This window comes from Gymnoscopelus braueri, assembly GCF_963280865.1.
Source record: "Gymnoscopelus braueri genome assembly, chromosome: 2".
Classification (NCBI taxonomy): Eukaryota; Metazoa; Chordata; class Actinopteri; order Myctophiformes; family Myctophidae; genus Gymnoscopelus; species Gymnoscopelus braueri.
In genome coordinates, this window is record NC_137604.1 from 20220304 (window position 1) to 20364482 (window position 144179).

The following is a 144179-nucleotide window of genomic DNA, read 5'->3' on the forward strand; positions in this document are numbered from 1 at the left end:
TTAGTTACTATAGTTACTTTGTAGATTTGGATTATTATTACAAAACACATTAACCAACCACTTCAGCCCTATACATTTCGTCCATTTGAAAATAGCAGCTCTACAAGATCTGCTATTTTTTTATTTAAACACATTTTATACATTTGAAAACTTTCTGCATAATGAGTACTTTCTACTTTTGGTACTTTAAGTACATTTTGATACCAATACCTTTGTACTTTTACTCAAGTACATTTCGAATTCTGGACTTTTACTTTTACTTTACGTAACAGAGTACTTCTACATTGTGGTATCGATACTTTTACTTAGGTTAAAAATGTGAGTACTTTTTCCATCACTGGTATCATGATTTAATTGTTATTCAGTCAGTGTGTTATTCAAGTCAGTAAAATGTCCCCCCTATAGTGCTGTTAACAAGCTCTCTTCTCTTCAATGTGCTGTAACTAAGCAACTAAGCACTCCTGTGATTGTAACCGCTTAACCTCATTTATACCACCAGGGACCTTGTGTGTGTGTGTGTTTGTGTGTGTGTGTGTGTGTGTGTGTGTGTGTGTGTGTGTGTGTGTGTGTGTGTGTGTGTGTGTGTGTGTGTGTGTGTGTGTGTGTGTTTGTGTGTGTGCGTGTTTGTTTGTTGCTCTCAAGTCTATAAAAAGTCCCTTAGTGTTAATGAACTCTCTGGGTTCTCATCCCAGTTATTCAAAGTCTGCTGGTGTTGTCCTTGCGTAAACCCCATAACATATCAGGAATTACATCATGTGACACGGTTGTGAGTGTCACTGTGTAATTTTAGTTCATCATATAAAAATGCAACTGCTCACCCCTTGTGAACAAAAGAATTTACGGGCCGTTGTTGTCAGTGATTGGTGCCCCTCATGCCTTTTTTAAGCTTGTTTTTACGAGGTCATGCGTTCTCTGAATCCCTGCCCAAACGTTAACGTCTCTGGGCAAAAGCTCTCTCAAGTGCAGGGCTAGAAGTGTACCAGTGTCTCACTGCCAGTGATGGTGGACAAAGCACTCAACCCCAGTACTTGAGTTAAAGTATAGATAGGCTACTCCTGGTCAAATATAACTTAACTACAGGTGAAAAGTTGCTCTGTCAAATTTGTACTTGAATTTTCATTCTAATATCAGTGTTGCTTTAATGAAATTTAGACATTTCCCCCCAAATTCTAAAATGTTCCAGAAATTTCCCAAAAATATCAATAATAGTGAAAATATTATTTTCACGTTGCTACGTGTTGTGAGCTGCTATTTTGAAATAATCTAATTAAAAATTTACCTTTTCACTTCCTATAAAGGTAGTGGAGTCAAAAGTACCATATGTAAACGTACAGATACCCCAAAAATAAGTAAATTAACTTTGTTACTGCTTTGTCAGTAGCAATAAGAAATACTTTGGTCTGTTAAAGTGTTTCTGTGCATGTGTGTTATTGTGTGTGTGTGTGTGTTTGCGCGCGCGCGCGCGTGTGTGTGTGTGTGTGTGTGTGTGTGTGTGTGTGTGTGTGTGTGTGTGTGTGTGTGTGTGTGTGTGTGACGTTGCGTGTGTGTGTGCGTGTGTGTGTGTGGGGTGGGGGGCGTATGGGTGCCCACAACAAAAGAGACCCATTGTAATGGATACCTCTTTCTCATGCTATGGTTATAACCACGTCTGACCTTCAGAGTGTGTGTGTGCCACATGTCTTCATGCATGTATTTGTGCTGTGTGTGTCTCACAGTGTCACATAGCATGCTCAATTCGCAACACAAAGGCCTAACCTAATGAGGCTAAAGGTAGAAAATTAGAATGGTTTTAATTATCACACTAAGCCCATTAAATGACTTCACACATGTCAGCTTAAATCCTCAGCAAAATAAACATTCCCTTGTTCATGGGAATGCCCTCCTCCAGAATGACATTCCCAGCTGCACAGGGCGGTTTGTGGAAAACCGATCGCATGGAAAGGGAGTTGTTCCTCACTTAACACAGTCTTACCCACGGTATTCAGTAAATGCCAAGTCGAACAGAATGTTATGGTTGTCTACGTTTCACTGAAATATTTCTTTATTGTTCAATTTTTCATCCTCTGACAAATGCAAGAAATAAACACCTCTGACACATTGTTCATAAACAAAATAAATAATGTAGCTTTATTTTCCCATGTGGAATACATAACACACACATTATTACACTTTTACATTCGTGTACTGGGGGGAAATGCTGGTGTTTCATCTTTCTAACAGCCACAAGAATAAAGAAAAAATGTCACCCCGTTGTTGGAACAGCAAAAGACCTCCTGAAATGTCCGTATCCAAAGCATGGTGATAGAAGAACGTCTAGTTTCTGTTGGGGATTTGTTGAACAAAACCAATTTCTTCGTAAGCCACATATTGTACGCCTGTACATAACTCAGATATGAACATAATTTATGAACACACTCTATGTTATGCATAGGCGTAAAAGAGGTGGATTACGATGACCATGTGTTACACGGCCATCTAGCCACGCTCCGTAGAAACCACTTCATACTACAGTGGTATCTACTTTCTCACAAGGCCAAAAATAAATGAGGGGATTGTTATGCAGGGTATCTGTGTGTGTGTCTCTATCTCACTTTTTCACACACAGACACACACACACACACACACACACAAACACCCCCCCACACACACACACACACACACACACACACACGCACACACACACACACACACACACACACACACACACGCGACATATGAGAGAGTTTCTTACACTTGTCAGCAAGGATTTTGACACGTTTTGAACCTTGCTATTCATCATTTCAACAGATCATGTGCCGATAGAGAGAATGTTGACCATGTCTACCATTATTCATTCTCACTGCTGTTACTGCTATGACACCTTAATTAATTATCTTATCATATCTTGTTTTATCTGTCTATCTGGTAGCGACGAGGCCGTATGTCACAGCCAGGTTCCACAGCAGTGCTGCTGAGTGGAAGCCAATATATGCCTTTGTCAAGAGTCAGCTGAGATATGAGTAGAGCCAGAATGCAACTCTACCCCGGAAGACAGTGAGTATAATAAAACACTTTATTGCCCCTTGACAATAGGAGTGATTGAGTCCGAGACATGAATCTGCAGTCATACATAAGTTTAATTATAGTGTTCATAGGCCGTTTCCTGATGTTTCAATCATACATAATTTTTGTTGGATGCTATCATCCAAATTACAAAGGACGAAGTAAGCACGTGTGTAAGTCAGTTTTCTGTCTTGAACACAGTTTTCTGCAATGGTCTTATGTGATATGTGCTGGTGACAATGGTCATTTCTCCCCTGGGGATTAATAAAGTATAACATTATAATCATCATCACATCATCATTATTATCATCCTCTTTAAGTATTTTGAAGAAATTGTATCTTGTTTCGTGAAGAAAGGGGGAAAGAATATTCTTGTTACTCCTCCTTGTGAAAGCAGTCATTGTACTTTGTGTCATTTGGCAACCTGCACAGGAAACTCAGACTTAAATCCTCATACTAATCCTGTGGAAACAGCCTGCGTTGCCAGTCACAATATTATCCTCCCAAATAACCATTCCCTGATTCCGCAAACAAACAAAGCGACCAATCAAGCGGCTCACCGCCGGAGCTTAGCTCTCCCCTTTGGGTAACATGCTCTCACTGGGACACATGCTAATGCACTCTCACTCAGTGCTATTCTTCCCCTGATGGTAATTTATTACTGAGAGCGAGGTGTCCCAAGTAACGCTTTGGCTTCCAGATGTGAAACTGCAGACAGTTGAGGCCACCACAAAATGCGAATAATCTTGACACAGTGTCCAGGCGACTGGAGACGCCCCCTCGGTTCCTCTAGCAGCTAAATTGATCCCGACACCTACTGTAGAGTGACTGATGGCATTCTTAGCACACCACCATGCTCCCACGTCTAGCCAGCTTGTGTGTGTGTGTGTGTGTGCGCGCACGCCAGTGGTGGAAGAAGTACTCGGATATTTTACTTAAGTAAAAGTAGCAATACCATAATATAAAAATACTCTGTTACAAGTAAAAGGCCTGTGTTCAAAATGTTACTTGAGTAAAAGTACAAAAGTATTGCGCATGTGCCCATGTATGTGTGTGTGCAACCGTGCGCTGTAGAGGTGATAATCAGGGGACTCTCTTGTCCCTGTTGTTGTGCTGTGTGATACCGTCCCATTAAGCAGGGGCTCCCAATTGGTCCAGCAGTGCCTTTCAACTCAACCCCTCCTGCCCCCCTCCCCAAAGTCTAACTCTTCTGTCATTTCCTCTAAATCTTCACTCAACCTCCTGGCCATTTCCCTTTGAAGGAGTTCTGAACTGGTTGTGTGTGTGTGTGTGTGTTTGTGGGGTTCCTCCTGTTTGACAGCTAGGAGAAGATAAGCAGCGTGGAGCGTATGTTAGAGTGAAAGAGAGTGGGAAAGAAGAGGCTAAAAGGGGGGCTTTACTGCCAATGCCATTGCTGCTGTCGATCAGGGGCGGTAGAAAGAGTGAGCCCCCTGCTAGAGTGGTCCGCAGCCGGCTTCTCTACTCTGGTCTGTCTGCCTCTCTGTCACCTCTGTCATCACAGGAGAAGGAGAGAGAGACAGAGAGAGAGAGAGAGAGTGGGGAAAAGAAAGTTGCCTCATCAGGATTCGCTGTCTTTGGACTTGTGCTAGTTCATTTTTGAGAGGGGGGGGGTTTATTAGAGGGTGGGGGGTTGGGGACAAGGGGAGTGAGTCAGTGAGAAAGTAGTGTCGTGCTGCAGGTGGTGCTAGAAGGTTTGTTTTTGTCATGCAACAGGCCTGGGACCAGAGCAATATCCAGGCACTCTACTACGAAAGTCTCAAGAACAGGCAAGCGAAAATGCTTGGGAAAGGACATGAAGGATACCCCCCGAAGGCATCCAATGAACTTATGCAGAGGTAAGGGGAAATCTTCCACCAATATACAGTATATAGTAGGAGTGCTGTATATAGGAGCTGTATCCATTCCGCAATGTGGCTGCATGAAAAATTCATTTGTTCAAGGAGGATTTAGGAGATGGTATTTATGAGTATATATCTTGCCATAAGTAGCTCTGTTGGCGTGAAAGTGACTGCAGAAGATGAGTTATGTCAGAATATCCTCCGCTTTGGAGAAGAAGAAAAAACCTCATGTTGGAATGCTTCATTGTTGGCTGTAAAAGATGGATGGGCCAGATGGAATCACCCACTGTGATTCTGCCCAAAAAAAGTGAATTTATTGAATTTTGCCCCCATAGTGTGTTTCCCATGAAGCAGTGAGATTCTGCAGAATCTATGAAGCCTGGCACTGAAAAGTTCAACAGTAGCACTCCAACAGTAGCATAAACCATCAGTTCACAGAAGTTATTATGTATATATTTTAAATAATGTGAGGACTAATTTAAAATGCAGACTCAGAAGAAATCATTTCATAGGTTAAATGCAAGCTTAAATTGGTGTTAATTTTACACTTCCCTGAAGTAGCTGTAGACCCATGTGTCCTCTCTATATAAAATGTTTAAAGTTAACTACTTCTTTTAAAATAATTTGTTAAGACACTCTATTACAAAAGACACCATTTTGTTTGCATTAGAAGTAAGAAAATAAATAGGTGAAGGTGTAAACCTTGAAGATGAAATAAATCAATATATTTGATAAAACTTCTGTATGTGGCTGTAGTTAATATATGTTGGCTGGCATTTTCTGACAATCACTACATAATCACATAGATCTTGTAAACCATTATTTTTAATTGTTAAAGACTAGATAAAGACTAGATAAAGACTAGATATCATGACGTACTGTAACTAAAATTGTCTCATTTGATTAAATTAATGTGATGAAACTAAATCCCCCTTTAGCCAAGCAACATGTTTTTTTTTGTATTGAGGAAATATATATTGTTTAAAGATATTATTTCAGCATTTTCTCCTTTATTTTGATAGTGACAGTGACAGAGTAGAGAGACAGCAAAGCCGGGAGAGCTAGAGGGAATGACATGCAGCGAAGGGCCTCGGGTCGGATTCAAACCATACTTTATAGAATTGAGGAAGACTTAAATTGATTAATTATTCATTTATAATTATTTTTGAAAAGATCTGTTGAGATTTGACTACAAATTGATTACTGTGTGTATGACTGTTTTTAAGTCTTACATCTTCCTTTGATTGGGTTATGAATTCCTTACTTTTAAAACGATCACATTCATGTAAGAATAATAAATGGCACTAGCTTAGCTTAACATATAATAATTTGTTCTGTAAACAGTAGGGGGAATTTAAAGTGCTACAATATATATATATATATATATATATATATATATATATATATATATATATATATATATATATATATATATATATATATATATATATATATATATTCTATTATGAAGATTTAAAATGAATTAAATTAATGGAATATATTTAAGAGGTATTTACAAATACACCTTTATGCTGGCTATAGATAAACTTAGTTTTAGAGTATTTTTCATGAGGTATCATTGGATACCTCAACTGCATTTATGGAAATGTGGGTGAAATAGCGAGGTGAGGTATCTTGCAACAAGAATTAAAATAAGACTAATGCTAAATTGTGATCCTTATTTATAGTTTGTTATTCTGTCCACGTCACTGTACATAAACATTAACCTAATCAAGGAAACATAGGCCTATCACATATATATATATATATGACAGCTTTACCATAATTGAGCTAAGCTGCTGTAAATGTTATGTAGCAATGTGTTACGTTATATCAGGTAAAAAGTACCACAGCAAAACCCTGCTGTATGCTGCTCTTTAACAGGCCTACATCAGTATGATCATCACAATTTTCTTTAACATAATAATTGATTACATTAAAATTATTTTGCTTTAAACTAGACATGTAATCCGACAGTGGGGGCAGATGTTTTTCCTGACTGTCGGATTTAACAGAAAAACAGACTAATGTATTGCCTTTACTGGATTCTTATAGTACTCACCATTCTTATAGTACTCACCACAGAGGTTTGCTCTGGATTTATTAAACAAATGATCATAGAATTTTGAGGTTGCATTTGCACAAATGTGTGCTGGTGGGCGCCATGTGGGTAGTCTGCTGAGCTAGAAAGTGAAAGGTTAGAGCGGCCCATTTATGGTTTTGCAGTCCGCCATTTCTATTTTAACACATTAACAGTTTATGTACATACATGTATCCCCACATGACGTCCAGCCATTTTTATTATGTTTTGGTATCTGTCAGTATCAAGTCTACAAGATTTATTACTGTAGCTCTGTGCCACTTTATTTGACACCAGGCCAAGTGTGTAAAGATCTATATCTAAAAAGTTGACTTAGGGCATATGGTGCAAGTTGCCGATTTAAATCATTTTAAATACTCCTATGAAATTACTTTGTAATTACTGTGTTACTATTATGCCACTTACATTATGAAATATTTAACAGTTACATTGAAATTGCTAAGTTGTATTAGTTATGCAAATAACACCCCCAAACTTGGAAAAATTAAATAGAATTTTGCTGAAAAATGAATAGCTGTTAGATGAGATAGGATGGTACTCAATACGCACATGAACCGAAATCACTTTGTAATTGTTTAAAAAAAGGCAATCTCCTCTTTTTATTGATGTGTTGATCTTATGTCACAACACTTAACGCTGACTATTTAAGGGTAGTGCTTGAAATATTATTTTCTACGCATTCAAAACAAAAGGCTTGTGAGTTATTTTTTATTACATCAGATAATTTACACCTTTATCAACAATGTGCATATTGATCTATTTTGAAACAAACAAAAACACACGTAGTAATAATGGCCTTACCTGTGCATTTGAAAAGGCTTTGAGAGTTGAGACAGTTAGCTAAAATAAATATCTGTTATCTGGCTAACTGGATTAATGCATTTTTTTCTCTCGATCAATTACTCACCCTGTGAAAGCTTCAATTCATGGAGATCTTTTGTTTGTGTCTCAAAGCAACAAAGAAAATACTCATAAAATGAATTGAAGGTAATAGATGAACAACAACAACAAACAAACTATATAAAAAATGTGTTCATACACTCTCAAACAACTCACTCAACCAATCACAATATAGTCCACGTGCCTTGTATCCAGTCGTATCGTCAGTTCTACCAAAACACCTTCTAAAACACAGTGAAGGAATGCAACACAAACAGAAGTTCTCCATGAATTCAAGGCTTCACAGGGTGAGTTACGGATACGGGAGGGGGGGGGGGGCGGGGGGTGGAGTCCTTTTGGGGTGAAGTATTACATTAAAATATCAGTTGAAAACATTTCTTCAATCTTAATGTAATGGTAGAATTGCTCTCCTGCATCCTTTTACATTGGACTTTGTGATATCCATATATCTTGAACGTCTACATATCCACCAAAGGTGTGCTAGCGTGAGCTTTGTGTTCTAACGTTGATTAGCAGTGTAAGTTGAGCTGCGATTGGTGTAGCAGCGTCAGCTGAAATACATGTGGTGTACTTTTGAGGGGACTGAGAAGTCGAGATACAGACAAACCCAATCTAGAAGCTGGCCAGCTAAAACCTTTCATGCAATTAATTTGTATGAAACCTCCCTCAAAGTGTTAACCCAAATATTTATTACGAAACGTTCGCTGTTTGTACAATTTGATCCTGTGTGATGGCGCTGTGTTCTCTTTGAGTTAGAGGTCTGGTGTAATTCTGCCTGGCGACTCAGCACCTGTCGGGGTCTTTTCAACCAGTCAGGTTCTTAACTTCTTCACTTTTACTTGATCAAATATTTAAAACAGCTACAAGAGTGTGTCCCTCCAAACAAGGCTTCTTGTCAACAAAAACAAGACTTCAGTTCAGTTAACCAGTAAGCACTTAAGCACTATTTTAGTCTTATGTGTTGTCAAGCTAAAATTGCAGATCTTTCATCACAAAGCGTTTTGAGCTTGTAGATCTTCTATTTTACTAACGCCAACCCCAAATATTTCCAAAAATGTTCAATTTATTTTTGAAAAAGTTTAATTATTATTATTTTGCACATTTTGAGGAAAACGTGTAAAATGTTTAAACTATCACCTATAATATGCTCAAAATAGATAAGTGGATAATACCCTATTTTTCTCTTGTGTGCATTTTATATGCAGATTAAAAACACTCAACCCCGCTCTGAATACAACAAGACAATGACATGCAGACAGAGCACCAGTCTTCTAGCAGCAGTGTTTCCACCTATCCTACTATTAGTATGGCATTTTAGGTTCAGTGACTGTGATAGATTGCACTCCAACAGGTTTGTGGGTAAAAGTATTAGTGAAGCATTATTAAGATGTTTGGATCATTAGGGTTTTCACCTTTGCCATCCTCTGTTTGTTTTTAGTTTTTTTTCTCCATTTTGTTCTCTTTATCATCCCTCTCTCTCCCCCAGCTGCTGCCTTTATATCACTCTGGCAGCTCTCCATTGGAGGGGAAGTTGCATCTGACCTCTGACAGGGCTCTGTGATGGCCAGTCAGTGCACAGCAAAAGTGTTAGCTCTTGAGTGTGTAAAAACATCTATCTATCTATCTATCTTATTATCTTATCCAACCTACTTGCTTCAAGGTCAGGGGCGAGTCAACTTGTCAAACTCTCCTTGCAGCTCTTCGATAGCACCGATCTGTGAAAAATGCCACAGGAAAGGTAAATCCCTTTTGGTCGGAGTGTTTACATTCAAGTCACCTCTCTTTCTCACCTGCTTTGTGGAAGGTGTGTGGTTAGTGTGTCTGTCATGTGGATAGTAGTGCTGAAAAGGACACATTTAGAACACATAATCTGAAGAAGGCAAATGTTTCTTTCTTCTAGCGCTGATGGTAAATGGTGGCTTTTGAAGTCAAGCGGTTTAGCATAGAGTTTAGCATTTCCTGTTGTCTTTCTTTGAAATGCTTATTGTAGGGCAGGCTACACTGACACATCCGAAGTGTTAAGAAGAAACTAACCCTAAGCCTCTGAAGTTCCCTACCTGCAAGTTTAATGCAGATTCAGGATATGAAAACAACAACAGGTGGTTAAAATGTGGTCAGAAATTTAATCATGACACAAACTGTAACTACTAACTAACTCATTATTTGTGTTCTTTAGTTCATGCTAGAAATGTTCTGTTTTTGTAATTTAATAACATAGGCACTAATAGCCATAATGACTAAATTGGGAGAAAAAGCGGAAATAAATAATTGCCTATTAGTAATAGGCAATTATTCATTTCCGCTTATTTTTGTCATTAGTCGCAATTTAGTCATTATGTCAATTCCAGAATTCCCCAACGGGAGGACATAGTACCTCCACCCTACTACATCAAACCGTTCAACGCCCCCCCACTAACAGGCGCTGCCCCAGCCCATAGAAAGGCAGACGGAAATGCACTGATTTTAAGATGTTAAACTTTAACATGTCATTTTCATGATTGCTTGAACTCATCTGTGATTCCCATCAGCGACTGGTGTTGGAAATTAGCTTTGGCTATATACAAGTGTACAGTACATCGGACACTGCTGCAATTTGAATGATTGCTTGAACTCATCTGTGATGCCCATCAGGGGACTGGTGTTGGAAATTAGCTTCGGCTAGTGCATTGGACACTGATTCTGCAACTGTCAATCTTTCTCTGCACTTGGCCCCTGTCAAAAAAAATGAAAAGAAAAAAAGCCCCATGCTCTCAACTAGTGGGGCTGAATTTTATTCATAAATGCATGATAACATTTAAAATGATTGTTGGTGGCAGAATGTATTTTATTATATTGTATATTTCATATCCAGATTATCCACTGAGGTGTTAGTTAGAGGAAAGGCCATGGGGTCACCTAAACCAGCAGGGGTCTTTGGTGGACATGAAAGTGGCAATGAAGGTGGCAATTCAGCCGGTAGTTTTTACTGTATGCATAATGCATATTATGTCAACTGACATTGCCATTCCTACAGCACAGCTGCCAGCAGGGCTACAACCCCAACACAAAATGAACACTGTACTGTGTAGTCTCGCGTAGCCAGACGATCACAGATACGTCTGTGGAAATCTAAATTCAGTGTATGGGCTTGAGTAGCGGACACATCCAACTCTGACAAACCTAGGCCGACTGCTTTGAAAAGCAATCCTAATACCATCGCAATATGAAGGACTACCCTAAAGCCTTTGCGTTCTGTGATGCTGTTGAATTGTTTTCATTTTCTGAATTGTTTCCACTCAGTTTGAGCTCATTCATTCATTGAATTTAGATTTCACCAGAAGCATCAGTAGATGTCTATCTCTGATCGTCTGGTTGCATACAGTGTAACAGTGTTGGTACTTGGTAGGCCAACTCAGTGTCATAGAATGTGTTATGTCACATCCTAAATGACTTTGAGAGTAATGGTCTCAGATGAGAATTCTGAAAAACAAGAATTTACAACTTAGGGAAATGTCAACTTTTATTAGGCAGTTAAATATGAGCCTTTGCCAAAGTTGTAAATTCTTGTTTTTCTGAATTCCCATTTGAGACCATTAGTCATTTAGGATGTGACATAACACATTTCTATGACACTGAGTTGGCCTACGAACAAGTTGTTTGTTGAAATGAAGATGAAACATGGAGGTAGCCATCTATCAATATTTCCCATGCCTCACATGCTAATAGCTCTCGCCTGGGCAGTGGTTGTGTGTAGACGATTGACGATTGATTAGCGAGTCGACTTAACAGCTCTGCCACAGGGGGGGGGGGGGGGCTGTTCGAAAAGCACAGTGTTTGTTTGAACTAGGCCAAGAAAAACATATTCCCCAACATTTTCTATTTGTTATTTCAGAGATAGAGACACAGGTGGTGTGTAATCCCACTGCTACAGGGAGGCCAAAAAGTTTAGCCATGCAGGCATGGCGGTGGTATGAAAGGGTGGGGGGCGGGTGGTGAATAAACAATGCTCAACGTGCCTGTCACCTCTTATGAAATGTATTTGGAAATACCATTAGAAGGGCGCTTGTGACATTAGCATAATGCGCTAACTGCCCCTGGGGCTAGATGGTATCCATCTCTTCAGTGACAGCTTGCTGCGCCACACAGCAAGGCAGCAGTGGTCTTACTGTACACACGCAGGACTATTTGTAGTAGAGATGATTTTTTTATAACCCCTTCCCTTACAGAAATTGTATATTTATTTACTGTGACACCTCCCCGAGGTGTCTCCCTCCCCCTCGCTGTGGTTTTGGAGCCCGCGCATGTGTTCATTGCAGTGTTGACACGAGGCAGCAACTGGGGCTAATCTTGATGTTAAATGGCTGACAGTTCCATGGCACCAGCCAGAGACCTCTGTAGGGTCACTTTAATGGCAACGCAACATTTTATGTCCACTCCCTGCCCCCTGCTGTGTGCTCAGAGATGATAAATCCTGCTCAAAATACGGAACAGCAGAGAAATAATGAGAAATAAGAGCACAGGTCTTCTAAAGCGGAAATTTCTGCTTTCATTATTCTTGCGCTATAGAAATTTTAATTATAGCTGCAATAAGGAACTTATTTGAATGAATAACACATTATTTTAACCAATCTGTATGATAGAGTATATTAAGACAATAACTAGCACATCTGCAGTGTCCCTACTCTTGCACTGAGGAATTTAGACCCTGGTGTCTGGTAGGACACCTTCTAGTTGACAAGTAGTACTGCCTGAAGTTTATAGGGCAATATCTCCCCCGACCAAGTGGGGGTAGAAATGTGATTTCTCATGCGGGATAGCCGGGTTCCAATCACATAGAATTAGAAAGTAATGGATTGCAGCTTTAAATGAACTGAAGCCTCTGGATTTGTGAGAGTGAACCTGCTTTCATGATTTTTGTGACAAGTCACTTGAACGCACATGATGGCTGTGCACGCAGTGTAGTCCTTCTCATCTACCTGGTGTGGAAATAACAGAAAGTTGGAGCAAAGTTTGATGAAAAATGTAGTGATAACCAATTAATCTTTCCTGCATCTGTGTGATATGAGCGCAGTTCATTTTTTATAATTATTTATTTTTGTTTCCAGCTACTTATAACTGCTTGATTGGAACAAAAACCTTTAGCCGGCGCAGCAATCCATAAGCAATATATCAGATTTTTGAGGAATTATAGCCATACTGAACTTCTATTAAGAAAGATCAGATCTCCAAACTTCTTTGAAGAACTACTTTACTAGTTTTCATCTTTCTTTCTTCCTTTATCTTTATTTCTTTGTCACTGTTTATTGCTGCACAGATGTGTGAGGAACCAAAACAAACAGCTTTATACTCTCATATACTTAGTTGTATGTAAGACATAGCAATTAAAAATTATCTTAAAACTTATCTTATGATACTGTGACCCCTGATACAAACAGGTCTGGATTGTAAGAACACACCAACTGCTTTTTATCTCTTTAGTTGGAACCTTGAAACATTTCGCATGAAGCAGGGTGCTTTTCCATGGCTGAATAAAGAACTGTCACTGAGGGGTTTATAAGTGTTGAGTTTGTAGTCTTAGTGGGGGTAACTATCTGGAACTTTGGGAATGGACAGAGTTTAACAGGCTTATAGTCTATATCAGAGTTAACTCCAAACAATGACACAAGAGCTATACTTAGTATTTCCCGCAGTGTATTTTTACCAATGCACAACGCAGGCACTATTGATAGGGATACATTTGTTAATACTGAAATCATCGCTCTATGTATTGTTCTATCAGGCTGTTTTATCTTTTCAAATAATGGGCATTTAACAAATTAACTTATCCAGAGGGAATTGCAGTGAGGGGTTCAACAACTTGCTCAATGATACTTTGATGTTGTTGTTTGTGCCTGGGACATTAATACACATCATGAGGCTATAGAGTCAATATAGGCCAATATGGGCCATCCTGTCAATGTATTGCCATACGTCTACCTAGTCCAGTTATCCATACATTCTTAGTTAATGGCTGTCTAATACTATATATACATTTCTTAAAATGGTTCAGTAAGATTTGTTAAATTAAAAAAATATTACATTACCTACCTTGTGATTGGCAGATGTAGTTTCATTTCAAATGTCATTTTCAACACTTTGTTTCCCCGCTCAATATCAAGATGGTCGTTTATCCAATTAAAGTTCTACACTTTAATTGCACTGACATGCAAAACCGTCAAACTCTAACGACCAAAAGTAACTGGCTGGAGGCTTCTTCTAAACTGAAACCTTTAGCCAGCCACCTGACAGTAAACTATAAAATCCATAGTGTTTGTTTAACTCAAAGATTGTACAAATGGAACCAAATGGGGTCCATGTGGTTACATTTGTACACTCTCAAGTCACAAATGGATAAATGAACACTGAGGGTTTTACTGTGTAACTGCAGTCCTGCAACAGTGTTTCAAATTTCACATAGTCAATAAAGTGTCGAATTCTGATTCACTGTAGAAAAACGATATACTGTATGAATGAAACCATTTTATGATGTCCTGTGCACTCTTCCTGGCTAGTGTGATGGATTAGTGTGATAGCTGTTCACCTAAAGTATGCACAGATATCCAGCTGTGCTAAGCTAGCAGAATCAGTGCGCTATACTTTCAGGCCGTTATTTTATTTAAATCATTAAAATATTGCCAGTGTCAGCCCTGTTGCGCGAATCAGCTGTCAAACTCTATCTCATATTATGCTGACAGGTCAATGGGAAGTGTTTTTTCCAAAAATAAATTACAAAATATTAGTCAGTCATTAGAGTGGTTCTATAAAGAATAAAGAATGTGAAAATATAGCTGATTATAATCTCTAAAATGTCACAACTAGTGACAGCTAGAACCAAGATAGTATTAAATGCAGTAACGTTAGATAAGTAATGAGTTTCACGCCTGCAATCATTTGGCCTATTTATTGGGTGTCCATTTTTTTACGGGACCACTACCAGAATAGCCATACATATACTTACAAATAATAAAGTGTAATTGAAAACGTTAAGAGAAAAGAGTCCGTTCTATAACTTCAACTCCTTGGAGCATTAAGCTCAAACATCAGCACACAATCACTCGAATCTTTCAGGATCAACTCTTCATCACTACCTCTATGTCCTTATTGCTTAAATATATGAGCTGGCAGAGCTTAAAGGTCTTGGTGTAAACACAATCTAAAATTAACAGGGCTGTTCACATCAAGCTAATGAAGTGCACTGTCTCGGAGAAAATCTAGGACACAGGCTGTGAACTTCATATTAAAACAGATTTAGCCTTTATTTGATTGTAAAAACAAGAGATAGCTTTCAAGGGCAAAATTTCAAACGTCATGTGGACATTTATTGGGAGAGATATTTACTTTTAGCAATGTGGCGTGCATGTGCCGGTGACCGAGTTTTATTGGGTTCCACTTGCTCCCCAAGTAAGGGCAATTCTCATTGGTTAGCGGCGGGCATCGCCTCATGGGTGTCATTGGCGTCCATGTTAGAAGGGTGCAGTTAGCATGAGATATGCCCGAGGTAAGACTTCTTCCTCAGCATGTGACATTTTCTATGATAGTCTTTATTATTACTGTAATATGATGATTACTAGTTGGTATGGACATGCTAAATATAACTTTTTTAGTTTTAGTTTTTTTAGTTATTTTGTCATAGAATGGTATATGGTTAGCTACAGCAAACTAGTTTTGCTAATGTTGCTCATTCTTTTGTAGAAGTGCTGAGGCTTGGAGCCTGCAAAGAGACAGAGGCTGAAATTCTGTTTCATCAGGTACACATTGTTTTTAGTGCGTTGTATTTTTGTCGTACATTACTCTATGATTCATTATCTAGAATGGGCCAGTTAACATGAGATATGTCAGAGAGTGCTGACTGAGGCTTAGGGCATGTGTTAGCCCAGCACAGAGATTCTGTTTCACCAGGAAAATAAAAAAATAATGTCTACGCTGAAGGAGGTGTCCGGACTTTCATTGATCAATACAATGCAGATTTACTAATGGATACACACATGCACGCTTGTGTGTGCATGTATGTGTATATTTGCACCTCAATTGACTTTCCCTTCACTAAGTTAATTATTTTACTAATTAGAAATGACTAATTTACTACCAATTACTAATTGACCAATTGAATGCCATGGTGTATTAAATGGCAAAGAATTGCCCTGAAGCATTCACATGCATTTGACTTTAGTTGTCCTGCTAAAGGCCCACTGGCATACTTCCCCTCCCTACATTTCTAACACCCTCTAAATCAGCCAACACTGGACATCTCAATAACACACCAAAACATCAGTCATGTACACAACTCTCTGTGTGGACAAGGCATTAATCCCTGGTTTTATACCAGACCTTACACTTACGTAGGCAAATCCAAAAAAGGAAACCCGGTGAGGGTGCATCATGTTAATATGACCACTTAAGTCAGTGGTTCTCAACCTGTGGGTCAGGGACCCCCACAGGATTTTTTTTTTTTGGAAGGGGGTCCCCAGATGACAGTAAGGTGACAATGTAATGACTTTTAAGACCTTTTGTAATGCCTAAAAATAGAAAGAAAGAAAAGATAAAGGACATTACTGCATCAAAAGTAATCAACTATACTATAAAAACTGGTCAAACATTGGCCAAATTGTCAAATAATATAATAAGAAAGAACATTTAGCTGACACAAGGCGTTGTGAGCTTGTAGATCTTCTATTTTCACAATATTTATTTGTGGAACTGAGTAAAACAAAACTGAGCTCCTAAAAAATTAATAGTTCACTCTTACATTGAAAAATAAAAATGAACTCTTACATTCCAAGTGCTTATCAAGGTGGGGGTCCCCAGTTCATATATGATTATTTTGGGGGTCATGGCCTGAAAAGGTTGAGAACCACTGACGTAAGTGACTATTATTAGACAAAGCAATCTAGGGTCTATCGATGAGTCTTTGTTCTTTTCAAAATAGTCACGGACACAGTGACTACGTTTTTTAAAAGATTGTGATGCAATTTTAAGGTTACATTTCAATCGACCCAACAGCCAGACTGAAACGTACCAGAATCCCCAAATATAAGATTGGATTATGTCATTGGATTCTCTGTAGAATTCGGACCATCTGATGCGTATCTGGTCAAATATGAACCCAATATACATTATGAGTAAAATATATTATTCAATTCAATATTTCGATATTTGATTTGATCAGACAGGCACCCCCTAATATAAGCCCATTAAACTTCAAAGACTCGTTGAAATCACAATCAATTATGGTGACTGGCATTGTCCTTTTAATGCATGAGGAGATCAAACTAATATGACATTCTAAATATTGAATCAAGCACCTTAAAAACTGGGGTGCACACAAAAGTCTGAGTAGATGTGAAAATGAACCCAGAATTGTTTTAAAGTGAAATACCCCTTGAAGTATATCAAATCTAGTTTTTGTCCGAATTGAATATCTCTAGATTCTAATTCTATACAAGCATTTAGCAGCCAGCTGTATTCACTTCCCTTGCTAATGTTTAGTCATCTTCGGAATAAAGTTATACGCTACAAGATAAAAGATAAGCTTTAGGATAACCTATCGCAGCAACACATTCATGTCAGTTATCAGCAGAAGGCTTGCAAAGTTTACTCGTACATACAGTTAAATTCACTGCTCAGCTACAAATGTTAAGAATGTACTGAATGCATGTTGACCCCAGGTTTTAACAGTAGGAGAGCATAGGCTTCTTAGTAGCAGATAAACCTCTCCGTTTCATGTACCACGCAGCCATGCCCGGGTCTGCTCTGCTAGGCCGTCCACCAACAGCTGAGGCTGAGGGAGTTTGCAGCACGTTTGCTCACCCCAAAGGCATCCTGCTTTCATCTATATGGTCATCTTTCATCTACACGCACGCTACATTCTGTAACTTTCATGTTACATGAAATCATCTTTTTTTCTTTTTTGACCTGACCTTCTTAGTCAGGGGACGAATTTTGACCTTCAGGCAGTACCTCTTGTCAACCAGTAGTGGTCAGACCCTACCACAGGATCAGAATTTTGCGTGTGTAGCGTGATTATGATCTAGGGCTAGGCTGTAAAATTGTTGCCACTTTGTCAACCAAGGACACCAGTTATCTATTACCCGTTACAAAATGGTAAAATTTATTTGAGATCTTCTTTCCAGTTTTCATGTCATTCGTAGGGAAAATGACATTTGTAGGATGTACTCCTATATATTTCTGATTAAGTTCTCCCCAGACTAAAATGCTTTCAGCACAATAAAGTAACCCTTTCTACGACATCTCCTCTCTAAACTGATTTAGTTTAGAACAACTTCCGGGCCCAAGTGTGTGTTTTGCCAATATGCGCAGTGCTGTGTCCCCCGTTTTAACAGATCTGAGACTAAAATAATGACTAAAGAGTCATTCTACCGCTTTCCTGGCAACGACAAAGAGAAGTGGAAATTGTTATTTTATTAATTAATTTATTAATTAATATATATATATATATATATATATATATATATATATATATATATATATATTAGCCTAATATATTAGCCTACTAGTTACATCGGTGATGGTGGCAAGGAAAAAAACCTTTAATGGGAAGAAACCTTGAGTACAACCTGGCTCTGGATGGGCAGCCATCTGCCTCAACCGGTTGGGTTGAGAGAGAGAGAGGGAGAGACAGAGAAAAAGAAAGAGACAGGGGGAGGGAGACACAAACAATAATAACAATAACAGCTAGGATATTATAACAGTTTGCAGCCATAATCCATCCATGGAAACTCGATCCGCAGGCGGGGGTTCCATAAATCCATGGAAGAAGTCAAGTTTGTAACCAGCATTGATGTAACATGAATACGTACAGATGGAGAGGAGATGAGAGCGGGTGAGAGGAGGAGAGAGTAGCTCAGTGAGTCATGGGATGTCACCCAGGAATCTAAGCCTATAACTAAGGGTTAGTCCCAGGCAGGCCTAAGTTTTATCTAAAAGGAAATAATTAAGCCTACCTTTAAATACAGTGAGGATGTCTGCCTCCTGGAACAAAACTGGGAGATTCAAGATTCCACAGGAGAGGAGCCTGATAGTTTAAGGCTCTGTCTTCCATTCTCCTCGTGGAGATTCTAGGAATCACAAGTGAACCTGTATACTGAGAGCACAGTGGTGTCCTAGGGTTATTGGGAACTATGAGCTCTTTAAGATATGATGATGCCTGACAAGTAAGGTTTTGTAAGTGAGGAGGAGGATTTTAAATTCTATTCTGGATTTTATAGGGAGCCAGTGCAGAGAAGCCATGCTGTGAGGGAGAGATATGATCTCTTCATCTAAGTTCCCATCAGTAAATGCGCAGCAGTAGTCTGGACTGGCTGGAGACTTCTTGTGGAAGCCAGCCTGATAATAACGAATTGCAGTAATCCAGGTTGTAACTAATGTGTGGAATAGTTTTTCTGCATCTTTAGCTTCTGTTTGAATTTTGCAATGTTATGTAGGTGAAAAAAGGCAGTCTTTTAAATGTATTTTATGTGGTAGTGAAAGGACATATCCTGATCAAAGATAGTCTTGCATAGCCAGACGATCACCTACTTAGAGATCTCCACCTACCGGGTTAGGGATATAGGGTTTTGACATCTAAATTAATTTTTTTTTAAACTGGGTAGAAACAATTCAGGGGGAAAAAAAACTGCATTGCAGAACCATTGCAAAGAACTTTAAGGCAGTCTTTCATGTTGGGAAGGAGATATGATGTGTTTTCAAAGCAGTAGGCATAACTTTGTTTAGCATTTTCGCCACCAGATATATCGCTAGGCAGAGATCTCAGATCATCTGGCTATGCAAGACGAGTTCAAAGATTCCATACAGAAGTGCTTGAGGCCAGGTTATTGCAATCAAGAGTAGGAATATCATTGGATAATGTGTTTCTAAGGTGTTTAGGTAGCAGATAATTTCAGGTCACTCAGGTCTTTATTAAGACATATTTTAGTTAACTAGTTGGTTTCTTCTGACTTCATTGATAAATATAAATGAGTATCATCTGGGTATCAATGGAAATGTATGGAGTGTTTCCTTATAATATTACATAAAAGAAGCATATATAAGCTGAATAGTACTCTAGACATTGTACAGAATACATTGCAGGTAACATTATTTTATTCGAAAGATGGATAAATAGCATTTTGGAAATCTTCAAATGCTGATGACTGTTGTTTGTGATAGGTGTGCCACAGCATACATTAACACTTAGAGGAAATAGAATAGCATCCTTTTATAGATGACTCCCGTAAGTAGGCTATTAAGGTGGTTCAACTGTATATTTATACTGTATGAGTGTGCCAACCAACACTGATATGTAGCCTACTATTATAACATTCACATCAATTTGTTCTTTTTTACCTGGTAGAAACATTTAATTAGCATTTCATATCAATTAGAGGCTCATACTTAAGAGATAGCTGATTTTCTTTTTTTAAAGAGGGGGGGGGGGGGGGGTTTGAATGTCTGTGCACTGCACATATGTGTTTATGAATTTTCAAATATGGCTTAATCTAGCCTAATATCCTCTGGTCATTTAGCACAAGCGATTACTTATAATGAATGTACAGTATGTTACTGCAGGGTGATAATCTTCCTGTTGATGCAGCCTCCTCTATTTTGGACAAGGCAGGGCCCTGGCAATAACTCCTATGGGGAGAGAAGCAGATGTTGGATCATATGGATGGTCAGACATACTGTATGTGTGAGGCACAACTCATTATACGATAAGATAATCTTTATTGTCGTTAGGATTCATTTTTTGGTCTTGTCGGATTATTTTCCTAGCCAGTACTATTTGTTCTAATGGAATTGCTGACACACTCCCACAGCTACAGCGTTTATTGTTAGTGGGTTATATGAACCAATGGAGTAAGGCTTGAGATGATTGTAGAATTAAGGACGGAATTCTATTGCGGTCAGAGTGAGGATCCTTTTAGAATGGGTGTCCATATCTATCTATAGCACCCTGCTGCTGGCAGGGAGACCAGAGTCATTACTTCTTCGCCTTATGAGAGACTGGATTCCATGGAGGCAGGCAAGCCATCAAGGTGGCTTGAAGATGAGAGGTGATAATGACATGTTTATTTATAATCGTCAGATAAATGAGCTGTTTGTAAAATATGACTCATTAGTGTTGTCGACGTCAGGTAGGCAGTGGGTAGAGATCTCAGATCATTTGGCTACGCAAGACTAGATCAGTTCCATACAGCAGTGCTTGAGGCCAGGGTAATGCAATCCAGAGTAGGAATATCATTGGATAATGTGTTTCTAAGGTGTTTAGGGCCAAGCACAATAACTTGAGTTTTGTCTGAGTTTAGTAGCAGATCATTTCAGGTCACTCAGGTCTTTATATCTTTAAGACATACTTGAAGTTTAGTTAACTGGTTGGTTTCATTTGACTTCATTGATAAATATAAATGAGTATCATCTGGGTAACAATGGAAATGTTTGGAGTGTTACCTTATAATATTACCTAAAAGGACCATAAGTTGAATAGTAAAATATGACTCATTATTAGTGTTGTCGACGTCAGGTAGGCAGTGGGGTAATCTAAACATCTTTTCAGTAATTGGCTTATAACAAGGAGGACATTTATGTGTTTGTCTGAACACCATTCTTTCGTCCCACAATATGAGAAAGTCACACTGTGCAGGCTTTGCTATATTAAATGGCAAGCTGGCTCATACCGGTCTGAAGTTAAGATCCTGGATACCTTTTAGAAATAGTGTGATGTGCTAATATTCTTGGACACAATTAAACAACTGGTTGTGTCTCCATCTTTTGCTGAGCAACATACCATTTGGTGGATAACAATACCATGAGTGCATGAAAGTTTAGTATGTTACTCATACAATATATACAAAAATATCTGGGACTAATGTTATTTTAACAATACTGCTTGTATATTCAAAGAATGTTTCCATTTCAGTTGATGTAGTCTGTGGATTCAGTCACCTGCTCTCAATTGTGGCATTCAAGTGAAGTATTGTGGCATTCAAATTGTTTATTCGTATTCGTGTTATGTGTGGCTGCACTCATGACCCAAAGAGCAGTTTAAATTAATGCAAATTAATCGCACAAAATAAAGCTCCGGGAGTGTAAGGAAGGACCTTTCAACTTTTTTTTTTTTTTCAATTTTTCTAAACAAAACAGGGACAGCAGTGTTTTCAAAAGTCTGTGTGTTAGGGGTTTGAAAATGCCGGACTGGACCCTAGGCCTAAATGTTGAAAGTTTTAAAACAAAATATTATTTCGTATGTAGCCACAGGGTGGAATCCAGGGAGCATGAAAACACCCTCTTTTCAGTTCGTCCCCTGCATTCTGATACATATATTCACAGTTGCACTTGTGTTATTTCTGTCACTTTACGTGACACATTGTAAATCATCTCTTTATGCCAGGCAGTTATGTTGAGGCAAATATGTGCCTTGTAAAACACTGGTATTTGACCCAACATAAAAAGAAGGAAAAAGTATCCCCAGACCACAGGGTTAATGACTTTATCTGCAGCACTTTGTCTGCTCTTCTCACTGCAGTGCACTCTTTCAGGACACATTTATAGTCATCTGATTACTTCTCAGGCCTGCAGTGTGAGTTCTGTGTGCATGTCAGCAATGTAAAGAGCAGTCATAAAAAAAAGGACCCAGGGACTGCTTCTGACTTCTGACATTTACTGTACAGAGGCAGACAAATGGAAGTCAAACCACCAACCGGGGACATGATGAACAGTATTCTTCTGAGCAGCGTTTGCTTGGTGTTTGGTAATAGGCCATTGACCATAATCACATGGTGACTATTTTGCTCTTATGTCATACCCCCAATTATGACATAATAGAAGAAAAATGGTCGCTGTACACTATATGATCAATTCAGTCAGGAACACTCACATCAAAAATAGATTAACCATTTATTGCAACAAATGATCTTTAAGATGTTCCATACATTTTGCTAAGCAGCATGCTAAGCAAAATCAGGGAACGCTATGCACTAACATTAAAGCCATAGAACATTGAATTCAGTTTAGAGCCATGCAAACAATGAATTCCAGTTTACTTTAGAGGCATGCACACATTTCAGTTCAACATTTTGTTTAAACATTTGAGTAATGCAAGACTCTGAACTATAAGGTGGAGGCTGGGGTGGTGGAGGCAAGCTTTGCCAGCAGCAGCAGCAGCAGCAGCAGCAGCAGCAGCAGCAGCAGCAGTGTGGCAGCAATTGAAAAGCAGAGATCCAGTGTAGGAGGAAGCCGTATTTAAACGGACCGCCTTGTTGAGGGAATGAGGTGGGATTGGTGTGTAGGAAAGTGTGGCTGATTGAAAGCAATCAGCAGACTCACAGCTGATTATGGCTGAGGGGCGTACAGTATATGACTGTAAGATTGCTCGAGCGGCCAAGGCAGCAAATCAATGGAGACCAGTCCAGTAGCGACCTTCAATCATGAAGTCTTTATTTTTTTATCTTTTTTTTACAATTTCACTGACAAGTATTGGGCACAACCTGTCAGCTCATCTCACATACCATAGACTGACTGCCTTTTATAGGTGGGTCCCTATTACCTGGCTAGCTCCTACCATTCCCCAGGTACCTCCAAAATATTCCCACATCTATAACACACAATACAATTATACTTAAAACACTAGACCACTGTATATGCACCCTCAATACATATTTACAATTCCCACTGAGCCTTCTAAATATACCCACCCCATATACATGGTTCAATTAATTACAGTGGATGCCGATCTCCCCTCTCTCCACTTCCCACTTGGTATCACCCTCCCGGAACTAATAAATAGGGTGTGTGTTGCCGGAGGGAACTCTTTGGCCCGAACACCACACTGGGAAGGGGGGAGAACAGACAGAGGTAAGTTTAGACATCAGAGATTCACATTCCCATTATACATGTCAATTTCAAAGTATGCTACTACTGTGGAGTCCTACTAATGTGGCCTTTCTGTTCTTTCATAGGTGTATGATGAAATCCGCACCTTCAGAGTGAAACACACTGCCCCCACCCCCCATAACTTCAATAAATGCATTTGTTACAATCTGTGTCTTTCTTTACCTATACAATACCTATGCAGAGCTGTGTTTGAATATGAGTTAGTTCTAGTAACGGCGACCCGTCGTTACATTTCCTCCCCCCTCTCCCAAGAGTACAGTACATCAGTTCTCATGTACCCGGGAGAGAAAGTCGGCCACCAGGTTGGCTTTCCCTGGTCGATACCGAACAGTGAAGTCATAGGGTTGCAAGGCAAGGTACCACCCAGCAAGACGTGTGTTCGAGTCCCTCATCTTGTTCAGCCACTGCAGAGCCCGATGATCGGTCTCAAGGAGGAAGTGCCGTCCCAGCAAATAGTACCTAAGTGACTCAATGGCCCACTTCATGGCCAGGCACTCTTTCTCCACTGTCGAGTACCTCGTCTCCCGGTCCTCTAGTTTGCGGCTCAGGAACAGCAGTGGACGCATCTCCCCCTCTACTTCCTGCAGAAGCACTGCCCCAAGGCCGACACCTGAGGCATCCGTCTGGAGCGTGAATGGTAGTCTAAAGTCAGGAGTGTGGAGAACAGAGTCACTTGTAATGGCACTTTTGAGATCCCTGAATGCTCGGTCACACTCGTCATTCCATCTCACTTTGTTTGGGGCTGAGTCTTTGGTGAGGTCAGTGAGAATAGCTGCCCTCTCAGAACAATGGGGTATGAATTTTCTATACCATCCTACCAGGCCCAGAAATCCCCGAACCTTCCTCTTGGTGGTGGGGATGGGGAATGAATGGATGGCATCCACCTTCCCCACTCGAGGTTTAACCATCCCCTGCCCTACGACATGGCCCAGGTACTCCACCTGTTTCTGGGCAAATGCACACTTGCATGGATTGATGGTAAGCCCCGCCTTTTCAATCAGGTGGAGGACCCTTCGAAGGTGAGCCACATGCTCCTCCCACGTCTGGCTAAAGATGACAACATCGTCCAAGTACGCTGCTGCAAACTGTGGCACGTCCCTCAGTACTTGGTCCATGAGACGTTGAAATGTTGCTGGTGCACCCTGGAGACCAAACGGCATCACCTTGAACTGAAACATACCCTCTGGTGTTGTAAACGCCGTCAGCTCCTTGGTCTCAGGTGCCAAGGCCAGTTGCCAGTACCCCTTGCTTAAGTCCAACGTGGAGATAAACGTGGAGTGCCCCACTCTCTCCAGCAACTCATCGATACGGGGCATGGGGTAGGATTCCATCTTTGACACTGAATTGAGGTACCTGAAATCAATACAGAACCTCAGTGAGCCATCTTTCTTAGGCACCAACACAATAGGGCTGCACCACTCACTGTTCGATGTTTCAATTATTCCCATTTGTAGCATCAGCTGAATCTCTTCCTTGAGCTTTGGCACCACACGTTCAGGGATCCTGTAGTACTTCCGGCGGGGAGTAGCATCCGTCTTCAGGTAGACCTTGTGCCGTGCCAGTGTTGTAAAGCCAGGCTCTTCTCGGAACAGCCCGGGATTCAGCATTGCTTTTATCTCCTCCCGCTGGCCAGGCTGGAGATGAGACAGATCCACTGCACTGGGCTTGGTGACCTTGGTGGGGAACGACTGCTCTCTCTCCTCCTCCCCATCAAGAGTACAGATCAATAACTGATGCTGGACAGGCTGCTGGCTTGGTAGTGATGTCTCCTGAAACGTCTTCAAGAGATTAACATGAAAACACTGATGTTTTTTCAATTTATCAGGCATGTACAGTTCATATGTTACCTTGCCCAGGCGCTTAGTGATTTGGTACGGCCCCTGCCATTTGGCCAACAGCTTACAGTCACTAGTTGGAAGGAGCAGCAACACCCGTTGGCCTGGCAGCAATGTCCTGTCTCTGGCCTTCTTGTCATACCAGGTTTTCTGGGTGGCTTGTGCCGTCTTCATGTGCTCTTGTGCTAGAGCAGTCATTTGTTCAAGTCTCTCTCTCATTGTGATCACATAGGCAACCACATTCTCCTGGTCTGTAGTCGGTTTCTCCCAATGCTCCCTCAGGAGGTCCAGGGGCCCCCTCACCTGGCGACCGTAGAGAAGCTCAAATGGTGAGAATCCTGTTGATGCCTGTGGCACCTCCCGGTATGCAAACAGCAAGTAGGGCAGCCACTGGTCCCAATCAGAGCCTGTATTGTCAACAAACTTCCGCAGCATGCTTTTAAGAGTCTGATTGAATCTCTCCACTAATCCGTCCGTCTCGGGGTGGTATGGGGTGGTTTTGATACCTTTCACTCCTAGCAACTGATAAACCTGCTGCAATAGTTTTGATAGGAAGTTTGTACCACAATCTGTAAGGACCTCTCTAGGCACTCCTACCCTTGAAAACAGTTGCAACAAACAATTGGCAACCTGTCTGGCCTTGATAGATCTCAGGGGAAAAGCTTCTGGATAACGGGTGGCGTAATCACAAATCACTAAGATATATCGCTTTCCTGATGAACTTCTTTCAAGGGGCCCCACTATATCCATGCCTATTCTGTGAAAAGGTGTGTCAATAATAGGTAATGGCTGAAGCTGGGCACGGGCTACTCCCCTAGCTGATGCTAGCTGACATGTTTCACATGAAGCACAAAAGTCCTTCACCTGGGTGTACATGCCTGGCCAAACAAACCTACTGACAATTCTACTGATGGATTTCTGAAATGCCAAGTGGCCTGCCCAGGGAATAGAATGCCCCAGCTCCATCACTTTCTGTGTAAGGCTCTGTGGCAAACCTAAGGCCTCAACCTGACCCTGCCGCTGGTAGAGAATGCCCTTCTTAATCACATAGCTAACCTCAGCTAAACAGTCTGCCTTACCCTGTTTCTCCCCCTCAACCTCTGATACTTTATCAAACCAGGATCTTAGTGTAGGGTCAGCTTGCTGCATTGCTGCTATGTCAGATGGAATGTGAAAATTCAGTGGCTGACTGGGCTTTGTCATTTCCTCACACTGTCCCCTGGCCGTAGCCAAAACCTTTTCCCTCCTTCTCTGAGCTCTGGATTTTGGTTGCTTGATCGGGCCTGCCTTCCACTCAGCATTGTAAAAAGGTAACTCCTCTAGAGTATTTCTTTTCTTCTGAGCTCTAGTGATCACCATGTTACATGCTGTAGCTGAAGGGTGGGGTTCTAGCTGCTGCTGTTCAACCTCCTGACTCTGTGCCTCCCCTGTGCCCTCTATGATAACCTGGTTATCCCCTTTTGTCTGATGTATCAAGTCTAGCAGTGTGGGGACATCATTGCCAAGTATGACTGGATATGGTAATCTGGGCACTAATGTGACTGGCATGAGATAAGTCTGTCCACCTACAGTAAGATACACCTCAGCAGTGGGGTACACTTTCTCATCCCCATGAACACAGCAAATGTTGGACGTGGTGTCACTCCACAGCTCTCTAGGGACTATGCTGGACAGAACAACAGACTGACAACTGCCGGTGTCTAGAAGGGCCTCCTCTCTCTGACCATTGACTAACACTGGTACAGTGTGCACTTTTTGCTGAGCAGAGACTGGGTGGGTGGGTCTGGGGACTGAACATAACAAAGAAGGTTTACTCTGTCTGTTGGCAGGGCATGTGTGCTGTGTGTGACCCATCTCATTACATTGATAACAGCGTATGTCTGGCCTAGAACTGGGGAAAGACTTAGTGGCGTTAGGTTTACTGTAAGAGCTTTGCCTGGCACTGAATTGCTGTCTAGCCTGCGTTTGACCACCCCATTCACCCCCCTTGGACTTACTGCCTCCAGTGTAGTAGTTGTCACGGTCATATGCGGTTGCTCTGTTCCCAGATCTGGCGGACAGAAAAACCTCAGCAAGCCGGGCGGCCTCTCCTGCTGACTTTGGGTCACGTTCCCGGATCCAGACCTCCACTTCCGGATCCACCATCCTCAAGAACTGCTCCAGAATCAGTAACTCTGAAATGTCCTTCACCGTGGAGGTCTCTGGTTTGACCCATTTAGTAAACATGTCCTTCAACCGCACATAAAGTTCACGTGGGGTTTCTCCCCGATGAATGTCCAGTGACCGAAACCTTCTTCTGTAGGTGTCCGCTGTGATCTCATATTTCGCTAGAATAACTTCCTTGATTTTGTCGTAATCTTCAGAATCTTCAAAGTCCATGAACACATAAGCACTGCGTGCCTTACCTGTGAGTAAAGGGACTAATTGAATAGCCCACTCCTCTCTTGGCCAATGACAAACAGTGGCCATTCTTTCAAAGGTTGTCAGGTAGTGTTCAATATCATCATCCTGGGCGAGTGGTATTAACCTGGGCTCTCTATGGATGTGTCGTGTCCTCTGTGGTGGTGCAGGCTCACTTCGCCGTCTGGTTGACGCTCTTAGATCTCCCCGATCCTCCTGATGGTGGGGGGTTCTAAGGTTCTCATTCTCCTCATCATCACCGTCATCGTTGTCCTCACCGTCATCCTCTCTGTTCACGCCGCCGTATCTCAAGTCATTCACCTGTGCTTGCATGTGTAACACGTCAGTGTGGATCTTTTTCCATCTGTCCTCTTGGCGTGTAGCCTCTCTTTCCATCCGCTTATCTCTAGTAGTCTGGGCGAGAGCCAGCGACTTCACCAGGCCTGTTAACTCATCCAGTTTGTCAGGCTCACTGGCTGCTGCTGCTTCTGCTTCCTCCTGCTGGTCAATTACTGGCTCCCCGTTATCTGGCTCCTCTTGCTGTCCTTGCTTCATCTCCTTTTCCCTTCCTCTGGTCATGGTGGCCATAGTTATGTGCTGTTAAGCACCCACCATTCCAGTGAGGCTGGGACCACTTCTTGACACCACTTGTAAGATTGCTCGAGCGGCCAAGGCAGCAAATCAATGGAGACCAGTCCAGTAGCGACCTTCAATCATGAAGTCTTTATTTTTTTATCTTTTTTTTACAATTTCACTGACAAGTATTGGGCACAACCTGTCAGCTCATCTCACATACCATAGACTGACTGCCTTTTATAGGTGGGTCCCTATTACCTGGCTAGCTCCTACCATTCCCCAGGTACCTCCAAAATATTCCCACATCTATAACACACAATACAATTATACTTAAAACACTAGACCACTGTATATGCACCCTCAATACATATTTACAATTCCCACTGAGCCTTCTAAATATACCCACCCCATATACATGGTTCAATTAATTACAGTGGATGCCGATCTCCCCTCTCTCCACTTCCCACTTGGTATCACCCTCCCGGAACTAATAAATAGGGTGTGTGTTGCCGGAGGGAACTCTTTGGCCCGAACACCACACTGGGAAGGGGGGAGAACAGACAGAGGTAAGTTTAGACATCAGAGATTCACATTCCCATTATACATGTCAATTTCAAAGTATGCTACTACTGTGGAGTCCTACTAATGTGGCCTTTCTGTTCTTTCATAGGTGTATGATGAAATCCGCACCTTCAGAGTGAAACACACTGCCCCCACCCCCCATAACTTCAATAAATGCATTTGTTACAATCTGTGTCTTTCTTTACCTATACAATACCTATGCAGAGCTGTGTTTGAATATGAGTTAGTTCTAGTAACGGCGACCCGTCGTTACATTGACCCCCGTGCCCTGCATCAACTAACACAATGCTTCATTTTCTTTTTCTCTCTCCACAATTTAGTCACGTTTGGTGTGGGCTGGGTGTAGATAACAACATGTCTCCTCTTATACACATGTAGTCGCCAACCTCTTCTTTTCATGTCGTGACAATGAGGATTTTCACAGGCAGTAACACGTGCAGAGGAATACGCTATCCCTCCCAGTTCCGCTTCCCAATGAACAAGTATCCTGAACAACTACCATCTCCGGCATCCAACAGTGCCTCTATGGGAACCTCTCCTGGTTGCTCCTGTGTTGTTGTGGCCCTTCTGGTCTTTTGCATGTGTGTCCCTCATACAGTCCTAATGGCATCACACTCACAGCATGTCAAATATGGTGATTGACTGCTCCGAAAATAGTATTCTAAATTCCACGAACGGTTATGATGCTGGATGCTGAATGGAGAGGAGGGATGAATTGATAGCTTCAGAAGAGGTTTAGGCCTGGTCATTGAAAACTGGTGAAACCAAAGATCCTGGTAGAGAATGTCCCTGTCAGCAAACCATTTGGCACTTGAGTGCACACATCAAGTGGGCTGATTTAAGCCCCCCACTGTAAACTGGGCTTCCGTATTTTGGGCGTTTCATTACAGGCAACATTTCTTTGTTTAAAACAAAAATGAATAAGAAATTCCAGATATACAAGCTCAAGCTTGTAAATTGGCTATTTTCGTGTGGCAAAAATAACCATTCCAAGTCTACATTTTGCAGCTGAAAATGATACTTTTCCGCCTAAGCATAAATTAGGATATGAATTTGAGGCGCTAAAGGTTATTATATAGCCTAACCCTAAGTTATTATATAAATACCAATGAATTCTGCCTACCTCAATGGAGTCTCTCTCAAGGACAAAAAAAAACAGCCACAAAAATGTACCTATTCAAGAACAAATGAGACAATGAGAAATATTTAATATTTGTCATTGTCTGGAACAAAACAAAAACATTGAACCCATAAGGTTGAACCATTTGTATATCAGGATCCCACAATCGCATTTAATTTCATCATTCATTCTAGTAGAGTTGTTTGCTACGCTAAAGGCATGTACACGTTCTAAAATCAGCTTCTACATGTATTGGTTTCCTTTTCCTTTCTTGTTCAGATTTATGTCTTTGAAGTCAGCAGCTGTGTGCTAGGACAGCAAGTCCATTACCACTGTCCTACCCCCCGTTTCTAATTAGCTACTTCCGTCATCATGCCAAATTAACAAATTAACCACTCAAGCCCTATTTTATACTTAGGCCATTCGGCCTATCTACAAGCTCTGTGAGTATGTTGATGGGCTACTTTTGAGAAGTAAAAAAAAAAAAGTTCACCTATAATGACATTCCCAAAATAATACTAGGGACACCAGGGTTAATGTGATTCGTGAGATTCTCATTAATTGTAAATCTCTTCTGTATAGATATTTCTGTTCCCACTAACGCGTATTTGTAGGGCCTAACTGGCAATGACTGACAGCCTGTCGACTGCAAAATGATTTGTTGGGTATTAAGATACAGGAGGACACACTACAAGGTTGTCTCATCTTGTTTTTTAACACACTTGCATTAGTTTTTTAACCTCCAAGGGAGAAATAGGCGGTTGTTGCGTTGCATGGCCTTGTCTGAACTCAGCTTGGCATATTGTGAACGCTCCAGGCACCAGGTGTGTAGTGTATAAATTATCAGACATGCCAACACCCCCATCAATCCAGAAACCCTGCCCACATAGATTTGAGAACAGGTTTGTGGGGGATGAGTGGGTTAGAGGAGAGGTTAATATGTAATTTTACAACTCACCAATTGTAATTTTAGATACGACCCACGCCAATGTTAATAGATCGCAATGTCTGATATTCACTGAGCTGCTCCCTTGGAGTATTGGGTCTCTCGATCATGTGACCGCTCGCTGCCAACGGGGCGAGCGGGCATTCGGGCCCTGCGTGACATTTTGCGGAGTTGTTGACAGTTGAAAACAGGTCACCTTTAGTCCTGTGCCAAGAGTTATTGTGGGCAATGTCTACGATATATCATAGTAGATAAATGAGAACGTTTGGAATTGTAAATGTAATTTTCTGTTTTCCAAATTATGTCAGCGCTCACCTCCTCTCTTGTTGGGCTTAGCATTTAATTAACAACAGTTGTCTACAACAGTGTCACAATTCAGGGGCTGCATCCTTCGAAGGGCACGGCCTACAGACGCTCTGTAGTAGTCTATGGTAGAAGTGGTTCTCAAACTGTCTTGGAGGTGGTGTAGGCCAACAGAGTGCCCTCTCAATCGGCCTGACTCATGGATTGGCCCTGGGCCCTTTACTATTGAATTAACCACATAAACCTAGCATCCCTACTCTCTAAGTATACGTCGTTGATTGATTGGTGTCCCCCAAGCGTTACTTGGTCCTTGTAGAAAATAACCAATCTACAAGTTCACAACGCATCGCGATGTGACACGTTGTGAGCTTGCAGATTGTCTATTTTCACAGAATGTTCGCTTATTATGACATGCCCAGAATAGGGATGCTGGGGTTCTTGTGGTTAATAAGGCTAAAGCTAACACAGAAACCAAAATGTGTCTTCTACACCTGATGTGTTTTCTCACGATTATTTAAGATGATCTTTTCTTTCTTTTGGTTGCACAAACACTGTACAGTAATCAGATCAACTAAGCCTACAGTATCTTCTCATTAGCCACATCTCACTTTGAAAGTATGTTTTACGTCAGTGAGATCCAATACATCTTTGGAAGGAATCTGCAATGAAGCACTGGATGTAATAAGATTAGGTGTAACTAACGGTTAGTTACACCTAATCCTATTACATCCAGTCCTTCATTGCAGATTCTTTCCAAAGGGTTAGTTACTAACCCAAAGCCCAGACTCTCAGGAGACAGCCTCCCCACACCAGTGAGAACCAGTCAATCTGTCAACAAGCCCACTCTGAATTAGCTTCTTCCAAAAAAACCTTGGCACTTCGCCAAACTCCTGGCACCAAAGTAGGAAATTAATGAATGGCCACAAGGAAACAATATATTTTCACAGAAAGTCAAAACCATGCCATTTCACAATACCATCATTGTGGCTTTGTACACACATCAGAAGTGCTTGAGTTTTGCAGTATTTTTGTAAAAGTTGTGTGAAAGTTCAGTGATTTGCAAGATAAGCCCTAGAATCACACACAGACGCACACACGCACGCACGCACGCACACACGCACGCACGCACACACACACACACACACACACACACACACACACACACACACACACACACACACACACACACACACACACACACACACACACACACACACACACACACACACACACACACACATTATCATTCTTGTCAACCCTAACCCTAACACCAAATTTTTTCGGACTTTCTCTGACCCATTGTCCATGATATTGGGAAAAAGATACTGAACCAGTTGTAATATGGAGACGCCAACTCCAGTCTGACACTGGGGACTGATATACTGTACATCATGAGGTCGGACGCGCCTCCATTTTTCTTGTGCTTCTTGAGCATCTTTATTGGCTGTGGTTTGGGTGGAGTGATGAGTCATATGACAGGCTGTGCAGGTGGTGGGTGTGGGGTGAGTCAGCACAGCATCGCCTGTCACATTCTCAACACGTTTTAGTGTGTCGAGAAAGAGTCTTTATTTACCCTTTATGCATAATAAGTTCGGAGGCGGATTGAATGCGCTCCTCCCGAAGTCAAAAGAGTCATTTTCCGACACCACTGAGAGAAAAAACTTTGTGTGCTTGCTCCTCTCCACAGTCATGCATGTGTTAGGTGTGTAAGTGTCGTATACTTGGACGCACGCACGCACCACACACTCACACACACTCCCACACTGTACGCGCACACACACACACACACACACACACACACACACACACACACACACACACACACACACACACACACACACACACACACACACACACACACACACACACACACACACTGTCCTTTCCACCATAATAATTATGGTACACTGGCTCCAGGAAGTGACACAACAGAACAGAGCAGAAGAGACTGATGGGGAAGGCAAGATAAGGAGAGAGAAACCAATACAGTGAGAGACAGAGAAAGAGTGGTAGAGAGTGCAAGCAAGTGAAAGGAGAGTTTAGAGAGAGAGAGAGAGAGAGAGAGAGAGAGAGAGAGAGAGAGAGAGAGAGAGAGAGAGAGAGAGAGAGAGAGAGAGAGAGAGAGAGAGAGAGAGAGAGATGCAGAGGAGTGCTTGCCTGACAGTTTGAGAAATGTTTACAATAAGGCATGTTAATTGACCACCTAAAAGGCCCAGTGGGGCTCATGGTCAGCAACTAGCCTCTGTCTCTGTTTGTCAGCATGAGTTCACTGCCACCACAGTGCCGCACATTATACTGTTCATTAACCACTTAAACTCTACTTAACTGACTGGAGTCCCCCAGGGCTCTAGACTAGGTCCATTAGTATCTCCCTCGACATCAAATATCTGTGCCGAAAATTGCCAATCTACAAGCTTCACAACATGTTGTGAGCTTGTAGATCTGCTGTTGTCTGCTAATGTTCGCCCCCAGAATAGGGACGCTAGAGTTCATATGATTAACCTTCTGGGTCATCAATTGGCCACAGGGGAGGAAGCAGAGGACAGACAGTGGCTGGCCGCTGATTGAACCTTGATGAAAGCTGGTATTAAGTAATTGGGCTGTAATGATAAACATAATGTGAATCTGATGGGCTTGATGCCATGTGGTTTCCTGGGGACAGTCAACTGTTTGGCAGTGTTTGTCCAGTGTGTGTTCACTGTCTACACACTGAGAGTGGGTTGGCTGGTGTTGATGTCTACGTTTTATAAGTGTGTTTCTGACTTCTAATTTGCATGTGCCCTTGTCTGTATGAGTGTGTGTGTGTGTGGGTGTATGTGTGTGTGTGTGCGTGTGTGTGTGTGTGTGTGTGTGTGTGTGTGTGTGTGTGTGTGTGCGTGTGCGTGCGTGCGTGTATTCCTGTGGCTAGGACAAATTTTGGACATCAAACCAGTTGATTGGGAACAGCATGTCAAATTGAGGACACATTAAGTGTCCTCAATTTCAATTTAGGACAGTTTCACAGGGTTAGGTTGGAGGATAAGATAAGATAATTTAAGGATAAACCTTTATTGATCCCCAGAGGGAAATTCACCCCTAGCAGCGAGTTGAGGTTAGGCTATACTTGTTAGGGTTAGTCTTAGGGTTAATGTTAATGTTATGGTTAAGTTATAGGGTAAGGGGATATGGAATGAATGTATGTCAATGTAATGTCCCCAAACATGTGTAAAACGTCAATGTTATGCTTCACCATAAGGCCTTTAGTTGGGAATATGGTTCCCAGTTGAGAACAGTTGATCATTGTAAATGTGATGCTGGTGAACATTTGGTGGTCAAGTAGTAGTAGATAAAACACATAACACAAGTGTCTTTGATGTGAAAATGTATCATCTTACAGAGAGCATAACAACCTCTCGGTCGTGAAGTGACTCCAGTCGAGGGATTCACAAGACAAATAACCTTGATCCTACCGTGTCAATTTCATTTAGACGTGACACATCTTATCCTCTGACTGATCTGAAGTCTCCTCAGTTTACCCTGAAAAGTATTTGAAATGTTTGGTTTATTGGCGTATAGACTTTCATTTTGTTATTGTGAGATATTAAAAAAAAAAAAAAAAATCCAAGGGTGGTGTGAGATTTTAGAGATCCTCAAAACAGTCAGTGTCTGTCCATCAACAGCCATGTTACAAAACAGTTGTTCCCAACCTTTTTTTCTTGGAGCCCCCCTTCTTACATCTGGCAAAAGCTGAGACCCCCCCCCCCCCCCACATGTGCACACACACATGCACACACACTATATACTTCTCATACAACAAATAGCCGATCTGTAATCTCAACAGGCTGTGTTGTAGCATGTTGTGGCATGTTGTGAGCTTGTAGATTGGCTATTTTCGCAATTTTCTTTTAACTTTTTGAAATCATTTTATTGATCATTTTGTATTGATATTTTTGACATTTCTTTACAATATCATCAATGGATCCAGGAGAAAGAGACTCGTCCGTACCCACCAACTCATTACATTAAGTTTCTCTAAGAATGCCCAAAATAGGGAGGCTGATTGAAAGTGGATTAAAGTAGTACGTACTATTTTGTGCAACAAAACACATTTTGGGCAACTTCCAAACAAACAAGGCCTCACGTGATATATGGTGCACCCCCAGGGGTCCGGGCCCATGGGGGTCCGGGCCCATAGGGGGCCGGACCCCAGGTTGGCAACCACGGCATGAACGATCCATGAGAAAGAGAACTGAAATACAAAATCTCAAATTATAGACAGCATATTTTATATAGTGAAAAAAAATGTCAGAAACATACCTGAATTAAATAGAAATAATTGTTCTTTGGGTATGATTGTGAGAGCCATCCCTTGGCGATTATAACTGCTGGGCATAGCCAACCCATTCTCTTCACTGGCTTTGAAGAGGATTTCTCACTTGAGTTTGCTCTTAGACTTCTCTCACTTTCCTTTTTTTTCCTCCTTTCTCCACAGAGCAGCTGTTGGGAAACGCTGAGTTAGCTTGTCTCCTTTGTTTGGGCTAATTTGCACTAATGGCTATTTGAGCGGCATAGTGATGCCAGTGGCTTTTCGTCGGGTGAGACATGTGGGGCCATATGGCGGTGGCACCCTTTACGTCACTGTCAGACTTGCATCTTCTTGCCCACTGTAGATGTGTGCCTGCGCGTGCACATGTGTGTGTGTGTGTGTGTGTGTGTACGTCTCTTTTTGTGCGTCACTGGCATATCACTGGCAATTTTCCCCTAACTATTTAGTTCCGCCCATCTGCTATCTGCACAGTGTCTGTCTTCAACCATCTCCACCGCCCTTGCCTTATAAAACCATAATTTAAAATCAGCATAACATAACCATTTAATTTCACTTCCAGTGGAGTGAGTATTCTGTAACATGTATGCATGACACGCTGGAGGTTGAATTAATCTTTACACACAATGGTTGGGGCCAACATCTTTCCCAGGAAGAGATACTGTACCAAGACGTACTGTAGGCAGACACAGAATTCCTCTATGCATTAGGTGACCCATGCAACTGTGTGGTGTTGCTCTTTTTACCTCTCATCCCCATCAATATTTTATTCATCCGACTTATTCATAGACTACACTTTCATTAACCAATTAAAGCTGCCATAACCTTTTTAGTGAATACAAATTTATTTTGACTGAACAGGCTCTCCATTATAGCAGCCGAAAAATACATTAATCTTTTCGGTTCTAGCTTTTAAACTATATTTTATAATTAATTGTAGGATTTGTGTAGCGAAAATGTTTGCCTATTATGACCCAAAATATGGACACCAGGGTTAACCACTTGTTGACTAGTGTCCCCCAGGGGTCTATCCAATGCCCTGTCCTTTTTTCCCTCTACACTAAATCTCTTCACCGAAAATAGATGATCTATAAGCGCACAACACGTTGCAATGAGACGCATTGTCAGCTGGTAGATCGACTATTTTCTGAAAATGTTCACCTCGTTTCGCAGAATGTTGGCACATTGTGAAATTCTCAGAATATGGATTCTAGGTTTATGGTTTAAGTGGTTAGTTTGAGTTTGTAGATCCTCTACTTTCACATTTTCTTTTCATAATCGTTCATTAATCATAATCGAGGCAAAAGTTTTAAATAATCGTAATATTGATTTGAAGTCATATCGCACGTCAAATCACCCCATTCTCTCTCTCTCTCTCTCTCTCTCTCTCTCTCTCTCTCTCTCTCTCTCTCTCTCCCTCTCTCTCCCTCTCTCTCTCTCTCTCCCCCTCTCTGTCTCTCACCTGATAGTGTGCTGGGCGTCACACAGGGAATACTGCGCATCCTTGTCGTAGTTACCTATCACTTTCAATCACATGCACTTCTTCAGTAGTGGTGAAAAGAGAGAGGAGCTGGCCTCATGGGCGTGGTGGTGAGTGGGGCATGAGAGGATTGCAGGCCTCCCTAGAGGCCACACCTCAAAGCTCACATGTCCCAGACACAGGGGACACATCTTTATGTGTGAGGAAGTGAAGGTTTATGCTTGAGTCGGAAGGATCCCGGTTCGATCCCTGGCTCCTCCTGGGTTAGTGTCAAAGTGTCCTTGAGCAATACACTCAACCCCTAACTCCTGGCAATGAGCAGGTTGGTGCCTTGCATGGTTTCCTCTGCTGCCGGTGAGTGAATGTAATGCACATTGAAGCTCTTTACGCTATAACACTTAAACCCTTATATGCTTCGTTGACAGGATAATACACATTACCAGGGGTCTGTACTAGGCCCTCTCCTTTTCTCCCTCCCACGTTGTGACACATTTTCAACTAATGTTTCCCTATTATGACATGCCCACTATTGGGACACTAGGGTTCATGTGGTTAAACCGTTGAGCCTTCGCCGTCTAGACAGTGAATGAAATCGTCAGGAAACCTACTTGTGTACTTTCACTCTCTGGTGCTTAGCCAGGACTGCACTTTTATTTTCTGTGTTTGTAATACATTTTATACAGCAATTGTGCGGCGCATGGATCTGTTCCAGACAATCTAGCGAAACCCTCCTTGAGAAAGTGGGGGGAACGCTGGTCCCTAGTCAGTCCGTGGTGCTCAAGGGCAACGCAACAGTGACGTGGGTGAAGTGGGTGGGATAGGAGCAGATGGACGGGAGCTGGGCTGCCATTGGTCAGAGAGCCCTATGATCGTAGGGTGTGACTGGGTGTGATTGGTATTCACAGGCCTGACAGCGCTGACAGATGGTAAAATGCAATGCTTGCTTTGGGTAGAGGCTAGAAGGTAAGAGAGAGAGAGAGAGAGAGCGAGAGATATGAAAAGAGGGAGGGAAGGAGAGATGGGCTGAAGGCGGGGTGCGGGAAGCATCTCTACGTCATCTCGTACACTAATATAGCTCTGATGTTGCTGTCCATGGTCGAGGAAGACTCCGCACTCCAGCTGGTTCCCCGCTGCCTTTATTGGCGCTCTTCATATTTCACTGTATGAAGCAACTAATCTGTGAAAGATACAATGCTCCTGTTTTATGTATTTGGATTCGCGTTGTGCGGAATGCAATAAAGGGTCGTTATATGTCACAGGGCAGGACAGCAGGACAGCCAATGAGAAATTTGTGCATTCTACACTCAGGGGCTTGCCTATAAATATCTCCTACAGGGCAGCAGGGGGAAAAAAATGGCTGGTCTGGCTCAGCTGTCCAAGCCAACACAATCCCCCTCCCTCGTCCCCCTCCTCTCTCTCGTATTATTTCACCTCTGACAGTGAGTCTTATGACACTTCCTCTGCATGCATGCCCACGTCCACTCACAGCCCCTGGCTTTTGCCAATGACGGCGAAAGTAATTGGAACGTGCTCTTGTCTGAAATGGGCTTCTGTCCCTTGTTCCCTTACTATGTAATTAACAATGCATTAACAGCGGATGATGGGGGGGATCTCAGCTGTGGGCTTTAAAAAAAAAAGAAATCCAGAAAAACAACAACAACATATGGCTACCATGATGTAAGCTATAGCTGTTGTAAATTTAGACTTTCCCTGCAGCCTGTGCGGTCGACATCTCGCACTCGCTGGCTGCTCCTCCTATGACAAGCCTGTTGGATCTCTGATGTCGCTCTGTCCCCTGGTCCCGGTCCAAGCAAGCTGTCCGAAGAGACAGTCACCTGGCCCCCCGGCTCTCAGCACCCAGTTTGACACTCAATGTCAGCAGACACCAGGTAACTGGCGGGCTTTTCTTACCCCCTTGTCGGCACGTTCGCTTCGACATCGACCGCAGAACACCCGATAGGCCAGATAACAGGGACAGGTGTTGATAAAATGTCACGAAAACTTTGGCTTGGGAATTCATGGTTTACATTTGAAAGCTCTGCTTGTTTTACTTGAGGAACTATGCGTGGGGAGCATTGTTGCTTCATGTAAAAACAGCTTGCTCAGTTTGATGTGACACGACATTATTGCTAATACCGTGGGTTCAATTTATTTTCATGTATTTTATTTCATGCTTTTTGGTATATAATATATTAAGTCAATATACCAGAACTTGATACTTCCTGGAGAGGTTATGGTTCCGAAGTGATTGTTGAATACTTCCCCCTAAATGCATGTAACAGGTGTGCTGTGCCAGCCAAGGCCTCTAGAGGCCACTTAGTCACCAAAGTTATAAAGTGTTATTGTTGTTTCCCGCTGAGGACATATTTGTTGGAATGCTCTTTAAGTTGCACAGTTGGAATGCAGCTGTCCGGTCAGGAGGTTCCATTTGACCTCTGTGTTTCTCTGTGACCCCGATATACCATGTCACACCTTCCTTAATGGCTGAAACTAGATCACCTACTGCTACCGTGTGTTAAACTATGTGTAAGTGACTGAAGCAGAGTGAGTATGTGTTCATAGGTTTATTTGACGGGACTGTACGCAGTCAAATCCTCCGTGTCAATTTATTTGCCATTCGTAACTCTGAGAATGTACAAAAGTAACCGAATGGACTTGTAAGGGGTCTATTTGGTGACCTTTGCACACTCTCAGAGATAAATTAAGCTTCAATACGGGCCTCCCGCTCGAGGGAGGGCTGAAAGCTTTAAGACGGAGAGCAAAACAAATTACACTCTGAGCTTCAGGCAATTGCTCTTGTCAACCAGTATTGTTTCTACCCAAACACAGGATCTAATTTCTCAATAGAATAGTAGGGAGACTACCTCCAACCACTACAGATGTGCCAGTAACTAACCATAACTATATTTTGATATTAAAACGGCCTTCATCTAACCTTCCCATTTTTACGAGCATCTTCATGGGTTATGATCTTTTCACTCCTACTGCTGCCAAGAGACTGTGAATCAAAGTGAAGTTCCTTTATGGAAGCCCTGAAGTCTGATGGGGGGTCGTTGAGGAGACAGCAGGCCCACGTGTCTGAAGCCAGGATATCACTGCCGTTCTCGGGGAGCCATAAACCAGGCATCCCCCCTCCCAGCTGTGCCAAATGTGGAGCCATGCAGGCAAACTGACCCTGGGCCCCCTATGCATGCAAGTCAGCCTCACCCACCCCGGCCCCCTTCCTTCTCTTCACGGTACGAGGGCCACATGTTGACTAAGCCGACCAGAGCATTTGTTGAGACGATAAATTAAGGCTCAGGAAGTTGATTAATTGGTTTTGCTGAATTGGGAACCGCGGCAAAGGTCGCATGATCGTCTCTTGGCCAGTTAGATATGTTTGTTGACTCACGAGAACTGTTTAGTGTGTGTGTGTGTGTGTGTGTGTGTGTGTGTGTGTGTGTGTGTGTGTGTGTGTGTGTGTGTGTGTGTGTGTGTGTGTGTGTGTGTGTGTGTGTGTGTGTGTGTGTGTGCGTGCGTGTGCGTGTGCGTGTTTTCAGCGTGACTGTACACTTTTAATTGTTTTCAACAATTTGACAGGACCTTACAAAAGAACACAAAAGAAAGAGCACAGTGCCCTCCCATGGCTGATCCATATAATTCCCTGTCAGACCAACTGGGCTCAGTTATGGCAGCATAACAGTGCCATCTAGGGGGTGCTTTACAGAAGTACCCCGCTTTGGAAAGCTCCATAGTATATCAACTCAGTAAGTATTCATCTTTTGAGTTCATGAATTAGTCTGTCATAGTTAGCTATACACTGACCATGTTTATTACCAAAACAAATGTGATTATCAGCAATTATGAAGAAGAACATACAGTTAGAGTACTCTCTCTCTCTCTCTCTCTCTCTCTCTCTCTCTCGCTCTCTCTCTCTCTCCTGAGTTGTATGCCAAAAGATTGGTTGGCTGTAAATCTGTCACCGTCACACCTCTCTGGGAATCACATGCCTTTGTGGTTAGAGAAAGAGTTCCTGAGAGTGATTGCTCATACAGTTGAAATTAAAACTAGCTCAGCTATGTAGTAGATGCCACAATGTAACTGATTTCACTTTAAAATACTTAAATGCTGTGTTCTGCTTACATGTTCTTAATATTCAAATAGCCTTTGTATTTTAATGGATTGTTCAAATCTGGCTTTGATTTATTGACAAGGTTACTAAGGTTTGTGCAAAGTCGAGGTGCTTCTTTCATATACATATTGCAGAAAATGGCAATAGTCCAATTATAAGGGAGAGTATTGTATTGCTCTTTTATTGGTTGTATAATTAGGCTTTAAATACAAGTAATCCTGTGATCTGGTTTCTAATGAACATAATTATTAGTATAATGAATATATAATATAACCTAGATAATTTAAGATTATATCAATATTGTGAGATGGTCTCTATTCACACACACACACACACACACACACACACACACACACACACACACACACACACACACACACACACACACACACACACACACACACACACACACACACACACACACACACACACACACACACACACACACACATCTATCTATTTGATCTATTTGCTATTATTGCTACTTACAGTGTTAAGTACAGTCTAAGATTAATTCCATGCTTTATAAATGTAATAAAAGTAGCAAAGTGTAATTATTGAATATTCAATAATTACACAAGTGACGCTTGTTTTGCTACTGATAATTACACTTTCCAATTAATCAAACTGTCAGTAAGTGCTGATTTCTATAAAGCTGTAATGTTTCTTTTTAAACGGAACCATTTGCTAGATGTTTTACTTTATTCATTATAAAGAATTGTTGTACAGAACATGGCTTCTTTCCAGAAATGCATTGGAGAAGGAGGATATTTGTTTTATAATATTAATTTATCCCAACAGAAGAAAAAAAATATCTACCTTACTTCATTTAATTAGTTATATAACTTCCAACTTGTCCATCTTGAGGCCATATAGACCAATTATTTGTTTACTAACATTGAGACTGGGCGCACAGGTGATTGTTTCACGCAATCAATTCACAACCTGTTGTTTTGGGGTGCGCTGGTTTCAGCACACCCCAACCCCCTCTTGTGTGTTGGCTAGTGAGGCGCGTCCTAGCGAGACCTGACAGAATGGGTTTCATTGCGCGCATACTGGTTGCACGCATACTGGTTCTTATCAGTGTGACGTTGTCTGTTAAGGGGTCTATAGCTCCCAGCTGTCATGGTGACACATGAAAGCCTGTTGTGCCTGTGTGACTGTGCTTTTCTTGCTGTGTTGTGCCACATGGACCACCAGACCCATCTACGCTGCACGCATGTTAACCACTTGTGACATCTCATCACTCATACGCCTCTTGGTCTTGTGATGAAAACAATAGGGACAATGTACAGGGTCACAGTCAAATAAACTAGCAGTGAAGGTATGCTGTTTGCTACCAGAAGCGTCATGCTAGTGGGCAGAGGGAGGAGGTAGGCTCGTCCCTGTCTCAGCCATTGGGCAGAGGTCATACTATAGAGTAACAGTGTGCAGAGTATAGTGTCAGAGGTGCACACGCAGCCACAGCTACACTGTCCACCGCCGTTTCAAGGTCTGTTTGTTTCTTCTAATCTCAGGGAGGCTTGTGTACGCGGGGAATAATACTTGTGTAGTGCTGTGTTGTGTTTAAAATCCACTTAAATGCACGATTTATAGCTCTCTGTGGACTTACTCTGGGTTACTCTAGGTATGAGATGTCCTGTGAGACATCTTTGTTGGATGTCATGTTGTCTTTAGTAGAAAAGTATTCCCTAGGTGAACAGACTCAGCGCCTTCCTCTAATTTGTTACTTCCCCTCATAGAGCTCAGTGGATGGATTGGACCTGTGTGCTGTACTGTTGTGTGTCTTGGGACTTGCTTTGATCTTTATGGAGATGTGCATGCTACAGTAAATAAACTTGCACCACAAACTCTGTTTCTCAAATATTCGTCCTCTGAGGTTACAGTATTGTTGGGTTGAGTTTGATTTGTTGACAAAAAAATGATAATGATAATATTGATATTATATTAAATAATAATAATAAAAAAATAACATTATACCATACATTGTGCAGATATGGCTTTGCTCGTGTACAGTTGCTGTACAAGTTTATATTTGTTTTTAATTTGTGGGAAATACTTAAATGGTTAATTATGATATTTAAGAACATATGCCCAGGGACTTCTTATACTAAATGTTGGCCTTGCAGCATATGACAGTAACCCAATACAATACATATGTATGTATGCATCTCCATAAATGTCAAATGTCACACAACGTTAATAATGACCATTGTAAATTATGTTTATAACAGTGATCAAAGCCATGAATGTAGAGAGCTATATTTATTTTATTACAGCATTATTACGCAGCACAAAAAAAGTCAGTTTGTTTTATTTGATAAGATACATTAATCATATTTCTAGTGGCAAATAATTTCCAATACTTTATTATAATAATAATAAAGTATAAAGTGTTTCAGTCCTTAGATCAGGACTCACCCCAAGACATTATGTACGGATCGCTCTCCTTTTGCATCCGGACTATTCTATTCTCCTATGCACCTGTCACCAAGACACTTGAGGTTTGTGTCGCACTTCAGTCAAGTGGCCAATAATTTGCCATCAAGACCTATTTTTATTTTAGTATATCAACTGGTGGACGTTTTTAATGGTTCTTAATTTACTCGAGAGAACACACTGCTCTTGACTTCACTGGATGTATAAATCATACAGTAAACATACTGTAAAGCACATTACTGTACTAATAATAATAATACATTTTATTTGTAACACACCTTATATTTGACACAAATCTCAACGTGCTACATTGTATAAAAGTCAAGAAAGAAATATAAAAAATAAGATTAAAAAACAATGAATAAAAACAATGAAATGAACAAAATTCAGATCCTTCCCCAATACACAACTAAGAAAAAGTTCAAGTTTAAAAACACACAAGGCATTAATACTGTGTACAGTGACCCTATTTTACATTTTATACATGTTTGGGCTCAAAAATGAAGAAATGTGCTGGAGCTTGAAAAATACTACAACGTAAAATACTCAGTGTTAAGGTAACTCTGAGTGTACAAATGGAACCGGGTCCTTTTGGTTCCATTTGTACATCTTCAGTTAAAAGAGCACCCGCACAATCACATCTGTTGGATTTTATCTGTGTAGTAGATCTTATCTACTGTTTAGGCTAAAAGCAACTTTAAAGAATGACTTAGTAAACATTTAAAAACAGCTCCAGGTGGTTTGCAGTATCTGGTGGCTACATAGTGTAACTTACCAGACCACAACAATACAGAGTTACAGAACAGCATGAATAATTTGTTGAAGAGCCAACGTTTTGGTTTTTAAACAGTCAGACTTCATATGGTGTATTTGTCAGGATCAGGTTGTGAGTGTTGGTGACACAGCCCCAATCAAGACAGACAGTTGTTATACCCACAAAGGAGGCACACGGTTCTGGTTTAAAATGATCACTACAGTTATGGTGCCATGAAAGGATAATGCAGTGAAATTATGCTTTTATGTCTGTAATAATTTTAGACATGTTTGATTTTACATAGTGATAATGAATTAACTTAATTGTTGTTGTTTTACCTTACATGTACATAATAATATACAAACAAAAGCGTTATTGTTTATTGATAGACCTTTGTGTTAAAATATCTTTTCAACTATTTCACTTCAAAATGAAATACAATGATATTATTAAAATAATTATACATAAAATAATTTTAACCTTAAAAAGGATTTAATATCACTTGTATTTACGTTACATTGTGTTAATATCTTTATTTTCGTTGTTTGAAACACAACAAACAATATGTTTGAAGGTAATATTTATGTAAAGAAAGGGTTGCACTCAGTAAGGTCAATTTACTCAATTTAATTTATTTTCCACGCCACAAAAGGTTTTCGGCCGTCCGGCCTTAAAGTGATAGTTCACCCACAAACTGACTTTTTTTCTATCGATTACACACCCCATGGAGACTTGAATTCATGGAGATCTTTTGGTTTTTGTCGCATTCCTAAGCCAATCATTTGATGACCGGCGGCGGCTCCGGTAAGAGACTCAAAGTTGACACTTTGAGGAGACATTAGCATCTTTCCGCCGGTCATCAAATTATTGGCTTAAGTTAGGAATGCAACAAAAACTAAAACATCTCCAAACATCTCTCGTGGGGTGTGTAATTGATAGAAAATAAGTATTTTTTGGGGTGAACTATCCCTTTAAGCAATGATGGTCAGATGGCCCAAAAAACGTTTTGTGGCGTGGAAAAGTAACGATTAAATTATGTAAACGGATCTTTCTGAGTGCAACCATTTCTTTCATGAATGTTTATATACGACTAGGATAACGCACCAGGCGGTCTGAGCGCAGTTAAATACCTACAAATGGAAGATGATATTTCCCTCATATTAATGTGTACTTGTGCATGTGTACATACAGTGAGTGTACTGTACAGTATGTGTGTACCAAAAGAGCAGCAGTTGAAATGTATAATATTAGGTTGCAGAACAAATGGATATATATTTTACACATTAAGTCATTGCCTGGTATGCAGTTAACGTGATTCCCAACAATTCTTTGAAAAGTGAGATCTCGTGTTTCCCTGAGCTATTAGTGGAAGTTTATACATTGAGTAGATTTCTTTTTACTCCATTTAGCTTCTCACAAAGATCTAGCAGATTTATTTTGTTTGAAATCTGCCACACAGAGTTTAGAAAATCAATTTAAGCACCTCGGAACAACCAAAGTCCATAAAATCCAAACAATGTTTTCTTTTTGAGGTGTTATGAATTACACTGTGCATTTATAGTACAGTACAATAATTCACTCATGAAAGTTGAGCAGTAATGACAGACTGCTAAGTTTCAGACCATTAGACCATTTCAATTACTCAGTTTAGCGAGTTACTCACACTGACTTTGAAGGGCATGTTTTTTTTGTGTCAATTATGAATCTTGAGTTTGTTACTGTAACCAAACAGCCCATCATAAGCTTCTTCTTCTTTATTTTTTTGGTGTGTGTGTGTGGGGATCTTTTCTGAGCCTTCATTGATAGATACAGAGTGGATAGAGACAGGAAACATGGAGAGAGAGAGCAGGGGAGAGACATGCAGCAAATGGTTTGGCTGACCTGGAATTGAACCAGGGACTATACAGACACTATAGCCCATGCGGTATGCTTCCCAACCTCTTGGCTATCAGATTGCCCTGATCATGCGCATTTTTGTAAGGTGTACCAGTATTAAGTGTACCAGTATTGTGTCTGGAAACACTCGCCTAGAGGTCGGTTCATTGTTCCTGGTTCATTCTTCTGCACAATGCATTTAGCAATTCATTAGTAACCTGAGACGTGACACATACTGTAGACCTAAAAGGTTCAATTTGTAAAAAAACTAAAACTAAAAAGTGAGGGGGTACATCTTCATAATAGCTCACAAGGCGTCACAATATCACAACATTCTAGATCGGCTATTTTTGTTATTTCTAAATGTGATTTTTGTTGTGATTTTTTTTATTTAAATGTGTCCAAAACAGGGACACCAGGCTTTTAAAGGTTTAATGACATTCACTTTTACACCACATTCAAAGTCTTTGTCCTGGTCCTTCAAAAGTGTACAAAAAGTTTTAAGTGAAAATTCCATTCCAGTGATCAATGGCAGGTGTTTTTCTCTCACATTTCTAAAGCCTTTTCAACTGCAATGAAAAAAGAAATCTTTGCCTGCGGGTGTCGCTGGTGAGGGATTTTGCCTGTCAATCATCGTCTCTGCTCCGCCCCCCCCAAAGGAAAGGATAGGGGAGGGGAGGGGCGAGGAGGAGAGTGGGCGGGTTTATTCGACAGTGACCTCACTGTCGAAGGGCCAAGCTCAGATTACTTTTCAGCCTAATTATTCAGAAAACCCCAGACCACAGAAAATCCACTGAATGTTCTAAGTTCTGTTTTTTTGGGTGTAATTGAGGTCATAAAACCCCAAATAAAACATTGAAAATAAAAAAAGTGAAAATGAATGTCATGATACCTTTAATGTTGTCAGTCACTCAGCACATATTTTTATTAAAATATTAAATTGATAATTATTGACAATTATCAAAGATATATCAAGCAAGTACATGTATGTATTTAATTCAGTCTGACCAGAACACATATCCCCACTGGCCATGAAAATTAACCTCGCCCCCAGCAAATCGAACACTGACCCCGTACTCAAAATCCACATCATGATTTTGGTCTGAGGAGTCTGAAGAGTCTAGCACCCTCAGCAAGCTGGCCAGGAGGAGGCCATATTAGTCTAGTAAGAGCACTGTGTGTACACAGGATAGTAGTGTGACTATATTATTTATAGCTGTGAGTCCCGGACAGGGGACCTGTAAGTTTATCTCTCCCATCAGCATGCTTATTAACTTAGTGTGTGTTAAGTATGTACAACAAGTTAGCAAACTCACTCACACACCTTCCCCACTTCAACTTGTGTGAATCTAGCGATACGTACTGTACTGTTCATGACCGTTACTGTACGTCATCTTATAACAATGTCTGTGTTCACTAGTTTGAGCTTCTTGATGCGTATTTACTATTTTATATGCATATTATTAAAGGAGAATAAGGAAATGGAAATGTTACATTTAAAGTTAGGAAAAATTCAAAGAAGAAGTTCTTGGCCATGACGTAGCGGGTGGTGAAGTCGACACCCCTGCTGTACTGAGTTGGGGAAGTGATTATGAGAAGTGATTATGTTAGATCCAGGAGGGGAATGGGATGGTGGAGGGCCATGGAATTGAGCAAGAGTGTTGAAAAGTTAAGCAGTTGATTATTTGCAGTTCTAGACTACACTTGGAACAAATGGAACCAAATGGACTCTTACAGGTTCATTTGGTTCCATTTCTACCGAGTTAAATAAACTCTTGGGTACTGTCAGAGAAAGGGCGCGATGCATTCCCCAACCATTGACCATATACAGGCCGCCATGTGAATATGGCAAAGGGGATCGGGGATAGGCTTGGTAAATGTACGCGTGACAGTGTAATAAAATATGAGAATCTCTCCTGCCGAACTTTAGTCTTACAGTCTTCTGTGGAAGGACGACTTTTCAGCCCGTAACTGGATTGTGCATTGTTCATTTTGGTAGCCGTTTTAGTTAGTCTTTTGGCTAAGATGGTTAATATTTTGTAAAAATGTTATTTTATTTTTTGGCAACTTCAGTTTCAGTCTGCAAAATATTTGGGTAGTTTTGTTTTCTCTTTGGCATATCTACCTAATTCTGTAACGTTTTATTATTTTATTGTTCTATTTTCTGCAATTATTTTTGGCATTAGAGCCCTTATTTATTATATTGTTATATGAAAGAAAAACTAAAACGTCATGATACAGTAGGCACAGGCATAGACTATGTCTGCGTTGGGGAGGAACAAAGGAAAGAAAATATATGGTAAGATGGAGAATAATTATGTTTTTTAAGTCATTATTATTTAGTCCCCACAACCTTTGGGGTATTTCTTTGTCACTGTACATTTGCACATAATTATGTGGAATTCGTCCTATGCTCACTATAATGGCAAAAAGAGGGTTATTATTTGAAACAACAAATTTATTGTCTTGTTTTATGGTTAAAATATCATAATAAAACGGATAGTTCCGGTCCTTGATTATGATCGGCTGAAAAGCCAGTAATCCGCTCAAAGCCGTTAAACTTCTCTATAAACACATTGGACTGCTTTATCAGTATACTGCGCCAAACTAATTGTTTCAAAATGTCAGATTTTGATCCAGATTTGATGTCAGATCTTCTGATATATAATTTTAGGTGAGTAGTAGGCCTTGTAGTTGCTCAATATCGTACAACATTTAGTCTAAACGTTTATTATGGGAGTTTCCATGCAGTTATAAGGGATCTGAACGTAAACGTTGCATAACAACCGTCTTTTTGTGCAGGCAGTCGGGGACTACTTTCTTTTTTTGAATTATTGTTGTGAAATAGTTTTAAAAAAAAGTTTTAATTGGGATATGTATATGATTTTCATGTTGCCATATTTGGTAACATGAAATAAGTGACGTGAGACCGTGGTTTACAGTGATTCTTTTTAGAGGACGCAAGCGCTGCTCAAGTTTCAACGAGTAGCTAATCTCTTTAACGGGTGCACGGTTCAGGAGAGTTAAGTCAAAACAGAAGAATCAGCAGCACCCAAGAAATGTTAAGCCAAATTGTCACACCCACATCCCCTTAATAAGTGACACACCTGTCTTGATTTTTTCACTACGCTTAGGAAGGCTCTGCGGAAACGTCTGTGTATGCTGCCCGTGCCCTAATGAAATCAAATGTACCTATACGACAGTTCTGTGAGTGGCGGTGATTCTTCTGCACTCTGATTAATTGATTGAATACGTTATTAGCGGTTTGCAAAAAAGTGCTGTGGTACGATTATACAATGATGCTAAAAGGATAACACAAAAAGCCCTGCGGGCTTGTTTCCATTGTTACTTACTTAATCCTCTTCGTCCCACGTGGGACATAAGGCTTTGACGATCTGCCTCCATCGGGACCTGTCTTGTGCTGCATGTTGTGCCCCTCGCCCCATGTAAGGTTCATCTCCTTTAGCTTCAGCTGCCACAGCTCGTCGCCAGGTTGTTTTGGGCCGACCTTTCTTCCTTTTCCCTGCAGGAGTCCATCCTAAAGCGACCTTTGTGGTCCTAATCAGGGCCGGATCTAGGCATGGGCAAGGGGGGGCAATTACCCCCCAAATGCCCTGACTGCCCCCCCCCCTTTTTTTTTTTTGAAAGTTACATTTATGTCATGATATGAAATGTGAGCTTACCATAATCAAAATAATCCTTAATCATATTCCATCATGTATCATTGCACAATTCAAATAATCCTCTGCCCTGATTTTCCATGGGCAGTGTTGCCAGATATTGCGAGAGAAAGAAGCCTAGGAAAACAAGCCCAAAAGAACAATAGGAAGCAGTAATACACAAACAGCCGAAAAAACTGGAAAAAAAATGTTTTATAGGTCTAACTGTGCCAAAATGCATATTTTCCTATGCATATTTTCCTACGCATTTGGGGGGTTTGGGGCCCCGAAAACCCCCCAAATGGTTTTGGGCCCCCCCCCCCAAAAAATGTCAACGCCGCGCTTCGCGCGGCGCCGAGGAAGCCACCCCCCCAGCATTTATTAATGCCCCCCCAGTTAATAATTTCTGTATCCGGCCCTGGTCCTAATGTATTAAATTCATCAAGAATTGAATACATTACTGCTCCACGTCATGCCTAACAACACCCCATAGCTGTTATAGCCGTTCTAAAATCACTATGGCTTATTGCATTAGTCTCACCACATTTTGGGAATACTTTTAGTACTTTTAGCATAGTCATTGTTCTATTAGATAGTTACAACATTTTGTCAAGTCTTAGTTGTTGAAGTCAGCTGTTATTGTTTTCCTCATGATTTTCTTCAGCAGAATCTACATTAGAAGTTACTAATGCAGTGTCCGATCGGGGCGAAGCCACCATTCGGAAGGTGTGCCCGGTCAGAGCGGGACGGTTTTCAAGAACCGCTCATCCGATCGACTTGACTCCGTACTACTGCCTTTGTTCCTCAATAATACACCCGCCAAGTGTGAAGTCGATTAGATGAATGGTTCGTGGGACATGTGAAGGACAGCCTGACAGACAGACAGACAGAAATACTGTGCAGAGATTCCTAGAATATATTAGATAGATGCTGAGCTTAATTGATTAGTTGCTAGATTGTCATGCGTGTCAGTGGGACATGGTGTCAGGTAATAGACATTAATCTTGTATTCGATTTTCCGTGCTCTGACCTCTATTGAAATGCATTTATGTGTAGGGAATTATGTGTGTGTGTATCTTAGAGAAATTGATGAAAACTGACAATAAAGTAATGTGTTTAACCCATTAAGACCTGAGGCGATTCTTTAAAAAAATCTAAATCCTAACAGTTTTTTGGAAAAAAAATCTAAAAAATAAAAATTCAAGATTTTTCAAAAATAGCAGATCTACAAGCTCGTAGCGCGGCACTCGGTGCCGCGCTATGAGCTTGTATATCTGCTATTTTTGAATAGCCAAAGACATCTAAAGTGACACAGATGCGTTCCAGGTATCAATGGGTTTAATCAGAAGAATTTAAATGAATGCTTTTTCTTTCATTTATTACCCTGCAGCTGTGACTTATTGGCTGTACTGAATGTTCATAACCTACGAGTTATAACTTGAATAGGGGAGATATGAGATGGTTGTGTGATGATATGAGGACTTTATAATGTGCCAATGACACCGTAAGACCATATCACAACTCCAGAAGCCGGTAGCACTGCAGATCTAAAGGTGCTAATCCTCTGAAAGATTCAGTTGCACAAATTCATCTTCCAAAATATCCCATCACCTTTTCATGTTCAAGATTTTTTACCCCGTTTGCAAATTGCTAATATGAATTGAATTTCATCGTAATTAAAGCTTAAAAAATATGCCCATAATTCCTCCATTTTTTGTCACGTGTACTGAACAAAATGGCTGTGTCTACAGCAACTTTCCCCTGCACTTTGTCACATCTAATCCGATTGGTATCTCACCCTTCAACCGGGTGGGGACGAGTAGTGGCTGGGTATGGCAGCGTCAGGTGTTTAACATGGATGGAGTGATTAATAGTAGACTAGACTAAGTTTAGACCACATGTGAGCGCATTCATCAGAAGCTGAAAGGACAGGCAGGCTAGTCAAACCGGGTCATAGGACGACCTGGAGTCTGGAGCTTTCAGCTTGTCATTCCATGATGACTGTCATTCAAGAATCAAGAGAATCAATAGGGATTTATTGCATGGATATGAGCAGTATTGTAATTCAGTGCTGTATTTGTTTGTGTGTTTGCAGCACTGGAGCGGCGGACAGCGCCAATAAGAAGGGATTCCCTGTCGGTGGCCATCTGCCTGATGGTGCCGTGCAGGCTGGGCAGCAGACAAACCAGCAGTTTCTCCTGACTCCGGCCAGCCTCCAGCTCGCTCAGCTCCAGGCTCAGCTCACCCTCCACCGCCTGAAACTGGCACAGGCAGGCGCTGTGGGGGGCAACGCAGCCACTGCCGCCACTTTCCTCAATCAGGTTCTATCCAATGTGGCCATGTCCCAGCCCCTGTTTAACCAGCTCCGGACTTCGGGAATGGTCGGGAATCCTCAAGGTGGCTTTCCGTCAGGTGCCCTGGGGTTCTCCTCTCCCAATTCGGCCCTGGGGGCCCTGGTGAGTGGGAACTTTGCTCAGAACCCTGGCAACGTGAAGATGAATTACGGTGGGGGAACAGGAGCAAGCCAGCAAGGAGGGGAGTATGGCAAGAAAGCAGGGTCAACATATCCCTGTGACACAGACAGGAGGCACCAGTACAGTGGCTTCCTCAGTGGGACGTCTGCAGCATCAGCCAAAGCTGCAGAGGGGCAGTATGCGTCAATAAACACTGAGGCCAAGATCACAAACCATGTTGGCTTTCAGAGAGATTTTTACGGGCAGGATCTTCAGGGACAGCAGTCTGGGTTTGGTGTTAATGAACAGAAAATGAACGCTTACACATCCACCGCCCATAAGGAGCCATGGAAAGGCCCGGTGAACCAGAGTCACGCAGGGAAATCGGATATGGTTTCCAAGGCTACTACGACGTGGACAGCTGGTGGACAGCCAATTCGTGCCAGGCCAGAATTGTATAACCCAGAGGAGCCGACCTCTGATCCCAAGTTCAATCCCGGTGGCGGGGTCTCCTCTTTTGGTTCAGGGGGCATGCAGGGCTTTGTGGGCTACAAGCCTCAGCAGGCTGGGGAGCATAGCTTGTCGTCTGCAGGCACCATGACCCTCCAACCCCACCAAGTCAATGACTACCATGCAGTCACACCATCCCACCTTCCGCATCAATGCACCATCTGTGACAAGAAAGTCTACAACCTAAAGGTGGGTGAGCGGACGTGAGTGGCTGCGCAGCCGGAACATGTCTGTCTCTTCCTGCAAGGGGAGGTTTCCGGCTTCTAAACAGTCATAGTTGATACAGGGCCAGTTTAACGACATTAACCTTTGTGTCACTATTGTGGGCAAAATTCCCCCCAAGATGTAAAATAGCTTAAAGTAATACTAGGTAACGTTTTCAACAAAACTAAAGTTAAATTGTATATCTTTTGCGAGTGGCAAAAGTTTCACAACACCCACTCCGTGAATTTCACCCCCGGAAGCCTTTTATTTATATATTTTCTATTGAACGTGTACGGGGGGGACTTTCCCGGGAAAATGACGTTCCTGGCCAACGTCATGACGTCGTGGCCGACGTCCTCAGGAACTACCGCAACGGTTTCCTGTTTGGCCAGGAACTACCGCGCTATTAACAAAAAGGAACCTCACGCTCATTTTAAGATAATGTAGGATTGGAAGATCGAAAAAGAACAGAAAAAGAAAGCACAGCTCATGGTAACTAATGCTCCACTGGCTAAGAGAAACGATCCGTAGATAGTATAAAACAATTAAAAGATCGCTTTTTGAAACGCTTCCGGCTTCCGGTGAAAACGAATGGAATTCTGGGTAATCGAGGACTAGGGAAATTGTATGCAGTGACGGTAGTGACCAGCAGAGGTTGCTAAAAATCGTTATTTGTGATTCTGCATTGTACAACTTTAACTACAGCTGATCTACAAGCTCTGCAAGATCTATAAACTCACAACATCGTGATGCGTTGCATTATTTATAGCTTGTATTTTCATCAGCTTGCATTATTTGTAAGCGGTTATTTTTGTTATTTATCGTACAACAAAGTATAGGGTTTAAGTGGTTAATAGCTAAATAAGATCCCATGATGAATGCAGTTGTGTTTTACAGATTACAGATTACAAATGAGCAATTCCTAACCAAAAACAAAGGAATAGATCCCACAGTGTTCAAATATTTAAAATATTTAAAATCTCTTATTTTATTGCTGAGGTATAGACATTTGAGTTGTACTGAAAAATCTATGCAGACTCAACATATAGTAGATTCAGGGGCAGCTGTACCCTAAACCAAGCTGTTGTCTCTTTAATTGCTTCTTGCACCCATGAGCTTATCCAGCAGGTATGCAAGGCTGATCAAGTGGGTTGTGTGGTGACCTCTGAATGCATCTGAACTGACTGGATCTATGTTTGGGTGGTGTGACTGTGTGTGTGTTTTCAGGACTGGGACCAGCATGTGAAGGGAAAGCTACACCTGCAGAACCGATCGTTGTACGCAAATGAAGGGTGAGTTGTGAGGGCTTCTAAAATTCACTTGACGGCAGTATTACATTCTTTGTCATTACAAACTGTACTCTGCCATGTGCTCTCTATTTGTCTACTTAATGACACTTAATGACAGCTAGCATGTGACCGTGTTCAGGTTAGTCTGTTTTTACCTTGCTTTAACTACATGAACCCTAGCGTCCCCATTCTGGGACAAACATTTGGCAAAAATAGCAGATCTATAAGCTCACAATGTGTAGACGTATAGAGTCAACTAAATGTATAGGTTTTAAGTGGTTGACAGATGATATAGATCTGAGCTTTTTCAAATTATGAATATTATTTACTTTTTGGATGATTATACATGTCAAGTCTGGGGTGCCTCAAGATTAATTTGATCCTGAGTGCTAGAGCTTTACAAATCTGGTTTACACCCAAAGCATCCCTGTAGAGAGTCACAGAGGCACTCGAGTTTAATCTCCATGCTCCATCTACAGCTGTCTTAATGTTTCTATGAATATGAGCTCTGTCACCAGACACTGTATCAGTAGGCACTGCAGGGGAGCGGCAGTCATATACTCATAACTAGTCTCCTATGTTTGTTTCAGCCCTGGCGTGGTAGCGGCTGGTGGAGTTCACTACGTCGTCGCTGGGGCTTCTGACGGAAGTCTAGCCACTGGAGGGAATAACTCTATGGTCTTCTCTGCTGCAAATCAAGGTGGGTCAATGGTCACCCCACCTCAGTCCCCTCGAATGTCACTGTTTGCTGACGACGTTACAATGTTGTTTTTTGATAGCAGGAATATGAGTGACAGAATGATATATGGGAGTCAGGGAGTATTTATAGAGTCGCTAGAGGCTAGGGGGAATGTGTCCTTCTAACTTTACACAGCGTATTTTGATATGTTGATATATACAGTACGCTGTTAGAATAAAGTGTCTCGAAACCCAAAATGTGGTAACCACCCTAACGGAGCTAATGCTAACGTTAAACCACTTAAGTGGTATTTCCAGACAACGCTCCATGCTCCAAGTGTCCTGTGATCGTTTTCATGCTCTAAGGATTTGAGCCTGCCCGCCAGAGCAGACAGTGAAGGAGATGAAACCCAAAGCATTCATGACTGCTGTTGACACCCTTGATTTATTTGCTTTATTATCTTGTTACTTTCTTAACCTTTAATCTGCTCAGTGGTGGAAGAATTACTCAAAACTTAAGTAAAGGTACAAACACCATGACAAACTTATTCTGGTGAAAGTTAAAGTAAATACAGTATATAGTAAAAGTATACTCTTAAGTACTTGCAAGTTGCTCTTAAATGTATTAAAGTATTAAAAGTACTTCCTGAATTCAGTGCCCTGATGTAGCAAGCTATAATATGGCAAGAAGTGTGCCTGCCTCCATTTCTGCAGATGAGTGTTCATGCATATCTGATCATAATTTATATAAATTAGCAGTTTACAGTTTGCAGACTAACCAGTGAACAATCCTATACCAGCAATCCTTTGAAATATTTCTTATCAATCGTTTCACCCTATGTAATCCAGATGTAACCACACAAATCCAATGTCCACTCGTGAACACTAAAGATGCTACAGTATAAATCAGGGCATCTGGGTGGTTTGGCTCGAGGTTCGAATCCTCCACAGTGCCTGGCTGGGCGTTCCAACGAACCTAATTGGCCGTGTTCAGGGTCTGACTCTGAAGCCGATAGGGGAGGGCGATCTCCTGTTGCAATTAGTGCTGCACGATTCTTGCTCAAATGTGAATCACGATTTTCCTCCATAAGAATTGAGATCACGATTCTCACACGATTCTCACACGATTCTCACACAATTCTCTTGTAAATATAAAAATATTAAGCAAAATAAGGGAAAAAAAAACAATAAACTTTTTTCTTTTTTTTTTTTATTGAAAAAAAAATCGTCATAATTTAAAATCGAGATCGCATAGGTGTCTGAATCGAGATCACGATCTTTTTTCGATTAATCGTGCAGCACTAGTTGCAATAGCAACTCCTACAGGTTGGTTGAGGCACCTGTTTTGCAAAGGAGCAGAAATGGGAAGGATACCGTGTTCCTCCGCACTCGTTAACCCCTCCCAGTGAAACTCCTCACTCTCAGGTGAAAAGAAGCGGTGGGCGACTTCATGCGTATCAGAGGAGATACGGTTGTCTACACCCTCGCCAAGACCAACACGTAGGGGTGACAGAGACACATGGGGGGTAATGGCATAACGACTAAAATTGGGAGAAAATTTAAAAAAAGATTACGAAAATAATACTTTAAATTAGAAGGAGTTGTTGACGTACAGCACACACAATGTAATGCAGCTGTTCAAAATGTAGACAGAGTAATAATAACAAGTATAGTTATTTGCTTTGAAATGTAATGAAGTATACTGTCAAATAATTATGTCTGAAACTAAATAGACTAATGTGAAGTACAAATACTTTTACTGAAGTACAGTAACTCTTCTAAGTAAGGTACTTTCCGCCCCCTGCAAGTACATCAGCCTATATTTTTGAAGCTTCCGCACTGTCATGCCACCGCTGGGAAAGAAGTTTCAGAATAATTCCCCCGAATGTTTCCCATGTTTTACTTACGCCTGATTTATACTTTAGTCTTGTCACACACCGAAAACAGACGATCTACAAGCTCACAGCGCATCGCAAAGAGGCGCATTGTGAGCTTGTCGACTACTGGCTAATTGTGATATAAATCAGGTCTTGTTATGTGGCCAGTTTTATATTATCTTTAATCCCCACTCCTTTTTTCCTCAGATGCGTCCTCAGCAACCAGTGCATCATACTTGCCAGCTGCAGCCATGAACACTTTTCCCATGTCTGGCACGGGATTTACCTCTCACCAACCAGGGTCAAAGGTCAGAAACATGCTTCGCTTTTCACTCACAAATACTTCAGTTTTGCACTATGGCATAAATGTGTGTCTGTGATGGATGTCTTTTTTTTTCGTATATGTTGGGTTTGATTGGCATTTAATTCACATGCCCCAGTTCTGCCTTTTTCTGCCATGACTACTATTAGTCACACGTAGAATAGTAAAGGGCTGGAGTGGGCAAACAAGAGCAGATGGAAAGGCAGTGGATTGCACTGTGGTGATTCTTTATTCAGGACAGTGGGGTATATTTTCACTAGTAGGTTTTTGGTCACACGCTCTAATCTACGGATAGATCCACAGGACCACTCTGTAAAAAAATCTAAATGTTTAATAAAACAAACGGTAAAGAAATGATTCTTCGTATGTACAGATTGAGTGTCCATTCCAATTAAATTCACAATTGAGAATTGCTAAAAAATGATAGACGGGTCTAAAGAGGGTTGGGGTCCACTCTCTACTGGGGTCTGACTGACAGGAGAATTACTGCCCTGAATACTTTCTTTCATCGACTTCCTGCAAGGCTTTTATTATTTTTATTAAAAATGTATTATTGTAGTTAATCGACAAGTCTGTAAAATCTGAGTTTACCATGTGTAATAATGTAAAAACATCTCCATATATCTCATACTTACAGTACTATAAATGTGCTTATAATTCTTCTGGAAAAAAATAATTGACAAATCGACTAACAATGTCTTGGTCAACCAACACCAAACCAACTTGGCCAGTGGGCTATGAGGGGGCAGCGCTATTACATTTAACCTCCTGCAATATGCTCCTCATTGACTTACATTGTACGGTAAAATAGCTCTCAAAGTCACTCTTTTAGCATGTAACCGAACACTCTAGAACATCACCAAAGCCACTGCTGTTTATTTTCTCAACTTTTTTAATATCTGAAGATTCAGATTCGGATCCGCGGATCCAGTCCATGGGTTTTCTTCTTAATAAAATAGCTAAATCAGGTACTGGGTTTGGTGATGTTCTATATTGTCTGAATCAACGTTGTTTGCATTCATTTATGTGCTAAAATAATGACTTTGAGAGCTGTTTCACTGTACAATGTAAGTCAATGAGGAGCATAGGTTGAATTTGAATTATCAATTTCTAATCGATATAGCAATTGTTTTTTATTTCTTGTCCACCTTTGGAGTTACATCATGGCAAGGTAACTACACAACCCAAACACTTCTGGACAATTCTTTCACATTGAACTAGATAACCCAGCGGACTATGCTACATTAATAATGATGGAAATGTCCTTCAGGCACTTTTATGAAGTTGGCAAAGACAGCATACAGAGCAATGTACGCGATTAGGCTCTAAGTATGTTAACACTGATGAAGGCTTAGTGCCAAAACGCGTATGTTGCGCTGTATGTTGCCTGTGCCAACTTAATAAAAGTGCCTGAATGTCCTTTCCATGAGTGCTGGTATTCTCTATAAATGTAAAAGAACCCAGCAGACTAGTCTATGCCATAAAACGCTGGCTTAAAGGATATGTGGTGAATACGTTTAGTGTTACAACTTTATGTATAATGAAGGGTCCATTTGTTTCCATTTGAACACTCTCAAACAAATGGATACAATGATACTGAAGCTTTTACTGTGCACATTTGTTTGAATTGTAGGGCTGTGGTACACGGTCATGAGTCTGGTATCAAGATCCCATTTTTGTGGCATCAGTCTCAGTCTCACCTGAAATTTTACCTGCTCTTGACTCGGTATCTGACCAAAAGGACTCTGGGAAATTCCCAGTCCACTTGGTCCAAGACCGAGAGTTCCTCTAAAGTTGTCAGTGTTTTGGTTCATTCTCAGATTTATTATTGAATAATTACTTAATTACTTGAGCAATCTATTCATGCAATATTGAGCTTATAGGCTTTACATTTCAAATAGTTCTAGTACTACAGTGTTGTAATTGATATACATTTTAACACTACTACATTATACATGTGGTAGGCTTAATTTAATAATCATCAGTAGCTGTATTAAGTCTTATTACGGGCAGATGTGATGGATATAAACAGCAGGGTTTAGAGGTATGACAACGTTATCCATCATTATGACTGATGGAAGAGAACAGGTTGAGAGCTTTTGTTGTTATTGCAGCTGCTAGTATTCCTGTCTGCTATGGGCCATGCACTCTGCAAAGAGACTGTGTTTTTCTATTACATATAATGTAATATTACATATAATGTAATATAGAAATGTTGCCACCACTTTCAACGTGGCTTCCTTTTTGTGCATGTCTTTGTTGGGGAAAATTGACAAAGGAATTAAGTGAAAATAGCAGAACAAGCTTGTAATGTGTTGCATCGCCACACGTTGTGAGCTTGTAGATTGGTTATGTTTGCTATTCGTCATACAATGAAGTATATAGGGCTTAAGTGGTTAAGTAAAGCTCATCGTTAACCATACAATCCCAGCTATAATTGAATTTAGCGATCCCTTAAAGCATACTGTATTTTGCTACCGTCCTCTCTTTTCCTTGTCCATAAGTGTTTAATACTCAGCAGTCTTTGTCCCCGGACATGGGTTAAAAGATGGCAGCTGGTGATGTGTATCCGTAACATGGGCTGCTCCCGTGAAGAGCACAAAACAGATGATGAGGTGGGGAGAGCGAGAGGAATGACAGGAAAGCAAGCACACACAGCGGTGTGCAGCCTAGGACCTGTCAGCTGCCGGCTAACACTAACACACCAAACATGCATGTGGACTGTACTCACACGCACTCGCACACGCACACGCACTCGCACACGCACACGCACACGCACACGCACACGCACACGCACACACGCACACGCACACACACACACACACACACACACACACACACACACACACACACACACACACACACACACACACACACACACACACACGTAAATACATGCATATAATATATAATCTGCAGCAACTGGACCTGTCAGGCCAGATGGCTCTCTCTCACACCATCTCCAACGGATGCTTCACCACATCACCACCCTGCAGGAGGTGATGATATGGGAAGAGGAGCAGTGTGTGTGTGTGTGTGTGTGTGTGTGTGTGTGTGTGTGTGGAAGCTATATGTATGTGTATATGTTCACAAATCGGTTACTTCCAGTTCTTGTTTATGATTGGCTTAGCCACGGTTGAAGCCGTTGTAAAATGTAGCACACACATGCAACTGATTTACATCAGCAATATGGCTCCAAACAGGTTGTCTCAAAATGTCTGATTGACACATTGAAACATTGAATGTTGATTTACAAAACACAGCACAGATCTGCACCAGCCGTTAAAACAAGCTTGTAAATTAACTGAACTTGAACTGAACTAAAACTACTGGCATGTGCAGCTGTAATTCAACTTCACTTTATTTGCCTTTTGTTGAGATTATGTTAGTTCTCTCTCTCTCTCTCTCTCTCTCTCTCTCTCTCTCTCTCTCTCTCTCTCTGCCTATCTTTTTTAACCATTAAGGCGGTTACACACCGGCGAATATGCGAATATACGCAAAATTCGGACTCGTTCCGAATAATTAAAAGACGCTTTTTTCGCTCCGCGAAACTGGTGTGGAAGCTTGCATTGACTTTATAAGGTTTTTTAAAAAAACGTATTATTCGCATGAAAAAAATCGCCCCGGTGTGTAAGGACCTTTATCATTGAAATGCGGAACATTGTTCTGTTCATGCAGGCCCGGGACAAACGTTCCATTTGCGGGACTGTCCTGCAAAATGTGGGATGAGTCTATAGCTTTAACTGAAGGCGTGTACCCCGTGCGGTCTATTTATGTTGCAGGGGGCATGCACATGTGCAGCAGCATGAGTTCTGACGTGTGTGTGTGTGTGTGTGTGTGTGTGTGTGTGTGTGTGTGTGTGTGTGTGTGTGTGTGTGTGTGTGTGTGTGTGTGTGTGTGTGTGTGTGTGTGTGTGTTTTTTGAAAAACATTTTAAAATTGTGAAATTCTACAGTGACAAGTTGCGAGCTTGTAGATATAGCTATTGTCACTATTTTTTTTAATGTTTTTCAAAATTATAAAAAATGCCTAATAAGATTAGTCATAAGGCATGAGACAGCGCTCAAAATACGTCCCTCTGGGTTGTACTCTGTACGTGCTCTAGATTAGGACTATTCTACTTTGGATCAAGTTATTTTTAACACTGTTTATAGAGTATAGAGCAGCATCACAAGTCTGTGCCAATGCCATAGAACATGACTCACTGTTTGCATGTGGGGACAAAACACTCCACACTGACCTCTGGAACGTCCTGTCTGGAGAGTTTCAATCTTAATTGTTTATCTTTTGCTCTATAAATGTAAAAGAACCCAGCAGACTAGTCTATGCCATAAAACGCTGGCTTAAAGGATATGTGGTGAATACGTTTAGTGTTACAACTTTATGTATAATGAAGGGTCCATTTGTTTCCATTTGAACACTCTCAAACAAATGGATACAATGATACTGAAGCTTTTACTGTGCACATTTGTTTGAATTGTAGGGCTGTGGTACACGGTCATGAGTCTGGTATCAAGATCCCATTTTTGTGGCATCAGTCTCAGTCTCACCTGAAATTTTACCTGCTCTTGACTCGGTATCTGACCAAAAGGACTCTGGGAAATTCCCAGTCCACTTGGTCCAAGACCGAGAGTTCCTCTAAAGTTGTCAGTGTTTTGGTTCATTCTCAGATTTATTATTGAATAATTACTTAATTACTTGAGCAATCTATTCATGCAATATTGAGCTTATAGGCTTTACATTTCAAATAGTTCTAGTACTACAGTGTTGTAATTGATATACATTTTAACACTACTACATTATACATGTGGTAGGCTTAATTTAATAATCATCAGTAGCTGTATTAAGTCTTATTACGGGCAGATGTGATGGATATAAACAGCAGGGTTTAGAGGTATGACAACGTTATCCATCATTATGACTGATGGAAGAGAACAGGTTGAGAGCTTTTGTTGTTATTGCAGCTGCTAGTATTCCTGTCTGCTATGGGCCATGCACTCTGCAAAGAGACTGTGTTTTTCTATTACATATAATGTAATATTACATATAATGTAATATAGAAATGTTGCCACCACTTTCAACGTGGCTTCCTTTTTGTGCATGTCTTTGTTGGGGAAAATTGACAAAGGAATTAAGTGAAAATAGCAGAACAAGCTTGTAATGTGTTGCATCGCCACACGTTGTGAGCTTGTAGATTGGTTATGTTTGCTATTCGTCATACAATGAAGTATATAGGGCTTAAGTGGTTAAGTAAAGCTCAAGTCTGTAAGACTGTAACTGTGCTAAAGATTACTCTTTAACCCATTAAGACCTGAGGCGATTCTTTAAAATGTTTTCAAAATCCTAACAGATTTTTGAAAAAAATATAAAAAAATATTTATTTTACGATTTTTCAAAAATAGCAGATCTACAAGCTCATAGCGCGGCACTCGGTGCCGCGCTATGAGCTTGTATATCTGCTATTTTTGAATAGCCAAAGAAACCTAAAGTGACACAGATGCGTTCCAGGTATTAATGGGTTAACTATGGAAGATTACTCCTCTCATCTCCTCTCATTATATCTTTCATTATGAAAGTATACTCTCACTTCTTCCCTTGATGATGACAACCAGCCATTCTCCTGTAATTCCCTCAGCCATTTGTTTCATTCTTCTCTGCCTTTTGATTGGAGCAAACGACTGAGGTTGGTTCCCCTATAGGCGCCCCATTAGGCCGTCCCAAGTTTATGATTTACGAGTGCTTTCATCATCGCAATGGGAAGCATTTTATAGGCTAAAATACACAGGCTAATGTTAGGTGCTATAAACACGCACCTGTCCTAAGCACAGCAGGTGGGACTTTTACGGTTTGAGAGCAAAATGTAAGCCGTCAGTTGTGCAGCGATCCTAGAAACACACACACACACACACACACACACACACATTCATACAAACATGCGCAAGACTTTGTGTTGGCTGATGACTTGAACTTGAACTTCAAGTCAAATTTGCAAGATACGGTAGCACAGATTGAGTTGACACACTGGCTTTGGGCAATAATAAAACACAAACAGAAATAAACACTGGATTTAGGGCAATAACATTGGAGACCTAAAGGTCCGTGTAAAGAGCCCCAGGTCACCCACGAGAGAGTGTAAGGTTTCAGACGTGTGGTGAGGGAATGGAAAGGCGATCTGAGGGACCCAGGGCGCATGTCCTCTGTGCAGGAATGCGGGGAGAAACTGTGACCATCCCTTCATCAACATGGAGCCCCAGTTGGAACAAACAAACAAGACAAGCAGACATGTCCTTCTGGGAGATTCCAGGGCTTGTCATAGTCAGTATACCCCCAGATAAACAGGAAGGCATTAGGGAAACAGGAAATACAATTACATCTGAAAAGCATCCATCCCATATTCCCATCAACTGCCATTATAATAGTTTAACCCCTTAAGCCCCATATGATTCATACGACGACTAGTGAAAATAGCAGATCTACAAGCAGATCTACGAGCTCACAACGCATCACGATGTGATGTGTTGTGAGCTTAAAGATCTGCTGTTTCCAATGTTTTTGCTTTTTTGCTTGTAGATTTTTGCCCAAAATAGGGGCGCCAGGTTGAAGGTTGTTAAAGGGTCTAGAATGTTTATTTGAACCAGATAAGATGGGAATTCTCTAATTGATAAACGATACACTAAATAAATGTTTTAACCCATTAATACCCGAGGCCGATTAAAACAATTTTTTTCCTAAATCCTAACGCTTAAAAAAACAAATATATTGAAAGATTTGCACACATTTTCAACATTTTTCAAAAATAGCAGATCTACAAGCTCATAGCGCGGCACTCGGTGCCGCACTATGAGCTTGTATATCTGCTATTTTTATATAGCCAAAGAAATCTTCAAATGACACACAGATGCGTTCCCGATCTTAAAGGGTTAAATGAATACATCACACAATAAACTCTGATGACATGTTTCTTAAATTAGTAAAAACCATCACTCAGTCATCACTATGACAAAGAGTAACAGGGCTCCAGTGTCATTCTCTTTGCATCTCAAGTCTGTCTGCCTTGAGTCTAATTTATACTCTGTAGCGTGATGTGTCATTAGCTTAAAGATCAATTATTTTTGGCAAGCGATGCAGTATAAATGAAGCTTTGTGCAACAGGCTTTGGTGTAACTGTGCTACAATGTTTCCATCTTTTGTAGAACCAAAATTACCAATGAAGCAGCCACAAATACAGTGTACGTGCTTTGCGTTTACAATATGTAAACTTAGTGGCCTATGCTGACCATGGAGAAAAACGTGTAGGCTTAGTAACGCTGATTTGGTCCTTTAAATAATGTTTCATTCATTTACATACATTTTCCATTAAAAAAAATCTTATTTCCATTAAAATATACAATATTTTTATGATATTCAGCAAAGGATCATATGACTGAGTATGAAAAAAAAACGGACTCCAATGCACTGTAGTTGTGTTATTAGAGCCCTAGACAGCGTCACTGTCACTGTGTAAATGCGTGAGCCAAAGTTAACCTCAAGTTTGTGGTCAGCAGATGCAGCTACCGTTCATAACTTGATCCAATCTACACAGTGATATTGATGAACTGTCAGGCTGTAAAGCCAAATGTTCGTTCCATCGCTGCCGACATTTTACAAGCCAAACAGCGGCAAGTGGAGCTACTGATGGGCGGGAAGATTCTGGTTCTCTCCGATATTCCAAGGACATAAACAGCAATCTATTCCTGGATTTGTTTATTGAGCATAACCCGCATTGACCTTTCTTGTGTACTAGTGGAGGGAAACACACTGACATTGAGCTCTTAATAGAATTATCACTCTTGAAACTGTTATCATGTGGTGGGCCGTAAGCCTGTTAAATTGTGACATAACATGCCAGCAATCACGCTATAGTGTAGTGATTAGCTTTGGTCTGGTTATCTGGTAGCACAGTCGCTCATTCTACGCAGAAATCTGCTACTGCAATCATACTCCTGTGAGATGAGAAAGCAACAAAAACACAAGGCGAGAAGTCTCGTTAGTAACATATGGTACATTGATGGGACATGTGTACAGATGGAGAGAGGAGCTCAGTGAGTCATGGGAAATTATCCAGCATTGTAAGTCTATAGCAGCATAAGTAAAGGCTAGTCCCAGGAAAGTCTGTGCCAGTCTTATAGTTATAGTTAGACAAGCTTTATCAAAAGGGAAAGTCTTTAAGCCTACTGTTGAACATAGAGAGGTTGTCTACCTGCCTGACCAAAACTGGGAGAGGACCCTGATAGTACAGGCTCTGCCTCCCATTCTTCTGGGAGCAAGTAGGCATGCATTCTGGGAGTGCAGTGTTCTAGCAGGGTTATAAGGTACTATGAGCTCTTTAAGATACTGTATGATGATGCCTGACCATTAAGGGCTTTGTAGGTGAGGAGGAGGATTTTAAATTCTATTCTGGATTTTACAGTCATCCAGTACAGAGAAGCCAATTTGGGAGAAATATGATCTCCTAGTTCCGGTAGGCAGATGCACAGCAGCATTCTGGATCAGCCGTAGAGTCTTTAGAGACTTGCTGGGGCAGCCTGATAATAACCAATAATCTAGCCTGGAGGTAACAAAAACATGCATTTTTCTGCATGTTTTTGAGACGGGATGTGCCTGATTCCTGCAATGTTACGCAGGTGAAAAAAAATAGTCTTTTTGTTTTATGTAGGATTTAAAGCACATAATCCAGATCAAAGGTAACTCCCAGGTTCCTTACGGCAGTGCTGGAGGCCAGGGTAATGGCCACCAGAGTAGGAATATCATACCAGCTAAATTATTTATAGTTTGGAACCAAAATGGGCCCTTACGGGACTGTAACTCGGGTCCATTTGGTTTCATTTGTACACCCTCAGAGTTATGGGGGTCCGTGGCCTAATGCATACTAAACCGGGGGCCCTTGGAAAGTTTGAGAACCACTGACCTAAAGGAAGCATACAAGGTGAATAGTATTGTTCCAAGCACAACCTAATATTAATGATATTGTTTCAGTCAAACTGAGCAGGCATATCTATGTCAACGTGTGCTTACTGCTTAACCAGTGTTGAGACCCCAGTGGTCTCAAATTCCTCACTCCTTTGTTCCCCGGGCTTTGCCATTCTAGGCTTCCCTCTGTTTATTCTACGCTACCATACCTGCTGTGAAATGTCTGGTACAGCTGGGTTTTTTCTCTGAACAAATCCCCTATAATACTGGTCCAGTGAGCCCCAGTATGACCCACACATGGAGCTGTCTGTCATGTAGAGTTGGTGGGTCGGGGTGGGGTGCTCTACCCTGGAGTAGCTGCACAGCGGAATAGATAGACAATGCAATATTACATGCTGAAAAAAAGCTACATTTCCACCTCACTCTTGGATTTAGTTTAGTTTTGTACAGGCAGTATTCTGCTTACTTTAGGTAGGATAGAAGAGAGACAATAGAAGCCAATATGGCATAGCATGAGGGAAGGAAATTAAATCTCCAGCTGGAATTGAACCAGGGACATTGCATTTGTTTACACTATCCGGTCATATACTGGTGCGGCCCAACGTTATATAAATATAGTTTTTTTCAACACTTCTTAATGTTATTGATGTAGAGTTGAATTGTTGCGTGACACAACATTTTAAGAACATGAAGCAACAACTTTTAGAGGCCCGCTTCACTGTGCTGGGAGGGATATAAATGCAGACAAAAGCAAGCGGGAACACACACACACACACACACACACACACACACACACACACACACACACACACACACACACACACACACACACACACACACACACACACACACACACACACACACACACACACACCCTAGTGAGCATGATCTCGCGTCACATTCCTAAGAAAGCATTTTAAGATATGCTTCATCTAAACTAGGAACATGAAATGCTGTCACCTCCTATTTTTGATAAGTTACACATTCATACTGTGCACTGCATAGTGGATATGCCATGGATCAAGTATACCCTGGTCAAGAATACCTAGATGATATATTCATGTTCATGTTACATAATCACCTGTGCTTAGAGTCAGGATTCTGTATCAGTCCTGTAAAGCTCCATCAGATGAGCTGTGAAATCTTAATATTGTATCACTATTAGCGCTAGGATGAGTTGTGTCTTTATTTATGTATTTTATAGCGTTACGTATAAACTTTGGATTTGGTGAATGTACGTGGTCTTCTTGCATGACCTTGTCATTTCATATCCATGCACGATTACACAGATTAGTTTTCCCAGTTCCACTGGCTTTAACCCACCAGCACCCTTAAACTGATTCATCTCAATTTGACTGCCTAAGAGATGACTGGCTTTGCCACCCTGATGAGGGAAGAGTGTTGATGTCTGCCTCATCTAATCACTTTGCATTCACCAAGGCTGGATGTTATGGATGTTATGTCAGACCTCAGTGCTGCCTCGCTGTGGACTGAGAAAGGGGTTGGAATGGGGGGGGGGGGTTGAATAACAGGTGTCTTTTGCACATGTCGAAGGGCAACCAAACAACAGTTGTGTTCTTGTGTCCAGTAGAGAGAGAAATGGGAGTGAATGAAAGATACATTAGAACGATAAATGGGTGAAGTGAAGAAAAAAAAATTATGGGAGAGATTAGAAAATAAAATGTATAACTAACTAACTAACTCATTAGGAATAATTTCACTTCTATACCGTAGTGGATTTCTCCTGTGTTTACAAGATTATGTGTCCATTTTATGGAGAACTGTGAGTTACAATTAGAACATCTGTGTACTTGACGTTCTGTCATAAAAAGTAATTCTACCTAACATTAGAGTTTAACAACCAGACTAATCATTTGTAAGGCATACTCAAAGGTGGGATGATTTGTCTATTTTGAGGTGTGCAAATGTATACATAGGCAAAGTACCTCAGTTGGTAAGAGATTCTACTCTCTAGGGGAGATACAGTACTACTACTCCCAAACACAACTCTCAACACAACAAAAAATAGAAGAGGCAGGCATTCTGAGGGAAGGAAAATGTCATTCCACATTGGACTGGTAGTGTCACACTGATATTTAAACAGCCTGGTTTCCAGAAATATTTTTGTCTTTCATGGTAATGAAGACTGCCATTAAATGGCAATGTTTATAGGAATTTCCTTTTTTTTAGTAGGTAGAGTCAAAGTTATGACATTTAACATGTCTTTTTTTGCCTTTTTTTCCCCCCAGCCATTTCCACCCAGGAAATCCATCCCAGGGCGTGTGGTCCATATCTGCAACCTCCCAGAAGGCAGCTGCACTGAGAATGATGTCATCAACCTGGGACTGCCCTTTGGCAAAGTCACCAATTACATCCTCATGCGTTCTACCCATCAGGTACAATGGCATTTCTTTATATACCGTAAAACCTTGACATGGAACCATCGACTGTACTATATATACATAGCTTGGAACTGTCCGAGAGGCTTATGGGTCATTCATCACACAGTGAGCCGCTTACATATTTGACTGGGGGGGACAATTACCTCTGACATATTATGTAATATCATGCGTTTTGTCATAACAAATAGATCACTTTACTACAGTCTGTGATGTCTAACTCATGCTCCGACCTACCATTCATCGGAGCTATGAATGGCACATTCACCCCTATCAGATTCACAATCTGGATCAATGATTTATTATGCCATAAAATAAGATCTCAAGTGATAATAATTTAAAAGATCTGTATGCATGTAGTTTGACGTGGGCTATGCAAAATATGCATGTAGCAAGAAAGACCATAAAACTGTGAGGAAAGGACTGTCGTTTGATGCCTAATTTATGTTCCGTCATATGACGGTGTTGTGCACTGAGGAGAGTTGACCTACAAGCTCGCAATGCGTCGCAGGTGCGACGCGCTGTGAGATTGTATATCGGCTATTTCGGTATGCGACTCCGTCGTACGGCAAATTATACATCGAGCTTAAATTGGCTGTTCTCCCATCAGGCCTTTCTGGAGATGGCATATGTTGAGGCAGCTCAGGCCATGGTTCAATACTACCAGTTGACTCCAGCCATGATTAATGATCAGAAACTTCTCATACGGATGTCCAAGAGATACAAGGAGCTACAACTGAAGGTAAGGTTACTTTATCAGTTACAGTATGCTAGGTTCATCTAATAGGAGATTTAGTTACGTGAACCACTACAGTGTTTTCTTTGCACTCTACTCATGTGTTAACCTGTTGCTTGTGAACTACTGTTCATTCCGTTTACTCTGTTTTTGTACTCGCTCTGGATAAGACCGTCTGCTAAATGCTTGAGTTGTAATTGTGCCAATTTCTGTCATGCACTGAAATTGTCATAATATTGTATCATAATGCAGATTTGTTTTTATGTATTTGCTATAAGAAACCTGGTAAAGATGTGGACTCCATCATCAATGATCTCAACAGCCAAAGAGGAAGAGATGAGATACAGGCGATTGACAAGTAAGTCTACTTTTCTGCTGGATTGAAATGCTGCATTGAAGATGTGTACTGTTACTCAGGCTATGTTTGCACTCTGTCCATCCTTTCCAACCATCCAAACTTCAGCCCTTCCTTTGTTTGTCTGAGATCTTGTCTGGAGAATATCTGCTATACTGTTAGGCCTAGGATGACCAAACATGGCATGGTTATATCTAGGGAAAGCACTTTGTTACATAGCAAAAGTAGATCATTGTGATGCTAAAAGCCCAACCACGTTCACTAATGGAATATGGGAATATTGATTGCCCTCCAGCACTTTGCCTTGTTGCAGTAAATTTCTTTAATGTGTAAGTTTGACAGATTATAATACGAAGCGTGTATAGAACACAATCATAAAGCTATAAAGACTCTTTCTGAGAGCACTCCCTCTAATCTTATCTAATGTCTATTTCCTCCAGCTACCTCCCAGAGAGAGCACGTTCCCGCAGTCCCGTCAGTCGTTCTCTGAGCCCTCGGTCCCACAGCCCCAGTTTTACCTCTTGTAGCTCAGCCCATAGCCCACAGGGGGCGCCCGGCGGCAGGGGCCCCGAGAGAGGCAGCAACGGTTTGGGCCCCCGCCGTGGCTCCTGGGACTGGTCGGCCCACCCGCGGAGGGGTGAGGAGGAAAGGGAAAGGGAGGAACTGCTGTGGAGGAATGGAGGCAACATGGACGAGGACAGGCCCAACGGACGGATGGCTGATCGCCGGAAGCCGTACCTGAAAGCATCGGACCGCGCCAGCCCCAGAACGGCGGATGAGAGGGGAAGTGGAGGTGCTGCAGGCGGAGGAGAGAGCACGAGGGGTAACAGAGACTGGTACCCGCGGGGAAGCCCTCAAGGCATGCCCTTCAACTCGTACAGGAACGTGGAGGAGGACTTTTACATGAGGCCTCCTCCGTATCAAAGGCATGAAGCCAAGTCGAAGAGGAGGGACGGAGGGGACTACCACGGCAGGTCCAGGCACTCTGAGTCAGAGGTGTCGGAGGAGCAACTTCAGAGAGCAGCAGAAGACAGGAGACATGGATCACCAGCCAGAGGGAGAAGCCGAAAAACAAGCAGGAAGCACGCGACCACAGAGAAACAGGAGAAAGAAAATGTTGCTGAAACTAATGTGAGCTGATACGAATAGCAAGTAGACATTGGACTACTGCATGTATTACACCTTCATGATATGAAATAGAGATTGGCACTGTACATTTATATAATGCAATACTCATAAGTGGTCATGTTGTACTTTTTGCCAGGATGAGCAGCGAAAAGACAAGTCTGTTTCACCTCAGCGAGGCAGCAAACCAACTGAGACTACAGAATGTGAGAAAGGAAAAGACAGCAAAGTAAGAATTTGAATACATGTCATTTTCTATTCACAGGTTTGGCATAATATCGTACATAAACCATTTTCCAACCCATTTAACCATAAGTTAAGGTTTAGCTTTGGCTCCTAGTAAGCTTTATTTTCTCAATCTGGGAACACATTCGGTAAAAAGGGGGGGGGGGATATATTTATTTCTCCTTTGTTAAATAAGGGCATTCTTTTCTACAACAGATTCGGGATTAATTGCAGAGGGAGGGAGGATTGATATTGTAGCAACCTGTTGATTTGTTCTCATCTGTTCTTCTAGGTGGAGGAGTGGGAAAGTGGAGATGACACCGAAGGAGAGTGCTGGTACCCCAAGAACATGGAGGAGCTTGTCACTGTGGATGAGGTGGGCGAAGAAGACGACTCTATTATCGAGCCAGACCTTCCCGAGCTGGTGGAGGATGCTTCCTGTACCAAAGAGCCCACGGCAGAGGAAGTGGTGGAGGAGGTCGCACCTCCATCTGAAATCAGCCGTTGCACCGAGACACAGGAGTCTCCTGGGGAAAACGAGGACAAGGAGAATGGCGATGGAATGGAAGAAACATCATCGATGGAGAAGGAAGCAGAGGTTGTGCTTGTAGCCAGTCCAGGCAGCCAGACTCTCAGCACAGTGGCTCCTGAACAATTAAGCAAAGATATCGGTGACTTCCCTGATCAGGAATTCAAGGCTGTGGTAGAGGAAACATTCTCAGAGGATAAAGTAACCGTTAGAGAGCCGTTGCAGGAACCACTGGAAAATCATGTTGTACCTGAAGGCAGCAAGACTCAGGACATGGCGGAAATCACAGTGATGAATAATAAAGTTATCCAGCAGAAGGAGGAAACTATTAAAAAAGGTAAGTTACTCAGCAAACTATAAAATATCACTTAAGAGCCAGGTCTGAAGCTTCATTTTCATGTCAGTTATTAATTTGTTTAGTAGGGACAATACACATAACCTCACAAACCTGACACCAAAAGACAATTATTAAACATCACATTGACACTGTTGTTTAACATATTTGGTCAGTTGTATGGTCAGTTGCATGGTCAGTTGTATGGTCAGTTGTATTAGTTTCTAATTTGTTATGCTTCTCAAATCAGTTGTTTATGAAGGCTATGTTTACACTGGCAGCCCAAATCAGCTTTTTGGCCATTGTGAGCTTGTAGATCTGTTATTGTCAGCAAGCGACGGACTCATCGTACGGACTCGCATCTATGTTGTTACATTGTTACAAAAGCAACCAATGCAAAATGATGTCTGAATACACAAATATGGCCTGATCACTTTTCCCCCTGAACAAAGATTAAGATTGTAGTAACTTATATACATATGTATGTAATTTTCATCTACAGGTGTCCAGAACTCAGTAAATAGCCCATATAGCAACCAGATAGAGATTGGGGCACGCTCACCATCTCAAGAGCAAGACAAGGCTGTCAGTGAGCACAGCATCCCTTTAGGTAAGCACATCATATTTGATTTGAACTTTTCAAAAACTGAACTGTCCAGGTTCTGTCCACCACAAATAGAAATTCCATTTGGTATTTCTCTGTATGGTATTCCTCTTCAGCTGGGTTCCATTCATAGCCACCAGTTGATAGTTGTTTGGGCAGGCAGACCGCTGCCTAATGATAAATATTATTGTGCATCATTCATAAATAAAGCAACAACCTGTTGCATTAACACTCTAATTGACTGGAATGAAGAAGGGTGAGTGTTGGTATCAGCTGCTGGTCTATTTCAGTGAGCAGGTTGTGAAACGCACCCCTGAGACATGTGTATTTATGTTATCATTAGAACCAGAATGACACCAGCCAAACACATGGTCAGCGCTAAGACCACTGGATAGGCCTTTACACAATGCAGCATGCAGCAGAGCCACTATATGCTGGTGACAGCACAAACACAATGGATGTGTCTGCCACCAGCTGATGCATGATGCGTTTGTGCGTTTGTGTGTGTGTGTGTGTGTGTGTGTGTGTGTGTGTGTGTGTGTGTGTGTGTGTGTGTGTGTGTGTGTGTGTGTGTGTGTGTGTGTGTGTGTGTGTGTGTGTGTGTGTGTGTGTGTGTGTGGGGCCATCTGAGCATCCATCTGCAGGGTGAATGCAGAAAAGGAATTTCCCCTCCCCCGGGGCTATTAAATACTCCCTTAATGCCTGCTTATTGATATTGATCATTTGGTTGAGTGATGGTTTATGGTATATTATGGTATATTATGGTTGATATGAAGGTTGTCCTGTTGTCTTCAATTAGGATCATATTGACTTGTTGCTAAATGTAATGAAGTGTAACTGAGTAAATGTTATAGATGGGATTCATGATGCAGCTGTAATAGCTTTTTTGTTTAGTTTTGAGACCAACAGTGGTTTCAATCGTGACGATTCAGTCTAGTTGTCATCTTCAGTACTATAACGTTATTGTAAGTCATGAATGATTAGAAAACCGATGAAAACCATTTCAGTCTTTAAGAGACATTGTGCCGTAAGAATCCACCAGTTTATCCATTTGTAACTCTTGAGTCTGAGAGGTTACAAATATAACCAAATGGACCTGTGGTTACATTAGCATGGGTTAAAGTTCTCAGTCGCCACGACTGATTTCAGTCATTTGGATTCGCTAGAAGCCAGCATGTCTTCTATGGAACCATGTTTCTCAGCGAAAATAGCCTACCTGCAAGAAAATATTTCCGGTTATTATTTTAAGATTAGAGCATTTGAAGTGGTCAAACTGCAATATGTTCGGATATTTCATAAAAGCAAAGGTTAAAGCCTCAATCTGTGATTTCTTCACCTGTATTCCTGGCAGTATGTCAAACAGCAGGAACAATACTATTAAAACATCATAATTTTACATATCGTGAGTGTGTTAATTGTTTAGGAAACAGCGCTGGTGTGTCGGGGCTCCTTTCACACTGATGCACAAATCGCACATTAGGACTTGGCTATGCAAAATCTTTCTGTCGTGAGATTTTATTTTGCTTTAATCCATGCATTAGTACACTCAACTTGTTTTATTATTAAAACATTATTTTAACCAGTGTGTATGGTAGTATATATTATATGTTGCGTGCGTGCGTGTGTGTGTCTAGTATGGTGTGATCTAACATTGCTGTCTGGGTGTCTCTTCATTTCCTAATGCCAGCAGTGCTCAATTAGTATCTCAGTGAGCCCTCTACAGGACTAGCCAGCATTATGCATTCGATGCAGTGACTGTGATGAAATCATTGAATCATATCGTTCTACGCTGATCTTCTGTGACTTTCTCGCTGCTCCCCATAGGAGTGGAGTTCATTGTGCCTCGGACAGGCTTCTACTGTAAGCTGTGTGGACTGTTCTATACCAGCGAGGAAACAGCAAAGACTGCACACTGCCGCAGTACTGTCCACTACAGGAACCTACAGGTATTGATTGATTGATTGTGTGTGTGTGTGTGTGTGTGTGTGTGTGTGTGTGTGTGTGTGTGTGTGTGTGTGTGTGTGTGTGTGTGTGTGTGTGTGTGTGTGTGTGTGTGTGTGTGTGTGTGTTACTATGCACATGGGGACAAAGTCTCAAGAATAGTAAAACCATGCAAAAGTCCTTTATGGGGACCTTGAGGGAAATGGTCCCATAGCTAAGAAAGACATAGAGATATGGTTATAATTATTACAATATTTAGGTTGGGGTCAGGGTTAGGATTAGCTTTATCGTTAGGATTAGGATAGGATCAGCAGTTAGGATTCGGGTTGGGTTTAGGGTCAGGGTTTAGTGTTAAAAATGCCAAAAATTGAGCTTTCTATCCCAACATGGATAGTAATACAAATACTTAATGACGGCGATAACAATGATCTGAAGGCGTGTCCACATCTGCCCAGCACATATCTCTAATACATCTTTAAAAAGTGTGATAAGGTGTGATAAAGTGTGATAAAGTGTGATGTATGTCGATCCTCAGCGGGGCAAATTATGTGTGACTAAGAGATTACTCACCAGCCAGGCACCAGGCAGTGAAATGTCATCCGCTTGTACATCATTCTGAAGACACAGTACAACCTTTAGCCTGGCTGGGTCTGTGTAACGGATGGCCATCATCACGTGACCCATGGCAGGCACTTTGCATGCAGTGCTTTTGAACCCGGACCCGGGTTCGAACCTGGAAGCCACTGCTCGCCAGTGCCATGTGACTGCACAACTTTAACCACTTAAGCTCTCTATTTTATACTTTGTCGATGATGGTAATGCGCAGCGAAAATAGCCGTTTGTGATTTACCAGCTCACGTGTGGTCCGATGTGACACGTTATAGATCTGCTTTTTTTTCTTTCTTCGGAAATGTATTACAATATTTGCCTATAATGACATGCCCAGAATAGGGATGCCAGGTTGAAAGTGGTCATTAATATGCATTCCCCTAAGTAATCCACCACCCATAGTGTTGTGGGGATGTTGATTTTGACCGATTTCACACTTAAATTAACACCTACATGCATGCTTTCTCATTTTGCATTTTTTAGATTTGTTATTTTGCTTTTGGGAATACATTCGAATGCACTCACAGACAGATGGACACATGCGTACCTTCGCACTCACGCACGCACGCACGCACGCACGCACGCACGCACGCACGCACGCACGCACGCACGCACGCACGCACACGCACACACACACATTTGAAAATGTATTGAGTTTCTCATTAGTGGCCATTCAGCACCCAGCACTGTGGCCTTTCCCGTCTCCCCCTTCCATTAGCACAGCTGAGGCTGGCCAGAAGAGGAGAGATTCCCTAACATTTGATGGATTACATTCCGAAACAGCAAAAATCTCAAAAACAGTTGTGCTGTCTGTCAAAGCCGTGTATGAGCTGTGTGTATTTGAATGAGCGAGTGTGTGCCTGAATGTCCTTGCGTGTGTCTATGTGTGTGTGTACCTCATTGAAGCGGCCTTACAGTGAACGTGTCCAGGTTTTGTTCTCCATCTTTCTGAATGGTTAGATTTTATCTAATTCATTTAGCTAACTTATTTATCACTTTTTGTATTTAGCAGTCTGTGCCTTGCAGGAATCAATTAAAATAGCTATTTAACCACCCAAGCGTACCTATTTCATGTCATAATAGGCGAACATTCGGCTAAAATAGGCGAACATTTGGCGAAAGTTTCAATTTTCGGTGAAGAGATTTGGTGTAGAGGGGGAAAAAGGAGTGCAGACATCTGGTGTGTGTGTGTGTGTGTGTGTGTGTGTGTGTGTGTGTGTGTGTGTGTGTGTGTGTGTGTGTGTGTGTGTGTGTGTGTGTGTGTGTGTGTGTGTGTGTGTGTGTGTGTGTGTGTGTGTGTGTGTGGTGATGATTCATCTAGAGTATTTATTGCTTCTTGCACCTCATCCTACAGCACTGACCTTTCAACAGCTTGCTTTTTTGCTTGCTGATCTGGGCCTTCTGGCGGGGCATTAGCTTGCAGATCATTTATTTTAGTCTTGCAGTGGAGGATAAGTTGAGCTTTATTCAGTCTGGGCGGCCTGATGGCTGAATGTTTAGGGCGTGCCGTGTACCACCACATAGGCGCTAATGCCTGGCGGCAAGTCCCTGGTTCGATTGGCTGCCTGACTGTCACTCCCCTACTCTCGTATTTCCTGTCTCTCTACACAGACTAGCGAAAATAACAAAAAAAATTAACTAAACAAAAAGATTTACTCAGTTGTCTTCTGTCATGTTCATACTCCATAAATAAACTTAAACAGTAAGATCCAATCTAATACATTAGTTGATGCGAGTTGCTAAAAGATTTATGCTTTCTCATTTAGCATTTTTTAGATTTCTTAGATTTGTTGTTTGTTGAGACGTTAGATGTTTGTTGGTTTACTTGATTTGTTCCATTTCTTCACAGAAATACCTGTGTCAGCTGGCAGAGGAAAGTCTCCTTGGCTCACTCACGGAACCGGCATCTTCAGAATGACATCTGGCCTCTCGTCGTCACTACAGCTGACATCAGAATACAATAAGATATGTGTTCTTATCAGCCCCCGGGAAAAAAGCTAGAATGACTTAAACTTCATCTGAGCATCATGTTATTGAGGACTGCACAGGTCCTATAGTGGTCGATTTTTTAGGCAAATGACTGGATATATTTTGTACATAATGGTGTATTGTATAGTAACTAAGCTGTCAACATTTGGAAGGATTTTGCTTTACTTAAAATTCTACATTTAACAATTGCCCATGTTTAATTTAATATACCAGTTGTATTATACTGTGCAACATCAAAGGTTATCAGTTTATGTTGAATGTTTATTATTACTCTTAAAATCAATTTCTTCTCTGATTTCTTTCAATCAGAGAGTATTTTTCAAAGTAAATGATGACGTAACAAAACAGATTTTTTTATGGACCATTAAGTCCACTTAATAAACCCTTTTTGCCAGAAGGATAACCTTGAGTTTGGGTTAGATATTGCAGGGGTAATATATTGATATATTTTCACATACAGAAATGACTTGAAACGTGAACCAAATAAATGGTTTACTCAGTTTAAAATACTGAGACAATTCTCAGGTTTGTTGCATTATCTTGAACAGATTTGAATGTATCGTTCACTATAACTTATTTTATAGACAAATTGTGACTTTGGACTTCTTTCTTGTGCGTGTTTGTGCCTTGGTCCAATGTATGGTCCGAAATGTAAATCACTGCAATCAACAACTGAATGAACTATTAACAACTGTGCATCGACCTGTCAAACATAACTGTTGCTTTCATTTCCTGTTTCATTCTGTTTCAATTCAGGAGACAATCGCAGTCATGCTCAAGGTTATGTATATGATGCCTTAACTGTTCAGAATCTTGAACTGGACCATGTGTTTAATTTATTAGAGTTTAATGAACAATGTTTCTGTCTGATGAGACTGCACACAGAGACTGTTCCAACAGGGTGAACAAATCATCCTCTGTTTTATACACTGTGAATACTGATCATAGTTCAATCAAGATGGTGTTAATTTGTTTCATGGACTTTTCATATAATGTTTTTTTTTTCTGATGCAAAAACTTGAATAAACATGTCAAAGAACGGAGCTGCCTCAATGTCTCTCGTATTATACACATTATTTCCATTGAAATGATGCTGGAGGTGAAATGTTGAATGCTATTATTTGGCATACATAACATATTCTAATAAAAATAGGGACTCCTTGTGTAATATTTAATGCTGGAACGTAATGTAAGCAAGTTACATTTACTTGAGTTGAGTACTGAACACTGTACTAGATTAGTCTAGTACAGTGTTCAGTACAAGTACTTGACTCCATAACAGTGCTGTACCAAAGAAAAACTTCACTGTATACTCCACTGTACTTGTAGTATACAGTGTTGAAACTTTCTTGACTGTTTTGGATATTTTGATATTTCACTCCATTTCATTCCAGAGTGTAATTATTTCTTGATGAATTTTTAAGAAACGGAACTTGAATACAGAGGAAAAATGAAGGGAAAAAAAAGATGAGAATCCATTTTTTATGCATAACTGTCAAACACGATTCCATACACCAGTGTTTTAAACTGGCAAAATGATATCAAGGTATTTTATCATTTCTGCTGGTGGTGATTCTATTACTGTTATGTTCCATCCAGCCTATGGATGTTGGAAAAAATGTGAAACCATATGAGAGTACATTTACTTTGATGCTGTAAGTACATTTTGATGCCAAGACTGTTTATATTGCGGTATTGCTACTTTTACTTAACTAAAACATCTGAGTTCTTCATCCACCACTGCTAGAATCATAGTACATGATGTTCAGATGGAGCATTGGACAGCCCATGACAGCCCAACTGTTGTAAAAGTCCTCCCCCTAGTGTTGAGGTAGATAATTGCACACATGAACTCCAATGAAATGTCACCCCAAATTCAAAAACTTTTCAGAAGTTTTCAACAATAAAACAAATCTAATCTAGTTAAAATAGCAGATCTACAAGCTCACACTGTGTCGCAGTGCGAATACTCAAGCAAAGTACAGATGCTAAAAAAAAAACTTAAGTAAAGCACTCAAGTAAATGTACTATAGTTACTGTCCACCACTGATAGGCTCGGATACAGGATAGGTGGGCACTAGGGACATCTGGGTACCTCGATGTAAAATGTCCTATTTTGTCCAATATGTTAAAATATATATATATTTGAAAAATGGTCTTAAGTCATGTAAAGTATGCATGATGTGAACATGCACGGTAGGCTACATCATTATCAGACTTCATTTGAACTTTCCACTTCTTGTTTATGCCCCAAAATGACTGGATATATCTAGCTCTGTTATATCGATAATTTGTAGCAATTGTAGAAATATTAGACATTAATTGTCGAATGTTTGAGCATGTTCTAATCATGTATACTTTACTTTACTTAAAAACATTTTCCAATTTTTTTTTACATTTTGCCACATATCATATTACCATAGGCACACATAAAGTAACTCTAAATACTCAACTGTTCCAACAATTACCAAGGCAGTGCCGGAGATGTTATGTTGTGGAGTTGTTGTTAAGGGGTTAAACTTATGCCACGGTTGTGTACATTATGTGCTGTGAAGCCTGCATACACTCATGGAAAGTAACTAAGTACATTTACTTAAGTTCTGTACTTAAGTACATTTTTTAGGTACTTAGCCTACTACTTACTTTACTGGAGTATTTCCATTTTTTTTATACTTTAACTTTTACTCCAGTACATTTCAGAGTCAAATATTGTACTTTTTTACTCCACTACATTTATTAGACATCTTTAGTTATAGTTACTTTGTAGATTTTGATTATTATTACAAAACACCCACTTCAGCTCTATTACAACTTTGGCTATTTTCAAAAGATTCTTATACATTTTATACATTTGAAACATGTGAAATGGGACATTCTGAATAATGGGTACTTTTACTTTAGGTACTTTAAGTATATTTTGATACCAGTACTTTTGTACCTTTACTCAAGTAAATGTTGAATTCTGGACTTTTAATTGTTACAGAGTATTTCTACATAGCAGTATTGATACTTTTACTTAAGTAAAACATGTGAGTACTTTTTCCACCACTGGCTGCAGGTTAAACTAGTACACCATGTTCCAATGTAATGGACAAACTGTTCTGGGCAGTCTTCTTCATAGCAGATGAATCGAATTTGACTGTTTTGGGACATGCATAAAACATATATAAATAAATCACTATCCTGATCCTATCGTCAATCATTTCTACCTTTGTCACATAGTCAATACTCAATAAAATAATAAACATCATTGCATAATAATAATATGAGAGGGGAGGGGGGTGTGTCTGTTCTACAACCCTAAAGACAGGGGGCAGCACTACCTCAACAAAACAACCACTAGAGGAAAATACCAGAAGACAAGCCCCTTCTCAGTATTGCCAGATTTTGCGAAAGAAACAAGCAACTAGGTCTACGAAAACAAGCCCAAAAGAAGCGACATGAGCACTTTAAACCTGTATACATTGACTATTTGAAAATAGCCGATCTACAAGCTCACAACGCGTTGCATGGCGACGCGTTGTGGCCCGCAAGAAAAATAAACCCAAAGTCGCTTATAATAAGCGGACATGGCAACGTTACCCCTTCTGTATTTCCATTGGCCCGTCCCTTTAAAACCCTCACTGCGTTCAGCCAATCACTGGCGGCCGACAGAGTTACGTCTCTGAGTTGCTGGGTAGATAAAACAAACACAACACACAACTGGGTCGTCGTTTAGAGTTTACAAGCTCGGACGTCAAACACACGGTTAGTGATTTACATTCATTTCATAGTGATTCTACAAGCAAAGCACGAGTAAGCAAGTTATACAATGCACATTGCGTCGTAAATACTGTGCGTTTAATGTGGAAATGAAAAAGATAAATAGATAAAACTCAAAAGCAAAGTCTCTGCGCGAGCTGTTTGTTTTTGTTGTCGCTCTCGTGCGACTGCGTAGTTGGCCGTGCATTGTGTTGTATTGTGTCACAGTCAGCAAAGGTCGACATCAATTCACTGTTTATTTTGCTTCATTAGAGCAACATTATAATGACATGGTTGTAGCCGGGGTGGATATATTAACGGTATGGTTCTGTGACAGCGAGTGCAGCCTTTGACGCAGTTGTTTTCTCTGTTGACAACATTTCGTCATTGCAGCTAAAAAGCTGACTTATTGTTTATCAGTAGTATGAATGAACGGGGGGAGGGGATGATGTTTGTGCCCCAGGGCTGTTGTCACGATTACACGTTCAAGTTGACGATTCATTGTCACACAAATGATTTGGATTAACGATTTAATTGTGTTTTTGACATTGAAACATTATGAACACAATTAAAATTTATTTTTCATGATCACAAATGGCACTGGGGCAGATCATTATGACAAATAACTTATTGACACACATTACATTAACTTACTGACACATTACATTAACTTACTGATAATTGTATACTAAAAAAAAGTTAAATAGCTGATCTACAAGTGTACAACACGTGTTGTGAGCTTGTAGATCTGCTATTTTTAAAAAAATGTATGAACATTTTTCAACATAGAAACGATCGACTATCTCAAATAATTGCGATTATGCAACAATTGTGACAGGCCTCTATAAGCCTGCTGCTCTTGCTGCACGTCTGTCTGCATATTAACTGATGTCACTACATCTAATCAGAATTTCCTTAATTGTGTTTTAGGTATTGTATCACGAATTCTGAATTGCACCAAATTCAGCTGCAAGCATCTCTTCTATTTTTTTTGTTGAAACAATGGCAACTGACTGCGTGGCCTGGCTGAACGCAAACCCCGTTGGTGAGTGTTTTTGAACTTGAAATTTAATTTAAATGCATCATCAGCTGTATGTCATGCTTTTGATCTGTTGCTGCAGCGACCATACGCAGCAGGGACTTTTTCATGCGGAAGTGACTTTTTATTTTCGTTTCCAGTGTCTGTAGACTAGAAGTAGAAAATACCGTTGAATTTGTGGTTATTTATTTTCAATTGCACCTGTCGAAACGGATACTGCAGCTTCTTTGTTGAGACATTTTGATCCCTCTAGCTTGCTCGGGTCTCTTAAATGACCATAACCAGTGTTACTTAATGTCATTGTCAACATTGGCCACATAGTTTACAAAAACCTCCACCATTTGAAATATATATATTGTAAAAAAAGAAAAGTATGTTGAGGTTTACTTAACCCTTCCATTGTGTTAGGGTCATTTTTGACCCGTTTTCAAGTTTAAATAGGTAAAAAGTACCCTTTACATTTCTTTATTGGAACGAGGCTTCATGATATCCTCAGAAAAAAATCCATTTTAAAGCAACAAAATTATTTATCATCATTTTAATTAATTCTGATGGTCTCTATAAAAAAAGTGACACTTGTGGTGTTAGGGTCCGAAATGACCCGGCAGAGAAGTGTGGCTCAATTCCCCCCAAATTGTCAATATTCAATGTTTACATGTTTGAGAGTGAGAGAGACTTGTCCTCAATTAGCATTTGCTATCAGGAGTAAAATAAAGTTTGAGTTTATGAAAAATAAATGACTTTTTACCTTCTATGGTATACGGGTAAAAAATGACCCTAACACCACTAGTGTCACTATTTTTTATAATAACATTTTTTAAAGTTAAAAAACGAAAACAAGTATTTTTGTAATGTTTTTTTTTGGAAGTGTGATCTAATTATTATTCTTAATTACTCTATTATAGCTAGATAACATCATTATCCATTGCCTTCATTATAGGAAATTTAATTAGTGAATTTTAACATTTTTATAATAGAAAACGAGATATATTGAAAGATGAAACCCTAGCCCTAACCCAAAATAATAGTTTAAAGGGTGTTTACATGGATATGAATGCATTACAAGTCAGCTACATTTGCGCAAATCTTTGAATAAATACATATATTTTTTAAAGCGAACATTTTTTATTCTGATCTTCTTCTGGAGGTCCCTGGCACAGGGGGGTGGGGGTCCACAGCCAAATGCATATCAATTTGGGGGTCCTTGACATGAAAAAGCTTGAAAACCACTGTACTAAAGTAAACTGCACATAATGTGCACACCATTTGTTGAAGAATTGTATGTATGCTTTAACTCGGTTAGCAAACATAATAAATGTCTTCATGCTCTTCTGAACAGATGCTGAGGACCTCAGTGGCTTATCCGGCGATGAAGAGAATGGAGGAGTTGTGACATCAAGCAAGAACATTAACAATGAGATCAATGGCAACTGGATCTCCTCCAGTAATAGCCTCCATGAGGCGCGTATGAAGGCCAAAGCCAAGCGCAGGCTGAGGAAGAACTCCTCCAGGGATTCGGGCAGGGGCGACTCCCTCAGCGATAACGGAGACCCAGCCAGAGGTCCCTCCGCGACCCCCACCAGCCCTAAGAGCAAGCTGCTTGACAGAAAGTCCCGACTAGGCAAGGGCAGAGGCCTTCCAAAGAAAGGTATGAAGGAGGGCCCAGTGGTGGCTGTCATCTGACAGAACTTTGTTTTAATAACTGTAATTTTGAGTGATTATGTAACATTGTGTTCACAGCAATGGCATGTAGTCTTGCGGCATTACCAGATTGGTATTCGGCATGCTCCAACATTGCTCCATAAATGAAAAGTTATGTGTTTAACTCTTAATTTTCAATGTGAACTTAAATGTTAACCATTCAGCTCAAATAAAACCTTCCTTAGTGTATTGTAGAGTAGAAGGCTGTAGTCGTTTGAAATGCGTATTGAATGCATGGCTTTGAGGGCAAAAATATGATCGTATGACCTACTCTTTATTCATCACACTGCGTCACCAATCCTGTAGCAGTAAACCAATTAGCATGTAAACAAATGGCCGCGTGATCTTGAGCGGCTCACACACACTTGTCCACTGTTGACATCTGCTTAGTCAGGCTTTTCAGGAATATTCCGCTAGCAGCCACATGGCAAGTTTACTTCAGGAAGTCTTTATTATAGGTGGCTTTGCGCGTGCTTACTAACTAGGATTACATCTGATGTGGTTATGCCTTTACTTAGGGAAGTGTGTGCATGTGGAAACAGGAAGGATGGTTTAGTGACCAATTAAGAAAAGTGGAAGATTTGTACTTTGCTTTTTATTCGAAATAGCTTTGTAATCAGTTGCCTGTTGTGCAGAGGAGTTGAAAATGATTATGCAGTATGAAATGGCAGAAGGATGACTTTAGATAAATGCATTACGTTTGTGCACAAGAATTGTGATAATGACTTGGTTGATAGACAGTGTATCCGTTTACTAACTCCTTATCCAATTTGCATATCAAACCAAGAATAGGCCTCCCCCTAATCACCTTTTATAAATAACATGGATGCGTCATAAACGTTTACAGGGAGTGGAAGCTGTGTAGTGTCAAACCCTTTTAGAGGTCCATTTGCGGTACACAAACATACTCCCCTGCACAGCAGAAACAACAATTTGCATGGTTTCTGCGCAGGTCTACATAGAGGAAAGACTCCCACAGTGACACACTGTCTTCACATACAAAGATAACGTTTAATGGGAAACGCAATGTTTCAGTTCAGAGACCTAAATCAGGTTATCTATCTATAACAGGAGAAATTCTTGTTTTCAGGTTTTTGAAGTCTTTGAGAATTGTGCAAAAAGGCCGGTGAAAGTATGGACTTTCCAAGGTTGACTAAGTCGAGGTGCGGCTACAGTGTTGTTGGTAATGATATTGCCTGTTCTGTTAAAATCCTGTCTGGGAAATAGTGGCATTTGAAAAATGTATAGGAAACCTATATGGCCCTGTTTATACTTCCTGTGGGTCGTCTCGTTCTTAGATCCTGTGAGAGACACATACACATACACATACATACACATCCCTCCCTACATAGCAGCAGAACTAGCAGTCTCCAGTACAGTACAATCAGTTCCCTCAACTCCGGGACTGTGGAACTGGAACTAGGGGAGTTGCTGCTGGCATGGTGTCAGCCCATCGACCCTGTTATGCAACAGAAGTGAACTGCCACTCGGTTGGTCCAGCAGCTTGGGCCTCCCTTTTCCTACATTAAAAGCTTTGCATTGCATTGGGATTTTTGAATGTACGCTGTAGTTATGCCAATGGCATGAGGAGGATGGGGTGAGGAATCTTCAGTGAAGGCACCCAGTGTTTTGTGTTGGGATGGGTGCACCTAGTCAATGCGGGTCAGGACAAATATAGCCGGATGTAATGTGTCACATGCTGGACGGGATTTAAGGAGGACTTGGATCATGTTGGACAGGTCAGACAAGCTGCTTTGGTATCAGGCCTTTTACATAGTCTACCATCTGTTGACGCTTCCCTGGAACCCAACAGATGTGTGTTTGTATAACACTTCTATCCTATGACCCCTTTAAATGTATGGCGTTTATCAATTTTTCACCTGCCAGGTCTGTAAGTGGGTCAACAACAGCGCAGGTTTTGGTACTACCGTCTTGTTTCTTTTTGCCTTATTGTTATGCCCCATTTATACCAACCTTCCTTTTTATAAAAGTGTTAAATAAACGTCACGTGATGAAGCCGTCTCCCAACACTCGTCATGCTCGTGCTCTGCGTTCCCACCGCTCTGGAAGGTCCCATTGTTTTCAATTTACACGACCGTGACAAAGCGTAAAAAAAAAAAAGAGGAGTACCTTATTGCAGCGCCACGGAATATTTTTGTGCCAGGATTGGATGACACTGTTATATGCTGCATCATCACTTAATTGCAATATACTCCATGGCATGTTTTAATAGGGTTTAATTGTCTATATAGTATATATGTAGGCCTATATAAAATGAAAACCTGAGAGCAGTTGTTTTCCCCATTTCCCTGTGGGTTTCATGACACTGCTGTGGTTTTGCGGTTATTGCAACAGCCCTGAGCTGTATTTATATTGCCAGCTACCAGTTTGTTTTCAGAATTGGTACAGCCTTGTGTGCAGGGATATGTGAATTTGTATACCGCCTGTCGTTTCCGTCTGGTTCTGTTCTCTTGTTTGGGTCTTAGAACTGCTGATACCCATTTGGGAGGAATCCTTCCCAAATCTGTGCTTTGTGCTGCTGAGGACATTTTACTGTTAAAGGTCATCATCACCTTTCTCTAGTTCCATGTCTCGGTGGTATTTTGATATGACATCATGCACTCAGCCCCCCCGGAGTGACTGCTATGAAAAGGCTTTTGAAGACGTTTTACAGGGGTTCTGTTTCATGGAGCTAAAGGCGTCTTCTCTAAAGAGCTGCATGCTCTCAAAAGATGCTGCTGATCTTTTGTTTAACAGTAACCATGTTTATGCACTGTTAACAGGCAAGTCTATGCTTTTCCAAAACGACTCGCATTTCAGGTAACTATGATATCCTTGCTGTCGGGTGGAAATCTCATATGTCCATAATTGGTACTTTTCAGAACCCCCCCCCCCCCCAAATGGCAGAACTACAAGGTCAAAACACATTGTGATGCCACATGTTTTGAGTAGATTGGCTATATTTGCTACTTTTGTGTGACACTGTAGTATGGCGAAGTAGGGCATTAATTTACTAAAAAACATGATAGATAAGAGATTTATGCCCGACAGCGACGATATGTGGGACACTATGTTTGGAAAACCACACTGCTAACGGGTACTTTTTTTGCCTCAAGTCTTAAGATCTGTATTATTGTCAAGTCTCTTGTGGTAAAAATGACTGTGTCGTCTTTATCCTCAGGTGGGGCTGGAGGGAAAGGTGTGTGGGGCAGATCGGGTGAAGTGTATGGACCTCAAGCGGTGGATGTGAGAGACCCAAACTATGACGAAGCTCAGGTATTGACTGATGCCCTACATCTGCATACTATGATGGTGCAAAACATTGTGTTGCCTTCACAGCTTTATTGAATACTGGGATCACAGCATTCTGCTGTTATTTCCTGATAACAAGACCGCTGCTATAAAATTGGTATCCCGGACTGAGCTTAACGTTTTAAAATCTATATTTTCTCAGTCACATCATTCTTTTTGCACATAAGTAGCCATTCTAGAACTAAGCAGGATAATGCATATGGTATTTATTGTAATATAAACCCTGAGACGTCAAAGCAGGTCCTATATATTATCCCTTACATATCTGTAATAAGCTCCAAGCTGCAGTAACAATTCTTCTGTTGCTCTCTGCATCTGTTATTGACAGGAGAACTGTGTGTACGAGGCAGTGGTTCCCCCGATTGACGAAGGAGACTTTGAGAAAACCGTTACCCCCATAGTACAGGAGTACTTTGAGCATGGAGACACAAATGAAGTGGCAGTAAGTACCGCAATCCTGCTCTTAAGTCCCAGACCGCCTGAAGGACGTCTACAACCTTATGAAGTCTCAGAATAGTAATCATTCTAAAGTAGTTTTTAACCACTTTAACCCATTAAGAGCTGAGGCCGATTCTACAAATTCCCTTTAAGTCAGTTAGTTCTCAAACTTTCAAGATTTTTCCAAGAATAGATGTACAAGCTCGTATAGCTTGTATATCTGCTATTTTTCAATACCCAATGCTAAAATCCAAAATGCCAGAGATGCTTTCGTGTACTTAGTTGACCAGAGTCCCCCAGGGGTCTATCCTAGGCCCCTCCTTTCTTCCCACTACACCAAAATAGCTAGATCTTCTAGTATCACCGCATGTTTGCCCCAGAATAGGGACACTAGGGTTTGTGTGGTTAAAGGGATGTTTCACTTTCAAACAAACTTTTGGTCATTTTATCGTCTATTCAGGCTTTTGTGAGCCCCCCAGACAGTTTATAAGTTGCTAGATTTAGTATTTAGATATTTGATATTCATTTTATCAGACACGCCCCCTTCCTATACAAACCCATTATAACTTCAAACTCCATTTTAACCCGTTAGATTCATCAAAAACACCCGTCCTTGGTGCTGATGACTCACCCTGCCCTCCTAATGCGTGAGGGGGCCGTGTTTTTTTGATTACTTTTTTCATTTATTTTATTTATTTTATTTAATTTTTTTAATGTTTTTTCTTTTTCCAAAAAAAATATTAAAAATAAATGAAAAAAGTTATCGAAAAAACACGGCCCCCTCGCGTATTAGGAGGGCAGTGTGAGTCACCAGACCCAAGGACGGGTGTTTTTGATGAATCGAACGGGTTAAAAATGGAGTTTGAAGTTACAATGGGTTTGTATAGGAAGGGGGCGTGTCTGATAAAATGAATATCAAATATCTAAATAATGAATCAAGCAACTTAAAAACTGTCTGGGGGGCTCACTAAAGCCTGAGTAGACGATAAAATGACCAAAAGTTTTTTTGAAAGTGAAATATCCCTTTAAATCAAAGTGTTGTAAGATGAAAGTAGCAAAAAAAACATTTTATATGCGAAAATTCCCATCTGTCACTCTCCACCTCCCAGGAACTGCTAGGGGAGCTCAACCTGGGCTCCATGCGGAGCGGGGTCCCCATGCTGGCCGTGTCGCTGGCCCTGGAGGCCAAAGCGAGTCACCGGGAGCTCACCTCTAGGCTGCTGGCTGACCTGTGTGGCCCTGTCCTGAGTCGCAACGACGTGGAGAGCTCCTTTGACACGCTGCTCCGAGAGCTGCCTGATCTGGTGCTGGACACGCCCGGAGCCCCGCAGGTGGGTGTTATGATGTGGTTTAGGTTCGTGTGTGTGCGCACAACCATATTTTGGGTCTATTGTACTACTCTATTAGTGTCTGGGTTAATTTCAAGCAATTCAGGGAGTGGTTTCCCCCCAAAAAAGCTTCCAGAAGTAGAAATGATTTGCAGTTAAAATTCTCATTTTGAAATGATATACGTATAAACATAAGTAAGGCTTATCGTTTACATTACATGCTAAAATAAACTCCATGCTTTGAATTGAGTGCATCTCTCATGTCTGTTTATGGGTTATTGTAAAGAGGCAATTTAATGCTGAAATAGGCAATTGGATGGATGTACTGCGTAATATAATATTAATACTAAAGATATTTTATTTATAGAGCACTTCCGTTACAAAATCCTATAGAGCACTTACTTAAAATCTTTACATAAGACAGAAGAAATAACCTAACCAAATAAAACATGACATGTATGTGCAGTGTGAACATTTTAATTATGTCCATTAGTTAAAAGTATGTTTTAAGAACAGATTTAACAAAGGAAACAAACCACCTGACCTTACACCCTCAATTGGACATGAAAAAAACTAGGGGTGCTCCAATCTGGATTTTTGGGTCTGATCATCCGATGCCAATCGCCGATTCTTTGGCCCAGGAACGGCTGGTAGCGATTTTGCGTGGAACATAAAATGCTTATTATTTTTGCTCATTAGTAAACAAAAAGAAAACTCTTCCATTCAGACAGATTCCAGTAGGCTTTGTGACGGGTGTCACATTTCCATAAACATAATAATCATTGTTTAGTTAACATCACTGCCTTTCATCGTTATGTACAAGGGAAAGACGAACCGTATGCCAAAACTGCACCTTGTGTGTGTGTGGTGGGGGGCCATGCCTGGGCATGCCACAAAGCTGACATTCATCCTGATGGGACTGTCGGAAAAAACAAATACACTTTTTGGGATTTAATCTCTGCATAAGGATAATAAAAAAAAGATGCTTACAAGAAGAGTGTCCCTCTCCACAGTGAGGGGGGAAGCTACACACACACACACACACACACACACACACACACACACACACACACACACACACACACACTTCATCCATTTATAGATGGATATTATTATTTAATCTGACTTGTGTCACTCACGAAGATGGACCATCTACAAGTTCACAATGCATCGCGATGCTTGTACATCGGTTATTTTACAATATGATCGAATTTCATACCACTTAAACGGTACAGCTGGCTCATACTGTAGATGATCTTTGATTTTGCGACCAACAATCAAGTCATTTGACTCGTTGACTAGAATAAACCCTTGATGGGGGAGGAAGAAACCTTGGGAAGGATCTAAAAACGGAGCAGGCAGGCGTGCAATAGGTGCCGAGTGGGCAAACAATCTAGAGGAACAAAACCGTTAAAAGTAGGTAGGGTAAGTGATATAATTTGGTTAAAACAAAAAACATTTGTAATAAGGTTAAAGCACTATATTGTTATAGTGATTATTGCTATAGAGTGTTAGTGTCAGCAACAGGGGTCTCCCTGTCTCACCAGCTCTTTAATAAACAGGAAAAACAGCAAATTTTCAGCTAAACAGGAGAGAGTGCCCATTTTTCAGCTTCACTTTTATAGTGATCCAGTTCCAATTTTGTCATCACTACCAATTTCACTTGTTTATCCTGTATCGTGTGAGTTCTCTCTCCTGGTGGGATAAAATTGGTATCCCGAACTGAAAATGTATTTTCTGTTAATTAAAGAGACGGAGAGACCCCTGTTACTGAACAAACACTCTATAGCAATGAGTACTATCAGAATATAGAGCTATTTTAACACTTAATTTAACATTTAAATATCCATGCTGGTAAAGTGAGAATACAGGCCAGGCATAATGTGGCAATTAAGACGCGTATAAAACATTTTACATAAGAGAATCAAACTTTAAGATATAAACTATGAAATTATGGATGGGCCTTTCAATAAAATTACATTTTAAGACGGGGATTTATCAAGCCTGAGCTCCTCAGGCAGGTCATTCCATAGCCGAGGAGATTCCAGAGCCGAGGAGACCTAACATCAAAGGCATGGTCACCCGTTGTTCTCAGCCTGGACTCGGGAACAACCAGCGGGTTCCTGCATGAGGATGAGGATAAGGATGAGGATAAAAACTTGTCTGAACAAGTTTGTTATCATGGCTCTCAAAGTCTGGGCTGGGATCAAGGCCATCAACTGTCTCTGTTGATGTGTGCGGCCCACATCTCACATCGGTCTTGCCTCACCCTGTCTGAGTTTATTCTGACCACCTCACTGTACACTATCCTGCTTAATACATGGCAACTTACAAAGTGAATAATTTCACATAAAATGTTATTTTATTGCCTTACATGCTTCTGCTTTCATACCAACCTAAACCGAGGAGGAAGACCGGTCTGTTATTGAGAACAGCAGTCTGCTAGAATAGAATACCTTTTATTGACCAATCACAATCATTTATTCAACAAAGCCATGTGATAAACAATATTATCACATAGTATATGTTATTATACATGTTTTGTGGAGCATAGAAAGGATGGGAGCATAAACTGAAAAGAACATGTAATAATAATGTGTGACGCACTTTACATTTTTACACATGTAGTTTAAATGGCATAAAAGTAGAGTAGGAATGTGCAAACATGTAGTTGCACATTCCTACTCAATGTAGGTAGCAAAGTACATTTGCTATAGGCATTTATTTAAAAAGGGGGCATTTTGGAACCCGGATTACCGTCAAAGTAGACTTGAAACCCTGTTCAGACAGTGTTACGTCACTGTTCAGAGTGAAGCATACGTGCTAAAGTAAACCTTCATGCACTGACTGTGGTGGAGCATCGGCCGAAGGACACTGTGGTTGATTGTATGTGCTTGTGGGTGAGCTTGCATGTGTATTTCAGCTCTTTCCTTTCACCCATGCACAGACGTGAGGTCTCTGGCCTTTTGTCTCTTTGCGCTGGCGAAATGCTAGCTCAGCGTAGGAGGCCAAAGGGTCTATTCATCCTCCTATCCCCACCCATCCTTTCACACTGTCTCACTTTCTCTCGCTCCCTTTTTTTTCTCTCCTCTGTCCCATTCTCTCAGTTCTGGGTTGCTGCATAGGACAGCGCATCTGCTCTTCCATGCGCGCACTCTGAGTTTTCTCTCTCTCTCTCTCTCTTTCTGTTGTGTTAACCCATTAAGGCCTGAGGTTCCGATTCTACAAATGTCTTTTTGAAAAAAACGTATGTTTCTATATCAGTGGTTCTCAAACTTTTTCATGTCAAGGACCCCCAAAATGATATGTATTTGGCCGCGGACCCCCATCTCAAAATATGTTGTTCCAGGGACCCCCCAGAAGCACAGATTTGAGTTACAAATGTTCGCTTTAAAAAATACATATATTCAAAGATTTGAACAAATGTTCTCGCTTTTTCAAAAATAGTAGATCTACAAGCTCGTAGCGCGGCACTCGGTGCCGCGCTATGAGCTTGTAGATCTGCTATTTTTGAATAGCCAAAAGTGTAAAATAATGCTTTTTTTAGCTCAAATCTAAAAATGACACACAGATGCGTTCCAGGTCTTAATGGGTTAAGTTGGCTTTTATTGGCACAAACTGCAGTTTAGTCTAGACGGCCAAAATCATCCGTCGTAATCAGTGACCATAACACCTAATGACCACACAAACGTTTCTCTCCCTCTCTCTCTCTCTCTCTCCCTTCTGATCCTGCCAGTCTAGCCATAGCCCATAGCCCGCGGGTCAGATGAGAGTGTAGCTGCGTCTCATTTTGTGCAGGAACAATGAGCACTGATGAGCGTAGGCTTTGTCCAGAACCAGAACAGCAAAGCCAGCTCTTTCGTTTCCCAAAAACTCATCCGCCTATACCACTGTAAACAAACACTTGCACGTGTGCTCACAAGGCCACGGTCAGTCATCTGTGTCCAGTAGAGTCTTTTGAGAGGCCTCCCAAGTCCTATTACATGTTGGCTATTGTTAATTTGTCATTTCTGATGTTTCAAACATGGCAATCCATAATTGGGACGGTTGGACAAATAAATGAGATAGTGGTCCATTCTTGGTTGACTCGCATAAAGAAAACAACTGCAGAAAATGGCAGTTGTTTTTTAAAAAGAAGTGTTGTTCCATGAAAATGGGGTTTGGGTTCTTTTATAAAATGTCTGGCTGGTGACATTTGGCTACAGTTCAAATCCTTCCATTTTTTTCATTTCCTTGTCACAAAATGCATGTGGAATAATCTCTTGAACAGCGATGCAGGACCCCGACCCCGCTTTGCATCGGGGTCCTGCATCACCCTGTGAGGGTTTATTTCTCAATAATGACTGAACCCTTGCATAATAATTTACAGTATATGGGGCCTGCCTTCTTTGCTTTGGCTGGTCAAATAACTATTTGACCACTGTCCTGTGTTCTGTTTCTCCTGTGAGCTCTGGCAATAAACTTCTAAATTAGAAATACTCTGTCTCCATCTGCCTCAGCATCCTGACTGAACTTGAATTCCTCAACTGGGAGTTCCTCTTTCCTGTATGTTGCATGATCACAGAATGTGAAGATTTAAAGACCCACTCTCTCCAAAATTGTATTTTTTGTTTGGTTTGATATATTTTTCCTGGTAGTTTCTTGCACTCTGCATTTATCTAAAGCAGTGGTTCTCAAAGTCCCCAGGGGTCCTTGACGCATTGTAAGCTTGTACATCTATTTCAAAAGAATCTTGAAACATTTAAACAACGCAAATCTTGTATGGGGGTCCCCCTGGCACAAAATATTTTCAGATGGGGGGTGCGTGGCAAAATACATACAATTTGGGGGTCCTTTACATGAAAATGTTTGAGAACCACTGATCTAAAGCATTAATATAGTTTTACAACTAATATCTGGTGCTTTCCATTCACGGGTTTGATGCAGGGCATGCAACTCAGACAAGGTGTGACATCACACACCAAACGCCAATAGTAGCCTCACTAAATGAATGAGGAAGTATGCGCTCCTCTGTAACCCGTCACCACTGTGTTTACCGTAAAGGGCGTGTGTGTTTGGTGTGCATACTCTTGGATTACCCACTCTACTGTAAAGCTCCTTAAATTCAGTTTTTTTTGGGGGGGGGGGAATCATTTTTAAATTGATTTTTCTGAGGATTTAAACCATATGGTGGGACATGTGGACAGGGACTTTAAAGTTCTTTACCCTTCAATGTGTTCTCTGGAAAGTACACTCCAAGGTTGCTGTGGTGCTGGCCCACCTGATGAGGAGTTGGGTGATTTGTTGTAGCCTTAAAATATCATTTTTGTTTGTTTTCCATCTTCCAGCTGGTCGGCCAATTCATTGCACGGGCTGTCAGAGACCAGATCCTGTCCAAGAGCTACATTGAGGGCTACAAAGGCAGAGTTGACTGTGAACATGCAAGGTACTGTGGAACACCATTGTTTGTAAAGTGATGGATGGCTCCCCTCGCCCTTTTTGTTTTTCTTTAAATGTGTGGTGAAATATTTGAGATTAAACAAGTGTAAAGGTAGCCTATTATGTAATCTGTATATTTCATCAATAATCCAAATAAACAATTTGATGAAATGTTTTATTTAAGAGTTACCCATTGTAAAGGAAAATTATATGTTAAGACTCGGACTGTAGGTCATCTGTTTCATATCAGTTTTCCCTTTTCCCCTCCAGGGCAGCACTGGATCGAGCAGCAGTACTGCTGAAGATGAGTATGGTTGGTGTCCGCATAGATAACCTATGGGGGAGCGGTGGAGGCCTGAGGCCTGTCACACAGCTCGTCAAAGAGGTGAGGTCTTGACTGAAAAGTGCAAGTGCATAGGAACACGGGTCCCTTCATTATAAAGCTATTCACACAAACAAGTATTTAGATACGCTGATGTGACACAGTCACTCAATGTCATGTCGGTAGAGTTACAGCTTGTTTTTAAGCAAGGACTTTGATTTACACGTTTTTTCACTGCAAAGGGATTGATAATCTCCAAGAAACCTGATTGTTCAGAGCAATAGATGGTATAAATACATGCTTCTACAGTATGTGGTTAATATTTTGTTTAGGCACAGTCTATTTTCATTTTGTCAAAGTTTTACATATTTTTTTGTAAGTCGTTGGTTTGATAATTGTTTTTCTTCTTTCGTTCCAGATGAACCTATTGCTGAAGGAGTACATTCTGTCTGGAGACAGCAAGGAAGCTGAGAGATGCCTGAAAGAACTGGAAGTGCCCCATTTCCACCACGAGTTTGTCTACGAGGTAACTGGTGTATGATGCAAATGGGGAATAAACGTTAACAGAACAGTGACGTGCTGCAAGTCTTGTTGGTAGTTACTAGTTGGTGAGCATTCATGTCTAATCTTAAAGTACTGTGATTTGTTTGACATCCTTTAGGCAATAGTCATGGTCCTGGAATCCAAAGGAGAGAAGACATTCAAAATGGTTCTGCAGCTACTGAAGTTTCTTTGGGTATCCTCTGTCATCACTCTGGAACAAATGAGAAGGGTAGGGTGTCACCTGGTGTTCAGATTTTGCACTGCACATCACCATACAGTATTGTACTGTAACAGCTTGATGTTTAGAGGCCTTTTAAATGCAAATGTACTGTTGTCGGCTATAACGATGTGTCATGTTTCTAGGGCTTTGAAAGAGTTTACATGGACATAGCTGAAATCAACATTGATGTACCCCGTGCGTACTTCATCTTGGAGCAGTTTGTTGACAAGAGTTTCAGTTCTGGAGTCATTGATGAAGAACTAAGGGATCTTTGTCCCTGTCGGTGAGTAATCATACACATTTTGTTTTCCTGACTGTAGTTTTTTGATGAGCACCATTTTTTTAAAAACTTACTTTACTTTATTTGTTTATTTAGACAGGACAGAGCATATTAATGAACGTCACATGAACGTAAATACACCAGATTTAGCAAAGATGCTAATTTTCATCCGCAGTCCTCACACAAAACATAAAATCAGAAAAACAACATCAGAAAACAGACAAACGGTGAAATACATTTACATAACATTACATAGCCTAAAAATAAACCTAAAATATGATCACAAATGGTTGCAGCTTTGGTTTTCAAGCAACCATCTTTTCACATTGGATTTAAAAGATGGAAATGTAGCACAATCCCTTATATGTTCTCTTTTTTTATATATATATATTTTTTTTACTGTTAGTTTTGAAAGACATTTCTTTTTGTCTTCTCAGATGAAGAAAGAGATAAACATACCACCCTTTCTTTTGATATATATATATATATATATATATATATATATATATATATTTTTTTTTTTTTTTCTTCTTCTGTTCTTCTGTTTTGATTGTCTTCTCAAAGAGATACACAGACCACCCTTTCGTTTGATATTACCGTAGTTCCCCCCCCCCCTGTTTTTCTGTTTGTTTTGAATGAAGACATAACCTGATATGTATTTTAATTTTTTTGTCTTGTCAGAGGAAGAAAGAGATTTGTGAGTGAGGGAGACGGTGGTCGTGTGAAACTTGAAAGCTACTGATGAGCCCGTTTTGTGCCAAATTTCCTGAAGAAAAAAAAAAAAACGTTTTACTTCTCATTGTTCTAATGTTTGAGTACAACACATTTTCTTTCTAACGGTTAAAGAATGTAAATTTCTGGAAAGAAAAGGTGAGGTCAAAATGGCACTTTCTATTGAAACTGAAGAAAAGTACTTAACTTCTTATCAGGGTGTCATATATACAGTATATTATATATATACATATATATCTACCCGCATAAGCTAACCCATAAAGTGCCACACCTCTCAGTGACAAGTCATTCCATGTTGTTTTGTACAGTATTTTCTTGATTTCACTGCCTCTCCTTTTGTGTTTTCTAGAAAGCAGTGTTTTGTACAGAAATGACTGGTTTGTGTAAGCGCTTTATAAAGGAGGGAAAAGGGGGGCACGTTGGTTCAAAGCAATACCTCCCCTAACAGGCTGCTGTTTCTATGCTGTGCTTGACTTTTTTTCTTTTCTTTTAAAACACAAAGATGTCATTACTAAAGGCAACAGGACAAATAGTACAGCGCAAAAATATCAGTTGGGACCATTTGACAAAATGGTTTCCAAAGTGTTTATTTTTATATTTGGGGAATACTGGTGTGTGAAATGTACCATATCCTGCTCCTTGTTCAATAAAGCACTCTAAAATAAGAATGTAATACGTTGTGCCTTTGTAAATGTCAGTATATGACCACCTGTGACATGCATTCTTTCAGCTATGCCTCAAGAACCTGCCGCTGCATGATTTAGCTGCTTTCTTTTTAAGGTAAAGCCAGCAACCTGGTTGCTGACGTTGCATTAAAAAGAAATTAATGAATCAGTAATTATGCTGAAACGGAAGATAATCATTTATGGTTAAAAGGCTAAGAGTGAGATTGTAACAAACATTTTAGAATTAACCATCCAACTACAGTAAGCAAATGACCATAGATTCAAATCAAACCTCATTGCTCATTCAAAGATGCAGTTTTATTTGCAAAAGGAACATAATGATCTATTCCAGTGCAACATTACATGTTGAAGATTTTTTATTTTTTTAATAAAATAAATAATTGTTGTAATATTAGGATGCATTTTGCTTCTGTTCTGCACCCCAGTTGCCTCATCTGAATGTTCATAATGACGGTTCCTGCATTTGCAAATGATTTACTGGGACTGCTCCTTCAGTGCAAGTTCCTGCTGTTTTATGGCTTCTTGAGCCTCTGACTGCATCTTTTCCAGTTTCTCCAGAGTGACAGATTTGAGAGGGAGAAGCTTGGGCTTGCACAGAACCAAGGTAGGGACATCTTCCATGGAGAGTTGCCCTATGGATGTTGACCAAAAGAAAAGGTAAATGGCAAAGATTATTTTACCCATTAAGGTATCACTATTTGGCTGGATAAGGGTCAAACACATTAAAATCTTATTTTCCTAAGTGTTCAAAAAAGGGTGTTGTCAACTAGAATTTGTATTAAACAATTTACTGCAGGGTCTTCAACGTTTTTCAGGTCAAGGACCCCTTAGCTGAGAGAGAGATGAAGCAGGGACCCCCCACTACTAGATTCATGTTACAAGCTCACCGCGTTGTGAGCTTGTAGATCTGCTATTTTCGGCTAATGTTCCGAATAGGGATGGGAGGGTTCAAGTGGTTAATGTAAAATAAAAAGTCCCTATCACACAGATTCTGCAGATCTGCAGAATCTCTGAGGACCCCCTAGGGGTCCCAGACCCCCGTTGAAGACCTCTGGTTTACTGCTGGATATATCCTATAAACTGAAATACAGTATGTCAGCTTTAATTTTGCGACAAGCTACGCAATGGGACCATGATCAACCCAATGCTCTGTTTTGGAATACAGCTAATACACTGTATTGTGGACAACAAGCACACTTGTTTGTAACCAGTGTTTGCTAATAGTGAATTATTGCTTTATACTAACCTTGTTTAGGCAAAACCTCTCTGAATATTGACTTGACTTCAGGCATTGTGTCTGGCAGTGAGTAAGAGCTGAAAAAGTAATGAGACATTGTTAATATATTTATTTATTTTATCAACAGCAATCAGGGATGCTTGTCTAGAGGACAATAGATTTGGGAATATGAATGCCTGCAACCCATCTCTGATAAAATATTAATTTAATTGTACTAAAAATGCTATCTGTATTTGACCCTTGCATTAAGATGGAAGCCTATAATTGATTTACACATCATTTAGTCGCTTGCCACACAGTGCAAAGTAGGAATTCCACCATTGATTTATTGACTTATTAGCTCAGATTAATCTTGTAAATCTTATGGTCACAATTAAGCGATTTTGACAGGAAATTGGGAGAATTAAAACGATTTTGCCTCTTTAATTCTACTCTAGTGGACATATGCGTTCCCAGCATTTGCAAAAAGGCAAGAATGCATTAATGTTACATTCTCAATATTGATGTCAAGGTAGCTCCATAAAGAACCTCTCACTCCGCTATACTGCTCCGAGATGAGGTTCTATGTCGTTACCTTCCAGAATCGGGTATACGTCCGCCAAGGCTCCGCTGTTTACCCTTTTGTATACGTCGTATCCCAAAACTAATGGTAGATTCCAAGCCGCACGGATGTTTAAAGTTTGGTTCGGCGCATAAAATTTTAGGAACGGAGCGAAACTACCCATTTAAATCGCTTATTTAGTCAGCCTGTGGCCATGTTTCCCATTCAACCCGGAAAACCCCCCTACGTCCGCTGCCAGTACTGCTCCCGGTTTGGCTACAATGGGAAACATGGCCACAGGCTGACTAAATAAGCGATTTAAACGGGTAGTTTCGCTCCGTTCCTAAAATGTTATGCGCCGAACCAAACTTTAAACATCCGTGTATGTAACTCCATATCCGTGCGGCTTGGAATCTACCATTAGTTTTGGGATACGACGTATACAAAAGGGTAAACAGCGGAGCCTTGGCGGACGTATACCCGATTCTGGAAGGTAACGACATAGAACCTCATCTCGGAGGATGACGCTGCCCCTTGTCAAGTCTGTCCAGACGACCAAAAAAAGACCACAACACTTGTAACGGAGTATTTCTACATTGCAGTATTGATACTTTTATTTAAGTAAAACATTTGAGTACTTTTCCACCACTGCAATCCACAAATGAGCTATTGCGCTAAAAGTGGATGGGGAAAGGCTATTATAATCAGGTTACTTACAAAAAACACTGGCAAATAGGCTACAATCGATACATATTATTAGCACAAGTAAGTAACTGATAATGTCATGACATAATACTTTTCTATGCTCGCGTGAGTGAGCGTAATCATCATAACCGTAGCGAAACATTAGATATTCTCACCTTTTAATTTAGCCACAGCCTAGGATTACACGGTTGTCAGGCCAACACTTCCTGAACAATCACATGACGCGCTCTTCTGCGCTTTGAGTAGTGTTGCCAGGTTATGTGAGAGAAATGAGCAACCAGGTCTAGGAAAACAAGCCCAAAAGAAGCAACTTAGGGCCTTAGGCCACATGAACACTTTAAACCTAGAATGCGTCGGCTATTTGAAAATAGCAAGCCTTAATAAGCTAGTACAGTTTAGAAACAATTTAATAAGCCCATAAAACCGCAACCACAGCTACCAATTTCTACAAGCCAGACAAATAAGCCCAAAGTAGCTTATAAAAAGCCGACATGGCAACTCTGGCTTTGAGTCTACCAGCCCACGGTGCTTTAGCGCCAACTAGCGGCATTTCCTGTAACATGTAGACTTTTTTTTATGGTTGACTGTTAGTTGTTTACTTATATTTAATCATTAATTAATTAATAACAGTAGGCTATAATCCTGGATATTTTGAGTCAAGTAGTTACTTGAAACCACTTTTTTTTCTCTATTGATATTATTTCTATTTTCATTTTTGCATGAACAGGAGTTTTCATTTGCACTTCATGTATCTTGTCTGACAGATATGATATTCTCTTGATATCTTTTCAAGTAAGGCTATCCTATGTATGTTGTTGGTTCCTAGTTGACTGATGCACTGCATTCAGTGCACTGTCTCAATTCACTTCAATTTAAATGAGCTTTACATTGCGAAAGCATTGAAAGCAAGTGTCTGCTAAACACCTAAATTGTATGTTATATGTATGCTTTGGCAATGTAAAACATTTCATTATGCCAATAAAGCATTTTGAATTCAATTTAATGTAATGCTTTTTTTAATTTATTTTATTTTGAGAACACTGCCATTCAAATCAGTCGGGTAACAGCCTTACAGGGTATTGGTCTGGGGATCTTAGTATAATTTGATTTTCAATTCGAATTGACAGACCCATATGGTTTGAAATATTACACAGCCAATGTAATCGATGGTGATAGTGCTGTCCACATTATTATTCTTTTGACATTATTGTAAACAGTGGTGTAAAGTAACTAAGTACATTTACTCAAGTACCGAACTTAAGTATTGTTTTACTTTACAGGAATATTTCCAATTTTCAGTACTTTTACTTCTAGGCCTACTCCATTACACCTCATTACATTACATTACAGTCATTTAGCAGACGCTTTTATCCAAAGCGACTATTTAAGTGCATTCAACATAGGGAACGAAACTACAAATCACCAGAAGTCTTAATAAGTGCATTCTCTTCTAAAACAAGCAACTAAGAGTATAATACCTAGCGCTAAGGTAAAAGTGCAATTAAGCGTGCCAACATGTCGTCACCAGCAGAAGGGGCAAATCAGGCTGCGGGGGCGAGGCATTGGGCGTGGCATTGGGCAATGTTAAGTCAACCTGGTTTTTACCCCTCAAAGATGTCCGCAGCTACCAAAAGACACTTGTTGACGCCCCCTTTAAAACAAGAGCTCGTACAACTATTAACAACAAGTAGGCAAGGCAAAGAGGAAGGGTAGTATTTCCTGAAGAGGTGGGTTTTCAGCCTGAGGCGAAAGATGGGCAGTGACTCTGCTGTCCTGACATCAGTGGAGAGTTCATTCCACCACTGTGGGGCCAGAACAGAAAAAAGCCGTGACCATGTAGATCGGCCAGAAGGACCACTGAGCGTCGAGGCAACCAGTCGCCCTGAGGCCGCAGAGTCGCAGGCCGAAGTGGTCTGAGGCAAATATTGTACTTTTACTCCACTATAAATTATTTGAAAACGTAATAGTTACTAGTTATTGTAGATTTAGATTATTATTACAAAACATACATTAACCACTTCACCCCATACATTAACCACTTCACCCCATACATTAACCACTTCACCCCATACATTTCGGCCATTTGAAAATAGCCGATCTACAAGCTCACAATGCTTCAGATGCTATGCATTGTGAGCTTGTAGATCTGCTAATTTCAAAATATTTTTATACATTTGAAAACTTGTGAAATGGGACATTTTGCAATATGAGTACTTTACTTCTGGGTACTCTAAGTACATTTTGATACCAATACGTTTGTACTGTAATTCCGGAAAACAGAGTATTTCTACATTGCAGTATTGATACTTTTACTTAGGTAAAAAAATGTGAATACTTTTTCCACCACTGATTATTATTATTTTGTATTAAAAGCTGTCTACCTTTTTTGTCTCGTGAGCCATTGGTTAGGCGGCGTGCATAGTGACGCAATGTGGTGGTAGAGAGAGGCAGGGAGGGGACCGGAGAGAGAGAGCAGCAGCAGTGGAGAGAGAGAGAGAGAGAGAGAGAGAGAGAGAGAGAGAGAGACTAGGAGGAAGCAAAGCAAAGCAAGGATGGCGGAGTCACACCTCTGAAGGTAAAGCAGCCGATCTATTGACACACACACTCACAAAAAAATATGAATGTTTACCCCCTGCTTCTTCAACTAATTAATGCTTTAAATCACACACAGTCACTGTGTGTGTGTGTGTGTGTGTGTGTGTGTTCAGATGAATGTGTAGCTTTCTTTTCTGTCTCATCATCACCACGCACTAATACACAGCAAAGAGAGGTGATGATGAAGTACAGGGAGGATAGGAGTCGACGGGGTTGGTGTCGCTCGCCGACAAGAACAGATCCACAAGCTCACAGCTTGTGGATCTGTTCTTGTCGGCGAGCGACACCGTCGTGTGTGTGTGTGTGGGGAGGGTGTCTGTCTGTCGCCGATCATGTCGCACTAGTAGCAGTGGTGTAAAGTAACGAAGTACATTTACTCAAGTACTGTACTTAAGTACAATGTTGAGCTATTTTTTTTTACTTTACTGGAGTGTTTCCAATTTTCAATCCTTTACTTCTACTCCACTACATCTCAGAGGCAAATATTATACTTTTTACTCCACGACAATTATTTGACAGCTTTACTAGTTAGTAGATTTTATAAAAATAGCCAATCGCATTGTGAGCTTGTAGATGTGCTATTTTCAAATATGTTTATACATTTGAAAACTTGTGAAATGGGATATCCTGCATAATGAGTACTTTTACATTTGGTACTTAAAGTACATTTTGATACCAATACTTTTGTACTTTTACTCAAGTACATTTTAAGTACTGGACTTTTATTTGTAACAGAGTATTTCTACATTGCAGTATTGATACTTTTACTTAAGTAAAAATATCTGAGTACTTCTTCCAACACTGGTCTCACCCCGACTGACAGCTGCTGCTGCGGCCTAAAATATATCTATATTTTTGAGACGCAACCTATTGGTCTCACGACAGAGAAACGACGCGTTCTCAGCCGATACAAGTGACGACGTGACTCGCGTTGACAACTGTTTGTTGGACCAAATCACGTCATTCTGGCTGAAAACGCGTCATTTCTTGTTTTTTTTGTGTCTGTCGGGCGACAAGCTAGCAGTGTTGCCAGATTTTGCGAGAGATATAAGCAACCAGGCCGATGAAAACAAGCCCAAAAGAAGCGACCAGTTGTACCACTTGACTTGAGCCCTATTACATCAGCTATTTGAAATAGCATATCTACGAGCTTGTAGATCTGCTATTTTCAAAAAGAATCTTGATAGAAATGTAAAAAATATTGAATGTGTCAAACATTTTTTATCAAACCTACCCAATCTTGTATGGGGGGTCAGCTCCCTGGCACAATCTTTTCAGATGGGGGTCAATTTAGGGGATCCTTGGCATGAAAATGTTTGAGAAACACTGGTTTAAATAACATAAGGAAACAAGCCCAAAAAAACACAACCCGTAACTAACTACCAATATTTACAAGCAACTTTACAGAAAAACAAGCCCAAAGTCACTTATAATAAGCAGACCTGGCAACACTGCACGCTAGCGCGACTGTGGTGGAGGAAAAAAAGAACAACGGTATAAATACAGCTAAGGCAGCTAACGTCGTTTTGGAACGGGATGACTGACAACTTGTTTATTTAGCAACAACAACACAATTGTGTTTGTGTGTTGATGTTGTTATTGGGTTTTATTCCTGCCTGCTGTTGGAAATTGACAGAAGAAGAAGGCTTGGCTAACAAACAAAAAAGGTAGCTATAGCTATTTGGCTAATGTTGCTAGCTAGCTACAGCGTTGCCATGTCCGCTTATTATAAGCGATTATAAGCTTGTTCTTCCTTTGACGTTGCTTGTAAATATTTGTTGTTGCGTTTTTTTGGGCTTGTTTCTAAAGTGTAGTTGCTTATTTGGCCTTGTTTACTAATGTTGTTTAAACCAGTGGTTCCCCAAATATTTTCATGTCAAGGACGCCCCCAAATTATATGTATTTGTCTCCAGGGATCGGCTGCGTATCAGATTTGTGTTGTTAAATTATTCTATTTCATGTAATTAATTACGCGTGCGACGCGTTGTGAGCCTGTAGATCTGCTATTTTCAAATAGCGAACGTATATAGGGTTAAAGTGCTCACGTCTCGCTTCGTTTGGGCTTGTTTTCACGGACCTGCTTGCTTGTCTCTCTCACGAAATCTGGCAACGCTGCCCAAGCTAGCGTTTTGCCTCACTGTTGACGTTTAGCCGTTTGATTTCCTGCCTTGTTGTCACTGTCATCTTAGCCACAGCTAGCTTAGCTTAGACAGCGACGTTAATCATGCGATGAAAGAGGACGTTTGGGCTTTATGTTACCGATGACACCTTCCTCCCTGATGGTAAAACATTGTTTACATTAATGTATAGCTAATGTTAGGTCCCTGATGTTGTTTTTTTCCCCCCCTTCTTGTTTTGGCTAAGCTAACGTTAGCTAGATGAGATTTGACATGTATTGTTGTTGCACTCTGCATGGAGGTGAATTTGCCTTGGATCAACACTATCATAGATGCATTTGATCGATTTTTATATCCACGATATGCGAACGTAAGAGTCAGACTCGATAACGTACATCTATGATAGTCTTGATCCAAGGCTATAGAGGTGAATGTAATCCCTGTTCTTCGGCCTTAATGTTTTGTATTTCTGTCTGTGTCGCTTAATCTGAGACGTTTACGTGACTTCCTAGAATCGTCGTTTGTCGATAATCCTCGTTCCGTGGATTTGTCATTGGCACGACCAGAATAGCCACTCAATCTGAATAGATCCTGTGTAGGCAGGTCACGGTGCCAATTCAGGTTTTCTTATAGCCTTCACTTTAGCTTCACTATAAAACAACCACAGACATGCTGGATCATTTTGCCATTCGCCTGCTGTTTATTTTGTCACCAATTCAAGATTTGTTGGCATTCAATTACCCACATCATTGTATTCAAGTGACAACATGAAACATAACAGGACCTTGTACCCTTTGTGTCAATAAGACATACGGTTTGTGTTTATTGAAATGATTCATTATCTGACTACACTGTACAGTGTCACTGTTTGTATTTTTGTATGTTTTTATTATTAGATCAACAGCAGTTGTAGTGGAAAACCAGACTGATCAATGGCCAATAGGCCAGTGTATGCACTGACACTCAATGGAAACTTAGTTGGTCCATACAGTGGTCAGTGGTTAAAATACCTAAGTTCCATGACGCCATGGATAGGCTGATGTTGATGGTGTACATTAGTTTTTCTCAGAAGCCTAATTATATTAGCCTAGTAAACTAGTCTTCACAGCTTAACTCCCAGTTCTCCAGAAGTCTGTAGACTTGTGGTGAACTGCTCCAAGCTCTGAAGACTGGTCTTACCAGCTTAGTTACCAGTTCTCCAAAGTTTTCAGCTCCAAACTGCGATAGCTTTAGTTATACACATTAAAGTGTGTGTGGGTGTGTATATAATATATATACATACATGTATTATGTGCTGCTGCAGCTATATAAAAAAATAATATATATATATATTGCTGCAGCAGCACATTATACATTCAAGCTGATAGTGTGACAAAAAAAACCTCTATGGTTGTTGTATATAATTTCTAACTGAATACCCAACTCTTTGCCCTTCTGTACGTTGCTCATCCTGAAGTGTGAAACTGACTTAAAAATACCATGTTAATTCAAATTTTCAATGAAGTACTCATCACAACGATACTTCCACACTATTCATATAATGTCACTTTTGTGTTTCTGCGTATTCTGTTCCATATGGATCAGTGTGTTCTCACACTCCCATGTAGGCACTGTCAAAGCCTACAACATGAAATTGTGTCATTGACTGTCACAGTAATGGTAGAATAGCTTCTTACACACTATTATTATCATATTGACAGCAACTTTGTTTATGATGAACAATTAATTCTAAAAGCAGGAAAAAAATCTAAAATGAAAGTAAGTATCATTTGGGGTATAATCTTCAAGTGTAGTAACATTTTCACGAGATGCAATCATTGATCTGCGACTTTAACTTCAAATTACTTGATTTAATGTTTTTTCTTTTGTGACTTAATTTGTGCTGTGAATAATAGTCTGCATAATACTTGCATATTTAGTGCATGGAAGGCATAGCAAGTTGTTTAAAAAGAACCAGCAGAATTGACCTACTTCCTATTCTGATACTGTCTCACTCTGTGAAAGATGGGTTCCTATCATTGTTCCTCATAATGAAATACATGTTGAATGAACTCTAAGATGGCCTCCACATTTTTAAAGTGTAAAATAATGTGAAAGTTATCCCATCTGGCCTCCGTCTTTCTGTTCTTTTTCCAATCCAGTCCCCCACAATGTAATTTTTTTCTGAGCTTCTGCTGCTACCTTTATATTAAACTGCTGCTGTTTTCCAAAAATATTTGGGCACATTTGAAAGATGCAGTTAAAAAATCAGTATGGGTTGGGTTTGGCTAATCCTTTGTTTTAACAACTGGGAGGACAAACATGGCAGCAAAGTCTTTTTGGTAGTATACACAAACAAATAACACTCCCAGTGCTAATGTTGATAAAAGAGAAAAGTACAGTATCTACACTCACAATTACTAGAGACTACTTTTTATTGCACTAAACTGAATGGAGACTTGTTGTTTAGGGCTGAAATTTTACTTGACGATTACTTGATTGCGATTAATAATTTTGGTTGTCTTTTAGGCTTTGTAAACAAAAAATGCACAGGGCAGATATGGCAAATAACTGAAATATAGAAAGAAATTACTTGACATACTGTATTTAATTAAGAACTTACAAAATATGTTTTATATAGTGGGAATAGCCGATCTACAAGTTTGTACATCTGCTATTTATGCTATTTAAAAAAAATTGAAACTATTGTCAATTATGAAAGATTATTGCGTCTATCTCAAATAATTGCACGATTATGTAATGATTTGTGACAGGCCTACTATTATGTTATTAGCGTTTACTTTTCTAAGTTGAGAAAGGGTAGGAGAATATTGGAAAGCAAATATGAAATGACTAAGTATAGATAACAACTTGAGCCATAGCATCCCTATTCTGGGTATGTCGCCAGAAATATCAGATTTACAAGCTCACAACGCTTAGCAATGCTTTAAGCTTGCAGATCTGCAATCTTTGGCAAAGAGATTTGGGTGTAGAGGGGGAAAATGAGCGAACCAAGGCAACTCATGTCCAGTTCACTAAGTATAGAGGGTTTAAGTGGTTAAACGTCAGATAGTGCAGCAATGTGGGCCCATATAGAGACGAGCCTTAAAAGGAAGCAGCTTGCAAAGTTTGGTTTATAGTCCCTGAGATGTGTGGTCTGCCTGGTTATTCTCAATTATGCTATTATGTATTATGCAAATACATTGCACACAGATTGGCCTGTTGGACCCAGTTTTTGACGTCCCATTTATTTCTGGGAATCAGTGATTGCACAGAACATGCTGTCCAGTATTTCATCATAAGGGGGTGCTGCTATCGACTCCTTTTTTCACCCCAAAGGTCTTATGACCTGCAGTCGCGGGGAGCCTGGGCTTTGAAGGCTACTTCTAAAGATTACTCTCAGCAGTCCTAACCTTTTCACTTAGCTCTGATCCTGAGCCAAGCTTGCCTTTTTCTGTGCTATGGCTTAGCTTGTAGTAGTGTTGGAGAGCTTTACATAGACAAACACTGAAGGGTACAACGGCAACAGAGACTAAACAGAGACGGGCTGCCAGAGACATGCTGGCGCAGTTTGTCCTGTTAAAAAATGTGAAGTGTTCTCTTTTGTCAGAATTTCTTTTGGGGCGTAAATAATCGACGTGATTGTAGTTCTATGGACTTGCTTGAGAACACTAAAGGGCTGAAAGCATGTTTAGGTGGGGCTACAGGGTTGAACTAGTGCCAACACCCGCCAGGCCATGTTTATTTAGTATGAGAAAGTTGTTGAGAGGTTTTGTCTGACTCAACAGGTTTGCTTAGACTGTCACTGGCACAACTTTGAAATTCAAGATCCTGATTTCACTATTAAGCTATGTGTTGATGTTTATTCTTATGTCGACAGCTTATTTATTGTGATGATTTGGAGCTGACTGTCATTTTGTTTCCTCAACAGCAAAGCCCAAAAGGATGAGAACTTTGACGACCTTTGTGGCTGGAACTTATTTTAGCTGAAGGCCCAGGGAGTTTCTGGTTAAAACAAGTATGTGGCCCAGGGCTGCCACAGTCCAGCTAATTGAAAGGATTTTTTCTCCAGTGGCATTTTAACGGAAGAACAAAGTATCAACAGCAAGATAAACCCTTTGTATTTTAAAACCTTAACGTTGGAGGATACTCTAAGCCCACACAGGTATGTATCAACACATCCTTCTGTAAAAGCCCCAGGCTGTCAGTCCCTTTTTCTTCTTGAACACGCAACCTGACAAGAGAGACTCCCATGAGTGAGTCTGCAGGGGCCCCGATATCGTCAACATGAGTAGTACTTTAGGCAAAGAGAAAGACTCAAAAGAGAAGGACCCCAAAGGTGGTCCGGTTGGGAAAGAAAGGGAAAAGGAGGCCAAGGCTCTGGCCAGTTTAGGCAAGGACGGTGGCAAGGAGCCCAAGACCAAAGGGAAAGATGCCAAAGAAGGAAAGAAGGACCCCAGCAGCGCACCGCCGGCTGTCGCCTTCTCCGTTGACAACACGATAAAGCGGCCCAACCCAGCACCGGGCACCCGCAAAAAGTCCAGCAATGCCGAGGTGATCAAAGAGCTCAATAAGTGCCGGGAGGAGAACTCCATGAGGCTGGACCTGTCCAAACGGTCCATTCACATGCTGCCCACCTCCATCAAAGAGCTGACGCAGCTGGCTGAACTGTACTTGTACAGCAACAAGCTGCAGAGCCTGCCCGCCGAGGTGGGCTGTCTCTCGGGTCTGGTCACCTTGGCCCTGAGCGAGAACTCCCTGACCAGCTTACCGGACTCGCTGGACTCCCTGAAGAAGCTGCGGATGCTGGACCTACGGCACAACAAGCTGCGGGAGATCCCAGCCGTCGTGTACCGGGTGACGTCGTTGACCACGCTCTACCTGCGCTTCAACCGCATCACGGCGGTGGAGAAGGACATCCGAAACCTGGCCAAGCTCACCATGCTCAGCATCCGCGAGAACAAGATTAAACAGCTGCCTGCGGAGATTGGTGAGTGAAAAGCGAGGGAGATTAGTTTGACTACTTTGTCTAGATTCTTTGGCATGTAAATAGCCATGGTCTGAGAGGGTCTTTTCTTCAATGTAATTGGTTGGTTAACCCATTAAGACCTGAGATACGATTGACGATTCTAAATCCTAACAGTTTCTGAAACATATTTGCTATAATATCAGTGATTCTAAAACTTTTTCATGTTAAGGACCCACAAAATTATATGTATTTGGCCGCGGACCCCCATCTGAAAATATATTGTTCCAGGGACCCCCAGAAGCAAAGATTTGCACACATTTTCACGATTTTTCAAAAATAGCCAAAGTATAAAATAAGATACACAGATACATTCCCGGTCTTATGGGTTAAAAGCTGATTTTCTTTTGGCACCATCAGCCACTATGCTATGGTAAAGAGAAACTGGTACAGCGGGCCACATGTGGATGTGAATTGATTTGTAAAATCGACTGTCGATAATTCGTCTTGTGCCATTATGTGTGTATGTATTTTTCCTGTTGCCGGCACTTGCACAATGTGCATGAGTGTATTTGCTGTGAGGCTCTAAACTTGTCAGCATGTCTCAGCACCCACATAGCCATTACAAATTCCTTTACATTTACTCTACATGTTGGCTAGGTGTTTCTGCTGATGGAGCACAAAGAGAGAGTGAGATAAATCAAGTAAGGTTAAGGGTTAGAGGAATGAGATGGGTAGGGTATGTAGTAAATGTTCTGTGTCTTGTTCTTGCAGGAGAGCTATGTAACCTCATCACTCTGGATGTAGCCCACAACCAGTTGGAGCACCTACCGAAGGAGATTGGCAACTGCACACAGATAACTAACCTTGACTTACAGCACAACGAGCTCTTGGACCTCCCAGAGACTATAGGTAAGATGATTTATTTCTTTAGTGTCTCTGCTCCTATATTGTAAAACAAAATGATCTTAGATGAGCTTCTTTTGTTATATTGTCTAAATCTATTGAGACTCTTATGTACTCACAGTCTATTGTGGAGTATTGGTAAAATACTATACCCAAGATTGTCTTTTTATTTTTGGTGCTTTCAATTGTAGGCAATCTGGCGAGCATAAATCGTTTAGGTCTGAGGTACAACCGATTGTCAGCCATCCCCAGATCGTTAGCCAAGTGCAGAGAATTGGAGGAACTAAACCTAGAAAACAACAACATCTCAGTGTTACCAGAGGTGAGTAGAGCGTTGTTTTGTGATTACATTTCCTATGTAATGTAGGACTTCTACTTCTCAGCAGTATACCATGTAGCAACAGTTTAGGGGTGCAACACTTCATCGAACTAACGTAAGTGGTTGATTGCTTCGTTGATACATAAAAAATATATACCGCATATGTTTTAAAAACATGCTTCTTGATTATTTGATTAATCAAAAAAGTCCATAGTTGCAGCCCTACAACAGTGTGAGGGATCAACTGTAGTGCTTCAGGTTAAGGCTTTGAATGTTCAGGAATCGTTGAACTTTTTTTTTTAATGCTGTTAATTGAATAATCTTGCCTTGTTTCTCATTTTAGTGTTTATTATATCAGTATGTTGTTTTGCATTCATTGCTTGCTTTCCTATTGGAATTCCTATTGTGTTTGATCCCTAATCTCTGAGCCAAAGTGAGAATTTGTGTCCTGTGTCAGGAGCTTGCTGATCACCCTGTTTTTCTGCTTTGTTTTTCGTCTGCCAATGTGTCTGCTCAGGGCCTCCTGTCAAGCTTGGTGAACCTGACCAGCCTGACGCTGGCGAGGAACTGCTTTCAATCGTATCCTGTGGGTGGGCCCTCGCAGTTCTCCACCATCTACTCCCTCAACATGGAGCACAACCGCATCAACAAGATCCCTTTCGGCATCTTCTCCAGGGCCAAAGTGCTGAGCAAGCTCAACATGAAGGTGTGTGTACTTGAATTACTATACTTGTGAGGGTCAAATGTCCCCACAATTATAGTACTGTAGAATTAGCAAACTGGACATCATGAGGACAATGTTCCTTGTCCTCACAAGATACATTGTTTTATGGTTAGAGAAGATTTTTTAGAGTTACATAGACTTACAATTAGGAATAGATTCAGGTTGTGGTTAAGGTTACGATTAGGCATTTACAGGTGAAGTTGAGGGGTTAGAATTAGAGTTGTACCTGATTTGACTTAGTAGTGGGCTGGTGTCGTCCACAAAATCCCTAAAATGTTGGTAATACTAACCTGTGTGTGTGCATGCACGCATGAGAGTGGTAGGAGGGGTTTAAGCTTGATAAAATGAAGATCAAGCCAAAAGGTAAATAGGCTGCCACATTTTTAAAATGTTTTGAAAAATATAGAAAGGTTTGAGAAATTGCCATTCTGACACATTTACCGGTAGTCTGTGCCTTTTTGTTTTTTTGCATTTTTAAAGACCGTAGTACTATTTCATTAATGCAACACTGGTGGGAGTTATGATTTATGTTTCTTACATTCATCACAGGCATGTGTTATTCTTTTGTTTATTTGAGGCTGTATACATTTACTCTAGGCCTACAACTAACACTTACTTCCATAATCTTCCAGTTAATCTGATAAAGTTGTACTGCAATAAACAGTAAAATAAGGTTATAACACATAAAACGATCACATCACAAATTATATGTACCCAAACAGGCCCCTTGATATTGCCTAATATGTTTACCCAGCATTCAAAAACATACATTTCTTTATATATAATGGAACAAAGACAAGCCTTCACATTTTTCGTAAAGTCGTAGCTGATATTAGGAATTGTTACTTGATACAAAAACAAAAATTTCATTTGATACATTTTCTGTCGGTTGTCACTTGGTTCAATCAAAAAACGTATCTGTGGTGATCCAACCATTTCTGGAGATGTATCTGAGAAGAATATGGTATCATGTAGGTGTCTTAGCTGACTCTAGGTTTGTTCCGATTGGCGATAGAATTGTATACTTTGACCTCTTTATTGATGATAAACATATCGTTGCTGTCGGGTGGAAACCTCATATGTCCAGAACTGTTACTTTTCAGGATTCAAATTGATAAGTAGCAAATAATAGAAGATCTACAAGATCAAAACCTGTAAATCTGCTATTTTTGCTACTTTTGTGTCACTAAGTAGGGCATTCATTTACCAAAAAAAAAGAGATATGAGTTTCTGCCCGACAGCAACGATATGTAAAATACATACATTCTCACACAATTATCAAAAGGATAAAACGCAAGAAAGCCAGCGGCGTATTTCCATATCCTATGGCAGCATTAAGGGGATTTCAACTAACTTACGATCAGAACTAAGATGTTATAAAAAAGCTCTATAATGTGCATCCTACTGTGCATTTAGAGATGTCTCTGGTGGAGAGGCATGTCCTCTCGCAGAGCCCTGCTGAATGAGTAACGATGGCAGAAATATTAGTTTGGTGTCTCCTTTGCATCTCTGTTCTCCATAATATGCCTTCTTTGCAACGTAAGAGTAGTCAATGTATTTATGTGATTGAGATAAAATTATACAGTGTTATATGAAACATGATGCTGATATTATCGCACCAAATAGAAGAGACATTGATATTAAATCGGTCTTTTACCTTAAGTTTCACCTTTGGAATCTGTAAAGCCCATAACATTCACAAATAATTTCACTGATCTCCACGCCATGATGTAACTCCCCCTGTAAAAGATGACAGGGGCTTATTTACTCCAATAATGTATTTTATGAAACGGGTCAACTCCAAATCTAAAAAATAAATCTCTGTCTCTCCGCAAGCCACAGGTCCAGCTTTGTCTTCAAAATATATACAATCAATTCCGCAACTCCATTTACCGTAATTCCTCTAACTTTGTGCATGTTAAATCTTTACTGTACACCCCTGCACGCCTCCTACTCCCACCACCCCCTGGTTTTTAATTACCACGACTCACAATATGAAATACCAAGGGTCACCCAAGCCTAGCTCATATGGCACCAAATCTCTTCGCTGAAAATAGCCTATCTACAAGTTCACAGCGGGTTGTGAGCTTGTAGATCAGCTATTTTTGCCAAATGTTTGACTATTGTGACATGTCCACAAAAGGGGGCATTAGGGTTCAAGTGGTTAATAAGCGTACGTTTTGTTTCTTACCCTCAGGACAACCAGTTAACGTCTTTACCACTGGATTTTGGCACTTGGACCAGCATGGTAGAACTGAACCTGGCCACCAACCAGTTGACTAAGATTCCAGAGGATGTTTGTGGCCTTGTTTCTCTTGAGGTGAGGCCTAATTATATTTACTGGCAGAAAAAGACTCGCTGCATGAACATTAAGGACAACTCCTTAGACAGAGACTTTAAGAAAATAGTATTTCTTTATTTTACTTGCTCAGGCCTTATAGCACTGACGAAGCGAAACGTTTGCTTTTTTAATTCACCCCTCACCATGAGCACAGAGCACTCTATGAGCAAGTAAAATAAATAAATACTATTTTCTTAAAGTCTCTGTCTAAGGAGTTTTTTCCTTAATATTCATGCAGCGAGCGAGTCTTTTTCTGCCAGTTTTCCTTATTGTTTTTGAGACCACCGCACCTGCAGTCAACCGTGGACAAATAAGGGCGTTTTTTTAGCCTAATTAGATTTGACATTTCTCTTGGACTCAACCCACTTTTGCCATTTGTTGCAAGTGTACACATTGTTTATAAATCACTGTTAGATAGACTTGGAAGAAAATATGTAGTTTGGTGTTAACCATTTAAGCCCTATAGCAAAAGTAGCCAATCTACTATCTCACAATGCAATGCATTTTGAGCTTGTATTTTTTGCTATTTTTGAATTGTTTTGTCAGTTTTTGACAATCTTGAATTTGTTCCCCTTTTAAAATGTCATGAAATGTTCATGTACATGAGTCAAGACTAAATTGTTCAAGATGGAAATTGTGAAGGCAAATCTTACTTTCTAGTTTATTTTATTTTCATAGTGAATGGTCACGGAGTACATGCTTTAATAGCGGGAAGTACTGCTTAATGTCTGAGCTTTAGATAAATAAATAAATCACGGTCTGTGAAATCAAATACTTGTCAGTCAAAAAATCCAGTGAACATCAGAGCACTTGCACCACCGTGTTGGAAGTCTAGTTCCATTTGTCGTCTTATCCCTGCCAACGCCAGCCGCCGATGATCTGCTTACAGGAAAATGCCAAGTGAAAGTTAACTTGTGAAGGAAGTGTGAAAGTTGGATCTCGTCTAAGCGTGTAAAAATAAAAATTTCCAGCAAATCTTAGTTACACCAATGTTGTGAAACAGTTTTTTACAAGATGGCGTGTCACAGGTCTATTTCCTCCTGGATAATGATCTTTGTAGGGTATTACTGTTATTTATTCCAATTTTCTTTTCTTCCAAAAATTCTACGTTTAAATGTGAAAAAGCTGTATTTCTGTGGACACATCCGACCAACAGCCCTTAAAAAAATATCTGGCTTTGACTTTGTCAACACCCACCACTTGTATCCCCCACCTCCCTCCCTCTGACTGTCTCACCAAAACACTTCTCTCCCTATCCGTATATCTTCTTTGCCAAAAGGAAATCGCAGTCAGTTTCTTAACTCTTCTTCTTATTAGTAAAAACTACTTGACCGCAACAATGCTGATGTAACTAAGACATAAGCTGCAAATCTTTTTTTTTTAAATCAAGAACATAATATTATCAAGAAGTTCTACATTCTTTTGACTAGTTGTTGAGATGTGATATCTAGAAGTAATGTTGTCTATATGTAATTTCAAGCCCTAAAAACAGAAAAAGTACCATAATCATTACACTGCATCCTTAGGCATTTATTTAAAAAAAGCTATTTACATTTGGCCAAAGACACAAGCCTGCTATAAACCACATACTGACCTAGTCAACATTGAGTGCATCTCATTCTCTCTACAGTTACACTGGGAATTTTGACTGACTGGCAACTTTCTTTTTTGTTGTTTAATTTATTTTTGAACCTTTCTAAATGGTGAAAATGTGTGTCTAATTAAACGTATGTCTTAACAGGTGTTAATATTGTCCAACAACCTTCTGAAGAAGCTACCACATGGTATTGGGAACTTGAGAAAACTACGGGAGCTCGACCTAGAGGAAAATAAGTTGGAATCCCTCCCCAATGAAATTGCCTACCTTAAAGATTTACAGGTATGACACAGTTACCCTAATTTGTCTTTTCAAATGTATAATCAGTGCCGGACAAGGTAAATACTCAAGTATTCAAATGTACAAATTACAAAGTACATTTACTTTTTAATATCAATTGATTTTAAAATTATTGAATTTTGAACAGGGTGCCAAAAATAGCCAATCTACTAGCTTTGGCCATAGGGTGGGAATCATGGTTCACCAAAATTAAAATGCAACCAAAATATCAAAGCCTTTGGCATATGAGTGTCATCGTGTGTTAATTGCTCTGTTCTATTATCATTTGAAGATACTGAATTACCTTTATTGAATCTTAATTATAACTACTTATACCATGGCCATGGAAAATATTTGTTTCTGATTGGCAAGCAGGTGTGCGTTATTATCGGATGTAGGGGCAACTCAAATAGTCCCGATCAACAGTTTAATCATTGACGGGTATTGATTAAACGGCATGACACCATCAATAAACAAAGTATAACAGCTGTCAGGGAGACTAAATAAAAAGTATTTGCCAAGACAACACTGCTTTTGTTTGCTGTTTTTCCTCAAATACTAAATTAAGAAATATTAACAGCCTCACTTATTTTATAAGTGGCTATGGTATATGCTGATAATGCACTACAAGGTGTCCAGATATTACCTGCCAATATCAGGATATGTTGTTGTGCATTATTGTTTACATAACATGTAATGGTATCCTGGAGTGCTCTCACTTGAAACAGTGTGTTAAATGTTTTTTCATTGTTAAAAGTGAGTGACTTCTTTATGGTCTAATTTTAGCAGGACCGTTTACATCAATAATGGGATGTTGTAGCTTAAGTGTTGTGTTAAGTAAGGTCAAGTAAGGGCCACATCAGGTTGGCCACGATGTGGCACATTATTGACATATCTCTCCCATTATCTATTCTGCAGAAACTCGTGTTGACCAATAATCAGCTGACCACATTACCCAGAGGCATCGGCCACCTCACCAACTTGACACACCTGGGTCTGGGAGAGAACCTGTTGCAACACCTACCTGAAGAAATTGGTAAATGACTCTCCAATCCCCTTGGCTACTTAAACTAGAGGCCTGCTTACATGGTCCTTAACCGGATAAAGGTCTGCTCTGCCCACTTTATCTTGACCTTGCTGTGAGTGATCGCTGACTGGGTTTAGTGACTGCTGTTTAGTCAGAGATTAAAAGGGATGGAAGAAGGAGGGAGGTAAGGAAGTGTGTATTTTTAGAGTATTCAAACTAGGCCCAAGAGTTAATAATAACTGTGTCTTGTGGGGCTTCTGGTCGCCCTTAGCAACAGTTAAATCTCAAGTCTTTCCTTAACAAGATGGCAGAACATATTTGAAATGCTTAGTGTGCTTGTCATAACGCTGCTCATAACTGTATGTACTATGTGACTTGTACCCTAGGCTTCAAGAAAGCACCTCTTTATGTCATCCATCTCTGTGCGGTGGGACGTTAAGGGGTGTTTTATTGTCACATGCACATACAAAGCTGTCAATTGTACTCATTTTATACCGGGTACGCATTGTGACATCAAAGCACGCTGGTACGATGTGCTCCTCTAAAGTTACGCAAAACTTTGTGGGTTCTGATCCACAGAACCCACAAATCAACAGCAACACTTGATTTGATCCATAATCAATCATTCAAAATTGCTTTTAAAATTGATTTGCCACAAAGCAAAAACAAACAAACACAAGGTGTTGGACTGAGCTGGTTAACCCATTAAGACCTGGAACGTATCTGTGTCATTTTTCGATTTGAGCTAAAAAAACATTATTTTACACTTTGGCTATTCAAAAATAGCAGATCTACAAGCTCATAGTGCGGCACCGAGTGCCACGCTACGAGCTTGTAGATCTGCTATTTTTGAAAAATCGTGAACATTTGTGCAAATCTTTGAATATATATATTTTTAAAGCAAACATTTGTAACTCAAATCTTTGCTTTTCGGGGTCCCTGGAACAAAACATTTTGAGATGGGGGGGGGGGTCTGCGGCGAAATATATTTTGGGGTCCTTGACATGAAAAAGTTTGAGAACCACTGACATGGCAACATACGTTTTTTTTTTTTAACTGTTAGGATTAGGAGACATTTTGTAGAATCGGAACCTCAGGCCTTAACACATTAACTGCCAGAATTATTTTCATATTTTTTTAGCCAGTGCCAGAGTTTTTCATTGGAAAAAAAAAAGTACTCAGGAGCCGAAATACAGACTTTTTAAGTTAACAAGGAAGTGGATAGGAGTCTAGATCTTCAACTAATCATATCTCCTTGGTCTTTGGGTGAAATTGGAAAAAAAAAACATTAAAAAAATATATATATATATATTTTTTTTTCACTTCACGTAGATCTACGCGATTGGCACGTGGTGGCTTTAAATCGGTTCGCGTAGATCTACGTGATTGGCAGTCAATGTGTTAATGGGTTAATTAAAAAATTAAAAGGGCTAAATGACGTCTTTCCCCCAGGTACACTGGAGAACTTAGAGGAGCTGTACCTCAACGACAACCCCAACCTGCACAGCCTCCCGTTCGAGCTGGCCCTCTGCAGCAAGTTGTCCATCATGAGCATCGAGAACTGTCCCCTGAGCCACTTGCCGCCCCAGATCGTCGCCGGAGGCCCCTCGTTCATCATCCAGTTCCTTAAGATGCAAGGGCCTTACCGTGCCATGGTGTGATGATCTCAGAGCAGCCCTCCATGCCTGTTCGTCCCATTATGTGTCATGCACTGTAAAGAAAAGGAGTACTCGCCAGGCGCAACTTCACGAGCTTCTTTACTTTCCTACAATATCTATGAGCGAAAACGTGGCAGATATACGAAGACTGAGTTCCATGTTTCCCCAGGATTCATCATGGCCATTTTAGGACCCCCTACCCCCCACTCATCTTTCATTTTGAATCATGTTAAAGAAAAAATATTGCCAAGTCTTTGCCAAAACTATATAATATATATATACATTTCACATACATGTACATATGTCTATGTATGTGAATGAGAGCAACTGAGATCTTTTAAGTCTTTTAACCTTATAAACCGTGCTCCTCCCATTGCCTATGTATTTACAGTAATTACAAGCATCTGCTAAGTGAGCAAAGATACAATTGTATGCAAAAACAAACAGAAAAACATATTTGGAACTTCATATTTACTGCTGCTGCCGTAATCCACATTAACTTTTTCATCCATTCATATTTTCTTTTGATATTTTATTCCCTTTTTTACCACTTGTCAACTAAAGATGTAACTTATGTTAATAGCGTCTTGACCATGGAGAACAAAGGTGTAATGCCGGTGTTTTGTTTTTTTACTTTTTTGTTTTGCTTTTGTTTCAAGAAACTGTGCCTATATCTAGAATGATCCACTGGTTCATTTCTAAACACAATTGTCCATGAGAATACAAAGGTATAAATTATTTCAAATTTGTTTTTATATACATAATTGCTGTTCTTACATTAAAAAAAGTTTTCATTTTTTTATTCTTTTGTCGTTGCCGTAAACTATAAAAGCAAGTGATATCAGTTGTAATTTAAATTGACGGAAGTCTTTTAACTAATAGAAGCTGTAGTTAAACATTAAGCTAGTAATGTACAAATGAGAAATGCAAATCGTAAATGCTTTAAAAAAGAAAAAAAAGAAAAAACTAAGCAACTTGGAACTTAAAATTCTCAAATGGGCAGTGATGTGGCCCTCATATATATTGCATTTTATGTGCGAAAAGGTATTGAAAATTAAAAAGACATAGATAGGTGTTGGGATAATTGATCTAAGGCATTTTTATATACGTATATAAATCCTGATCATTGCCTTGAGTGCAATTTTTGTTTTAATGTTTACTTGTTTGATTTGATAATATCTTCAGTGTTGGGCTGCATAGCTGTCATCCAATTGATCATTGACCAACATATCAGAAGAAAGGTAGCTGGGCCCCTGCCATTAACAGTTAAGTTTGTCAAAACTTATAAGGTATGCCAAAATATGAATAATCTCTCCTTTCTTCCTTAGTCCTCTTAATTTTTTAGTTACGCCCACAACAAAAAAAAACATTTTTGTATAATTGATTGTCTGTGTCAGTCCCTGGTAATATATCCTAGTATAAAGAACCCGCTATCTAATGGAAAAAATACTTTTTCTTTATTTCTTGTCCCACACTGTCCCAGCAATGCTGCTGCTCTTATGCACTTTTTTTTTAAGACATTGGCATCCTCTATATAAAAAAATGACAATAGCCTCTCATTGGTTATTCTGGATGGGGGCATTTTGTTTCATAAATGAACAAGTATTTTATCTGTTAAATGAACCATTTATCATGTAAATTTGTGACGATTAAATATAAATATTGAGTTTCACGGGCTGAAAATACACTAGTAACTGTGTGGGGAGGTTTTCATCCTGTCGATCTTAAATGGAAAGTGCTCACTTGAACTGCAAGTTTCACAAAGGGTTTCCCATTTCCTGCTTTCTTCATTGCTAGCAAAATGGTTAAAGTTGAATTATTGCAGTTTAGATACGCATTGTTTATTTTAAATAATTTTTCATCTAGTATTTTGTTTTCTTTCTAAGTGATGAAACGTGTATTTAGTTAGTGTTATTTCAAGTGACTGTACATTAAAAATCAACAACAAAGGTAATCAAACCAAACTTTTTTTTTTTTCTTCCTTTGGAAATGTGTTGCGTCCAAACTATATTCAATCATTATTCTATTTTGTATTGAAATGTGTGGGTCTACTTATTTCTGGCAGCAGCTTACAGTGTGAGTTTTGAGGTGTGGACTGGTCACCACAGGAAACCCAAGTGAGTACCACAGCCTACCTTGGGGGACAATATGTTGCTGCTTTTAATTTACCAGCAGAACCTGTTGCTGCTTTTGTGAACTGAAACATATGCTGTACAAGACGGGAGGGGAAATAGGATCCATCTACTACAATGATACAGACTTCATATGTAAACCATGGCGGGGACAAATCCACTGAGTGTTTGACCTTTTTTATTTGGTATCAGGCCTGGTGGTTTTCAAACAGATCAAATCATTTGGACCCAACGATGACAAGAAAACAAAGCAAACCACGGTGCATATTGGAGCCTAACAGTAACAGTACAAGACTGTCAGAAAAAAGACAAAAAACAAAACTAAAAAACAAACTTAAAAAAAAAGAAATGTAAAAAGGGCTTTCTCTGTTCTCGCTCAACAATACACCAGAGGCATTGCATTCCTGGTTTTATATAAAAGCTTCGGGGGGAGGGAGGGGGGATCTTTTTTTGTGCATTTTCTTTTAGCTGTAAACAATTGTGTGAAATTGCCTTGGAGTACTCAAGAAGTGAGATGTGCATTAGGTATGCAGCGAGAGTGCTGTGTCCCATTTTACCTTCAGTCTGTTTTTCTTTTTTACTTTATTTTTCATGTGCCATTTCGCAAGGCTGAGGATGCCACTGTTTGAAGATGCACAGAAGTGGGAGAAACAGAACCTGAAACGGGCTTAACGGCCAGAGAGCATTTATCAGAACCAGGAATGTACTTTCAACATGTTTTTTTTTTGGAAGAAAATTATCAGCGATTCATTCGAGATGTGGTCAATGTGAACTATATTGGATGACAAATGTATACTGGTCCATCCAAACTGATTGGAATATAATTGGTGTTTATTTTTCTATCGTCTGTGATTGGGGCCTTGGAGAGTGTCCCAGAATCAAGGTCACTTAGTTCCTTTTTTTAATTTTACAACTGTATGTCTCTTTTTCTTGCCTGGTTATTTTGTATAGGAAACGAGCATGTTCAAAAATATTGACATGATTTGTTTGGGTCAGAATCGGGCCGTTGTACAAAGAGGATTTTGTGGTTATTTGGTATCTGCAAATGCTCTTTTATTTGATTTTTTGTTTTGTTTTATTTTGTACATTGCAAAGAGTATCCAAAGCATTGTGTGCCAATGCTTAACCTACTTACTCTTCTTTGACAAGCAGCCTTAGTGGTCAAATGTTTTTTGTTTGCCTATTCCTTGTGTCCATGGTCACTGACTGTATACTATACCCAGTAAAATCCTCTTTTAATTTGAACTCTGAGAGGGTAACATTTGGTTACATTTGTACACTCTGAGTTCCAAATGGATAAATTAACATAGGATTTTACTGTGTACTCGTCATTGCAGTGTAAATTTGGGTCTAGTTTCTTCCTGTCTTTTATTTTATTTGTATTAGAATCTGGCAATAAGGTAGTCGTAGCAGTATTACAAATCATGCTCTTTTGCATTAAAGGGGAATTTCACAAAAGCAGTCCACATGTATAGTAGGAGATCTGTGATACTTGTATAATGGAGATCAACAAAACGTAATGCCAAATTTCATTGCAGAAAATTGCTCAAAAATGTTTTGTGGATACTCTTGCTTCCAAACATGATTATTAATTAGATGATTGCTCTTGGTAAGTGAATATATAATTTGATGACATATGATTGTTGCGTTTTTCTTCATCGTTAGAGCGTAAAACTCATGAAACATTTTGTAACCGAGTGCTTTTGCAGAATAACCTGTGTTATTTTTGGCTGAATTCCTCTTAAATGTGACACATCCAGCTCTTCGTACTGCGTAATGCGGATCTACCGTATAACCACTTAAACCCCAGCATCCGTATTGTGGGGAAAGCTTTCGCAGAAAAAAGCAGATTGACAAGCTTACAACGCGTCGGTAAGCTTGTCGATCGGCTATTTTCAGCAAAAGCCTTCCCCGCCAAAACAGAAAACAGAAAAGACACTAGCATAGAGCCCTGCGGGACTCCGCTCAACCCATATGGGGTTAAAGTGGTTAAACCTGATCCTACCCACTACATCCCTGCATAACATCCTACTACAGAGCCCCTTTCAGTATCTCCTCAATTATAGCTGACTGCCTTATGTGCACCAAACAAAACCACACTTTGAATTGAATCGACACACATTAGATAATCAGTTGTATTGAAAACATGATCTGTGCACACAGATTTAACCACTTAAACCCTATATACTTTGTTGAACGGGGTCCCCCAGGGCTCTATACTAGGGCCGCAATTTCCCCCCTCCCCCCTCTACTCCAAATCTCTTCACCGAAAATAGCCAATCTACAAGCTCACAAGAGCTTGTACTGTAGATCTGCTGTGCAATGAATGTTTGCCCCAGAATTTGGACGCTAGGGTTCATGTGGCTAATAGCTAAAACCATTTTTTCGGTCACTCTTATTTCACGACTAGATGAGCAGATGCAGACACGACTACCTCTATGTCAGTGGTTCTCAACCCCCAGGGGTCCTTGAGGGGGTTCCAGGGGGTCCCCAGCTAAATGAGGAACAGTTTAAACACTTTGGGCCTTATTTCATATTTCGGCTATTTGAAAATGGCCAATCTACAAGCTCACAACGTGTAGCATTGCAACACGTGAACTTGTAGATAGGCTATTTTTGAAATATTTTGAAACTTGAGAAATTGAGATACATTTGGAAGAACATTACACTCTTATGGGAGTCCCCGGCACAAAATCCTTTTTTAAATGGGGGTCCTCGGCCAAATATGTATCAGTTTGGGGGTCCTAACATGAAAATGTTTGAGAACCACTGCTCTAAGTGAGTCTTCATTGCTAACACAGTGACCAAGGTCCATTTTTGGAAGCGTTTATACCTGTGTGTGTATATAAAACAGATTTGTGTGGTTTGGTGGCATCAGAAACTTGGATATATGTTTTGCCAAGCATCCTTCTGTTCTGTTTATGTCTTTACTAAGTATTGGCAAATTAAAAAAACAACATTGACTTGGCTGCTTGGTTGTGAAGGTCAAACTTAATCAAAGCCGACCCATTGTAAGACAGTTCTTCTGAAACAACTAGTTGCAAAGAATGCTACTTTGCAAATAGTTAAAATGACCATGTTTGGTGATGTTCTGTATGTACATACATCTTTTTAACTGTAATAAACTGATAAATATTTACAAATTGATGTGCAATATTTGTCTTGTGTAGCCTTTTTTATAGTCCTCACTTAAAACGACTTAAAGTATGTAATTTAAACACCTCTGTGTCTAGTTTGGTACATGCTTTATCGTGCAAGACAACTTTTGTTTCCTCAAGGAAGATAATAACAGCTTTTTGCCAATGTCAAAGTTTCAAATGTCTCAAGAATACAATTCAAAATCATAGAAAATGGTTATTCTGTGCTATCAGGCTTTTATTTGCATTCATTGTCTCCACCAGGCCGAAAGGCATGACCGAGACAATGATGTTTTTCACCCTGTCCGTCCGTCTGTCCATCCGTCCGTCCGTCCGTCCGTGTGTCCGTCTGTGGACAGCTAATCTCTGGCACCGTTGGCTGGATCGCAGCGAAACTGTGCATGCACACCCTGGAAGCCAGAGCAGAACCTCTGTCCCAAATTTTCACATGGGCCTGTTATAGCGCCACCAGGATTTTGCGCCACATCACGCAAATTGGTACACAGTATCTCTATAGTCATTAAACGAAACGGGTCTTTCAGATTGGCTAAGATTGGCTTCCAAAGTTTGCAGGAGTGCTCCGTTTTGAACAAAATGCCGCAAATCCTGATTTCCGTGAAGTTTTGCACGCACATTCCTCCAAACATTGTCAAATTAGCCTCATGGTGGCGCGATAACAGGCCAATTCGTGTTTCGTCTTTTTACATGAGTCGCCACCAGGAGGCCGACTTATGTAAAAAGAAAATTGGATATTACTCCTTCAATTCTATCCAAGTTTCACGCAAATCGGTACACATGATCTCTATAGTCATGTGATCAGGACGGATCTGTTAGATTTTAAGATTGACATCGAAAGATTGCGGGAGTGGCCCGTTTTGAACAATGAAATCATGAACGCAGTGTCCGATTGCAGTGAAACTTTGCACGCACATTCGCACTACTTTGTGGAACAAATGCCACCCTTTTAACATTGCCCTATAGGGCCACCAGGAGCAGGAGGCCGATTTTTGCAAAACTATTTTTTATGTTTACTCCTACAAATCTATTCCAAACATCCTGCAAATCGGTACACATTATCTATAGTCAAGTGAGCAAGACCGATCCGTCCGATTTTTCATATTCCATCCTGATTGGCTAATAATCAGTTAATAACAATAACCTACCTGACCTGGCGGAGACCTGTGCTCCGAGGAGCACTTTTTCTAGTGCAGTTATTCAGTTAGGAACATGAACAGATTCCAATGTAAGAAGAACCATCTTTCAATGTTTAGAAGGTCATTGTGCATTAGGCCATTTTGGAGGGTTTTCCATCATAGTTTCAGCTAGAAATTATCAATGTGTAGCCTATCATATTTATCTGAATCATCTTCTCATATTATATAATGAGCCAGAGCCCCAAAATTGAGCAATGATTATCGAAAGAGTGGGCAAAACCATACCTATATTAAATTGTTTATAGGGTCAATATAAGTAAATAAATATATGGTAACCTTTCCACAGGAGCAGCTATTTCATATTTATCACACATTTTGTTATTTTCCCCATACGTACATGACAGGTGAAAAAATGACAACATTTAAAAAATAGTTATCATAGTGAAACTTCCCCAGTTGATTACTTACATGAAGACAATGATTTATCGTATTACAAGTTTTCTGAAATTGTATATTTAAATATGCAAATTAGGAATTAGGAAAATATGCCCAAATTTGCATAGCTTTCCAGAATCAACATTGGAACATTGGACAAAGCCAGAGTCAACATTCTTATTTCATTTTGTTAAGATGTTGGAGTCAAAGGTTTTTAACGAGGGAATATTCAATATCTGGCTCAATTTTGGGGCTCTGGCTCATGGACTAAATGCCTAATTTGCATATTTAAATATACAATTTCAGAAAACTTGTAATACGATAAATCATTGTCTTCATGTAAGTAATCAACTGGGGAAGTTTCATTATGATAACTTTTTTTTATTTTGTCATTTATTTCACCTGTCATGTACGTATGGGGAAAATAACAAAATGTGTGATAAATATGAAAAAGCTGCTCCTGTGGAAAGGTTATCATACATTTATTTACTTATATTGACCCTAAAAACAATTTAATATAGGTATGGTTTTGCCCACTCTTTCGATAATGAAATCTTGTCTGGCTCATGGACTATTAGTAATAACTGAACATTGCGAACACGCTTTTACTAGGAATGAAGCTACTTATTCTGTAGGCTTTATGACAATTGTATATACTATAATTATATTCCCTACTGCTGAATAACTTAAATCACTAGAGTCACACAGTGTGAAGCAGAACCTCTGTACACAAGTTCTGCTGCAGAAAATAAGTGACTGTCCGTTGCACCTGCTCTAGCACAAGGCCGCCCCCTGCTGGTTAATAGCTGTAACAATGTGCTGGCAGGAGCTGCCCAAAAATCATACCATATTATATAATGGTCGTTGGTCGCACCATTGCCCGCACCCGGACAGTGGTGTAAAGTAAGTTTTTTTTTTGAGGTGTGAACAATTTTGAGGTGTTTTTTTTATTTTACTGGAGTATTTCCAATTTTCAGTTTTACTTCTACTCCACTACATCTCAGAGGCAAATATTGCACTACTTCACTACAATTATTTGAAAACTTTAGTTAGCTACTAGTTACTTTGCAGATTTGGATTATTATTAACATACATTAACTTCAGCCCTATATATATTTCGGCCCTATTTGAAAATAGCCGATCTACAAGCTCACAATGCCTCACATATATATATATTTTTTAATAAGCTACATTTCATGCATTTGAAAACTTGTGAAATGGGACATTCTGCATAATGAGTATACTTTCTACTTTTTTAAGTACATTTTGATGCCAATACTTTTGTACTTTTACTCAAGTAAATTTGTATTACTGAGCTTTTACTTGTAACAGAGTATATATACACTGTAGTATTGATACTTTTACTTAAGTAAAACATTTGAGTACTTTTTCCCACCACTGAATATTAATACAGTTTAGGCCCTAAACTTTAGGTTACTCTCAGTCTCAACAACGCAAGGCACCCACACGCCTGCAGCTTCATTGTAGGCTAGCCTACACCTACAGTCTGGTGAACATTTTCATGTCAAGGACCCCCAAATTGATGTAGCAGGCTAATAGGCGCAGATCCACCATCTGAAAAGAGTTTGTGCCTGGCACCCACAGAAGAGAATTGACTTTTCAAACGTTTTAAAAAATAACAGATCTACAAGTTCACAATGCACATCACACCACAATGTGAGCTTGTAGATTTCTCGATGAATTGAATACACAGGACCTCAATGGAAACCATAGGCCTTAAGGTCCTTACACACCGGGGCGATTTTTTCGTGCGAATAATACGCTTTTTTTAAAAACCTTATAAAGTCAATGCAAGCGTACATGGCGCGAAAAAGCGAAAAAGCGGAAAATTATTCGGAACGAGTCCGAATTTTGCGTATATTCGCACATTCGCCGGTGTGTAACCGCCTTTAGGCCTGGATTTTGTCAAATAACTACGTTTTTTCAGAGTGAAAACGTGGCATTTGAAGTCCAAAAGATGCATGAAATGGTGGTGGGAAAAGTACTCACATTTCTTACTTAAAAGTAAAAGTATCAATACTGCAATGTAGAAATAGCCTACTCTGTTACAAGTAAAAGTCGGTCCGGTATAATCAAAATGTACATGGCATTAGTAAAAGTACAAAAGTATTGGCATCAAAATGTACTTAAAGTACCAAAGTTCAATATGTATAAAAAACACTTTTGAAAATAGCAGATCTACAAGCTCACACATTTTCAAATGGCCGAAATGTATATAGGGCTGAGGTGGGTAAATGTATGTTTTGTAATAATAATCTAAATCTAAAAAAGTAACTGTAGCAACTAAAGTTTCCAAACAACAGTGGAGTAAAAGTAGCCTACAATATTTGCCTCTGAGATGTAATGAGTAAAAGTATTTTAAAAAAATGGAAATACTCCAGGAAAGCAAAAGTATAAAAAAAATTGTAAGTAAATGTAGGCTACCTAGTTACTTTCCACCACTGATGGAATGGCAGAATAAAAAAAGGTTGAAATGTTGCTGCGCCCGGAGCCTCTTGGAGACGACAGGTGTCACTGTATCATTGCGCTTTGTCAGCGCAGCTCAAGCGCATCAATAAGTTCTGTTTACACTAAACATCCTGGGTCCAGTGACTGAATGTTCCTTTAGCCCAGAGCCTGCTTTAGCCTATTTTTCCCTTCTTACTTTAGCCTATTTTTCTATCTATGCAGTTATAAGCCTACACTGCGAACATTTAATTCCAGAAAATGCGTCACATTTAGACGGAATACTCAGCAGCGTGCAGTCTATAGACCATATTCACACGGCGGCCATATTGGAATTTAACATTGAAAGTGCCGCCACCCGGGGTAGCTACTTTCATTGACTTCATAGAAACATGGCCACCGTGTGAATATGGTCTATAGGAACGGATGGCAGACCTCCTGACAGTGCGCCTGTAGCTACGTGTTTAACAGTGGCGTAAAGTAGCTAAGTAGGACATTTACTTAAGTAGGCTACTGTAGCCTACAGTGCAATTTTGAGGTACTTTTACTTTACTGGAGTATTTCCAATTTTCAGTACTTTTACTTCTACTCCACTACATTTCAGAGGCAATTGTTTGAAAACTTGAGTAGGCCTAGTTACTTTTTAGATTTAGACTGTTTTACTAAACATACATTAACCACTTAAAGGGATACTTCACTTTCGGGCCGGGGACACATTTAAAAAAAATATTAAAAATAAATGAAAAAAGTTATGGAAAATTCATGGCCCCCTCACACATTAGTAGGACACTCTAATGCGTGAGGGGGCCATGAATTTTCCATAACTTTTTTCATTTATTTTTAATATTTTTTTTAAATGTGTCCCCGACCCGAGAGTGAAGTATCCCTTTAAGCTCTCTATATATTTTGGCTATTTGAAAATAGCCGATTCTACAAGCTCACAACCATCATGACAAGTTGTGAGCTTGCGGATCTGCTATTTTCAAAAGAGTTTTATACATTTTGAAAACTTGAAATGGGACATTCTGCATATGAGTACTTTTGGTACTTTAAGTATATTTTGATGCCAATACTTTTGTACTTCTAAAGTCAATTCTGAATACCAGACTTTTACTTGTAACGGAGTGTTTCTAAACTGCAGTATTGACACTTTTACTTAAGTAAAAAAAAGGCTACTTTTCCCACCACCACTGTTTAATTCTAACATCACCGGTGGTCCACTAACACTGGATGAAACATGCGCCCTGCGTAAAGAGGGTGTCAGATAAAGGGAGTTATGACAAAGTCATAAAAACTCTCTCTAATATTCACGTGGTGTGGCCCTGGGCGCTGCTAAGCAACATAGACTAGTAGGAAGGGGCTATAAAGAGAGGGAGTGGCAGAGCGGCATTGCACTGAGAGAAGAGACGCTCCCCACACACACATACACACACACACACACACACACACACAGACAGACAGTACAGCAGCGACCGGGATAACATGATTACCGCTCTATTAGCTCCGCTAGTGAGGCTCAACTAGATGCTGCACAGGGATAATTCTGTGGAGAGAGAGAGAGACAGACAGACGCACACACGCACGCACACGCACATGTACACGCACGCACACACACACACACACACACACACACACACACACACACACACACACACGCAGGCACGCACACACATGCACAAGCACACAGAGGCTGAAAGTACAGTTCATTCTTTCTTGAGCCACCTGCACATGGACCAAGTGGACTGTCTTGTTATTGATCTATAGGGACTGTGACACCGCTTATAATACCTAAGGTAAGGTTTTATTTTAACTTTATAGGCTACACATTGTCATTACTGGTGTTGAAATATTATGTCTTCTGGTTGTTGTTTTTTGTTTGGTTTGGTTTAGTTTTTTTCTTCCCTTTTGCAATGCATGGTTATTATTCATATTTTAAGTGATACCCTTATCCAAATCTGATGTATTCATGTATTTGTTTTTCTTCCCCCACCCCTGTTTTCAGATGAACTGGCACGCATTGTAAAAGAGCTGATCTCTGAAGAACTGGCACGTACAATGAAAAGAAAAAATCCACAAACACCACAGAGCAGTCATTCAAATCCCCCAAATCGCGTCCCCTAAAGTCCTTGTCTTTTCAAGTGGATGACATTTGTTAACCTCGCGTGAACCCCGTGGCGGGAAGCGGGCCGGTCTGCTCCAATGGGGTGTGATAACGACACCAATGGGACTCTCCCAGGAGGAGGACGAGCCCCCTACAGCATCCACATCTCCCTGCCCCTCAGCGTCTTGGTGGGGATTCTCATCCTCCTGACGGTATTCGGTAACGTTCTGGTCGTCATAGCCGTGTTTACAAGCCGGGCCCTGAGGGCGCCTCAGAACTTGTTCCTGGTCTCCTTGGCGTCGGCGGACATTTTGGTGGCCACGCTGGTGATGCCCTTCTCCTTAGCCAATGAGCTGATGGGATACTGGTACTTTGGCAAGGTGTGGTGCGAGATTTACCTGGCGCTGGACGTGCTCTTCTGCACCGCCTCCATCGCCCACCTCTGCGCCATCAGCCTGGACCGCTACTGGTCCATCACGCAGGCCATCAAGTACAACCTGAAGCGCACGCCGCGCCGCATCAAGTGCATCATCGTCATCGTGTGGGTCATCGCGGCGGTCATCTCCTTCCCGCCGCTGATCTCCATGGAGAAAGAGACCGGCGTGGAGAAGGGCCCCATGTGCAAGATCAACGAGGACAAGTGGTACATCATCTCCTCCAGCATCGGCTCCTTCTTCCTGCCGTGCGTCATCATGGTGCTCGTCTACGTGCGGATCTACCAGATCGCCAAGAAGAGAACGCGGACGCCGCCGGGCGACAGGAAGAGGAAAGAGACGCCGATGATACCCACCGCCGCCGGAAACCAGAAGGAGAACGGCGGGGGCGGCGATGACTGCCAAAAGAAGCTCAATGGCGAGCAGGAGGCGAAGATGGAGGGAGGAGGAGGAGGAGGAGGGGACGAGGAGAAAGCTGAGGTGAACGGGTTGGACCTAGAGGAGTCGTCCTCCTCCGACCACAAAGTGAGCAACCCGTGTTCCATCAAAAAGAAGGCTAAAGCCAAGACCAAGCTGAGCCAAGTCAAGCCCGGGGACAACGACCTCCCCAAGCGGGCCCAGAGCACCAAGGCGAGCCGATGGAAAGGCCGGCAGAACCGCGAGAAGCGCTTCACCTTCGTCCTGGCCGTGGTCATCGGCGTGTTCGTGTTCTGCTGGCTCCCGTTCTTCTTCACGTACACACTGACGGCCCTGTGCCAGTCCTGCTCGGTCCCCGACACCCTGTTCAAGTTCTTCTTCTGGTTTGGCTATTGCAACAGTGCCTTGAACCCTATCATCTACACCATCTTCAATAATGACTTCAGGAGGTCTTTCAAAAAGATCCTGTGCCGAGGAGACAATAGAAGAGTGGTATGATGGACAGCAGCACTTTCTGCACATTCTTTTGCTGTATAGATTGTAAAATACATTGACATTTACATTGTGCATGGATCACTGGCTCAAGGCGTAATTGCTTGGAAAGGCTTTCCTTGGACAAGCAGTACATGCAGCAAAGCATCTACGGTTTCTTTTTTTCATAATTTTAAACATCACATCGACCACAGCTTAAAGACACATTAGAATAATTGCAACAAAGCTTTCAGCCTCATAGCCACAGTGAAACCAAGTTGTTGTTTTTGTGTAAATACTATAAATCAGTGGTTCTCAAAGTAGGGTCGAGAAGGAGGTCCCCCCAGGGGGTCCCTGCTGAATGATTGTATGTTATACAGTATGACGTGTTTGAATAATTTTGTTTGCGTTTTCATTGTTATGGATACAGTATTGTGCCAATACTTTCTATGGTCTGGTGATGATGTGTGTTGGAGGGTAGAGAATAAACCCATTTCCCCGTGGCCTCAGCATATCAGTCTCTCAGCTCCACAGTGAGGGGGAACCATTTTGATAACACTATTATATACAGTGTGTCAGACATCATAATGCACTCACAAACACAGGCATGCTGGTAGCAGGGGAACAGGATCGTAGCAACACACAATTGGCAGCAGTGTCAAACATAGACAACGCAGACATCTGAAATTGCTTACAAGGGAAAGAGGGAGAAACAAGCGGAAAAAGCCAAACATAGTTTGAATGACTGTGATTCCTGTGAATGTTTGCTAACAGGGAAATACAGGGAATGACCTCATCTGAAACCCCCAAAACACCAAAAGCATTGTAAATCTTTAAGCGGGCAGCAGACCAGACAGGCCTTTAAACTGTAATCAAACATAAAATCTGACCTTTGGGAGAAAGTTATGTTATTTTATTGTTTGACATTGAATCAAGTGGTCCTTACTGAAGAGTGTTTTTGAGGTTGGATGTTAAGTGTATATAATCCAAGATGTTCGATTTGAAAAGGAAACACAATTTCCGGTCATTTTCTAAACACAAAACAATATATTGACAAGAACAAAAAACAGACTTGTGTTTGCTGAGGCTTTGTTTACATAGACCTTTATGGGTGGCTTATGAATGAGGTGTGAATGTTAAGGATAAAACAAAGACTGAAGTACAGTAGAAACGGTTCATTTACCACTCTTTGTTTCGACAGTATGCATCATTAAGTAAAGATATATACAGAGCCTGTCAAACCAGAACCTGGTGGATTGCTGTCTATCTCTCTGCCTCTTGTTCTCTCTCTTATCTTCGCATTCAATATCTATATAGGTCTATCTATCTTTCTATATTTCTCTATCTCTGTAATAGCATATCCAGCAACAACTGTGTGAGTGCATGCATGTGCACATTAATTGTCACACTCAAGCATGCACGCACGAACGCGCACGCACACATGTCCCTTTCTCTCACTCTCCTTACATTCTTCTTTCTCTCTTGCTCTTCTTCCTCCCATCATTTTATCCCTCATCTCTCACTCTCTATTTAATCTCTTTCTGTCTCTGCCCCCCCCCCTCCCACTCTCTCTCTCTCTCTCTGTATATATTTTTCCCTCCCTCACGCATCAGCAAACACTGGTGATATCATTAGTGTGTTCTGCTCACATTGGAGAGAGCCAGCTGTTGTGGTAAGCAGGCTTCACCCCCCGCAGTGCTGTCCCTGCATGGGGAAGGATCACCAGAGTTTACAAAATGCTATTTTACACTCGGGAGACAAGTGTCCACCGACAGTGTTGGTAATGGTCGCAACTACACTTTCTTTTCATTTGAGGATCTGTTATTTTTGTTGTCCAACACTGTGGACAGACAAGTCCACAAAACAGCTTTTAGTGTGGCAACCATTCAAAAAGACACGGATAAAATGTCACCAGGCACAGAACAGTGCATTAGTTGGGGAGTGGGCGTCAAATGTGACCTCACTACATTACTTTTTTAACTCTCAGTGAGTGTGTTTATATGTGTGAGTCTGTGGCTGTGGTGGGTTCGTGCAACATTTGAAGTGTTTGTAAACTGTGCGTGCCACTTGGTGATGCAACTTGCTTGTGTGCACACTCACTGGTTAAAAGTAGGGTAAGTGATATTTTTTGGTAATTCTTTTTTTGTTTTGGTTAAAAAGGTTAAAGTAGGCCTACTATATTCTGATAGTAATCATTGCTACAGAGCGTTTGTTCGGTCACAGGGGTCTCTCCAGCTCTTTAGTAAACAGAATATAGTACATTTTCAGGTAGGTGACAACATTTAAGCCAATCAGGAGAGAGCACTGAAAATACATTTTCTGTTTAATAAAGAGGTGGAGAGACATGGAAGACTCATTTTACTGAACAAACACTATAGCAATGAGTACTATCAGAATGTAGAGCTATTTAACACGTATTCTAACCAAAGTAAATCACTTACCCTACCTTTTAATATGTGTATCTTGTTTCTTCTGTGTGGGTTAATAAGGAGAGAGACAAGGATTGCTTCTGCCTGTGTCTGCCTCACACCCGTAGGTGGCATAGGGTGGATGAGGGCATGATGACAATGAATGTACACTGAAGCACCCACCTACTACAACCCAAGCACCTTTTCAGCCTGACATCCGCCTATTCAAGGTGCTTGTATTGTATGCACATTTGTGAGTCATTGTTTATTTAGCCACTGCCGTTTAAAAAAAGGAAAAAATTAGAACATTGCACCAATTGGTTACTCATCTTCTAAATAGTTTGCATCACCAATGGATAAATGATACAATATTGAACATTTGTTTCTCAATCTGAATCAAACCTATAATTCCATGCCCAAAAGGGACGGCGGGTACGCCAGGGGACGCCAGGTTGAAAGTTGTTAACCACTTGAACCCCCGCATCCCTATTCTGGGGGAAACATTCGCCGAAAATAGCACATCTACAAGCTCACATTGTGTCACATCGTGAGCTTGTAGATCAGCTATTTTTGGCGAAGAGATTTGGTGTAAAAGGAAAAAAGACAGGACCAGGTACAGTTGCAACTCAGGTCTGTTTTACTAGAGGGTTTATGTAAGTGGTTAAATATTTAAGAACTATAATTTAGAATTCCCCTTCTCATTAAGTGTCTGATTAGCTTCCAGCCTGTGGGCCTGATTAAAGGCGCCCGCCAAATACTCCACATCAGATATTTTCCCGGAAAAACAATTTGTACAGACAAATCTGTTTTTCCGGCAGTCATTATGATTAAAAGCAATCATCTCCAATCCTCCCCGAGACAGCATCGTTGGATGCATTATTATTAGAACTGAGATTGTTCAGGGAAATGGGTTGAAGAATTTTTCAGAGCGGCTTCAGTGTATGGCTCAGAGCCATACAAGTAATAATACTAAAAAGTATTACCTAAAATAAAAGATCAAACAGTGGCTCAAGAAATAATTGTCATATTACTTTTTTTTAAAATAATATTTCATGATACTGACTGGTAGTCCAGATTGTGCCATATACATATACTGTATTTACAGAATTAGTGAAGAGTTAAGATCTTAACTCACAGTGATTACAATGAAATAAAATGCAATATAGTGCACAACAGTATTTATCCATTTGTAACGAACCGGACGGCTGTACCGAATGAACCGAAATGCAGAACTAAAATACAGAGTTTCCACACCAACATATAAAATGCACCATACCCATTCACAACAACACCACTCCACGTTCAGTGGAGTGTTGGGGAAGAGGAGCACTTGTTTTTCTTACCTCAACGTCCTTCTTAGTGAACAATGGAATAGCTTCTACAGTGCTTTGAACACTTTGAACAGAATGTGCAATGAAAAAGTTCACATTTGTTCGATTTTCAAATAGCCTATATACAATACATTTTGTATACTGTGCAAGACTCTGAATACATTCTATAGCAGGTCTTTATGTATATTATGTAGACTCTGAATACATTCAATAGGAGGTCTTTATGTATATTATGTAGACTCTGAATACATTCAATAGCAGGTCTTTATGTATATTATGTAGATTGCGTCCAGGACTTGATTCCCCTGCTTGTTACGTTCACATTCAGAAATCATCCAGTCCAAGTTACCCTTTCACACAATAATGTAGAGAACTCATTATGTATTTGTTGATATTTTTGTATTAACATGAATGTGTACACACCTGAATGCTTACTCTCCATGCCATACATTTCACTCATCATCTTGCTGTCACACACAAACACATTCAAAATTCCTGACCATGAACCTCATAATTATTTCCACACAAAGATACTTGTGTTAGTGAACAAAGGGGTTCCACCACACCTCAAGCCAAATTCAGGCTTGTCCGGTGCATCTCAAGAGCCGGACTGGTATGGGTAGAAGAAGTAAGGCACTGGAGAAAACTCAGACAATTAAATACTTTTATATCTACAGGGTGCAGGCAAATAACGTGACAACGTTTCTACATCAGGTCATCAGGTTTTGATGACCTGATGCACCCTGTAAATAAAAAAGGCTTTAATTGTCTGAGTTTGCGCCAGTGCCTTCCTTCTTATACTGTGTCAGTATGTCTGTCTGTAATGTTCACAATTAACTTCAAATTATAGTGCAGGACACATTTCATTGTTTGGAGCCTTTTGTTCTGCCTATTTCTTTGTCTTCCAAAGGGCAGCAGAAAGAGCACATGTGGCTATTAGTGACATAAGAGGACTTAGAGTAAAGCATGATTTATATTCGGTCGTACAACAATGCATAAAATTGCAGATCTAAGCAGAAGCACATACTAATTAATGCTATTTTCGGTGTGTGACACTGTTGTACAACGGAGTATAAATTGGGCATAAGTGAGTGTGAGGAAGAAAGGCTTTTCAAGTGCTGCCATTCTGTATATAATCATCCATCTAGTAGTGGCCACTGAAAGATGGTTTTGTGGGCGTTGAAGGAGATTACACCTAAGTACTCTGCTATTTCATCACTTCAGCCTCAAATGAGAACCGTAGGTATAGGCTACTGTGTGTTGGCTTAAAGAAACTTGCCGCTTATAGAGTTGTACGCAAATATCAAATGGCAAGTCACTGACATAATGTGAAGTCATCAGAGGAGCATCAAATTAGCAGTAGCCTAGTTTTTGTCTAGCCTGCTAAACCATCCTGGTCACGTGAATTCAAATTATCGTGTGGCTTCTACAGACCGGTCTGGCGCCAAGCACTGCATGGGCGTTTTGTGGAAACCATAAAGTGGAAGAGTCAAGTGTCTGTCAATCAAAGGGCCCTGAGCGCAGACGCTGATTGGCTCTTCCACTTTTTGGTTTCTGCAAAACACCCACCCACCGCTTGGGGCCAGACCGGTCTGCAGAAGAGACACTTTAATGTGAATTCACGTGACCGGAATGGTTTACCAGCCTAGTTTTTGTCCAGTGCACGCAAATACATATTGACAGGAATTTACTTAGGGAAATCGCATGACTTCATTGAATTTGGAGTGCAAAGGTGCTGTAAGTGATTTATTTGTTTTCTTAAAATAAGTGTTATAGCTCTATATTCTGATAGCAATCATTGCTGTAGAGTGTCTGTTCAGTAACAGGGGTCTCCATGTCTCTCCAGCTCTTAAAGTAAACAAAAAAATACATTTTCAGATCGGGATACACATTTTTTTCAATCAGGGTTGAGAGAGGATAAACAAGTTAAAATGAAAGTGCTGAAAGAAAAAAGGAAAAAAAGAAGCTTTCAAGCACACAAATTGAAGCTGATAGGTACTCTCTCCTGACTGGCTGAAATTGCCAAACCACCTGAAAATGTATTCTGTTTGTTTATCAAAGAGCTGGAGAGACGGTGAGACCCCTGTTACTGAACAAACACTCTAGATATAGCAATGATTGCTATCAGAATGTAATGTTAAAGCTATAAAACCTACTGTGAATGTATCACTTACACTACCTTCAAAATGTCTAGTGTATAGCGTTAAAGGTACAAATCACAGTGACAGCATCCACTCACCTAAGCATGAAAATAAATGAGACATACCACAGTATCATATGTTACAGTACATCTGGGAAACCAGTACAAGTGAGAAAGAATAAGCGGGTAGTGTGTGTTTCCGGGCGCGCGCATAACTGCCATAAGTCCCCTTATCACCACAGTCATAAACTATACCCTCCAAGCCGGCCATGTTCCCCCTTTTTTTTAACGGCCATCATTACAACCTTTCTGAAAAAAAACACCCTTGACCCGGAAGTTCTTGCCAACTACAGGCCCATCTCCAACCTGCCCTTCCTTTCCAAGCTGCTGGAAAAAGTAGTTGCCGCTCAACTCTCAAACTCAATAACCTTTTTAATAAGTTCCAGTCAGGATTCCGCTCAGCCCACAGCACAGAAACAGCACTGGTCAGGGTCACCTCCACCCGCTCCTTCCGCTCTGTGGAAATTACAACACAGTGAAACCCCCCAAGAAGAAGCTTCGCACTATGGGGGACCGGGCCTTCTGCTCAGCTGCCCCTCGGCTGTCGAATGCCCTCCCTGACCATCTGAGAGCATCACAGTCCATTGACGCTTTTAAAAGGGGACTAAAAACGTTTCTTTTTAACAAGGAATTTGCCTAGATGGACTTATTGATGCGTTTGTATGTTTTTAAACTTGAAACCTGTTCTTAGCTGTGTATAGTTTTTCTTGGCTTTTTATGCCATGTAGCACTTGTGTCTAAATATGAAGTGCGTTACAAATAAAATGTACTATTATTATTAATATTATTATCACAGGCTAGAGAAGGGGAGAGAAGAGAGAAGAGAACAGGGAAAGGAATTAAAATGTCAGTACAACCCGTGGAGAAAGGACAGAACGAGGGGTGCCAAAAAAGAGTACATGGGGATAGTTGAGAGAGGGCGGACAGCCGGACGCCAAATGTTTGCTTTTTAGCAAGGGCTTGGAACATTCCAAAGACCCCATTCCAAATGATACATTAATGGCAAAGTTGCTGGCTTTGGCTAGACATCTGGGAGGAAGCAATACAGAGGAATATGAGAAACACCTAGCCATTCTTATCAAGATCCTCTCCAAAAGAGATGTCCACGGAATTGCATTCATTTATGTCATTATTATTATGTGGGGTATTATATTGATGATTAGATATCATGCATAGATGAATTGCCTTATACGCATAGAAACGGGGGACCTTGTGTCATAATCACAAGTTGAACAATACAACTTGTGCTTATAAAGAAATCACTAGTAAAGACCACGCCTTCAACAAAATAGATTTTTTTTTAAAAAAAAGGGCGAGGGAGGGGTGCAAGATGCAATGCGAACTGATAGTTAAACGAGGCTGGTTGGCTTTAGGGTGAAGTTATTATCAGCTTGATTGAAGACCAGTGTTGCATTGGTGTGTGTGTGACGCTATTTTAAAGACGTCACATGCACGTCGCTTAACACCTACACTACAGGTCACAAAATGGACAATTGATATGCATCTAAGCTCATTCCTATGATAATTCACCTGGTGTGACACACGGCAGTCGGCAGCCTTTGTAAACTTTGTTGAGGTGAGAAGTGTTTTTAATCGATGCATGTGTGTGCACGTGCATCTGCTCCTGCTCAAAAGACTGGTGGGACGGCGTGTTACCGCGTGCAATGACAAATGCTACACTGTTGAAGACAGGTGTGTGATTGGCATGGACTGTAGTCCAACTGCTTGTGTGTATATATATGTGTGTGATTTTAGTTTTTTTTTTGAATAAATCTAGTGTCCGTTGGATACTGGCCTACTCAGGAACGATGCAAGGTGGGAACGATGCAAATAGGGAATGCACGGGTTTGACGGGTATTGCAGAACAGGGTGGGCCCCCTTTTCTGCAATACCCGTTAAACCCGTCAGAGTATACATGTTGTAACCGTCTGTCTGCCTGTGTCCCTTTTTTGCCCATATGGAAAAGTCATTGTGCAGTGGTAAACATCTGTGGAGAATGTCTGAAGAGTGCAAACTGACTGTGAAATGTGGACTGACTAACTAATCAAATGGCAGGTGTGGGGAATTCGACAGGTGTGGGGAATTTGCCAAATCAAGCTATAGGCTGGGGTTGCCATGGCAATCAATTGACTCATTTGGGCCAGAGCCTTGTACAATGGGTGTATCAGTCAGATCGGCAGATCTGGACAACCGCCTATTCCGACCAACTCGACGCTGAGCACTGCACTCCCTTGGGTCTTCTGCGGCACGTGTGTCGAATTTGAAGTCGGTCGGTCGAACGATTCGCGAGATCATTAAATAGCGTTGTAGGTACGTACGTACAGAGATTCTGCTGTGCATTTATTGTAAGATATGCGGCTGCTGTAACATGACAATATTTATACCACCATTTATTAGATATTTCCAATTATTTTTTTTTATTCCACATTTCTGTGAAACATTTGCGTCACAGGGCTCATGCTGACAACTCGGCACCGTTCCAGTTGCATACCTGTAGGATGGAAATCAGTTACAATACAATCTGTTTTGAAATTAGACATAGTACACATAGTACTTGATTAGGACTGAGTCCCCATGGTCTGCTGCATCTGGAAATGTGGATATCATCGCTGTCGGGCAGAAACCTTGTTTATTTTTATGCGTCATTATGAATGTTGCACAAAAGTTGCAAAAACAGCCGATCTACAAGCTCACAATTTGTCAATGCGTAGATCTGCTATTTTCAAAGCGGTTTGAAAGTGGTTAATTGTGTCTGTGGGTTATATAAATATATATCTTTTTTTTAAACATACTTGGGTTTCCGCCCGACAGTGACAATATGCAAAGTTGTTTGGGTCAGAAACATCCACATTCAATATATCTTGTGGTTTCAGGAAACAACGTCAACGTTCTCTTGAGAACAGGCTGGTGAATATATACAGTCTATCAATAATGAATACACAGTATAGATTCATACAGTCTCAACAGTTATCCTAACAGCATATGTCAGTGTTCAGCCATGTACATCCTAGTTGTCTGTGTGCAAGAGTGCCAGAGTCCATGTGAGTAGTGATGCATTCTGATTCCGGAAATACGGTTTACTTATGACTTTGCTTGTGTGTGTGCCTCTCTCCATTAGGCTAAATTACAATTTAGGCACTTAGCAGCTGCTCTTATCCAGAGCAATTTACAAGTGCGAGATCAGAATAAACAGAGTTAGCATGAACTCTAGTCAATAAACAAGGTAAATAGTCACATAAGTAAAGAGAACAATGTAGCGCTTCAGATAAACTAGGATACCAAGTAAACAATGAACCTAGCATCTGTCTAAACAACATGCAATCTAAATAACATTATTAACATTTGTGGTCAAGAAAAAACAAATCCAAGTAACAAACGCAAGATATATCTGCATAGTAAACTAGCATCTATCAAACAAAGGTGAAGGAAGGGGATACAAGGAGATATGTGCTAGGGGTAAGGTCTGAAGAGGGGGGTCTTCTGCAGACTATGGCAGAACATGGTAGGGTATGCAGTTCTGACTGCAATAGGGAATTTATTCCACAGATTGTTTTGAGGCAGGAGGAAGCAGAGTCTCTAGGACATGTGGCGCGTTGTCCAGGGTGTTTTAGGAAAGGCTCGGACAGCATTACTATGTTAACTGTAATGGATTTCTGCCAGGAAAACACATGCGGGTGATTACTGTAGCTCAGCGCTGCCTGCTTTCCATCCTTTTATAACAGATGCACTGCATATCTACTCCATCAAAAGAGCGGAAAATTGTGAGGACGGACTAGTGATAAGCTATCTGCTCTTAAGCGCCACCGTCGTACTACAGCATTACCAACTAGGCTGAGCATGTTTTTTCAGCCTCAACCTAATACGTAGTATCCTACATAATACTAAGACGTCAACTATAGCCTGCAATGTGCCACCAAGTTATTCCACCACTCTCCATGTCATTGACAGTCACTGTGCTTGCCTGTTTAATATCCACAACAATAAGAGACCCATACGAGTTCGGGTCTCTGTTTTATTATGGTCTGGGTTGGTTCAGATTTGGTCTTTGTGTCTTTGTTCATCATTAAGTGTGTAATACCCAAATGGGGATAAGATTACTGCAGCACAAAGTAAGGCAGAGGATAATTATTATCCAAATAATAATTATAATATTATATAGTTTATGTAATATGCTTATATTTAACAGTCAATTATGGTTTTAATCGTCCAAAGGTCAGCATATACCGGTTAACGGAAACCTGAAAGTGAGCGGGAAGGGTTGGATCATGTTTGGTTGCCGTACACGCCAACACCAGTGTTTTATTCACCAGGAAGCCAATGAATGGAACAAAAAGGTTTGGGGAGGTTGAAGACCAGGCGCTGCAGCATTCTGGATCATCTTGAGCGGCTTGGAGTGAGCATGTCGTGAGGCTAATTAGGTGGGGAGTTGCAATAGCCAAGCTTTGAGATGACTGAGGCCTGGATAAGGAGCTGGGCAGACTCCTGCGTTCATCCCCTGTAACCTCTTGACTAGGGTTCCCCAGGGGTCTACACTTGGCCCTCTCCTTCCTCCCTCTACTACACCAATTATCCTGACTCATCTCTCCTCACGAGCTCTCCTACCACAGTTGATGACACTCAACCGTTCTCCCCCTTCCCTCCTCTGCCACTCAGGTTGAAGAGGGCATCGCTGCATGCCTGGCTGACATCTTACAGTGGATGTCTTCCCACCACCTCAAGCTCAACGCAGACAAGACTGAGCTTCTCTTCTTCCCAGGTAAGTCCCGTCCAATGCAGGATCTCACCATTTCCATCATCAGCTCCCTGGTAGGCTGCACCAACGCTCCTGATTTCGTGTATAGAGGGGCGGGTGTATAGAGGCGCAGAGAGACTGCGCCTGATCCCATTGGTTCACCGATCTGTCCGTCAACCCCCGCCCCGTTAATACAACATTACGAGCGACGCCCACTGCACTCTGGTTGGTTGGGGAAATGAAACACTTCCTATACCGGGTACACCGACGCGTTCCTCCAGGCTTTTATTTTTTAGCAAAACTAAACAATAAAAGTCTGGAGATCGAGGCTAGCTCCCTGGTGGCTTCTGTTCCAATTACCGTTGGATCAGCTGTCCTTCAAGGCAGACATTGCAGTGGTCACTCAATCCTGTAGGTTTACACTTTACAACACCCAAAAGATCAGACCTTTAGTGCCATCCCAGTGATGATAGTCAGAAAGGGTGTCCAGGAGAAGCTGATGGTTCACTCTGTCAAATGCTGCTGATGGGTCTAAAAGAAATTCAGAGTGGGAGGCAGCCTAGGTAGCATGGAGTGCTTCTGTGACTGCGAGGAGTCTGGTTTCAGTGGAGTGGGCTTGTTTGAATGTAGACTGTTTGGGGTCCAACAGGTTATTCTGTGAGAGATGGAGAGAAAGTTGGTTAGAAACGACACATTCAAGGGTTTTGGAAAGAAAGGAATGGAGTGATCTGTCGTTCTTGACATCTGAGGGTTAAAGGGTTGGTTATTGGAGCAGCAGACTTGAAGGAAGATGGGACGCAACCAGAGGTTACGGATGTGTTGATGATGGTGGTAATAAATGGGAGAAGATCAGGGGCAATGGTCTGGAAGATCGAGGAAGGAATGGCGTGTAGAGGACAGGTGATTGGTGTAGTGGATGTCACCAGTTTTAGGACATCATATAGAGAGAGAGTAGAGAAGGAAGACAGGCATGACATGTTGGGGTTGGCACTGGGTGAGTTAGACAAATGTTCAATGGGAAGATGAGAGAAGTAGAGAGCGATGAAGGGGGGGTGTGTAGAGGGTGGAAAAGAGCTACCTTGACCTTGGGTTAGAGGCAGAGGACTGAATATTTTGCGCAGTAAAGAAAGAGAACTTAGCAGTGGATAGTGAGAGGGAGCAGGCAGAGAGGAGTGAGGGAAAGTGGGAGACATTATCTGATTGCGCCATCTTGTGCCACTTTCAGCTGCTCTGAATGTGTTTGTTCACCTCTGAGGGTTTCAGATAACCAAGGAGCTGTCGGACACGGGTGTGCTGGCTTGGAGGAGAGAGGGCAGTAACACTAACAGTCAAATGCAGACAGAGCAGATGAAAGTGTCAAACACAGATGCATACTGAAATTAAGGGAGGATTACGCAAATAATGGAAGGAGATATTGATAGCATGTACATTCAAGGGAGGATTGTACATGATAAGTGTGGTTGATTATGCATCCAGCATTCAACACACTAATCATTTCCAGAAAACGGAAACACACTATGAATCTTCAAGTCATGTAATGCAAAAACTTGTCATGTGTTTTCAGGTTTGTTTGTTAACTTTGCTAACTTCTAATGCATTTATTTTATGAGCAGTAATAATCCCTTTCAATTTCTCTCAGTTGGAGTTTTTTTGATGTTCCGTTATTTAATCAGTCAATTTCAGCATCACTGAATTTAGCATTATGTTCTTCAGCTGGTTCACTGCAAATTTATACTTTGCTTCACAGAATATGACAAGAAGGAAATTGCACTTAAGGCACAGGGCAATTTGAGCCGAAGAACAATAGCTGAATTGTAATCACTTTTTTAAGCCTGCTCCACCAATTTTCCTTTCCTTTCCTTTCTTCTGCAAACGGCAGGGGTTGGAAGCTGTTGGTTTGAAATTGTCACACCAAGCAATGCTATGGCAAGGTTTTTTGTTGTCACATGCACTTACAATACAGCACATTGCAGGCAGTGAAATTCTGTCCACAGTGTGTACAACAATAAAAATACAATAAGGCAAAATGTGTCAAAATAGCCAAAACAGCAGTACAGATTGCATGTGTTGCACAATATTATCAGGCAGACTTAATCTTACAATAAATGCAGGGAATCTCTGTACGTATCTGTAATTCACATATTTCGAGAATCGTTTGACCGACCGACTTCAAATTCGACACACACTGCCGTCGAGACGGTCTGATAGGCGGTTGTCCAGAACCGCCGATCCGTCTGACACACCCATTGTACAAAAGGCTCTGGCTGTGACCCTAACGAGCCAATTGATTGCCATGGCAACCCCAGCCTAAGCTTGATTTGGCAAAGTCCCCACACCTGTCTGTCGAATTCCCCACACCTGCCATTTGAGTAGTTAGTCAGTCCACTTTTCACAGTCAGTTTGCACTCTTCAGACATTCTCCACAAACATTTATCACTGCACAATTACTTTTCCATAATATGGGCACAAAAGGGACATGGACAGATAGACGGTTACAACGGGTACTCTGACAACGGGTATAATAACGGGTATAGAGCACCGAAGTCCTGACGTCACTGCCAGTAGAGGGCGCTTTTCCGCAGGTTCGTGGCTTTACTTTTTGTGTTGATATCCTCATTGGGGAATCTTAGATCGCTTCATATAAGAACTGTGTTCCAAAAATAAACACAGCACCCTGGCGATTTTACTCATATGG

At 40.7% G+C, this 144179-nt stretch overlaps 5 protein-coding genes across 8 annotated transcripts; 4 read left to right on the forward strand and 1 right to left on the reverse strand.

Moving 5' to 3' along the window:
- Window positions 1-4753: 4753 nt before the first annotated feature.
- On the forward strand, window positions 4754-78330 carry rbm20 (RNA binding motif protein 20). 2 transcript variants are annotated; one of them, XM_080446103.1, is made up of 14 exons: window positions 4754-4898; window positions 52284-53340; window positions 54583-54647; window positions 55235-55344; window positions 57407-57507; window positions 68719-68865; window positions 69479-69610; window positions 69883-69962; window positions 70400-71090; window positions 71224-71313; window positions 71602-72175; window positions 72675-72782; window positions 74601-74722; window positions 77176-78330. In XM_080446103.1, the coding sequence occupies exons 1-14, from the start codon at window positions 4768-4770 to the stop codon at window positions 77242-77244; spliced, it is 3477 nt and encodes a 1158-aa protein (XP_080302229.1). In that variant the 5' UTR covers window positions 4754-4767; the 3' UTR covers window positions 77245-78330. The 2 variants fall into 2 exon arrangements, with proteins under 2 accessions (XP_080302229.1, XP_080302230.1); XM_080446104.1 differs by lacking the exon at window positions 4754-4898 and adding an exon at window positions 42908-42953.
- Window positions 78331-80989: 2659 nt separating this feature from the next.
- On the forward strand, window positions 80990-97057 carry pdcd4b (programmed cell death 4b). Its single transcript, XM_080414628.1, has 12 exons — window positions 80990-81062; window positions 81987-82101; window positions 83435-83743; window positions 86978-87072; window positions 87437-87550; window positions 88656-88877; window positions 94202-94299; window positions 94563-94677; window positions 95033-95140; window positions 95276-95386; window positions 95521-95660; window positions 96339-97057. The coding sequence occupies exons 2-12, from the start codon at window positions 82059-82061 to the stop codon at window positions 96397-96399; spliced, it is 1416 nt and encodes a 471-aa protein (XP_080270754.1). The 5' UTR covers window positions 80990-81062; window positions 81987-82058; the 3' UTR covers window positions 96400-97057.
- A 293-nt stretch (window positions 97058-97350) lies between these two features.
- bbip1 (BBSome interacting protein 1) lies at window positions 97351-99804 on the reverse strand. Its single transcript, XM_080414636.1, has 3 exons — window positions 99714-99804; window positions 98322-98389; window positions 97351-97707 (listed from the first exon to the last, which is right to left on the reverse strand). Exons 2-3 carry the CDS (start codon window positions 98365-98367, stop codon window positions 97550-97552), a joined length of 204 nt encoding a protein of 67 aa, XP_080270762.1. The 5' UTR covers window positions 98368-98389; window positions 99714-99804; the 3' UTR covers window positions 97351-97549.
- A 2212-nt stretch (window positions 99805-102016) lies between these two features.
- Window positions 102017-118868, forward strand: shoc2 (SHOC2 leucine rich repeat scaffold protein). Of its 3 annotated transcripts, none has more exons than XM_080413011.1 (9): window positions 102017-102133; window positions 108181-109239; window positions 109990-110127; window positions 110313-110443; window positions 110958-111146; window positions 113362-113484; window positions 115247-115384; window positions 116300-116417; window positions 117861-118868. In XM_080413011.1, the coding sequence occupies exons 2-9, from the start codon at window positions 108537-108539 to the stop codon at window positions 118067-118069; spliced, it is 1749 nt and encodes a 582-aa protein (XP_080269137.1). In that variant the 5' UTR covers window positions 102017-102133; window positions 108181-108536; the 3' UTR covers window positions 118070-118868. The 3 variants fall into 3 exon arrangements, with proteins under 3 accessions (XP_080269137.1, XP_080269138.1, XP_080269136.1); XM_080413012.1 differs by lacking the exon at window positions 102017-102133 and adding an exon at window positions 103624-103820; XM_080413010.1 differs by lacking the exon at window positions 102017-102133 and adding an exon at window positions 104299-104435.
- A 9944-nt stretch (window positions 118869-128812) lies between these two features.
- On the forward strand, window positions 128813-132967 carry adra2a (adrenoceptor alpha 2A). The gene is made up of 2 exons (XM_080453877.1): window positions 128813-129183; window positions 129393-132967. The coding sequence occupies exon 2, from the start codon at window positions 129590-129592 to the stop codon at window positions 130838-130840; it is 1251 nt and encodes a 416-aa protein (XP_080310003.1). The 5' UTR covers window positions 128813-129183; window positions 129393-129589; the 3' UTR covers window positions 130841-132967.
- The last annotated feature ends 11212 nt before the right edge of the window (window positions 132968-144179 follow it).

What these genes read in the sequence shown, in the direction of transcription:
- pdcd4b (XM_080414628.1), top strand. Translation starts at nt 82,059, where the DNA reads ATGGCAACTGACTGCGTGGCCTGGCTGAACGCAAACCCCGTTG. An exon ending in GCTGAACGCAAACCCCGTTG is followed by an intron (nt 82,102 to 83,434) that starts GTGAGTGTTTTT and finishes TCTTCTGAACAG; the next exon opens with ATGCTGAGGACCTCAGTGGC. An exon ending in ACCACGAGTTTGTCTACGAG is followed by an intron (nt 95,141 to 95,275) that starts GTAACTGGTGTA and finishes GACATCCTTTAG; the next exon opens with GCAATAGTCATGGTCCTGGA.
- rbm20 (XM_080446103.1), top strand. Translation starts at nt 4,768, where the DNA reads ATGCAACAGGCCTGGGACCAGAGCAATATCCAGGCACTCTACTACGAA. An exon ending in GGAGGAAACTATTAAAAAAG is followed by an intron (nt 72,176 to 72,674) that starts GTAAGTTACTCA and finishes TTTCATCTACAG; the next exon opens with GTGTCCAGAACTCAGTAAAT. An exon ending in TGAGCACAGCATCCCTTTAG is followed by an intron (nt 72,783 to 74,600) that starts GTAAGCACATCA and finishes TGCTCCCCATAG; the next exon opens with GAGTGGAGTTCATTGTGCCT.
- bbip1 (XM_080414636.1), bottom strand. Translation starts at nt 98,367, where the DNA reads ATGCCTGAAGTCAAGTCAATATTCAGAGAGGTTTTGCCTAAACAAG. An exon ending in AGAGGTTTTGCCTAAACAAG is followed by an intron (nt 97,708 to 98,321) that starts GTTAGTATAAAG and finishes CAACATCCATAG; the next exon opens with GGCAACTCTCCATGGAAGAT.
- shoc2 (XM_080413011.1), top strand. Translation starts at nt 108,537, where the DNA reads ATGAGTAGTACTTTAGGCAAAGAGAAAGACTCAAAAGAGAAGGACCCC. An exon ending in CCTACCTTAAAGATTTACAG is followed by an intron (nt 115,385 to 116,299) that starts GTATGACACAGT and finishes TCTATTCTGCAG; the next exon opens with AAACTCGTGTTGACCAATAA. An exon ending in ACACCTACCTGAAGAAATTG is followed by an intron (nt 116,418 to 117,860) that starts GTAAATGACTCT and finishes TCTTTCCCCCAG; the next exon opens with GTACACTGGAGAACTTAGAG.
- adra2a (XM_080453877.1), top strand. Translation starts at nt 129,590, where the DNA reads ATGGGGTGTGATAACGACACCAATGGGACTCTCCCAGGAGGAGGACGA.